Raw genomic sequence first — 144,179 nt, 5'->3', positions numbered from 1 at the left:
CTATATTTAGGACTTTGTAATTAATGTCTTCTTCTCCTACACGAGACCAAATTTGAAATTTCACTTTTTCTTCCTTTTTTTACATCTATAAGTGATGCATGCTTTCTCCTTTAACCTTACCTATTTTCATTTGTACTCCTCAAGTGATTGGTCCTAATTGTCATCATATATTATATGGGTAGCTATGTTCTAATGGCCCCACAATTTTTCACTTTGCGGTGATGTCACCCTTCTCACATCATTATTGTATTCTTATTAAATGTCTAAAATATATCATTTGTAGCATTTGGAGGTCCATTCAAAAGGATAGTCATAGATAATAAATTTCTTAGGAAAAAATTAGAATAAGAACATCAATATTAACATTCACAATATTTAATTTGGAACCTATATTGTTATATTTATTATTGTATAAATATTAGCTACATGTTTTATTTAATCTTCTACCATTTTCTAGCTTTTAGGTATCAAAATAAAAATATTATAATAAATACAAACAATATCATAATAGATTCAAAGTTGATAGTCACATGTTTATAATAGATTTATAGAGATCATTTTGAATGTATCTAGACCACATTTACATTCCACTAAGTCATATTAATATGTGTTGTAAATTATGTACAGGTAACATCTTAAGTATGCATGTGCTTCTTTAGTACATTTTACTTATTCAAAGTTATATTTTTGTTTAGATAGACAACTAAATAAAACCAATAAAAAATACACAAGACAAAAAAGTATTTCTAGAAATTAGACATCTTCTCACAAAAAAAAGGTGAATAATATTTATATTAATAATGATAAGTGTAGAAATATACCACAAATATTTGAAAATTATATATGATTAGACCTTCAAAAATATTATTAAAATATATAAGTGCAGAAATATAAGATAGATATAAAAATTAATTCAAATATAAAAATATGCAATTTTTACTCATTTTTCATAAATAATATTCGTTAAATATCCAAAAAAGTATGACAACTCACATACATAGCACAAATCATTTAAACTTGACCACATATGGTGCAAAAAGAAATATAATGTAACCCACAAATAAAAAAGAAAGAGAACAATTTTCATTTGTAAAAGATTACATAAATTAAAAGGAATAAAAGGATACAAATACATCTACGTTAAAACATACAAATGAAAATATTATAGCGCCATGGAGATGGGCAAAGATTTGCACATGTCTTGAGATTTGGGACACAAATAGGGTACATAATCGAGGCCCAAATTAAAATGGCTAGTAAGTGGTGCTAAGATAAACCCACAATGAATTGTCAATTGGGTTTGGGTCCATGTTAGGGACTCAAATCAATATATTTTTAAATATTCCATAAAAATATAGCATTTAAAATTTGTATTGTTTAAAATTATTATTAAATCAATGAACTTTTAGTGATATATTTCATATAATGAATTTCAATTGAGTCTTTATTTTTATTTTTTACTTTGATTCATTTAGAAATAGTTTTGCTATGTAATGGTCACCACCTTGATTTTGTAAATCACAATCTTTTCTAAGGGTATTATTTTATAAGAATTTTCTATGAAGGTAACCACCTAAAATGGAAATCCTCCTAAAGGATCCTATGTTATCTCTAAATAAGCCTAAGTAAAGTGTCATTAGTAAGTAGGTGGGAAAAAATAAGGTAAAATATTTTAATTATGTCAACAATGACCAAGTAGAAGTTAGAGACTAGTATCACCTAGTGGCATGTACTTGTCGTTATAATTTTTATAATTAGAATTTAAATAATAAATTTAGAATTAGTATTTAGACTTTCATACTAATGAAAAATTAGAATATAAATTAAAAAATTGATACTTAAAATTTGAAAAAAAAAACATAATTTGTATTATATTTATCAAGGATATATAAAAATTCTAAAACATTAAATAGATATTGGTTAAACTAAAAATAACAAATAACAAATTTTAACGTTGATTAAAATAAATTATTTTGTATCATACAATAAGCATGTTAGGTTAAAAATAGTTTAAATGTTTTATTTGAATATATAAATAATTTTGAATAAAAAATAAATTAAAAAGGGTTTAATATGGTTGTAATTTTTATTTTTTTAAATGTTGAGTTAGCAAGAAGCAACTAACCAAACCTCCTCTAGATTTAACATTGGATAACTTATACATTGATGTAAAAGAAAATACTTTTCAATTATAGCAATAATCATGTCAAAAAGTATATTAATGATCATGTTGAAAAAATTAATTTAAAACTTAATAACTCACCAAAAATAAATGAACATGTGTGAGGTCTCACCCCGACCCATCATAGCATAGTGATACATTATTATTTTGATACTCATGACTCGATATGTTGAGACACTATCAAATACTTTGAACATATTATATTATTTCATGTTGTGTGATGTTTACTTTTAGATATTTGAGTTCATCATTTAATGCTTTATGAACATGTATGTTGATGAAGTAAGTAAATGCAGAATTAACACTTTGAGTTTGCAATTTTAATGATTAAGAATATGAGTAGAATGAGAGAATCCCCTAATTATTTGAAAGATGAATATTTTAATTTATGTGATTCCCTGATACATATATACATATGTGCATGTGATTTTATGGAGCTACTGATGTGTACAATGAGTGTGCAGGATATTTTAGCCAAGAAACCCGATGAAGAAATAGAACTAAACCCTATGTGCCATTTGGGGAAACCCCGTTGTTCGTATCTTAATTGTATTGTGAGATGTATGAATGTATCATCATGTAATAAGTAAATGTTAAAGTTTCGTAATAGTATTTTTATAGTGTCGCTTGACACTTGTGAATTTTTTTTGCATTCTAGCATGCTAGTTAGGGTTAACCAAGTAGCCCTTAAATCTAAGTTAGACCAAGTTAGTGACCTTTTTGCGATTCTATTTTTAATCAAATTATTTACCCCTACTTCGGATTAGCATTTAAGCTGCTTTTTGGTAGGTTTTTAGTTAGTCCTTAATTTCCTAGCATTAGTTAGGTCCCTAATTTATCCCTAAGGCTTTAAATCATGAAATCTTAATATCCAAGGGGTATGGGTATGGGTTGGGGGCATTTTCCACCTCCCTAGCCCCTTTTTTTGACTTTTATGTTCACTCAAAAAGTTCATTTTTGCTTTAGTGCGAAAATAGAATGATTTCACCATGGGTTGAATGACCCTAACCCCACCTTGAGGTTAGCCTTAGGTTTAGTTGGGTTAGAAACCTATAGATCTTTAGGATAGTGGGGGGAGTTATTAGATTTTGGAGAGGTAGGTGAGTTTTGATCTTATTAGAGTTTTTTTTGAGAAGGTTTGTGTTGTTCACCCAACCTCTAGTTTTAGAGGGATTTTGAGAATTGAAGGAGGAGAGGAAAGCTAGCTCTTCTCAAACATGTTCATTGCCATAACCTGTTTTCTTGAAGGTAGGAATACTTTAGCTCATTTTGGTTTTATGTAGTGCTTCATATTTTAGTTTTATTACTTATGTATGTTTGTATGTGTGTTGAATATGTTGGGAGGGATTGGAAATAGTTTTCCTTCAATGTCTTTCCTTTGTGTTTGTTTGGAATTTCAAAATTTTATTTCATGGGTGTTTGGCATTACTCACCCACAGATAGGGAAAAAGTGGCCATTTTTTGGGAAAGGACTTTAGTTGGACTCCATCAGTGTAGAGTCTCTTCTCAGGACAAGAATAGGGAGAGAGGGTAGGGTGTTATGGGCCCCTACCTGTTAGCACAAACAACATATGAGTTTTGGCATGTAAGAATGGAAGAACAAAAGTTCTTGAGTTATAGCCCCGATTGGGCACCTATTTTGGTGTTGTGTCTGACATCTCCTATTGGAAAAATCCACCTTCTCCCTAGTTTTGATTTTATGTCAAACTTTTTGTGAAAACTCGGTATGGAAATAAATGTCTGATTTTGTTCCTTGTTATGTTGTTTGTCACTTGGCCAGTTTTCGTTCCCTCCACAATCTCAGCAATGCATTGCAGAAAATGAAATGGATCCCTTTTTAAGGGCCATGAAGGAAATTTAGATTGATTGTTGAAATTCAATTATGTTTAGGATTAAAATCCTATGTAGAAATGTAATTTAAATTTTTTTTGTAGTGGCAACAATGTCAGGTTTTCTTCCTGGTTCTTTCCCGGCAGAGCCTTTGAATCAGGTGGTCAATAAAATAATGATTGAGTAATTTTGCTTCTTATGAGATTTTTGCACTTTCTATTATAAGTATGTGTATAAAAAATGAGATGAAATTATGATGTTCAATTATGCAAAATTCACTTTTGAAATATGTTAAGAAAAAAATTATGTTATGTTGGGAACTTGATTTGTCTTCATGCTTAATAGGAGATAAAATTGCTCTTGCATTATTATGATAGCAAACCATTAAATTCTATGTTTTAAGACCATTTACAAAAAAATGAACCCCCTTGTTACAAAAATACATTGCTTGGAAGAAAAATCCATACTTATGAAATGAATTGCTAAAAAAAAATTCCATGCTTAGACAAAAAAAGACTTAAAAAAAAAAATGTGTTCCTTCAGCCAAAATAGCCTTTGGATTTTGTATGGGAGAAAGATTTGTTACTTTCTTGCAACAGAGCATCAAAAGATCCCTTGTAATATCCCTTTTGGTTTAATTGTTAAATTTGATAAATAAATAAAAATAAGAAAATAAATAAAATAAAACAAAACAAAACAAACAAATATCCTACCTAATAAACTTTACTACATTACTACACTAACCACCTCCATCTTTCCTAGGTGTAGGCCTTGCCTTGGCTTGCATTTAATGTTTTTTTTAATACAAAAAGGAAACTTGTTTTGAGTGGCGTCTTTTCATGTTAGATGTCCCTGCGCTTGAAAGGAGGATGACAAGTTGTTAATTGGCATTAATGCCAAAGTCTTCAACCAAAGTCATTTTCCACATCACATATGTTGGTACGCCCACTTGGGCTGTCATGTGTAGTAAAAGAGGGGGCCACACCTACCATTTGTACGCCCAGTCAGCGATTGGACAGTGTGTTGCAAACTTGGGCAGTTAAATTGCTAATAGGGGTGGGTTGTAGTGTTAGGGTAGTTGTGTATTTAGGATGTGAGTTTAGGTTTTTTTCTAGTGTATGCAATTTAGTTTAAAGTTTAGTTTAATATAAATGTTTCATATTTAAGTAGTTAGTATAGGTTAGTGTGTTAATTAAGTTTTCCCTTTGTAGTCTTTTTTAAAGTGTGGTTTTAGCTCTTAGTTAATTTTAATTTAGGTATAATGTTAATTTGCATATCTTTTAATATTATTTTATGTTAGCTATTAGTTAGTATATTTAATTAGTTTTAATTTTATTAGTAATTTAATTTAATATATTTAAAGTCTAGTATATCTTAGTGTTAGTAATTACCTTGTTCTTTAAGTTAGTTTACTTATGTCTAAAAACAAGTTCATTAGTAAATAACTAGACTTATAGACAATGTTAACTTGTTTTGTTATGTAGTCATATTTAGATTTATTATAAATTGTTATTTCCTTAGGAATGTTTTATTTAAAAATAAATAAATAATAAATCATATATTTTGAAATAAAAATGCGATTTGAGTAAAGTTCAAATAAAGTATAGTTATGTGTATGTTAGATGTGACATTTATTTTCATAGCTCTATGACTTTAATATTTCAGGATCATTAGACCTGGATTCATTTGAATTGTAAGCAAATATTTTATTATATTGTTGTAATATTAATTTAATAATGAGTCAAATGTCATTACCAATTTTATAATGAGAGTTTAACTTTAATGATTTATTCTTTTTCATGATTATAAACTTAAGATGAAATGTAGTGAACCTATTCTTTCACTTGCGAATCAACTCTTAAACCTTAGTGAACCTAATTATTATTACTTTAAAAAAAAAAATTGTGTGTTTTTGCCCTCGTATTTTGGGTATGACAACATGGAGGAAGCTAGAAAAAAGGGTCTTTCCAATCTTGGCCTCAATGTCTTCCATCTTCTAGTTAGGTTGTTCAATCTAATTTACTAGTACTTGGAGTTCTTCCTACTTCTTTTTCATCACTATCTCTAGTGAACTTAAATGATAGTGTTCTCTTTCCATACAGTATCTTTCCTTCTGTATCATCTTAAACTAGAAGCACTTTCATCTTGGTAGGTTTAACACTCTCTTTTAGTATATTTATCATGATATATTTGCATTTATGCATTTGATTCCTTCATTCAAGGTGAAATTAGGGTTAGGATCTAAAAGATTCTCCTTAATTTCCATGCTCCATGGTTCTATTTTATGGGTAGGACTTAGGAATAGGCCCTCCTACCCTTCATCATATTCATCAAAGGGTTTTGTGCCAATTCTTGGCATTCAGTCCTATCCTAATATCATTTCTAGGTTTCTGGGTATCCTCGAGACTCTCTGCTTTTTGTTCTAGTTGGGTTTTAACTCCTAGGTTGACCTTGACCTAGGGTAGGATCGAGGTCATCCCTAACCTAGGTTAGGGTCAAGGTTAACCTTGACCCTCTTTGAGATTTGATCCCCCTTTTCAGATTATGGTCTTAGTGGGTCCCAAATCAATGTCAAGCTTTCCAATTCGATTGTGGAAGGGGTTTAATTTGATATTCATTTAATTCTTTTCCATCCTTCCTTGGTTATTGTTATTGGACCATAATTCAAGGTGAAATTTGAATTATGGCTCCTCACATTACTCTAGGAGCCTCACCTTGAAGCACATTGAATAACCCTTAGCCGACTATTTCAGTTTCTTTACCTCCTTGTCAACCTATTCTTCCTCAAGCTCCTAAATTTCTATCTACCTTTAAGGAGTATAACTTGGTTGATCAATGACATGCTACTCCTACTAAGATATGTTTATGGGAGTTGCTTCAAAATTCTCATACATATTATGAGGCCTTCCAAAAGCTTTATCTACTCTTCCTACTTCGCCTACTAATTAAGACAATATTCATTCTATTTTGGATTGCATGCATGCTATGCCTTATGCACCTCCTATTATGTTTTTGGATAATGATTTAACTTCTCTTGAGGTGCAAAATCAATATGATGCTCTTATGGTTGTTGTTTCTATTAATCAAAGTATCATTCAAAGAGCATTAATTGATAATGGATCTGGTCTTAATGTTGTAGCATGGAGATGCTTAAAGCAATTAAGGCTCATCTTACTAATATTCAACTTGATAATGTCCCTATACGTGGATTTGATAATAGTACAAAAATAACTATGGGTATTAATACTTTACCTATTAAAGTAGTTCTGGTTATCCTGAATATGCCTATTCATGTTATGTCAGGACCTCTCAATTATAATATTCTTTTAGGAAGACCTTGGTTACATACTATGCATGCATTTCCTTCTACTCTTCATCGCAAGGTTAGGATTTATTTATAAAAAATTAATGTATACATTACATGTGGACGATGAGCTGAATCCTTGCCTAAATGTAGAATATGTTAAGATCTTTGAGCCTCTTCAACCAAGTAAACAGATTGAAAAACAACTTGAGATAAAAACAACTTGATATTCAATAGTCAGAAGCTTCATGTTCTTCTTTGTCTGAGGATGATTAGGGGATATTGGATTTTAATCCTACTTTTATTAGAGAATATAAGGTCTTTGATTTGGATTTAATGAATCAAAATAACTAATTTTGAGAAACAAGTTTTTATTCCTTCTCTGCTTTCTAAGGAACTAAAAAGTAATTTTGTTGCTACTTAGGTACAAGAAATGATTCAAACGATAAAACTTGATTATTCTAATATTGTGATGTATGCCACTCCTTGGACTCCATCTGAAATGGCTGATTGGTATGGTTTTGGTTATCATTTTCTTAAGACATTAGGATTTAATGGGAATTGATGTGGTAAATATGACCAAGGTATTCAAGTACCTTTGGATAATAAAATTTATGATCATACATATGGATTAATGTTTAATCTGTATAAACAACCATCAATTTTTCCTCTTAATGTTAATCATATATGTGGTGGTTACTTGAAATTGGTTAACCCACTACTTATTGACATGAATCAAGCACCTACTTGGGATATTTTTCTCAAGGATGAAACTTTAATGGAATTTTTAGGGGTTTATGAAGTTTACCTAAGTTCCATCACAAATGAAGGAAGCCTTTTTGTATAAATACATATGCTTATTTTGGAGAACATGATAATCATGATATGGTTCCTTTATTGATGGATTCTCCAATATGAAGTGTTTTGTTAATAATTGAGACTATCATTATACAAATGGATGAGAATATTCTTGAGAAGATAATAAAGATTGAGAAATGTTTGAATCAGGATGAACGTGATCAATTGAGTTCCCTTTTACTTGAATTTGAGGATATTTTTACTTGGACATATTCAGACATGCCAGGTTTTGATTCTAATATTGTTACTCATAATATTATTTTAAAACCAAATATGAAATCTATGAAGAAAAAAATTTGAAAGATGAATCCATAGAATGCTTTATTAGTCAAAAGTGAAATGGAAAAATTATTGGATTTTGGATTTATTTGTTCTATTGATTACTCTGATTTGATTTCAAACACTGTGCTTGTTTCAAAAGAAGAAAATAATATAAGGATGTATATTGATTTTAGATATTTAAATTTGGTATCCTTAAAGGATAATTTCTTGTTACCCAATATTTATATGATTATGGATTCAACAACGGGTCATGCTTTGTTATCTTTTATGGATGGCTTTTTTGGATATAAGCAAATCTTTATTCCTTTTGAAGATCAATTTAAAACTACATTTATAACACCTTGGGGAATATTTTGTTGTGTTATGATGCCTTTTAGATTAAAAAATGTAGGAGCAACTTATCAACACGCTATGACTTTGATTTTCCATGATTACATCCATAAGATTCTTGAAGATTATGTGGATGATATCTTAGCAAAGTCTATACAAAGAGAAGATCATGCTATTATTTTACAATAAATATTTGAAAGCATTAGAAGTTACAACATGAGATTTGTGAGGCCTCACTTCAACCCATCATAGCATAGTGATACATTATTATTTTTATACTCATGACTCGTTATGTCGAGACACTATCAGATACATTGAACATTATTATGTTATTTCATGTTGTGTGATGTTTTACTTTTAGATATTTGATTACATTATTTAGAGTTTTATGAACATGTATACTAATGAAGTGGTGTAGAAAGTGAATGCAAAATTAACACTTCGATTATGCAATTTTAATGATTAAGAATATGAGTAGAATGAGATAAATAATTAGTTATTCAAAAGATGGATGTTTTAATGTATGTGATTTCCCTGATACATTATATACATATATGCATGTGATTTTCTTGAGCTACTGATGTGTGCAAAATATTTTAGCCAAAAAATCTAACGAAGAAACAAAACTGACCCTATGTACCAATTGTGGAAACTAGGGTTGAATCTAACAAAAGATCCAAACCTTGTTGTTTGTATTTTAATTGTATTTTGCATTGAATTAATGCATCATTCTATAATCAATAAATGTTAATATTTTGTAATAGTGTTTTTTTAGTGTCGCTTGACACTTGTGAATTGTATATACATTCCAACATGATAGTTAGGGTTAACCGAGTAACCTAAAGATCTAAGTTAGACTAGGTTAGTGACCCTTTTGCTAATCAATTAGTAGTCAAGGTTAATTACCCTAATTAGGATTAATGAGTAATCTACATTTTTAAAGGTTGTGAGAATGTCCTAAAATATTCCTAGCTTTTGATAGGTCCCTAATTAATCTTAAAGGTCTAAAATCATGAAATCTAAGTACCCAAGGGGTATGGGTATGGGTTGGAGGCATTTTCCACCCCCTCAAGCCCCTTTTGTTGACTTTTATGGTCACTCAAAAACCCCATTTTTTCTTTATTGCGAAAATTGAATGATTTGATCATGGGTTGGATAACTTTAACTCCATCTTGAGGTTAGCCTATGTATAGTTGAGTTAGAAGACTCTAGAAATTTTAGACAAGTGGGGGAGTTATTGCTTCTTAGAGTGGTTGAGTTTAGGATCTTATTTAGAGCCAATTTTGAGAGGGTTTGGGTGTTCACCCAACCTCTAGTTTTAGAGTGGAATTCAGAATTGAAGGAGAAGGAGAGGAAAACAAGCTCATCTCAAATTTTTTCATTTGTCACAACTCAATTTTTGAAGTTAGGAATACTTCACTGCTTTTTGTTCATGTTGTGTTTCATGTTTCAGTTATATTGCATATGTATGTTCATGTGTGTGTAGAGTATGTTTGGGAGGGATTGAAACTAGTTTTCTTAAATGTCTTTCCTTTATGTTTTGTTTTGAATTTTGAAGGGATTGTATGAGTTGTATTGGCATTACTCACCCTTGGATAGGGTGGAAGTGGCCATGTATGGAGGAAGGTCTTTAGTTGGACTCCGACAGCGTAAATTGTCTTCTCAGGACAAGAAGAGGGAGAGAGGGTAGGGTGTTATGGGCCCCTACCTGTCAGCACAAACCACATTTTAAGTTTTGGTATGTAAGAATGGAAGAATGAAAGTTCTAGAATTTTGGCCCTGAAAGGGCACCTGTTATGGTGTTGTTTTTGACGTCTCCTGTTGGAAAAATCTACCTTCTCCCTAGTTTTGTTCAATATCAGACCTATTGTGGAAACCCAACATGGGAGTGAATGTTTGATTTTGTCTTCATGTTATGATTGGTTGTCTCCTGGTCAGTTTCATTCTCTCCATGATCACTTTGATGAATTGCAAAATTTGTAATGGATCCCTTGTTAAGGGCCAAGAAGGAAATTTAGTGATGTTGGAAGATTTCTCGTTGGGATTGAAATCCTATGTAAAAACATTATTGTTAACTTATTGTGGAAATGGAAATGATGTCAAGTTTTCTTCCTAGTTCTTTCCCGTTAGAGCCTTTGAATCAATTGGTCTATAAAAAAAATGATTGAGTAATATTCTTAATTATGAGTTTCTCCTTGTAATTCAATTATATTTATGTGTGTATTGAAAAAGGAATGAAATAATGTTTACTCTTCATATGGCAATCTTATGTTTTCAAAATTTTACCCAATTGATTAAGATTAATTAGATAAAAATGATGATCTAAAATTTTGCATTTAAAAAAAAATCAAAATATGTTAAAGAGAATTCGATGATATGATTGGTATTTCACTTCTTAAATTTCGTGTGTATTAGGAAGCATACTGCTCCTTTTCAAATGTTCAAACATTACATTTAACATCTATGTTATAAATCAACTTAGAAAAAAAAATACCCCCTTGACTAATAAATAAATTTGAAATTTCATACTTAGTCAAAAAGATGACCTTCAAAAAAAAAAAGTGTTCCCTTGAGGTAAATAGTTTTGGATTTTGTATGGGAACAAAATAAATTGTTTTCCCTACAATAGAAAATCTTTAGATTCCTCAAATATTCTTTTCTTGACTTTATTAGATATTAAAATATTAAATATATATATATATATAAAAGAAAACAACAAAAAATAGATATATGTATATTAAAATAAATATCCTTAATATCCTAGCAAACTTACCTAATTAACTTTTTAAACATAACTTTTACCAAGAAAACTTTATTCACATTATATCCTATCATTATTCCTCCTTTTTAGGCAAATTTTCCAGGTGGTTTTTCATATGATAGATGTACTAGCGATAAGAAAATATGGGGAGTGGCGCGCGTGGGGGCAAGATTTTATATGGGCTTTAAAACCAAAACCCACGTAGCTCAGAACAATTTTTTTTTGAAACTTTAACTCCTCCTAAGTCAAATTGAATTTGACTTTGCTATGCCTATTACAAACCTTGGGCAACATGTCCTACTTGAGAAGGAGGGTAGGGTTAGTTAATAAAGTAGTTAGTGTAGGTTAGTGTAGGTTAGTATGTTTATTAAAATATAGTTTTAAAAAAAAAAAAAAAGTTTAGTTTGGTTTTAGTTAAGTTTCGTGTGATATGTATTTTATTTTATTATTATTTTTAAATATTAGAAATTGATATGTTTAATATTAGCTTGCTTTAATATTAGAATTTAATTTGGTTTTAGTTAGAATGTAGTATTAGTAATTTTCTTTTTGTAGTTAGTTTTACTATTTAGGATTAGTATTAATAAAATGTTAGTTAAGGTTAATTGCTAGTATTTAGTTTTAGAATATTAATTAGATTTTTTTTAATTTAAAAGTTTAAATTCAAATTTAGTATAATTCAGATGGTGTTAAATATTAATTGACATATTATTTATATTATTATTTTATCCTAGTTAGAAGTAAAGGATGTTTTTCTGTATTAAGTTAAGTTTAGTTTTTCATATGATAGATGTGATGTTATATTATTTAGTGAATTCTTTTTATTTCGAATGTTTGAAAGAATTAGAGTTAGGACTATGACTTTAATATTTTGAAATAATTAGATCTATATTTATTTAAATTATTACTTGAATAATTTAGAATATATTGTTCATTAATATTTTAAAAAGAAATGAAACAAATGTCAAAATTGATTTGATAACAAAATTTTAATTTAACGATCTAATCCTACACAATGGTTTTAAAACAAAAGGAAATGTCAAGGTACTGATTTAAGAACCTATTTCTATCTTCCATGTACCTATAGTTTAATTTATGAAAAAACAATCTTATTGAACCTAGTGAATTTGATTATTATTGTTTTAAAAAAGATAAAATTTACATGTGTTTTTGCCACGTATTTTTGGGCATGACAAGATTGAATCCTAAGAAGTGTAATGTGATTGTCAAATTTGATCCTTTGAAACATCTTTTCTCACAAAATGATCTCTCAGTCCATTTGGAAAAGTGGGTGATGTTATTTACAAAATTTTATCTTAATTAAATTTCTCAAGAGTCTATTAAGAGACAAGCTTTAACAGAATTATTTAGCTGAAGCTCCTTGTCCTCATTCAGAAACATGTTCTATTTCTATGGAATTTCTCGATGATACTATTCTAGCTCTTCAACAAGATGATATTTGGGAATTGTATTTTGATGGATCTAAATGTATGATAGAATCTGGTGTTGGTATTATCTTAATTCCTCCTACGAAAAATCAAATCCCTTTACAATAAAAGTTAACTTTTCCTTGTGCTAATAACATTGTGGAGTATGAAGCTCTTATAGCTAGTTTATGAGTAGCTTCATCCCTTAACATCAAACACTTGCAAATATATGGAGATTTGCAATTGATTGTTGAAAAAATTAAAAGAGGTTATCAAACTAAGAATGATAAAATGACACAATATAGATATTTGGCTCTCGATGTGTTTTCACAATTCTCTTCTTATATGATTCAAATCTTACCTAGAAAAGATAATTGACATGCAAATGACATGGGAAACACAACTTCTTTGGTGTATCTTGAAAATAATACTAAAAAATTTCAATTTACTTTACAAACTCTTAAAAACTCTACAATTTTTAAAAATATTACCTCTGATTGTTTCAATTTGCATTTGAATGAATAGTGTTCCCACATTATTTAGTTTTTGAAAGATAGTACTTTTCCCAAATCAACAACAAGAAATACACATAATCCTATTAGGAAACTTGCAACACATTACATCATTTTAAGAGATACGCTTTACAAACACTCTTGTGAAGGATTTTTATTAAGATGTCTCAATAGAACTAAAATTTTGGTAGCTTTGGGAGAAGTTCATTCTAGTTCTTGTCGAAGGCATTTTGGTGGAAAATCTTTGGTTAATAAATTACTTAAAATTGGATATTATTGGCAAATGATGGAACAATATTCTTTATGCTTATTAAGAAATGTCCTCAATCTCAACAACATAGTAATTTGATTCATGCTTCTACTTGTGAGCTTCATAATCAACTTTCTCCATGGTCTTTTAGTATTTGGCATTTTGATCTTATTGGAAAGATCTCACCACCAAATTCTTGAGGGCATACTCTAACTCCTATAGATTATTTCACAAAGTGGGTTGAAGTTGTTCCTTTTCATTCAACAATTGTGGATGTTATTTTTGATTTCATCCTTAATAATATCATAACACAATTTGGTATACCTTCAGCATTAGTTTCAGATAATGGTACTTCTTTTAGAAACAAGGAAATCATGAAATTCTTGGAGAAATATCAAATTGAACATAAATTTCCAACTCCTTATTATCCTCAATCTAATGGTCAAGCTGAAGCATCAAATAAAATTATTGAGTAGTTTCTAAGAAGAACAGTTAACAAGCATGTGAAATATTGGCATACTCAATTGACATATGCTTTATGGGATTATAGGAGAAGTTTTGGTACTGCCACAGGTACTTCTTCTTATAATCTAGTTTATGGTACTAACACTATTATGCCTCTGGAATTAGAAATGTTGGATGAATAATGAATACATGAATTAGAACATATAAAAGCTTATCATAAATCTCTAGAAAAGAAATATAATCATAAGGTAATTGAACGAGCATTTTCGATTGGTGATTTAGTTTTATATGAGAATCAATGAAATGTGAATGCTTTACCTAGTGAAAAAGGAAAGTTTAGCCCTAATTGGCTTGGACCTTTTGTTTTTATTGAAGACTTTGGTTCAGGTGCTTATAAACTTTCTGATATGGATGATGTTTCTTTTAAGGAACCTATTAATATTATCCATCTTAAATGTTATTATCCTTAATTTCATTCTTTCTTTTCTTTTTTGAATTTATATATTCCTTACAGACTTTGTTTTATAGGTTATTTAGTTTTAGAAAAATTACATATTGAATATATTTATGCATCTTCTTTCTTTCTATTAAGTTTTATATCAAACATAGAAATAATTAATAAAGAAAGTTTTTCATTCATCATAAAGTGATTTCAGTTCTAATATGTATATGGCCAATGACCCTATCTATCACTACGCCTATCACTGTGCTCTGATGGCTGATGGCTGGTGAATCTCTCTAGTATATTATAAGAGGAGGTAGATATATGTGTCTATGTATGGCTCCTAGATATGCTCATACCATGTGAGCAATCTCGGGTACTCTGTAGCTCAGCTACCAATTTCTCCTCCCTTTCTTTGCACATCTTTAACTCTTGTTGGACAACTAAAAAGATATCAACATGCCTACCAAAATCACTATAGATAAGAGAGGACTCTTGATCACTTACTGGTAGTCGGTAAGATATGCATGTATCATTTAGAACCTCAAATTAAGAACTCCTCTTCTCTGCTACGCTAGCTATAGAATAAAAATTACTTATTAATTTCATACTTTTTAAAATCAAATATCATATTTAATTACATTCTATTATTTCATACTTGGGTCTCCCTCTTGAACATCACTGAAAGGTCTAGATGGTGGGGGCATGGAGTGACTATTCTCTCCATTCTTCTTGTGTCTACACCTCACTAGTGGTGTCTCTCTGTGGGCACATGGGGGTCATTGTGATCTTAGTGGTGATATATGATAAATGTGTACATCTACACCAATGTCACCAACTGGGGGCATCTCCTTTGCTCTCTTCTTTACTCTCTTCTCCTCCATGGGATCTCCCTTAGAGATGTGCTCCTCCTCATCTATGATATCCTCATCCTCGTCTTCTCTACCATCAATCCAGTATGTCCTCTTTGAAGCACTTGAATAACCTATAGGATAAACCTTAGGGAAGATGTGATGGAACCCATGTAGACTCTAGTACCTGATGTAATCTTGGCTCATGTCTAAATAGGTCACATTTGATGGTACCTCTATATCCTCTATATCAACAGCATCATTATCCTCTAAATCTTCTACTGATGGTTGATGTATAGTGTTAGGTCTCTGATAATACCTCATTGGATGTACATGATGAGGTAGTACTCTAGGGACTCCCTATAGTAGCCCAAATTGTCTCATTAGCCGATCATAGTAGTATGGCACCAATATGTGAATCAGGTGACTCTCTAGCAGCTTTTGTTGCTATGAGCATCTCATCTAGAATTGAGTATTAGGGAACTTTGTCATTTGGCAGTCGGGTTTCCATATCACATCCACACTCAAAATGTGGTCTAGAGATACTCTCCAATACAAGATATCTGCAAGCTGCTAGACATTCTTCAATGGATAGGAAAAGACTCCCATTGTGCTTGCATCTACCATCACTAGGATATCTTGTGTACATGTACATCTAAATTTCTTGAACAACCAAATTTTTAGGAGAGTTTATATCAATAGGCTCTCTCTCTGTGATATCTCACCAACTGACATAGCTCATGGTATAGCTGAGCTATCATGGTGTGACCCAATGAGAATATAACTCTCTCTCTCTCTCTCTCTCTCTCTCTCTCTCTCCATACACCACATAACATAAGTGATGTAAAAAATATGGTACTATTCGAGTTGGGAAACAAAACCAAGGATACTATACCAAGCATTACTCTCCATACTAGAGTGGTAGGGCTTGATAGTATCGATGATAGAAGGACATGATCTAATTGGGTTTGCATCTAAGGAACATGTCCCAATAAATATTCATTGTCTACAAGGATAACCTCACAAACTCATTGAGCCCTACGTTTGATAGTCTCACATCAAATTGGAAGCTACAAGATCCTGTAGACATCCTCTAATGTAACTATGATCTCTCTTGAGATAAGATGAAAGGATAATGTGTCCTCATCCCACCTGTCTATAAGAGATGATAACATGGCTTGATGTAGTTTGATCTATGGTAGGATTGCTACCAATTGGAGCCATACATCTCTCAATAGCTATATATCCTCCTCATCTAGCTCAGACAATCTCTCTCTGATGGTAACACATAACTCTCCAAAGGGATGCACTTAGAGATGAATCATGTCCTATAAGAATAGATAAACAACGTATCAGTCTTATCTATCATCAAATCTATAAATTGAACTTGACTAGGTCAAGGTCAACCTTTTTTGGGTCAAGGCTGACCTTACTAGGTCAAGGTCGACCTTTCTCAGTCAGGGTCAACCTTGTTGGGTCAAGGATGATCTCATCCTAGAATGAGTGGAAATCTAATAGTCTATATTAACATTTTTGGGACAAGGTTGACCTTTAAGGATTAAGGTTGAATTTTCCTATAGTAATCACATATTTGGAAAGTAAAGAATCAAAACAATAATAGACTCACCTTGGGAAGTGGTTGTCCTATAGCTTGGCACTGTCTCAATAGTTTCATGCATATCTCTCAAAGTTCTTCTCTCCTCAACATTGTACTTGCTCTTTTTGAATCTACAATAGGTAAGAATGAGTAAGTATGAATTTATTTCCATTATTTATAGGTAAAGTTACATTTTCTTTTAGCGTTTACTCATAGTAAACTTAGATTCCTCTTGTCTCATGCATTTAGATAGACATTCACTCTCTTCATCATAACTTCAGCTCGGTAACTCTATATTCGGTGCTATCAATCACATTGGAAACATGATTCAGATACCTAACTCCTTGAATCAATTTAGGAAGGTTTTTAATTCTTCTAATTCTCTTAAGAAAGATCTTTTCAACAAATTGCATATTCAATGTCTAGAGTTATCCTTATCACCCTATTTCACCCTTCGGAAATAGAAAGCCAAAACATGGGGGCATAAGGGGCTTTATGCACTTCTTAACTATCATTTAGTAAGCTAGTTTAGGTGGTTTATGGATTTTCATTAACCTTGTATATTTTAGGTTCTGGCAATTTTTTGCAGGATCTCTACATCAAGGACTTGGTTATATCTTTTTTATTTACTATGATGTTTTCTTACTTTAGCTTGCATATTCACATAGTGTCATATTTGAGCTAAAGTGGGGGCTAAATGTATCATCTTAAAATGGAAGCACTTCCATCTTGGTAGGTTTATCACTCTCTTTTAGTACATTTATCATGCATTCTGCATTTGATCCCTTCATTCAAGGTGAAATTAGGGTTAGGATCTTGAAGATTCTCTATAATTTCCCTCCTCTATGGCTCTATTTTAAGGGTAGGACTTAAGAATAGGTCCTCCTACTCTTCATTATATTCATTATAGGATTTTTTTTTTCCTATTCTTGGCATTCAGTCCTATCTTGATATCATTTCTAGGTTTCCAAGTATCCTTGGGACTTTCTGCTTTCTGGTCTAGTTGGGTTTTGACTCCTAGGCCGACCCTAACCTAGGGAAAGGTCAACTAGGTTAAACCCAACCTAGGGGATGGTCAAGGTCATCCCTGAACTAGGTTAGGGTTAAGGTTAACCTTGACTCTCTTTAGGATTTGATCCCCCCTTTTCAGATTTTGGTCCTAGAGGGTCATGAAATCAATGTCAGGCTTTTAGATTTGAATGCAGAAGGGGTTTAATTTGAGATTCATTTAATTATTTTTCCTCCTTATTTATTTATTATGATTGGACCATACCTCAAGGTGAAATATGAATTATGGGTCCTCACATTACTCTAGGAGCCTCACCTTGAAGCCTCTATATAAAGACTCTCATTTGCATCTTTCTACAAATAGAACATGAACACGATAACTAGAAGGATAAATAGAATCAAGAGACGATGCTATGAAGATGCAAGATTGCAAGAGAATGATATAGAAGATCAAGCTATTGTGGATATCGATCATTTTTATACCATTGTGAACATGTATTTGGAGTAAGAGAGATCTAATCTTCCTTTATCCGCCATTATCAATATTCAAACATTCAAAGATACAATCATGGGGTAGCAATTAGAGATTAAAATTTTGGTAGGAATACTTTAGTGTTGATGGTTCTATATTGTTTCTTATCTTATTCAAGTCTATGCATTGCTTTCTCATACATATATATTCATGCTAGGGTCTAAATCTAGTAGATTAGATCTTGGCATTACATATTCAATACACAAACACACATTCTATCATATCCGGCTATTTGTGGAGGTGGGAATCACAAAAATGGGGGTTTGACTAAGGAAAAACCCTATATATCCACCCCAAAACCCCATTTTTAGATATATACAAGTGTTGTTTTGAAGATTGGATTACAAAATTGGATAACCTTTTTGGAAAACTTACGAGATCCGCAAATAAAATTTTTCTAGGTTTTATCCATCTCAATATTTCCAGTCCAAAATGGGTTGCAGATTTCATAGAAACTGAGCATAGACATCAGACAATAGGTATTTCAAAATTGGTGCTACTTCATGGTATGTATCTTGTCTAATTTCAATAATTTCCATTACTTATTCCATATAAACTCTAAAAAAAAACAATATAAATATGAATAGTGGTGAATGTCTTATGCATTGTTAGAGATTCATTTTTACTCTATTCACCTTCATGTTCACATCTTCTCAACTCCTTGATACATGCATGAAGAGCTCCCAAATCATTTTTGATGATTTGAAATTCAGTATCAAACATTTATGCATCATTTTGGTTGATGCTCGAACATTTACAATGTTAGATAAATCTATAAATCTAGCGTCAAAATATTGTACAAAAGATTTTTCTCTATCTTGCACATTTGACTCTATCATCTTCATAGCTAGAGTTTTTTGTAGTCTCTTTGTTACTCCAATTAGAGAACTTTTTAGGATTTTCACCTTTCTATTCTTCTCAATGATCTTGTTGAGTAATGAGTTTAGTTCAATTTGATCATCATCATTTGATCCTATCAATGTTGCTAATGTAAGGGGTGTCCTCGAAGAACTAGATACACTTTCCTTTTTCTCATCTTCCTCATTTTTCTTCTTCTCCTCTTCTTCAGTTCTTTTCTTCTCTTCTTCTTCTTTCTTGTTTTTCTTTTCTTCTTCTTTCTTTTTCTCTTCCTCTTCCTCTTGCTTTTTATTTTGTCCCTCTTATCATTTCTTCCTTTTTTGCTCAATATTATTCTTTCCTTCTTCCATTTTTTGGTCGTGTTCAATCTTTTTCTTCTTCAAGTTTCCTTTCCTTTTCAAATTCTAATATTTCTTCCTCTTTCTTCCTTTTTCTTATCTTCTGGTTCTTTTTTCTTCTTTTCTTCTTCCTCTTCCTCTTTCCTTTTCTTTTCCTTCTTAGAGCTAGTATAGCTCAACAAATTGCCAACATTTGTGGCATAGTCTTTTAATGGATCTTTTGTTGTAACAATTATGATATTTGTGTAGCCAATATGCATTGTGTCAATCCCAATGGTAATTTGTGAAGTAGACTATATCATTATTGTGTCATTTTAAATCTCTACTATTGATGTAATTGTTGGTATGGTTACTAATCTGCTCATATCAGCCCGAACTTTCAATAATTGATCTTTATGGTGCTTTCTCCATCAATTGAATTGATTTTATTTTATCCATGGACTATCCAGGCTATATTTACCCATTCATATTTGGGCTCATATGAGGGGTATTCTTTTGACTACAGCTGATAAAAAACCGTTGTTTTGGACGGTGCATATGTAGAAAGCCTCTTTTTTTTTCGTACTAAACGAATTCATTCTATAGTACAGATAGCCGCACGTAATGACAGATCAAGGCCGTGTTATTAAGAGCTTGTGGTAAAGACGGGTTTCGTTCTAATGCCTGGAAATAATATTCTAAAGCCTTAGTATGTTCCCCATTACTTGTGTGGATAAGACCTATATTATACAATATATAACTTCGGTCATAGGGGTCAATTTCCGGTCGCATGGCTTCATAATAATTTTGTAAAGCTTCCGCATATTCCCCTTCGGATTGAGCTGACATTCGTTACGGTCGTTCATTCAATTGAAATGATCTCCGCTTCAAAACCGTACATGAGAATTTCACCTCATACGGCTCCTCCTTTTTTTACAGAATAAGTACAGAATAAGGAAAGTAATCAATTCAATTGACAAGAAAAAAGATTTTCCTTATGATTATGAATTAGCAGGAACTAGTGTATTTCCAATGAATCTCTAGCTATCCTTCTTGCAAAGATTTTTTTATTATTTAGAATCAATTAATAAAGTATTTTAGCTTAGCACTACAAACATAACCTCTAACAATTTCTTTGTCCTTAACGCATTGTATTTTACGGGAATTATTCACTCCAACAGTCTCCGATGGTTCTAGCGGTATCCGAAATACAAACGAGATGGATGTTTGTTGCCTCAACCATTCTAACTAACCCTTAATAAAATAAAAAATAAAAAATGTATTCTATATTCTTATTTTATTTATTATAACGAAGCATTTGTGTTGTCAATTTTAACGCGTAGTGCTTTTTCCCTTATGCACACCTATCATATAGATTTGACCATTAACATCTATGTAATAGATATAACCTTTCGCTTAATACTAGAATCTCAGAAGATCAAAGCATCTAAGGTTGCATAAATCGGGGATACACGACAGAAAGAATTGTTCTATTTAGAAAACTCACCTTCACTAAACGTCAGTTTTCACTTTTTTTTAATAAATAGAATATAAAAAAAAGTAGAAAGAAAAAAAATCAAATCACACCATCTCTGTAATAGGTAAATGCCTTTTTCTCCCCTGAGGCCATTGGGATTATCTGCAATAATATATCCGCTACAATTGTGAAAGTCTTGTCGATAAAATTGTCATTTCTCTGAGATCTAGGCATAATCAATTTATAAATTTGATAATTTCTTTCATTCCCCATATGGAATTGTTACCTCATGCTCATTCTTTGTTTTCGCCGTGGTTGATTATCATAGGAGCAGTGCAAATTATCTATGCAGCTCTAACTTCTATGGGTCAACGCAATTTGAAAAGAAGGATAGCCTATTCATCAATATCTCATATGGGTTTTGTAATTATAGGAATTGGTTCCATGACGTATACAGGTCTCAATGGAGCCATTTTGCAAATGATTTCTCATGGATTAATTGGCGCTGCACTTTTTTTCTTAGTAGGAACAAGTTATGATAGGATACGTACTCTTTTTCTTGATGAAATGGGAGGAATCGCTATATCAATTCCTAAAATCTTTACTATGTTCAGTAGCTTTTCAATGGCTTCTCTTGCATTGCCAGGAATGAGTGGTTTTGTAGCAGAATTTATGATATTTTTGGGCATAATTACTAATAATAATTATTCTTCGACCTTTCGGATCATTATTACTGCAATAGCGGCAATTGGAATGATATTAACTCCCATTTATTTGTTATCTATGTTACGTAGAATGTTTTATGGATATAAGGTTTTTAATGTCCCCAATCCTTATTTTAAAGATTCGGGACCATGCGAACTTTTTATTTTGATCTGCCTCTTTCTACCAATTATAGGTATTGGTCTTTACCCCGATCTAGTCCTATTTTTATATAGTGCTAAGGTGGAAGCTATTTTTTCTAAATCTTTATATTAATCAAAATCATTTATATATAGAATCTTCCAGAGGAATTGGAAACTATAAACTATATAATAGTTTCTATTTATTTCTATCTTTATGAGAAGATATTAATACGAATGAAATAGAGAAAATTGCTCTCTAGTTCGAGTTATTTCAAGTAGTTTTTATCCCCTTTGAAATAACTTGGACGAACTCCCTATTAATTCAATAACATAGAATTACTGATGACTATTCGTAAATAATCAATATTATTTATTTTATTCTATTTAAATAAATATAAAATAAGGTCTACTTATCCTTTTTCATACTTATACAAAGTGTATATGCCAGAAACCAGATTTGAACTGGTGACACAAGGATTTTCAGTCCTCTGCTCTACCAACTGAGCTATCCCGGCTGTTCCCCTGTGCATCATACTAGCACAGTAACCAAACTCCTGTCAACTAGCAAAAAGGGTAAAAGACAGCATTTGAACGAGTAGAAGCAACGATACAACTAAAAACATTATTTAATACAATACAATATACAATAAATAATACACAATATATATTGTGTATTATTTGTGTATGTTATATACAGTTATATACAAAGATGTATATAGAAGAGAAGCAGACATTGATCATACAATTAAAACTTCTTATGTTCTAAGACACTTAACAAATCGAAAATAAAACAGATAACCTGGGGATAGAGGGACTCGAACCCTCACGATCTATAAAACCAACGGATTTTCCTCCTACTCCAATTTTCATTGTTGTTGACATTGACATGTAGAATTGGGCTCTATCTTTATCCTCGTACAATTATGACTTCCAAAAATGGATTGTATCCAATCCAAATTATGTTGATTTGTTAGAATAGCTTCCGTTGAGTCTCTGCACCTATCCCGTTCTCGAAAAGGAAACTATTGTCTCTAGAAATCGGATTTGGCTCAGGATTGCCCATTCAAAATATCCTTTTAGATTGATTGCTCCTCCTAAATCTTTGCTAGGTTGTGGAGTACTGAATGTAGAAGTCATAAATTTCAAAATTATTGATTCAATTTCATTATTTACCTCTCCATAGTTACCACATATAAAAAATATTTCTCTTCTTTTATTTCTTAACAAGGGTTGAATGCCTTTCACTATTCTATCTAAGTTTTTTGATAAGATTTTCTGTAATTCTTTTATCCTTTATCCTCTTTTGTCTCTCTTCTCCTTCTCTTATTTAGTCTATTATATAGATATTTTGGTATGTTCTTGTCAATATCTTGAAATTTCTTGTTTGTTAGAATCATATGTCTAACTAATGCATTTTCCAATTGCAATCTATCCGTGTTATTATAGTGATCATAAAACTTATTTAGTCATACAAAATTACTATTGTTAATAATTTGAACATTCAAATTCTCAACCTTTGGTTTCCTTCTTTTTTCGTCTAGAAGGTATCTTTGCCTCTATCTCCACTCTTTCAACTATTTTGTACTCTATTTATTCTTCCTCATCAAACTCATATAATTTAATCATTTGTAGATTTTTGCTTCTTTTTCTTGGTCCACTAGCCATATCTTTTGTTCTCTTCTTTGGATATGAGTCACTTTGTTCCTACTTAAGTTTAGTCAATATTACTAATCTCCTAGTATTGGTAGGAGTTTACACAAGAAAGGGAAGATATGCTCAAATTAGTTACTGAATATAAGGATTTCATTGATTGGAGATATGAAGAGCTAAAACATATGATCCTAAGATTATTACACATGACATTCCATTGAAACTAGATGCCAAGCCTTTCTATCAAAGGAAAAGACCTATTAATCCCATTATCAAACCCTTAATAATTAAGGAATTTAAGAAGTTTCTTGATGCCAAGATAATCTTCCCCATTTTCCATTCTACATGGGTGGCTAATTTAGTTCCTGTGTGGAAAAAGACTGGAGAGATTCATCTTTGTGTGGATTTTTGTAATTTGAACCTTGCATCTCAAAAGGTCAACTACCCCTTGCCTTCACTAGATGAGGCTTTGCAAATTTTCAATGGTTCAAAGATGATGTCCTTCTTGGATGGATATTTGGGATATAATCAAGTAATGGTTGATGAAGAGGAAAGGCTAAAGATGACTTTCACAACTAAATGGGGAACTTTTGCTTACAAAAGAATGTCTTTTGGACTGATTAAAGGAGGGCCTGCATTTCAACGAGCTATGGATGAAGCTTTTAAGGGATTGATTAACAAGTGTATTCATCTACATGGATGATTTAACTTTTGTTTCAAAGGATCGAAGCACTCACATTGCTTATTTAAGATAGGTATTCGACATATTTTGTAAATATGACATATCCCTCAATCCCAAGAAATGTTTGTTCAGGGTTACTAAAGGAAAGCTCCTAGGTCACATCATCTCTGAAGAAGGAATCTCCATTGATCCTAATAGAATTGAAGCTATTCTAAAGTTATCACCTCCTCACAGTCAAAAGGAACTTAAGTCTTTCTTTGGGAAGATAAATTTTGTGTGAAAATTCATAAGTGGATTTGTTGAGATAGTTTGTCCCCTTAATGTTTTACTCAAAAAGGGAGCTAAAATAGAATGGGTTCCAGAGATTAAGAAATCATTTGAGGATATCAAAGTGGCCATTTCCATGATTCTAGTACTAGTGATTCTAGATTATGGACTACCTTTCAAAATATACTCTTTTGCTTCAGAATATTAATGTGCTGGGATTCTTACATAGAAGAAGGAAAAAGAAGATGAAAGACCTGTTGCCTTTATGAGCTGCCCCTTGAAAAATGCTGAGCTAAACTACTCTAACCTCAAAAAAAAATATTTTTCTTTAATAAAAGTAGTAAAGAAGTTACACCATTATATATTGAGAAGCAAGGTATACACAATTGTGCCTAATCCAACAGTTAATACATTGTTGATGCAAAATGAACTCAGTGAAAGATGAGGGAACTGGATGGCAATCCTTCAAGAATTTGATTTAGAGATTTAAACCATGAGGTTAGTAAGAGGTCAAGGATTATCCAAAATAATAAAAAATAACCAAATTGAAGATAAAAAGAAGTTTATATTTGATGGTGAAATAGATGTAGAAGATTAGAAAATGATTTTAGTATCTAAAGTTGATATTGACTAGGTTATAATAACAGATGTCTACTACTAGGATATTGTTTACTATATTTTACTATTCAATACCCCAATTGGATGAATAGTTCAAAGTGTAGGGGACTCAAAATGATGTGTGGATCCTACATGCTGCATCATAGAAAATTATACAAAAGGAACTATGAAGGGATCTACCTGAAGTGCTTGGGATGCAAATAAGTAAAAGAGGTCTTGGGATAGTTTCACAACAAGTATGGTATGAGATATCGTTCAATAGAAGCAACTGCTCATTTGATTTTAAGATCGGATTATTTCTAGCCTATGATATTCAAAGATACTATTGAGCATGTGTGTACTTGTCATATTTGTCAGACTAGTGCTAATAGAGAAAGACATCTTGCAATGCCATTACAACCAGTGTTTGAGATACACCCCTCCGCAAAGTCGAGGATGGATTTTATTGGTCTAGTTAACCCACCATCATCAATTGGGCACAATTTTATTCTCACATCCACTGATTACTATACGTGCTAGATAGAAGCAAAGACATTTAGAAATTGCATAGTTAAGGTGGTTACAAATTTCTTGGAAGAACATATTGTTACTAAATGGTGTAGCCGAATCTATGAACAAGAACTTGATCACAGTAATAAGATGTTTGTTGAAGGAGAATCCTAAAGATTGGCATACACAACTCAAATATGCATTATGGATAGACAGAGTCAGATTCAAGAATTCTTTAGGGACATCTCCATATCTACTTGTCTATGGAAAAGAGCCATTATTCCCTCTTAACCTTAGGATTCCTATTTTGAAATTCATGAGTGGGTATGTTAAAGATGCTAATAAAGTACAAATCCAATTGCTGAATCTTATAGAGATCGATAAAAAATGGACAACTGCTTTGGGGCATATGGCAAAACATCAAGTTGTCATCAAGAGGTGGTTGGACAAGTGGGCCATGATAAAGTCTTCTGGAATATTTGACCTTGTTCTACTCTGAGACAAGGTGAAAGAGAAGCCAGGTAGCCACACTAAGTTTCAATGCTTATGGATCAATCCTTATCAGATTGTAGAAATTTTGGGAGAAAACACTTTTAGGCTAAGTTCCTTATAGGGGGAATTGATTCTATTTTCAATTAATGGGAAATTTTTGAAACATTACTTTGAAGCCTAGAAGATTGATTTTTAAAAATAAAAAAATAAAAAAATAAAAAATTTATAAAAAGTAAAAAAAAATCATTTTTACAAGTGTTTATTTCTGCAAGTGTGTTTCTTTTAGTTGTGTTTTTGTTTTCAAAGTTGTGTCAGTCTGGGGGGTTAGGTGCACTCAAGATTTTATCCTAATATATCTCATTAAACCACTTTTTGGTTTTGACTTTTGGGGTAGAGGTATTTCTTTGTTAAAATATTTTAATGATTTTGTCCTTATACCAACTGGGGAATAGATGTTACTTGCAGTAACAGAGGACTTTTAGTCTTGAATTTAGAATTGCAGATCAACAAGTTCTCAACACTTTGCAAATTTAGTCCAAACCTCATTGGTTCAAACATAAGGATCTTCTTGAAGGAATTGCTAAGATCGTTGTTTGGCGTGAGAGTTTCTAAAAAGTTCTCAAAAGAGGAATGCAAGGGATGTTCACAAAAGATTGAATCTGAGAAACAAAACCAATGTCTTGGCCACATAGTCTAAGTGTGGTCCTAATACAGAAAGAAAATAAAAAAGGGAAAACATGTATTAAGAATGAAGGATTCTACAAAGTCTGAGAAAGGTAATCTGATCACAGGGATGGGTATGTGCAAGATCATGGTGTGCCAAAAAGTGGCGATCTGAAAAATATGTAGTTCTAAAATGCCTCAAAGAATTTCAAAATTTGTTCCCACTTTTTTCCCACCCATCCTGATACTAAATGAAAAAAATTAATACCTTTATAACTCCTACTATATCTTTCAATACCAACCTTATATGGTCATCTTTAAAACATCCTAAAAATGTGTTGTTGGCATGTTCTTATGTGTTTTTTACTTCAAGCATGTAGCTGATGACTTTTTTTAAACCAAAATTTGATGTAATGAAAAGGGTTTCTTAAGAATGTTCTTAGCTTTTCATAAATGTAAGTTTTGTCAAATTACGAGTTCAGTAAGTAATTATTACTTATTTTCTAATGGAGTTAGCTACAAAGTGCTGATTGACATATTGGTTGAAAAATAGCTATAACTTTCAAACCGTATAAGATTTGTGAAATCCAAAAGATGCGTCACATTCTATGCTTTGACTAGTATAAGAAAAAAAAAAAAAAAACTTAATTTTGATTTTTTTTGAACTAGTTAAGGTGGTCAAACACAGAAATTTTTTAATTCTGAAAATAGTATAGTAGAAAATTCATAATTAATTATTTATTTGAAATAAAAATTTCCAAAAATATGCGTCACATCCAAGCATGAGTCTACTTTTTATATCTAAAATTATATTTAAAAATATTATTATTTGATTATGATTAAGGTGGTTAGACATACACCTACTTTTTATTTTTGCCCTAAAATTTTTGTAGTACTGCATTAAAATCCAAACTTTTAACCAATCAAATAATTTTTTCTCTAGATAAGGCCTTGTAGTTTAGAAACTAGATTCAATTTCCTATAAATTATTTTCTTACATCTTTTTGATATAAAGTCCAGAACCACTTTAAAATTATGTGTCAAGTTGACATAACCCTGATTTGCTCATTTTTCACTGCCACTTAAGGCCATAGTTTGGTACACCATGATCCTGCACATACCCGAATATGCACTCTAAATAAGCTATCCAATACCAAAACATTTCTTCATAGAAGAATCAAATAGTGAAATTATGAGCTACGTGGAGAAAGTATTCAAAAGATTGCCCAGGACTTCAAATGAAAAAGTTACAACCTGCTACGAACCCTCAAAACTAATTTTCTCATCTGGGCAGACAAAGGATTGATAAATAGATTTTGTGAAGATTCCTAATGAATGGATTGGAAGGGGTGGAAGATTGTTTCCAATTTGCCAATTTTTTTTGATAGATTACATCCTGAGATGTCGAAGGAAATGGATACACTAAACACACACTAAACTTGGAGATTCAAGGTTCTGAGGTTTTGACTGAAAAGTGATTCAAAATATGCTTGGAATGTTTAGGATTCAGTTAGTGTTTGATACATATCATAGGAATGTTTGCTAGTGAAGAAATGCCTTTGTCATTTCTTCCTTTTTGTCAGGGCTATTTGTTGTGGTTTCACAATGCACACCCCATTTCACCTAGAAATGGGGAACCCCTACTTTATTTTTTGGCTTTTCTGATCCTAGTCTGAGGTCTGAGTCTTTTTAGGGTTTTATCTATTATTTTTGGTCAGATACCAGTACCGGTTCAAAAATCAGATTCTAAAAAAATTATTTGAGAGGAAGATAAGACTTTTGCAAATAAAAAGGGTGCATTAGCGTAACTCAGCAGGTGCACTAGTGTACTAGATCACTATAAAAGGGTCATCACCCCTTGGTGATGCACATCTGCATAGCAGTGTAGCACCTAAGGGTGCATAGGGACCTGAGTTTATAAAACTTGGGGACCCTCCTCCCTCTTCCCACTTATTCTCATCTTCTTTTATGAGTTCAAAGCTTTATGCCACACCACTGCACCTTAGTAGATGTGGTATTCTACTTCCTCCCTCCTTCACTCCTCGCAAAGAACTACACACCAAAAAAAAAAAAACACATTAGTAACACTTGAAAAGGTGTGCATCACTACACCTACCTTGATGTGCTGATATGCACCTTTCTTTTGTTTCAATTTCTTTAAAAAAATAAAAAATTAGAAAAAAAATTCAAAACCTTAACTAATAAAATTTAAAAACATAAACCAAATTCACATTAAGGTGTACAATAGTGCACCTAATTAGGTGCACCACTGTGCACCTAAAATTCTTAACATCTTTGCTCCTAAGTAAATAAAGGGTGCACATTAGTGCACCCCATGAGGTGCGCTGCTACGCACCCAATCTTAAGAGCTCATGCAAAGAATAAGGTGCATGGATGGTGCACATTTTTTGTACATTCTCGGGTTTTAAATTAGATTTTTAGGCATTTTCAACAATTTCATTTTAGAGGTTTTGGTTTGAGTCTATGTTAGGGTCTAAATTATTTGTTATTTTTTGACTTTGGGCTAATATGCATTATTTTTGTGTAGATTCAATGACATCTTCATCATCCTCCCTTGCAAAAAAGATGGTCCCAAAGCCCATAGTATTCAAGTTCCATGGTGTTTCGATGAAGTCACATTTTTAGGATGATCATTCTGAGATCTGGGAGACTGAGCTAGGCCACACAGATTAGGGCACATTCTTGACATTGTGTAACAAATTGACTGGAAGGTCTCCAATGATTTCAACATTGATTCAATCAGGATTTGTTAGTTTAGCATCACACCTAGTGTTAATGATATCTTTAGAATTGATCATGACACTCATAGAAAAATATCTTTCTGAAGAAAGGGTCGTGAAGAGCATAACTGGAAAGATCATTTTGGATCTCCGACCTAAGAAAATAGAGAAGATGTTCCATCTCTCATGGGTAGATCAATTCATTAGATTAACCTATCACAAAGCACAAAGATTTTACATGGAACATGTAGAGGAGGCATCTGAGATCATGTAGTCTTCATACCTCATCAAGAAGACTCTTCTAGGGCACAAAGAGGGTATAGTAGACATGAAAAGAGGATATATGAAGGAGGATATTGGATATTCAATCATACACTTGAGTAGAATCATGGGATTGCCAGCTTCTAGACACTTGAACATTTGGATGGTGCATTTTATTGAGACTATCAAGATGGAAAAGATTCCAATTGATTGGGCCTCCATTCTTAGTGAGAAGTTGGGTGAGAAGTTAATGATAGTGAAGAATAACATAAGGTTTTATATGACATTTATTTAGTATACTTGTTAGCCACAAGGGCAACAGATTATCCAAGGCTTTATAAGAAGGGTAGCATGCAAAATGCAAACATAGGGCCCTATATTGTATATCCATAGCTAGTGAAGAAGAAGCTCCTAGAGCAAAGCAAGGAATACAAGATTTGAAAGGATGCTTTTATATTCTCAATAATCTAATTCATAGAGGGGGATTATGCGAAAAGGATGTTAGAAGAGGTAGCTACTAAGATATCAGAAGTTGGAGCCTACTACATCCAGTTCTGAACACTTACATATTTGAGGGTAGTGGGTACAACTATTAACCCTAAGAAGCTACCTAGGTATCCCAGTGATAGACTCATTCTACTAGAGATTGCTTGAAAACTCTTGTTTGCACACAACAGAGTCAGGAAACAACACAAAATATGTTGGGTATGTCCTATTGCTATAGGACCTTTTAGTCTGGTTTGAAGAGAAGAAATTCCATCTTTTGAGTGTGAATGGGATCAATATCCCTTAGAAGAATATAATTCTCCTATGCCTTATTTTGATAAAATTAGTAGAGTGCAATACTTGGAGTGTAAAAAATTTCAGCATAAAGATCCCATTGAAGATCACTGGATGAATGCAACAGATGACTATAATATCCACATAAGGGATTATTGTAGGATGATTATGTATTTGGTAGAGAGTGCTTTGAAGATAAATATTCCATTGAAGATCATGCAACTAGCTACAAAGGATATTCTCAATCCATTGTTCAATAGGGATAAGATTGGTGATCGACTTATCATGAATGCTGAGATTGACAAGGAAGAGAACATAAAAATTAATCATAAGGCTAGGCATGTCATCAAATTGATAAATGATTGGATTAAAATGCCTTTTAAGTTGGATGTAGTGCCTTAAGTAGTGGTCTTTCATGCTCAAGCATTCCCAACAAAAGGTTGAGGAGCAAAGGTCACAATGCCTACATTTACAACCCAATCACTAGTAAGACTAGAAATGGTGCGCCAACTTGATAGACTAGTTGGGTATTATAGAGCTCAGAAAGGAAAAGGTAAAGGTAAAAGGAAGAGGAATTCTCCTCAACAAGCTAAGTTAGAACAAGAAATATCCCAAGAACCTCCGCAGATAGGAGAAGAAAATGTACAAGGGTCTAAAAATGTGGAAGCTACATAAGCTCAAGACAATCCTCTAGTGTCTCCATTTGAACAAAGCCAGGGAGAACCTAAAATTGAAGTACCTACACAAGAGGTACAAGCCTCCCCTTCTACTCCTAAGAAAAGGAAGATCAAGACTTTAGTCAAGAGGAGAGAAAAGGTGAATAGGAGAGTGTTTCCCTTCCCATCAGTCCTGGAAGTCATTCCCAAAGAAGAAGAGGACAATGAGGATGAAGAGGATAACTTACCTTTCAACATAAGGACCTAACTTGCTAGAGTCATAGAGGAGGAGCAAAGAAGAAGCTCTACAATTACTCTGCCACCCATTCCTAAGTAGGCTATTCAATCTAAAACTTCCAATAATGATATGCAACAATGGAAAGATCAGTAGGATGTGGAGGGGATTGATATCTTTAAGATGTCATAGTTTGATTTCATGCCCATCAGTACTGAATTGGTTAGGGATAAAATTAGAGATACTCCAACCAATCAACCTCAATAAGAGGATTGGAGTTAGTTTCCACCTAATCCAAAAGGCCCTAAAGTAGCTTTGCTATACCTAGTGCAAGTCACATTTTGTGTAGATAAGGGATTAACTAATCCTCTACCACCAAACAATAAACAAGAACAAGTCCAAATAGAACAAGAGGAAGAGCCACAAAAAGAATCCATCTTGGAAGTGTCAGAGGAAGGGAAGATATGTGAACAACCTCAACAAACTTCCCAAGACACTGAGGTAAGGACTATGGACACTATCAACACAAAGACTCCCGATGTAGATCTCACACAAAAGGAGATGACTCTAGAAAGGGGAGATAAGGGAAAGGGAATTGTCAAAAAAAACTCCATCATCCTCAAAAGGAAATTCTCCAATGGAGCATATTCCCAAATTGTTAAGGAAGGAAGTGATAAGAAACAAGAAGCAACAATTCACTTTAGAAGAGGAGGATAGAATGGAATTAATTGAAGTTCTAACAAAACCTGAGTCACCACCTAAGGATGTATAGGCATTAGCCTTCATCATGAGTGATTAGAGCTAGGACTTATTTTCTCATGTGACTATCCCTCCTCCACATACAATTGTTGAACAATTGACTTCACAGGATTATCAAATAAGGGAGGTTATGCTTGGGAAACCTACCTTGGATACTGCTAAGCTGATGGTTACAAAAGGAATTAAGGAAGTATTCAAGAGCTTGGAATAGGATGGGGTAGAATTAATAACACTTCAGCAAAAAAATGAGATCCTAAAGGGATATCTATGAAAAATTATTGGTCCTTTAGATCTCGAACATCAAGAGGAGACGTTGAACACAACACTAGAGAGAAGAGATAAGGACCCATTTTTGAGAGCCTGTCAGCAATGGAGAGAGATTTTTGAGGAAAAGGGTGTATAGATTATAAAAGGAAATCTAAAGTTATTACACGTTATGTAGAATAATATGGATAGGCTTGTGGCCATTTTGAATCAAGATTTTGGTCTAGTGGATGATGTACATACCTGGGGCAAAGATTTGCAGGCATTACATTCTATCAAAGGACAAAGGTATTGCATGTTGATGGAGGTATATACAACTGAGGAATTAGACAAGATTGATGATTGGATTGAAAATATTGTAGATGGTAATAAAGTAATGGAGACATTGCATGCAAATATTCACAGGCTCAAGGATCAAACCCAAGAGCAAATTTTGGAACCTGAGAAACATTATGGTGATGCATGTTTATACATTTTTGAGGATGATACAAGAGATAAATTAATCAAGGTAGATGTAGTAGTGGAGCAATTATGAATCTTTTATGAGGAAGCTACTAATGATGCTGATATCAAACAAGCATTCAGGATGGAGGAAGCTTTGTTAGAGTTGGATGTAAAACTTAGAGATTTTGTAGAGACTCTTATCGAGGTAGGAAACTATAGGTAGAAAGTGAAAGAAAAATATGTAGCCTTAGATTTTATAGATGTGGCTCAAGTCACTAAGATCATTGAGAATTTCAAAGGAAAATACCCAGATATAGCTCTGGTATAAAGTGGAACAAAACCCAGAAGCCAGAATTTCAATTTTGACACTTGGTGAAATTTTGTATTTTTTGAACTTGCTTCTGAGGTGCGCTACTACACAAGTGTGCCTTTTTTTTTTAGTGACATTTTAGAAGTTTTGAGAAAGTTAGAGGTGGGCTGACAGTTAACTGATAGTTCTAAATTTAGAGCTTTCCATGCATTGGAAACTCATTCTGACAACAATTCAACTGCTACAGACACCTAGTCAAGATGGAGCTTCTATTTTTGGCACTTCCAATCACTTCTACATCAACTAATGGCTCTCTCTTTCTTATTTTCTCATAATTTCTTTATTTTATGACATGCAAAGGCTCATGTATCCATTTAATGATATAAATGTGGATGGAGTCCTACTTAGCACCAGTTACATAGTTAGTTTGTACATAAATAGATTTTTTAAATTAGTTTAGAAGAGTATGATTGCATAAATATATCTCTCAGTCTCAACAAAAATTGAGGAGAATATTTCTTATAAATTTAGGAATGTAACATGTATTCTAGGCTGCCATTCTTTTGATGCAATAGTAGATGCTTTTGGTGCTCGCATTTGGAGTGTAGTGATTCTTGCTTAAGTGTGTTATATTTTGTGGATGTATGTTCATGGAATGTAATTGAGCCAAAAGTTTTATTGCATTATTTCTAGTTGTGCGATCTTTTAATTTTGGTGTTTGCTATGGTTCTACAAATTCCACTGACATACTTAGTTTGAGAAGAGATCATCATATTGTTCCTGCATAGCTTTTTGTCTTGCATGAGTGCACTTTCCATGGCCTTGCAATTTGATGAAAAGTGAAACATATTATGGTTACTAAATTCCCATCGATGATTGCATCAGTGGAATTAAGGAAGCGCTGCTCTTATTTTCATTAGTTTTCTACCAATCTTTTCAAAGGCTTAACTCGTGGATGCATTGTTTCTATAGTTTATGTCTATTAAGATTTTACTTTTCATGTTATTTGCTTAAACTTCTTGTTACCCTATCTTTGTTATTTTCTCTACAAAATACTTGGTTAAAATAGGAATTCATATAGTTGCATTTTTAGATTGTATTCATTAAAAAATAGAAAGATACAAAATATATTTCTTTTGTGTGTTTCATTCTTTTTGAGATAGCAAGCAGATTCTACAACTTATCTAAAGTTTTCAGACCAGAAAAGGCCTCCTTAAGAAAATTCACATTTATCTTCAATTGAGTGGATTCTAGTATGTCGCAAGATTTCCGAAAACCTTGGAGTTGATAAATGGATTATCTTTTCAAGAGAGGAGTTTGAAAGAATTCTTGTCGTTAAGCATCATGCAAAGTGATAGCTCAAAAAATTCTTGTAGGGCCAATAAAAGATCTCAACCTATGACATCCCAAAATTTATGATAAAATAATATCGTGAATCCATCTAGTCCATGAGATTTATCAAGGGGAAAAGTTTGAACCACTTTCCAAATCTCTTCCAACGAGAATAGTTTTATAAGATCACTATTTTCTTGATCTGTAACAACTTTTGGAATAGATTCAACCAATGAGTTAGTTTTCTATTCACTCCCCTCCTTTACTTCCAAAGGATCAAGAAGATCTTAAAAAAACTGAATGCCCTCTTTCTTAATACTTATTTCATTATTGATCAAATTGTTAGATGTTGCTTCTTAATTTCAATTTAGTGATACTTGATTTTGTTGTGTTGTTGCTGCATGAAAAAAATTAGTGTTCCTATTTTTGGCTTGGTTTTTCACTTTTAATAATTTTTTTACATTTCACGGTGAAAACCCAGTGGATGCATGATTTTAAAAGTAAGGTGTGTTAAAAGCCCTAGATGAAAACCCTAAGTTTTATGAAACCCTTATTTTTTATGCCCTAGTTTTCAAAAGATAGGAAAGTATTGGCTTATTTTGAAAATTCATGGGAAGTCTTTTGCTTTGGAATTTCTTTTTATGCCTTTTTCCATGTTTTATTTTAAATACTTTCCCAAAAAATATTTTTCCTGTTAACTTTTATTTTAAACCATGGTTTTGACCTTGTATTGACCCACTAATATTCCTTGAAAGTTTTTTAACTATGGTATGGTTTTTTCTTACAAACCATTGATCAAGGAAAGATCAACGATGAGTGCTTGCTTGCACTTTGAAGTGTTTGAGTTTTAGTAGATGTAGGGAAGTGCCTTAGTGACACATAACCCTTGATGATGTTAGTTCCCTAATGAGTTACAAAAGTTGGACATGTCAGAACAAGTTCAAGATTGTGAAACTGTTGTTAGGACACGCTGGAAATTTAGATCTCTTACATCAGCTGAACTAGGTGGTAGGTGCCTTTAAAACAATGTGAAGTTGCATCGTTGATCATCTAAAGATCAACAATTGGCACTTTCCCACAATTTGAAGATGTGCAAACTTTATTAAATGCCAAGAAGTGCCTTGATGACAAATGTGTTCAATGATGTCATTTTTGTTATGCACTGCAAGGATGAAAAAGTTTCAAAATAGTTAGACCATGTCAAAACACATGGTGGGTTAAATATTTTTCATTGGCTACTATTTCGAACTAGGTTTCAAACAAAGTGAGTCTTATGGAACCCTCGATCATTTGAAGATTGCTGAAGAGCACTTTCCTACTTTACGAAGATGTTCAATGTTTAAAGAAAGCAGGGAAGCGGCTTCATGACACATGGCCATGTGGGGTCAGTCATTCCAAAAGTTTCCTAGTGAAGAATGAGAATTAACAATTTGAAATGAAGCACAAAATTCAAGATGGAGTTATTGTTCCCGAGCATCTAGATTCTTTGAATCTAAAACTAATGAAGGTCTAACAATCATGATTAAATGACAAAATTTAGAAGATCCTACGATGAAAAAAGTCTTCTATTTAAGGGAATAAAAAAGATGTTGCTTATTTTTTATTATATTTATTTTGATGTTGTTCGTCAAGTTGTTGAAGAAGAAGAAAGCTAGAAGGTGAACCGAGGAGATCAATCTTGTAAAGATCGAATAGAGGAAGTGTTAAGTTGAATTGTTAGTGTGAGAATCAACCAGAAAGGGGTTAGAAGCAAGAGACAAAGTGCTGTACAAATTTGAAAAACCCAGGTAGTGCTAAAACCAAACAAAATTATTCCACTATCACTTTCTCACTATTATAGTGGAAAAATCTCTTAACTGAGTTGACCTAACAAGTCTTTGAAATCCTATATGGTAATATTTAATAGAAATATTTTGTAAGTCCTTTAGAGTTGGCCACTCTTTCAAAATTCTTAAAGAGTAGTAAGGTCTAGATGCCCTTTGGTGAAAACCTTCTAACAATGTCACATTAAAAATTGTTCCTATAACCCTTCGCAAGATTGGCTCCTAACAGAGCTAACTTCAAAAGAGTGAAATATTTGGGTTGTCAATTCCAAGGTGGGTTTCCCCTTTACAAGGTTTCCATTTTATATATTTGTATCAAATGTCACAATGCTTATTGTGTGCAAGTTTATTTTCATTTTAATTGTTTAATATTGTGACTTGGTATAAGCTAAATGATTACTTTTATACTCAATATATTAAGAAATAGTAAGATAACAACTTGATGAGAAGATCATATAAATTTGAATTGTTATGTTAGATCTGGTTACCAATTTATTGATTTGAAATTTTAAGAAATGTGAATGGGTACAAAAGTGTTTTTAGGGCCTATAGGATAATTGATTCACCCCCCTCTCAGTTATCTAACAAGTATTATTGAGAAATCTTCAATATTTTTGTTTAATAAGTGGGCAGTGTCACAAATTAAAGAAAATTTGTTCTATGGGAAATTGAGTTCATGCATTCATATTATTTCTTTATTTATCTATCTTGTATTTTCAATAAATCTAGTTATACATCTCACGAGTTTAAGATAACTAAAAAAGAAATCTTACAAGAAGGAAATTTTATCCTTTAGAATAGGAGTTCCTATAAGATTTCCTATTAGTACTTGTGTTTTTGTTAGACACATTTGAAATGATCCTAAAAATTTAGTTTTCAATTATATTGGAATTCCTTTTACAAAATCATATTATTAAACACCATAAATCGTAAGGCTACAATCTTTATCATTGATGTTAGAGTCTTGCACTAAGAAATAGACTAACAACCCATAAAAATATTATAGAACCTATTTAGAACCATTCAACTTTCATAGTAGATTAAAAGCCCATAAAAAATAAAAAATAAAATATTTTAACACTTGGAAAATTAAAATACTTTTTGAATAAAATTGATTACTTATTTATCTTATTTAGCAATTTTCTTATTAAAGTTCTTTAAAATAATATTTTCCCCTATTTTAAATTTCCTAAAAAAAAATTAACAAACAAACAAACAAATCTGCATATAATTTATATGACCATGTACAACAATACTATGAATTATCTATTCACAAATTCATAAGGTCCAACAATAACTTCTAAATTGCAAGCAATACCATTACACTTTAGAACCCTCAAAAGAATATGAGATGTTAGAAATCTCGAGCAAAAAAAACTTGAACATATATAAGATGAAAAAGTTACAACCCTCCTAACACAATATAATATCACAAAAAATATAGTTACCCTTGAATATTCTTTGAAAACAACACCAAATAAAATTGAAATCTTCAAAATATTCAATAAAAAATCTAGACAATGACACAAATATTAATTTTCTCAAACCCTCAAGAAAACTTGCGATTTCTAAATCAATGGCATTGTTAACCAGTAGCAATTCAATTATATAAATTTCCATGTGCCTAAAATAAAATTGAGAATCAATGGAATTTTTAACCAGTAGTGACTCAATTATATAAACTTCCATGCGCATAAAATAAAATTGAGATGTGAAAACCAAAATACTAGAACCTTACAATTTATTTGGAAAAATTGGTTGACATGGTTAAATTGTCTAATTACAAATTTTTCACGTCTAGGTATTTCCCCCAGAGATTAGAATTAGAGTCTCTTTAAGGCAACCAAGTTCATGTTGCATGGTGTCTAGTTTTAGTTTTGTTGTGTGTATTAATTCTCTATAGATAGAAAACAACATCACTAAATACAACATTCAACATAGAATCATATATAAGTTGGGAAAATTTTCATAAATGTTAACATGGTTACTTTGAGTTGCAATTTGTGTTAAAAGGAAACTAATGTATTTTTCTTTTATTTTAATTTCCAAATTTACTATTTTTGAGTTTCTTTGGTGAATAAATAAGTTTATATAATCATTTTTTTTCATGTTTAATGTGAGAAAGGTATTCTAATGGGATTAGTCCTGGATCATGGTTGGAGAAAGTTTCATGAGGATGTGTTTGTGGTAGTGGATTATAGTAATGATTATGTGATGATTACTATTTAGTGTAACATGTGATATGTTCATTCTCAGGCTGATTGTGTATTGGAAATAGTAATTGTAATGTAACATATATTGTAAAATATCTTGACAATGTCCTATATTATTGATTTCACATTGGGAAATTCCTCATAGGATGATTCAATTAGTTATAAGGACAAGATATACAAGATAGATGATGAACAAGGTATACAAGATAGATGACGAACAAGGTTGTAAAGTAATATATTGTATGATTGTACTGGTGGATATGATCAGAGAAAAGAATTAGATGATGTTGAGATTGTATTAATAACTTCAAGTTATTGTATTGGTCAATTCACTACTTGGATATGTTATCCTACATACATGTTTTGTATAACAGTGGTTGAAGCAATTTGGATAGTGGGTTTAATTTTCTTCCTTTTTCTCCTAGCATGGATAGAATCTTTTGACAAGGACTCAAAGTCTCCTAACAGGGATTCATATCTACTAATTGTATTGAATTATCTTGTAACATAAAGTAATATTTACATGAATACATCATCTTGTGGACATCGTTCCCACTTGGGTTTTCCCTCTTATCAAGGATTTCCCTAGTTTACAAATGTTGTGTTATCATGTAGGTTTCTTATCTTGTGGTTGTTACATATAATGGTTATTAGAATCAGCCTTGATAAGATATTTTATTTGGCACATGTAATTATGATATGATTATAGCGAATAAGAACAAAAACAATGCTTCAAGGATAATATGAGACACCCAAAGCTAATTGATCTAATAGTCATAGATGTGAGGAAATGATATTTAGGCATAGTCCATTCAATGGCATTAGGAAATATGGGAACAAACTTGGAAAATGTTAAACTAACATTGTCTGGTGTCTAAGAGTTTGACCCAATTTTTTTTCAATGATCAAAATAATGTGATAAACTAGATAAAAATATTGACACCTCTATAAGCCATTATACTTGAGAAAAAATGTATCTAAATACATCTATGTTGTCATGGTCTCATTAGTCAACAATGAGACTTCACAAGGTGCATTATGAAATTGAAGATTCAAAGAGGGGCTTGAGAAATCCAATAAAAAAATGATGACTCTAAGCTAGAATGAGATTTAAACTAAGAAAAAGAGATATATTGCATTCTTTAAGCTTAATAAATGTTGTCTAGACTAATGTGTAAATGCAAGTGAGCTAGATGGATCAAGTAAAGCTAAGATGCTAAAATGCTTAAACTAAAAAGAAAAGCATAATAGTAAGATATATCTAAGGGATCCTTTCTACAAAATAAAAGGCTTCAAGTCATAGATATTTGTGTCTCTCAAGCTAGACCATCCACAAGGGAATACTGGATAGGGGGTTTCTGCAAACTATATGTGGGTATGTTATAGTTTTTTCCTTCCTTCAAACAAATTTATTTATTTACTTCCTTCATGTGGTCTCCTTTCTCCCAAGTATGGATGTGAATCTCTATGTGTAGCTCTTTTTTCACCCATTGATGTGAACAAATTCATCTTCTAACCCTCCATTAGATTTGAAACTCCTCTACTCATCTATGCTTCTATATGGCTATTTTTACCAATGCATGAATAACCCATATATGTATGTATGTATGTATGTATGTATGTATGTATGTATGTATGTATGTATGCATGCATGCATGTATGTATGTATGTATGTATGCATGCATGCATGTATGTATGTATGTATGTATGTATGTATGTATGTATGTATGTATGTATGTATGTACATATGTATGTATGTATGTAGTTGTTCCTAAATTTTCAACATGGATGAATATATATCTTCTGTGTTTCCTTATGAATCATAGACACCCATTTTAGTCCTTGTTCATGGTTCAATTTGTTTTTAACCAGATTATTTCCTCTCTGTATTCGCATTTTATTCCTAATCTAGCTATTACTTGATATAAGAGACTGATTTTTTTTTAAAAATAGTTTGTAGCTGTAGGCATTAAATAAGTACTACTCTTCCATCCTTATTTGATTTCCTTTGATGTCTATAAACTATGCATGAATCACTTAAGTGCTGTGAGTTAAAACCACCAAGCTCATGTGCACTAGGGTTATCTTTCAACCTGAGAAAGATAAACGTATTTTTTTAGTAGTTGATATAAGAGACTGAAATTTTGTAAAAGTAGTCTACAACTGTAGGCATTAAATAAGTATCACTCTTCCATCCTTATTTTATTTCCTTTCCTATTTGCATGTTTCTATCATGTAAACTATACACAAATCACTTACGCTCTACGAGTTATAGCCACCAAGCTTGTGTGCGCTAGGTTTATCTTTCAACCTAAGAATTTAGAAACAACAACCTCTTTTTTAATTTTATCGATACATTATAATTTAATTAGAATGTATCTTTCAACTAAAACAAGAAATATTCAATTGAGTAAGATAAATATACCGAGAGAATTCTAATTATATATGAAGAAGATAAATATAACATTTTCTTTTCATAAATATACCATTAGGTTGAAACAAGAGATATTGAATCAGATTGAATTATGATAATATTTTATTGTTGATATTGAATCAGATTGAATTATGATAATATTTTATTGTTGTCTTTAATTATAATTCTTTTGTCTTGTAATTTGATATGATTTTTAGTACGCACTTTTTCAATATGTTTTAGCACATACTCTAAAAGAAAATGAGAATTCAGATAGCTTTGAAAGCCATTATATTTGTTTAATCCACATTTCAAAAATAAAATAGAATGCAAAGATTTATATTCCTCTCACTTTAGTTGTAAAAATTAAACAAAATCATAAATACAACTAGCTAGATAATTGAATAAGCTGTATGTACTAAGCAAAAAAGATGGCTACCATCTTCCATAATGATTGGGTATTGGGCAAAGAAAGCATAGCCGTAAGAAGGGTTTTAATTTTTTCAACATGTAAGAGTGACTTAGAAATTGTAGCTTGGTATGATAGTATGAGATAACGAGGAGATAATATTCCTTGCCGTTATCACATAAATCTTTATTTGGCATGGCTTCCTTGGAGTAGGTCAATGGTTCAAATCTCGCATTGTCAATAGAAAAAAATAAAAATAAAAATAATTGCATGTTGAGAGTGTAGTGCAGAGTGCATGTTCCAAAAAAATTAGCATGTTCCAAAAAATTAAATGTTAGAGATGCTCTCTTTATAATTAAATATGCTATGGGTTGCAAACTAACTTATCTTTTGATTTTTCCAAAGAGTGATGTAAATTGGGACTTGCTTTTTCTATGTGCTTTTCTAATCATTAAGTTGAGAGGCTTTCTATAGTGGAAGCATTCATCAATGTAAAATTTTGCAACTTTTAAAAAAAATTGATGTGCAATTGGCTGTTCAAATTAACATTATTCTTTTGCAACTGTTTATTTAAAATGATGCTCAACTCTTTGTCTATGAGAAAGGCTCTTTTTTGGCTGAATCCACTAATAAAGATCCATACAAACTAGCCAACCGCTATAGTCCATAGTGTCCATGATAAAAATATGTCCTTGGTTGCATACAATAGAAATCTCACCATTAATTTGAAAATTCAAAAAATGTGATCAAATTTTCAAAACAATATTTCACGATACTAGCAATAAAGAACACAAAATTTTCAAAGCACATGAAAATAGAGCAGAGTGTCTTTTAACAATAAATAATGTACTATTTGTTCTCATGAATTGTTCCAATCATAGCTCTATAAGAGAAGATAAATATATATAGAAACTTTACATTAAATCTCAAAAAAACATGACATGCAAGTACTAATTTCAACTATGAACAATATGTTATCGCAATTAATAAATTCTCTATGAGAAACTTTGTACATTTTCTCTTACGTCAAAATGTGATTATAAAGTTATAAGTGTTATAAAGAATGTTCTAATGTGTTATAAAGTTAGCTTTAAAATAAATTCTACAAATAAGATCGAGCTTTATAAATTAATTCAAAATATATGCATATAGTCAAATGTCAAAAGGGATATAGTCATATAACCATGGATTATTGCTGGAGACTTTAATGCTATTCTTGATTTATCTAAAAAATGGGGTGGTAATGCAAGAGTTGAGCCCTCTTCTGTGTTATTTTGGGATAATATATCGACACTCAATCTTGTGGATGTCAAGCCTAGCAATGGTCAATTCACTTGGAACAATAGAAGGGTGGGAGATAGTTGCATTGTTGAACGTCTAGATCAGTTCATGGTTTCCTATTTTTGGGTGGGCCGATTGTGGTCTTCCAGTTTTGAGATATTAGATTGGAGAGGTTTGGATCATTGGCCCATTAAGCTAGTTATTTCTTCTACCCAATTACCTCAGAAGCCACCTTTCAAATTCTAGCTCATGTGGTTTAGGGACCCAAACCCTTATGGATGTGTGGCTAATTGGTGGAAGAATGATAGACCTACCTTTGGTATAGTAATTTATAATTTTGCTAGACTCCTCCAATATGTTAAGTATCAGCTCAAATAGTAGAATTGACAATGCTTTGGAAATATTTTCCATGCAAAAAATGTAGCTCAAGCTAAGTTGAATGATATTACTAGGGTGATTAGGGAGGATGGCATGTTAGAGTATTTGTTACGAAAGGAAGCTAGGGCTTTAAAAACCTTGTAGGAATCTCCTATCTTAGTGGTCAGACAGTCTAGGGATTCTTGGCAGGTCATTTTGGATAAGCTCCATGTCAAAGCCACTCATTTGGACCCACTGATGGCTATCCTTTATGGGTTGGGTCCAGCTACTCCAATCTATGGTTTAGGCTCTTCCTCTCTATAGGTTTATGATTTAGGTAGCACTAATGAGCTTTGTTAGGGACTTTGATTCCTTAGCAAGATAGTTTTTATGGGCTGGTAGTTTATCTTCAACTAAGTGGAGCCTTACTAAATGGGAGGTTGTATGTAGCCCAAAATAGTTTGGTAGTCTTGGATTATGGCAATCAATGCTAACTAGTACTGCTCTAGTAGCCAAATTGTATTGGCGATGGTGTGTGGCATAGGAAAGGTATGGGCTATAATTTTGACTTAGAAGTACTTTCTAGGGATCCCCCAGAAAGATGTCCCCTCGTATAACTTGTTTGGGAAGGGTTCGATGATTTGGAATACCCTCAAGAAAGGGATTGCTCTCATTAAAGGTGGTCTTTTATGGATATGCAAGAGTGGGTCAAAGGCACATTTCTGGCATGATGCTTGGGATGGCTACCCTTCCATGGTTGTTTAATATCCTCATTTGTGCATATTGTCCTAGAGTTTTTGTAAAGCTAGATGGTCAAGGGTGAGCAACTTTAAGTCCTTTTCCCTTCAGAGGCAGATGGTGGAGGCAAGATGGAAGAACCCAGAAGAATGGCTAATTTTTTATTTGAAAATGGAGTGCAATAAGCTCCATTACAGTCTTTCTGGCCAAAACTATAGTGCCCTTATGGATGATGATGTACTAGCCTAGTCGCCTAATCCCAAGGATGCTTACACTATTTTTTTTTGGGTATCAAGAGTTGCTCTCCCAACAACTTGTGGGGGGGAGGTTCAATGGTGGAAGAAAGTTTGGAATAAGTTTTCTTGGCCAAAGTATAACTACTTTATTTGGACTTTGGTCTGGAATAGATGCTTGACTTGGGACAACATCCAAAAGAGGGGTTTTTCTGGCCCTTCAAGTTGTGTTCTTTGTAGTAGTGGGGAGGAAGACTCTATGCATTTGTTCTTCCATTGCTCTTTCACCCTATAGCTCTAGCATTTCTAGTGGGGTGTTTGGAAATGCCCATACATTCATGCCTCCTCCTTGGTGAAGTTTTGGATGAGTCTAGGGAGGCCCCCCTCCTTGGTTCCCTTCTTGCAGGATGTTTGGTATGCTGGACCTATATTTCTACTATGGAAATTTTGGTTTGAAAGAAATCAAATAATCTTTTAGGGTGAAAAATTGGGGATTCAACAGGTTTGGCTTAGAATTATGGGAATAATCTAGGATACTATCGAAGCTAAGAGTGAGATTGTGTTACGACTTGAGAAAAGTGATGCTGAGATGGTTGATAGGTTTGGAATATAGGGGATATCTCTAGCATTAGCTTGTGTCAGGAGAGGCGGATGTATAAAGAAAAAAGTTCAAAGGATGGGGAGATGGTTGCCCCCTCCAGCTAGTTTTTTAAAAATTAATATAGATGGCTCTTCCAAGGGCAATCCAGGTCCAGCTGGGATTGACAAGATTGGTAGGAATTCTTTTGGATTAGTGGTTTTTATTGTCTTAGCTAATAAATGGGTGCAGACTGTTAATAGGATGGAAGGTTTGGCTATCCGATATGCTTTCAAGCGGGCTTATGCTCTTGGGTGGCATAAGGTGATTTATGACTTTGACTCTCAAGTTTTGGTTAGTCTTCTCCTTGAGAGGAAGATCTTGGATTTTAGCTATTATTTGTCTATGATAGCGCTGCAGATATTATAGGTTAGCTCTTTGATGGATTCAATGTCTTATGCCCATATTCCAAGGGTGTGGAATAGGGTGGTTGATAGTCTGGAAAAATGGGTGTCTTAAAATATAGATGGTGGGAAGATTGATGAGTGGGAGTAGATGCCTTGCAAGTTATGTCAGGACTTGGAGAGGACTCTTGCTAAGGATGTAAGTGGAAATAGGGAGGGATGATCTAGTTCTTATTTTTATGTGGTCTCTGGTGGTTCGTAGGGCTTTGGACCTTTGTTGTTTTGTAATTTTTTTTTCTGAAGTTCAATAAAGTTTTTACCCCTATTTTATCAAAAAAAAAATTCAAAAGGGATGTGTGGGTGTGGGTGTTTGTGTGAGAGAGAGAGAGGGGGAGTGGGGAGGGTCTACATTATGAGGAGTGGGGTGGAGAGGGAGAGAGAGTGTAAAGAAGGGTGAGTAAATTATAGAAGGGGACATGTGAGAGAGAGTGTGACAAGAGGATGAGGGTGAGGCATGAAGTAAACACTTTGAGAGAGAGTGAGGGATAAAGATACATGAGACAAAGAGAGTAGGTAGTAAGGGACATGATAGAGGTTGTGGGGCGGGCATGAGAGACACTAGGTAGACATATAGAAAGAATTTGAGAGATAAAGAGATATAAGGAGGGGACATGAGAGTGAGGTAAGAGGAAATATGGTGAGAGACATGTGCAAGAGAGATTGTGAGAGGAGGGAGAGGAGAGACTTAAAGAGATTAAGGACATAGGGAGGGAGATACATGATGTAGAGATAAATGGTAATAAAGGAGAGGATATGGTAAGTAGGGTTGGAAATAGGAAAAAGGGAGAAATGTAGGAAGGTATGAGGTAGAAAGAGACAATGTTGAAGGGGAGAGAGATTAGGTAGAGAAAAAGACAATAATTAGGGCATCGAATGGATGGAAATGGTGACGGGTGTAGGAATTTGGGAGGGAGGGGGGGGGGGGGGAGAGAGAGAGAGGATGAAAATTATAACAAAATGTTAGAGATTATATAAAATATTAATATAAGGTTGAAATTCATAAATTTAGGAAAATATTAAATTAATGAAGTTAAACATATAAATCTAAAATTAAAAGAATGTTCTAGAGTAATGTTAAATTTGTTACGAGAAAGTGTTATAAAGTTAGCTTTTAAATAAAGTTTATGTTTACAAATAAAATCAAGCTTTATAAATTAATTCAAAATACATGCATATAGTCAACTTTCAAAAGGGATGTGTGGGTGTGGGTGTTAAATTATAGAAGGGGACATGTGCGAGAGAGTGTGACAAGGGGATGAGGGTGAGGCATGAAGTAAACACTATGAGAGAGAGTGAGAGATAAAGATACATGAGACATTGAGAGCAAGTAGTAAGGAACATGATAGAGGTTGTGGGGTGGGCATGAGAGACACAAGGTAGACATCTAGAAATAATTTGAGAGATAAAGAGATACGAGGAGGGGACATGAGAGTGAGATAAGAGGAAATATGGTGAGGGACATCTACAAGAGAGATTGCGAGAGATAAAGATACATGAGTGAGAGATATGGGGTAGATATAGGGGGCTAATAGGTAGAAGAGATTGTGAGAGGAGGGAGAGGAGAGACTTAAAGAGATTAAGGACACAGGGAGGGAGAGACACGATGTAGAGATAAATGGTAATAAAGGAGAGGATATGGTAAGTAGGGGTGGAAATAGGAAAAATGGAGAAATGTAGGAAGGTATGAGGTAGAAAGAGACAATGTTAAAGGGGAGAGAGATTAGGTAGAGAGAAAGACAATAATTAGGGCATCGAATGGATGGAAATGGTGATGTGGGGAGGAATTTGGGAGGGAGGGCGAGAGAGAGAGAGAGAGAGAGAGAGAGAGAGAGAGAGAGAGAGAGAGAGAGAGAGAGAGAGAGATGGAGACACAACCCAAACACAAAATGGACACAATAGGAAAGGGAAAATTTTATTAACAATGAAAATATGCTAGTAGATAAGAGGAAATATGGTGAGAGACATGCAAGAGAGATTGTGAGAGATAAAGTTACATGAGTGAGAGATATGGAGTAGATATAAAGGGCAAATAGGGGGAAGAGATTTTGAGAGGAGGGAAAGGAGAGACTTAAAGAGATTAAGGAGGCAGGGAGGTAGAGAGATGATGTAGAGATAAATGGTAATAAAGGAGGCGATATGGTAAGTAGGGGTGGAAATAGGACAAAGGGAGAAATGTAGGAAGGTATGAGGTAGAAAGAGACAACGTCGAAGGGGAGAGAGATTAGGTAGAGAGAAAGAGAATAATTAGGGCATCAAATCGATGAAAATGGTGATGTGGAGAGGAATTTGGGAGGGAGGGCGAGAGAGAGAGAGAGAGAGAGAGAGAGAGAGAGAGAGAGAGAGAGAGAGAGAGAGAGAGAGAGAGAGAGAGAGAGAGAGATGGAGACACAACCCAAACACAAAATGGACACAATAGGAAAGGGAAAATTTTATTAACAATGAAAATATGCTAGTACACTTAGTGCAGAGAAACAGACTCCCAAAACATGCCCTATGGGCTTACAATAGCATAAATCTAGAGATAATTTCTTCTCCCAGTACCTTCTCTCAAACTCCACTCCGAACTACCTTTTACAATGCCAAAAATGTCCTTAAATAGGCCCCAAAGGGTTAAGAATTAGGAATACATTCTAGAAAGTACTAGTTGGAATCCATCGCCAAAATGGAAGGCTCCAAAACTCACTTTAGAAGTTGGTACAAAATTATAAGAATCCAAAAACAATAGCCAAACTTTTGGGAGGCATAACTTTTGAACCGTAGCTCCTATCGACAAACTGTTTACATTTACAAAAAGCTCTCAGAGTGCTCTATAGCCCTATGGACTAGATTTTCTCATCCCCCATTTTTTGGCCTTGTACAAGGTCATTTAATGCCTCAAACCTGACTTTGAAGCATTCTTAGGAGGTCTCCAAAAATTAAAAAACTGCAATAACTTTCAAACCATGCAACCTTGTGACCTAATTCTTTTTTTGGAATGTTCTAAATTACAATTTTAATCCTCCCTCAAATTTACACCTTTTGATTCACCATAATTATGGCCCAATTACATAGTCTTATCTTTCCAACATTTACATGTATCCCAAGGTGCTTAAATACTTTAACCTAGAACACTAATAGTGGAACTATGAGAGTTGGAACCTTTATTTGACCCAAATGGGTATCTAGAAATGAAAACACATGAAACAGAAACTATGTCTAGATACATGTTCTAAAGTCATGCTAAATTTGTTATGAGAAAGTGTTATAAAGTTAGCTTTAAAAGAAAGTTTAAGTTTACTTTATAAATTCATTCATAATATATACATATAGTCAAATTTCAAAAGGGATTTGTGGGTGTGGGTCTTGGTGTGTGTGTGTTGTGTGGGTGTGGTTGTGGCTATGGTTGTGGATGTGTATATGGCTGTGAGTGTGGGTGTATATGTGGATGTGTGTATGGGTGTGTGTGTGTGTGTGTGTGTGAGAGAGAGAGAGAGAGAGAGAGAGAGAGAGAGAGAGAGAGAGAGAGAGAGAGAGAGAGAGAGAGAGTGGGGAGGGTCTACATTATGAGGAGGGGGTGGAGTGTGTACAGAAGGAAGGGTAGGTAAATTATAGAAGGGGACATGTGAGAGCGAGTGTGGCAAGGGGATGAGGGTGAGGCATGAAGTAAACACTATGAGAGAGAGTGAGAGATAAAGATACATGACATAAAGAAAGTAGGTAGTAGGGGACATGATAGAGGCTGTTGGGGGGCATGAGAGACACAAGTTATATATAAAGAGAGAATTTGAGAGATAAAGAGATATGAGGAGGGGACATGAGAGCGAGATAAGAGGAAATATGGTGAGAGACATGTAGAAGAGAGATTTTGAGAGATAAAGATACATGAGTGAGAGATATGGGGTGGATATAGAGGGTAAATGGGGGAAGAGATTGTGAGAGGAGGGAGAGGAGACTTAAAGAGATTAAGAAAGTAGGGAGGTAGAGATATGATGTAGAGATAAATGATAATAAAGGAGAGGATATGGTAACTAGGGGTGGAAATAAGACAAAGAGAGAAATGTAGGAAGGTATGAGGTAGAAAGGGACAATGTCAAAGGGAAGAGAGATTAGGTAGAGAGAAAGAGAATAATTAGGGCATTGAATGGATGGAAATGGTAATGTGGGGAGGAATTTGGGAGGGAGGGAGAGAGAGAGAGAGAGAGAGAGAGAGAGAGAGATGTGGTAATTAGGGGATGGATGATAATTAGGGTCTAAAAGAGATGGAGATATGATGAGAAGAGGGTGAGAGGGAAAGGGTGTTAGGATTAAAACATATATAGAAAATAACAATTACATGCAAATATAACCAATAACAGAAAATAATAGATCACATAGAAAAAAACAAAAGTCACCAAGGTTTAATGTGGTTCACCCAATCCTTGGGCTTCATCCACCAAACAACAAGTCTGATATTATTACAATCTAGTGATTACAACTTGATTACAATTTGTAATCCCTTACAGCTCAATATCGCCTCAAGAACTAATTTCAAATCACCACTATTAAAAAATCCCTAACCCTAAGCCCTTTTATACAAGTATTAAACCGCTTTAGGGTTACTACATGTTGGCCATAAATTGGAAAATATTAGCCATTACTTTAGTGGCAAATCTACGAATGGAAAATCTACGAATAGTACCAATTTTTTTTTTGGGGTGATGCCTTGAGCCCCAAAGAATTTATGAAGTATATACAATACTTTCCTAATCAGTCACCACAAACTAACAATCTCCCACTTGGGGACTAATAAGGCTCTACACTAAACAAAAATCTCGCACTTGGAGATTGATCCTATAGTGATGTCACTACTCCATGAGGCTCCCATTGGATCAAACAACCCTAGACTCTACTTTTCTATTATTCATGTTCAGTCTAGAAGACCAAACAAAGCTGAAGAGGAGTTCAACTTCTCCCTTGTTACTACCTTTTTCAACATATCTGCTGGATTATCATTTATATGTATCTTCTCAATCTTTAAGTGTCCATCCTCCAAAACTAACTGAATGAAATGGTACCACAACTATATGTGTTTGGTCTTTGAATGCAGAGCTGAATTCTTTACAAGATGAATGGCACTCTAACTATCTATGAACAAATAATTATCCTTCTAAGGATGTCCCAATTCTTCCAAGAAGAACTGAAGCCATATCATCTCCTTGGCTGCCTCTATAGTAGCTACATACTCTACCTCTATAGTGGATAAAGAATTAACCTTTTGTAACCTAGAAACTCAACTCATGGCTGCCCCACCAATAGTAAAGACATAACCTATAGTACTCCACCTAGTATCAATATCCCTAGCCAAATCTGAGTCAAAATAGCTCTATAAATTAGTAGTAGAGCCCCCAAAGTGTAAACACTTATTGGATGTTGCTCTCAAATATCTAAGAATACATTTGATGACATTCCAATGCTCAATTCCTAGATGACTCATATACCTGCTAACAACTCCCACTGCATGTGCAATATCTAGCTTGGTACATACCATATTATACATCAAGCTTCCTATAGCTAAAGCATAGGGTACCTTGGGCATCTTATCCTGTTGTTCTTGTGTCTTGGGACACATCTCCTTAGTCAACTTCAAATGACTAGGTAAAGGTGTGCTGATAGCTTTAGCATTCTCCATAGAGAAATGTTGCAACAGCTTCTCAATATAATCAGCTTGAGATAGTGTCAATGTTTTGTTCTTCCTATCTCTACAAATCTTCATGCCAAGGATTTTTTTTTCTACCCCAAATCATTCATAGAAAATGCATGTGCTAATTGGCATTTCAGCCCCTTAATGTGATCCATGTTAGACCCAGATACAAGCATATCATCAACATATAAACATAAAATAATGTAACTATTATCATCCAACCACATAAAGTAGATAAAATGATCTAAATGACACTTACTATAATCATGCTCATGCATAAAACTATCAAATTTTAGATACCATTGCCGAGGTTCTTGCTTTAAGCCATATAAAATTTTCTTCAATTTGCAAACTAAGTTCTCCTTACCTTTGATTGCAAATCCTTGTCGCTGAGCCATATATATCTCTTCATCCAAATCACCATGAAGGAAGGCTATTTTAACATCAAGCCACTCCAAACAAAAATCTTTAGTATCCACAAGATTTAAAATAGTACAGATAGAAGTCATCTTAACGACAGGAGAAAATATCTCATCAAAATCAATTCCATTTTCTGTGCAAATCCTTTTACAAATAACCTGGCTTAAAATTTTTTTTTACCTCCTTCCTCTTCTTTCAACCTGTAAACCCACTTATTCTATAAAGACTTTTTACCTATAGGCAACTTGCACAAATCCCATGTCTTATTCTTTAGCAAAGAGTCCATTTCATCTCTCATTGCAGACTCCCACCGAATCTTAGTATCCACCTACATAGCTTCATCATAACTTTCAGGTTCACTAGCATCAGTAAGTAAACTAGAATACAAAGAGGGAGAAAATATTTGTGGAGGTCTAATTTTCCTTGTTGACTTTCTAACATTCATTAGTGTGTGTGGTATTTGTTGTTGCAGTTGTTGCACATCAAGAGGAATGGCTGGAACATCAGTTTTTGGAGTATCATCTAGCACTACATAATCATCTTCTTTCTTCTCATATTGCTGCAACAGATCTTTGCACAACACTTTCTCATTGAATATGACATCCTAACTTCTTACAATTTTTTGATTTTCAAAATCCCAAAGCCTATAACCAAACTCATTAATTCCATATCCAAAAAATACAAATTTCTTTGACTTAGCTTCTAGCTTGGTTCTATTTTTAGAATCTATGTGAGCAAATTCTTCACAACTGAAGGTTTTGAGAAAATAATAACTCACCTTCTTACCAATCCATGCTTCCTCTAGAATACCACAGCCCAAAGGAGTAGAGAGGCCACTATTAATCAAATATATAGTAGTATTGACAACATCCACCCACATGTGTAAGGGCAACCCAACATGCAACCTCATGCTCCTTGCGTGCTCCATTATAGTCCTGTTGATATATTCAACCACTCAATTTTCTTATGGAGTCATTGGAATAGTTTTTTGTCTATGAATACCATTATTGGAACAATAATCTTCAAATTTATGACTGTAATACTCACCACCATTATCAAATCTGAGACATTTTAATTTCTTACCAGTCTCATTTTCAACCAAGCATTTCCATTTCTTAAAAGTTTGAAATACATCAAATTTTTTTCTAAGGAAATAAATCCATACTTTTCTAGTTGTTTCATCAATAAATATAACATAATAATGAGAGCCACCAAGAGGAGATACCTAAGCTGGTCCCCATACATTGGTATGCACAAGCTCTAATTTCTCCTTTTTGTTTTCCTTCCTAGTCTTCACAAAACTCACTCTCTTTCATTTTTCATGCATGCAAATTTCACAGAAATCCATATTAACACATTTTAGACCTGATAAAACTTTATTTGAATGAAGTACATTCATACCTTTCTCACTCATGTGCCCAAGTATATTGTGCCACAAAACTATATCAGAATTTATAGCAACTATTTGTTCTACCTGCTCAACTGCAACAATTGTCCCTGAACATTCTTTTTTCTCTGAAACAATTAAAGTAGAAGGAGCAATATGACCTATACAAAGATATAAGGTGCCTACTTTCAAACATTTTTCTACTACAAGGGAACCTTTTGAAACCTTCCAATTTTTATCATTAAAAGTAACTGCACAACCCTCATCACCGAGTTGCCTTGCTGAAATTAAATTCCTACTTAGCCTTGGAACATGTCTTACCTCATGTAGTAGCCAATGATTTCCATTCTACAACTTAATCTTAATTTTTCCCTTTCTAAAAATCTGATAGGGTTCATTATTCCCCCAAATAAACAAGTCCAAAATCCCCTTGGACATAATCAATGAAATAACCTCTATGAGGTGTAGCATGAAATGAAGCACCAGAATCTGAAACCCATGAATCATCAAAAATTTCTAAAGACAAAAGCAAAGCATCCTCTTTGGATTTTTCACTTACCACATTTGCCTCCTTGTCTCCACCAGGTTTATCTCCTTCATTTTTCTTTTGATTCCAACAAATCTTTATTTTTGTGTCGTGGTTTCCCATAGTACTAGCAGTCATTCAGTCCTCTCAATTGAGACCTCCTCCACTCCAACTTTCCTCTTGAATTCCCATGATTTCTAGAGTTACTTCCTCTCTTAATCATTCTACCCTTACTTGTGTATTCAAATCACTTCCTAATGTAGATCCACTTGAGGTTTTCCTACGAGTTTTCTCACTCAAAACAACATCGATCACATTCTCACATTTTAGGGTACTAGATCTAGGAATAGAATTACTCATAGCCATTACCAAGCCATTCCATCTTTCAGGCAAAGAAAATAAAATCAAGTAAGACCTAATTTCTTCATCAAAATTGATACCCATAGAAGATAAATAACTAGTAATAGTATTAAACTTATTTAAATGATCTACAATAGATCCAACTTTTTCCATTTTCATATTAAATAAATGCTTCATGAGAAATACCTTGTTTGAAGTGGAGTGCTTTTCATACAATTATACTAAGGTTTGCATCAGTTCTTCTATCATCTTTGCTTTTGTAATATTAAATACCACTGATGGTGCTAGGCATAATCGAATGCTTCCAAGTGCCTTTCTATCTAAAAGATCCCATTCGTCATTTGAAATAGATCCCTGATTCTTGGCTTTTTCTTCTAACAGCTTCCATAAATCCTTATACTAAAGATAGTCTTCCATTTGCATCTTCCATAACTAGAAGTTCTACCATTAAACCTATCAACCCTTAGCTTACCCTTGTCTACCATCGGTCCCACTTGACTATGAGACTCCCACTCAACCGTGAGACTTTCTTGTAGAGGATAACTGAAAAAATAACCTAGCTCTGATACCACTTGTTAGGATTAAACCACAGACAAAAAATAATAATTACATGAAAATATAACCAATTATAGAAAATGATAGATCACACAAAAAAGAACACAAGGCACCAAGATTTAACCTGGTTCACCCAATCCCTGGGCTATATCCATCAAAAAGCAAGTATGATATTATTACAATCCAGTGATTACAACCTGATTACAATCCACAATCCCTTACAACTCAATACCACCACAAGAACCAATTTTGAATCACCACTATTAAACAATCCCTAACCCTAAGCCCTTTTATACAAGTATTAAACCACTTTAGGGTTACTACATGTCAGTCATAAATTGGTGAATATTATCCATTACTTTAGTGGAGAATCTATGAATGGCGAATCTACGAATAGTACCAATTTTTTTTCGAGGTGATGTGCTGAGCGCTAAAGAATTTATGAAGTATGTACAGTACTTTCCTTATTAGTCACCACAAACTAACAGAGGGAGAGGGAGAAGGCGAGTGAGAGTGAGTGAGAGAGAGAGAGAGAGAGAGAGAGAGAGAGAGAGAGAGAGAGAGAGAGAGAGAGAGAGAGAGAGAGAGAGAGAGAGAGTGCCTAGAGGTTGAGAGACATGGGCTAGGGCTATATGGTAATAAAGAGGAATAGATGGTGAGAGGGGGAGGGATATAAGAGAAAGAGGGAATGGAGAGGGAATAGGGAGAGATGGGGTAAATATAATAATTAGGAAATATGATAGATGGACATGGTAATGAAGGAAGGAAGAGAGGATAATAGTGAGAAATGAGTGGGGGGGTTAAATAGGAGAAGATATGTTGAGAGGAGGGTGGGGAGAGAGGGAAAGAGAGTAATTATGGGAGGAAGATATATGTATTATATGTTTGGGAAAGAGGGATGTGCGAGAGAGAGTAAGAGACATGATGTAAATATATATAAGGTATTTAGGGGGAAGCAGTCACTAGAGGGGTAGGAAGATGGAAGAAAAATAGAAGGGGGAGTGGAGAGAGATATAGGTTTATATACATATATCCTCATCCCCCCTGCTCTCTCTCTCTCTCTCTCTCTATATATATATATATATATATATATATATATATATATATATATATATATATATATATATATATATATATATATATATATATATATATATATATATATATATATATATATATATATATAGAGAGAGAGAGAGAGAGAGAGAGAGAGAGAGAGAGAGAGAGAGAGAGAGAGAAGGGGGGATGAGGGTAAGGTGTGAGGTAGACATACTGTGAAGGATGAGAGATAAAGAAACATGAGAGAGTTTTTGAGACTTTAATTTAATGAATAATACACAAACCATCTTTTATAAAAGTTGAAGCCTTAATAACTCTATAACTCTTGATTTCCTTAAAGAAGTCCCACTATGACCTTTTCTCTATTGCAAATAATAATCTAGCTTTAAGGATAAAACTTAAGCTAGCACTAATAAAAATGAAAACTCTAATGTGTTCTAGAAACTGAGAAAAGGGGATATAGGGCAGGAGGGAGAGAGAGAGAGACGAGGTAAAGAGAGATAATAATTAGGGAATCAAATGGATGGGGATGGTGATGGGCATGAAGAGAAAGAGAGAGAGTAACTAGTGTGTGAGACATATGGGAGAGATAAATAGAGAGAAGAAGGAGAGGGTGATATATTGTAATTAGGGGGAAGAGATGGTGAGAGAATTATGATTTTGGAAGAAAGGGAGAGAGAGAGAGAGAGAGAGAGAGAGAGAGAGAGAGAGAGAGAGAGAGAGAGAGAGAGAGAGATGTAATAATTAGAGTATGGAACAAATGGACATAGAAAGAGAGAAGACTGATGAAGTAGAGAGATAATAATTAGGGCATGAAATAGATGGACATAGAGAGAGAGAGAGAGAGAGAGAGAGAGAGAGAGAGAGAGAGAGAGAGAGAGAGAGAGAGTCCCCAATCCGACTTCCCTATATATTATAGAATAAATGAGCCCCAATACAAAATTTTCTCTATTTCAAATTATAGTCTACTTTATTCAGCATGAAACTTATGCTAATGCTAATTTCAAACTAATTCAATATTTATCAAGACCAAATTTTATCCGTGTATAATTATCTTATTCTTATTAACATTAAAATTATCCCACTTTTATATATTTAGTTAAATTAGATAGATATATTATAGCTTTAATTATAACAAAAAGAAGACACAATATTTCATTCCCAACAAAACTAACTTTTATACCTTTTCTAAAACCCTTTATTTACTTGTATTGATATTCTATATAAAGGTTAGTTTTGTCTTACTAAGCTTGCTCCACACTCATCAATGTAAAGTTTGAATAAAATGAGATCTATTTATCGTATGTCTTTTTGTTATGCATTTCTCCCAAATACATTCTTTGCTCTTATTTAGGACACATATTTCACTGATGTTTTGTCTGTTTATCTTCAGACATAATACTTGCATCATTCAAACCCTTTTAGCGTTTGTTAAGCCAATACACTTATCCCTCTCAAACATGCTGCCGGATTGTTGTGATAATCTGGTGTTTTTGGACATTGCAAATGTTTGGGATTTATTTGTATTATATTCATGTTACATAAGATTTAATATCAATTGAAAGAAATTAACACATGTAGACACTATTCCAAATGATAGTAGTAAAAGAGTCAAGACGACGATCACATTTTTTTTTGTGGGCTTTATAACTTTTCATTTCTCATTCTTTATATCTGCCTCTTTTTTGTAGCTGGGATTTTTAATCTTTAGATGGAAAGTAAATTTTTTTAGGTCATTGATGCAGTCTTTTAGCTCTCAAATGTATTGTGTTGTTATGTCCATAACTTCACATGATGCAATTGTTAAATTTCCATCTATATGCTATGATGTTGAACTATGAACTATTCTTTCTAGTAAGTGCCAGGGTAGCCTTGAATGAAGGCCTCTGTGTGATATAGAACTAGATGCCCATGCTAAGTAAATACTGCATTAATGTCTTAGTCAATTCCATCAATTTGGATTGCTCTAAACATCACCTAGTCATATAAAACTAGATACCCATGCTTAATTTAACTTATTTAAATTTAAACAAAATCATTTTTAAAAAAAATAGTTCTAATTTGACATATTGCTAATTTTTCCAAGCCCTTATTTATTAGTATTTGGTTGCAAACACTTCATGAAAATATTTCGTCTGGTGAAATTTTGCTAGATGTGTTGAGAATGAAGGATTCACATTTTTGTAATGCTTAAAAAACAAATATGTTTTGATTTTTTTATTTAACCAAATTAAGTGTAAGGGAACTAATATTCTTATCTTAACAATGAAGTACTAAAGAAAGCATCTAAATTAGATAATAATTTGATTTCTTTAATTTTTATTTTAAATTTGTATTATGATTTTTAGAGTTGGAGCCAAAACTCTTTAAGAGTATCATTATATATCATATGTCTCTTACTGAAGATAGATTATATATTTCCCGAGGTCATGTAACTTGTAATACCAATAAAGAAATAAGTTTTGTGTGTTGGAGAATTGTTCTTTCCTATGTTCAAAGGAACAAGTAAATTGGTGTTTAATGACCCATTTTATTGTCTCTTATGCTTTGTAGTTATCTCTGTTTTGTAGACTAGAGAAATAGAGATTCTGAGCAGTTAATAATTAGCAGACATTCATACTCCAAATTTTGTTTTTTTGTTTTTTTTTTGTTTGGGAATGCGATGACCATGTAATGTCCCTGATAACTATGTTGTTCACTTCAAACATCTTCTCAACTAATCACTCCCGGTCATTACAACTATAACTGCTCTAAGCTTGTGTACTTATCACGACTCTTCATATTTATGGTGTTGGTGTCACCATGTGCCTATCCATAATTGAATAATAATATAATATTAATTGTCCAATCATAGGTTGGATGATTAGAATGGCTTCTATTTTACTCTTTATCCATCCTTAAATATATTCTCATTGTTCACCATAAACAACTTCCTGTCCAGATTCCATATTGATGTAGAGAGAGTTCACATTAATGAAAATAAAATAATAAATGACACAATTTACAAGGGAACCATATGGTAGACTTCTCCTAGCACTTCTTACTCTTGAACTAAGGCTTTCTCAATCACCTAATTACACACACTTCCAATCCCAACTAATAATGGGTTCACCTTCACATGTACATTGTTTAATGTCTCCAATAAGCAAATAAACCCCTTGTTTGGGTAGAATCTCTATCTTGTTTAATTTTTCACATGCTTGGTTAGTAATATATTATACATGTTAGATTAACTCTTTCCATGAGTATCAGGCCTTCATCCTCATAGAAAGATTTTCATTTCCTTTAAAACGTACTGCAACAAATAAATAATTAAAAGAAATCTATTGGTTCTGCAACAGGCGTAATAGCAAACCTATAATAACATGAAACTTATCAACCAAGTACTTGAAATGATGAAGGAAACCTTATTAATGTATTTTTAGAGCCAAGTAATGATTTGCAGACCACAATATGGAATTTCAGTTGTAGAATATCTAAATTTTAATATTGTTGTTTACCAGTCTGGACATACCAATCTTTCAATATATTCTCTCCTCTTTTACATTAGAGACTCTTTCCAATTTATAAGACACCCTAAAATAAATGATTCCAACCAACTATCATCATTGAGTTGGGTATTTTAAAACTATTACAAACTAAACTTCCCTCTAAACCAGCTGTTACCTTTTTTTATTTAATGTTTGAACTTGAAAAACCATACAATGGTTTTATTAAACATTAAACTCTTTTCTATACCTAAACCTATCTTGAAGACCTAATATTATTTTAGCATCATTATAGGTTCCAAGACTGCCCAATTGATTTGATGACCTTATTTATACATTCCTTCCTTCTGATTTGTTTTGAGGATCTTTGCAGTCTTTATAATCTTCAACTATGGCTTGAATGTTTGAGGTTCTCCTGCACCATACTCCCCACCATAAAAGGAACTCTTGCCCCAAGAGTTGACCTATGATCCATTGTTCCTTGCTCCCATATGCTGTTGTTGAGGGGTAAAATTATTCCCCAAAGTGATATGCTCCTTCATCCTAGTTCCTGCAGTCACATACAAAGGCTTAGATATATAAATATTTGGGTTAGACTGTCCTCTTGCTTGATAGTACTGGTGCTACACATTAGCCTGATCAAAAGTCTTTATTTGCCTTTTCTCTATCACCATATCACCTTCATCTACCTACCCTCTTAGAGGAAACTTCATTGCTCCAACCAAAACAAAAGGTTGTTCAACTAGCCCTTCCACCCTTGGATTGTCTTGCCTCTTAGCCTAGCATTGCTTCCAACCAGTATCATAATGTGGAGTACCCTGATCTTGCACTGGAACTTTTCTACCAAAACACATCAGTATAGTTTCCTTATGACTCCTCATCAATGGATGCAACTTATACTTCACCTTTCCTTGTTGAACTACATATGTATTTTCATAGCCATTATGCATGGCTCTCCTTGAACATTGCCAAGATCTTCCCAAAATGAGATGCCCACAAGTCATGTGCATGACATCACATAGTACCTTGTCCCTATAATTCCTAATTAAAAACTCAACCATCACTTGATCCTTAACCAACAAATTCTGATTCTCATTGACCCAAGTAGTGTAATAAGGAGCATCATGTGCAAAAGTTTTCAAATTCAATTTCTTAACAACTTCATAAGATAACGTATTATTACTTGCCCCTAATCAATTATAAACCTACATACCTTGCCTTGAATGAGACAATTTGATTTGAATATGCCTAGATCTTTTGGTATTTGATTGCTTCTTCCCATTAGTAAGCACTCTCCTTCTTTTGCAAGAAGTTCAATGGGTCCATTTTGCTCATCCTTTCTTGGCTCTTCATTAACCAAGTTTACTCTTCTCTCTCTCCCTTTGTCTTCCTGCCATTTAGGACACCAAAAGGATTGATGGCCTAGTTCATTACAAGTGAAGCATCTTCTCATGAACACTCCACTTCCTCTTCCTCCACTTCTTCCACCTCTATAACCCCCTCTTGATTCTAAAAAGTTTTTGTCCTTATCCTTATCATTGCTGCTCTGAAAATTAGTAGTACCTCTTCCCCCTCTTCCTCTCATGGAAGATCCACCTCTATTGTTGCTCTACTTTTCTTGTCTCCTTCCTATCTTCTCTTCAGCATTCAAGGCTAATTGATAACATTCATCAACCAACCTTAGGGTAGCAAGACTAAGTTCATCTTGGATATTGAACCTCAGTCCCCTCATATACCTTGCAATCTTTTCTTCCATCTCTTCATCATGATCCGCCCTGATATCGAGCTTGTGAAATTCCTTAGTGTACTTCTGTACATCCATCTCCTTTTGCTTGAAATCTTTCATTTTCTTGTATAACTATACTCTATAATCCTGTGGAAAAAATTTTGCCTTCATTTTGTCCACCATAGTATACCAAGATGTGATCTTGGGTCTGCCATTCTTCCATCCATCTGCCTAGATGCAATCCCACCACAACAAAGCATGTCCCTTCAAATTGAACTTTGCTATCTTCACTTTTTCCTTCTCTTCTATCCCTTCACACTCAAAGCAATTTTCCATTGCACCAAACCAATCTATTAGTTCTTCATCATCCATCTTTCCTCCATACATGGGTAAGTCTCTCCTTACCCTTCTATCTTCATTTCTTATGGCTTTTGCCAACTTAGCCATTCTTACTTCCTCAGGGTCCTTTTCTTCTTCATTGTGTTCTTCTTCCTCTTCTTCATCTCTAACTTCTTCATCCAATCTAATGCTCATATCTTTCTTCTTTAGTGTTGATAGCCTCTCCATCATGGACTTTATCAATCTATCTTTTTCAGCATTCTCTTTGTCCCTTTGGTCTAATGATGCCTTTAACCTTTTGTTATCTACCACTTGTTCTTTCACTATCTTTTCCAACTCCATATTTGTCAACCTTGTAGGAATCTCTTCTTCTCCTTTAGACATGGCTACTTGATCAACTTGGTACAAGAATATACTATAGCGTTACTTCTCCCAGGATAGTTCAATTGCAAGGGTTCACTAAGGGATTCAAGAACCAACTTTGCAAGACCAATTGTGCCTCCACAAGACCTTTCCCTCACTTTGATACCAATTTGATGTGGAGAGAATTCACAATAATGAAAATAAAATAATAAATGACACAATTTACAAGGAAGGGAACCATATGGCAAACTTCTCCTAGAACTTCTTAGTCTTGAAGTAGGGCTTTCTCAATCACTTGATTACACACACTTCCAATCCCAACTAATAATGGATTCACCTTCACATTTACATTGTTTAATGTCTCCAATAAGAAAATAAACCCCTTGTTTGGGTAGAATCTCTATCTTTTTTAATTTTTCACGTGCTTGGTTAGTAATATATTATACATGTTAGATTAACTCTTTCCATGAGTATCAGGCCTTCATCCTCATGGAAAGATTTTCATTTCATTTAAAACCTACTGCAGCAAATAAATAATTAAAAGAAATCTACTGGTTGTACAATAGGCGTAACAACAGACCTATAATAACATGAAACTTATCAACCAAGTACTTGAAATGATGAAGGAAACCTTATGAATGTATTTGTAGAGACAACTAATCAGTTTGTGGACCACAATATGGAATTTGAGTTGTAGAATATCTAAATTTTAATATTGTTGTTTACCAGTCTGTACATACTAGTCTTTCAATATATTCTCTCCTGTTCTACATCAAAGACTCTTTCCAATTTATAAGACACCCTAAAATAACTGATTCAAACCAACTATCATCATTGAGTTGGGTATTTTAAAACTATTACAAACTAAACTTCCCTCTAAACCAGCCATTACCATTTTTTATTTAATGTTTGAACTTAAAAAACCATACAATGGTTTTATTAAACATTAAACTCTTTTCTATACCTAAACCTATCTTGAAGATCTAATATTATTTTAGCATCATTATAGGTTCCAAGACTGCCCAATTGATTTGATGACCTTGTTTATACATTCCTTCCTTTTGATTTGTTTTGAGGATCTTTTTGGTCTCTATAATCTTCAACTATGGCTTGAATATTTGAGGTGCTCCTACACCACATATCTCCCTACTTCTCATTTTCTATTTAACATTAGTCACACTGATATTTGATAATAAACCAATGTCTCCTTAGATAATATTGAATACTTCCTTCAGTCGCGAAATTTCTCATTCATTCTATTTGATATTAATGTTGCAAAATGGTTTGAAAATATTTAATTTCTTTTGTTTTTCTTGGTCTTTCAACTATAAAGAAACTGTAAGATGACATGTGCATACTTCTGATATCAATTGTAAAGTCCCCATTTTCCAATCTTTCATTTTTGTGAATTTTATTATTATTATTATTATTTTCAATATAAAATTTTCTCGAGTATACCCCTTTTATACTTTATCATAAAAAATAATGTATTCTTTCACATTAGCTTTATTATCATATTATTATTATTATTATATTCGTAACTTATTAGTATCAATTTAATACTTTAATTATTTAAATATAATAGAATTATATATTTTTTGATTATTATTGAATCATTTTCCAAAGGTTATTTAATTATGATAATATTATCATTTGATTCATTTCCATACTTTAATATTACTATAATGTTGTAATATTTTGTGATATATATTTTTATAGTATATTATGTTTTTGAAGTTAAATTTTAATTTATGTTTTACTTATATAAATCTTGTTATGACTCAGATGTCACAACATGCTGAGTGGGAGAAGAGGGGAGTAGAAGCACCAACATGGTTGATAGGGGATTGGGGAGTGCATCTTCTAGTTATGATTACCCTAGAGAGCTACAAGATCTTTTGGAAAGTGGCACCAATCCACTAGAAAAAGAGATGTTTAGGGTTGTACCCTTCTATATCATGTTTTGATCCAACTTGAAGATAAAAAAAAGATTTTTTTGAGAAACTTTTAGAAGCATGTGAAAGCATTGAGGACAAATGGCTTCTATTATGGGTGCCTACAATGGGCTTGGGAACATCGGCTTATAGTTTCAACAATGATGATTTATTTAATGAATTCATAGAAGAAAAAAAGAATGAAATTAAACCTCTCTCGTGGACTCCTAATTTGCTGAGAACTGCTGCTATTGTGGGAAATTCAAGAATAGCAGAAGAATTAATTGCCAGAGGCTACTAGATTTATGATATAATTGATTCACCATGGAGGGAAATGCTAAATCCAAAAGAAGGAGAGAGAGTAAGTAGAGGTAATTTTTTTAATCCTTAGCATCATGTCTTTGCATTTGCATGACAATCTTATTTCAATTCAAGATTTACTTCTTTCTCTTTTCTTTTTTAACAGTAATGGCTTATCTAGTGGGTAGTCCTAGAGAAATGTATGTGGAAACAACTATGTCAAAGAATCTTGGTATCAATCTTCAATATTTTTTTTCAAATTATATGTAGATATCAATCTTCATATTTTTTCATTTTTTTTATTGATTGTTTTATACAAACAACTAATCAGATAGAATTGACTATGCCTATGCTATTGTTGCATACATGATGAATCCATTTACAAAACCCCCACTAGTTGTTGGACTATTCAGAACATGGGGTTGTAGACTAAAAAACTTACTATCACAAGTATTATGAAAACTCTCTTTACTTTATATTGAAAAAAATCATTCTTAATCATCTTGTCTAAAATTCTTTTTGGTGGTTTCCAAAATTCAGATTGAGATGATTTTGTTAGAAACTATACCTCAAATGAATTTTTTACCTTGTACACAATTCTTTGGTGCATTAGAAATACCTAAAATGATAAGTTTTAGATTAACCAAAAAGGGATGAAAAACATATAAGGAGATCAAAAGGTATGTGGACAATGAGAAAGAAGGAAATATAAATATTTTTCAGAGATGATTGAAACCTCAAAAGGAGGTAAGTATTATTACATTTGTGATAAAAAGTATTTCTTCTTTTATCTTTCAAAATAAAAAATATAAGGAAAGTTTTGTTTGGTAGATTGGAGACATTGTGCATGATAGCCTCCAAAAATTCCTAAATAGTTATGAAAATAAATAAATATAATGGACAACATGAATATGATAACATCAAATCTATGTGGAATAAATTGAAGGATAGGGTGATTTTTAAGTTAGTGGTTGCAATGGACAATAGAAATATGATAACATCAAATCTATGTGGAATAAATTGAAGGATAGGGTGATTTTTAAGTCAGTGGTTGCAATGGACATAAGAAATATGATAACATCAAATCTAGATGCACCAAAGTCTATGTGGAATAAATTGAAGGATAGGGTGATTTTTAAGTCAATGGCTGCAATAGACAACATAAATATGATAACATCAAATCCTGATGCACCAAAGTCTATGTGTAATAAATTGAAGGATAGGTGAGGATCCAAACTTAATTAAGATGCATTGTTGGAATTCATTTTATCAATTAATAAAAATTATGATATAAGTCAACAATAAGAGATTATTCTTTACAAAGTTTTTAATGGAGTAAAATAAATTGTTTAATTTTATTGTAGGTAATAAAAATATCAAAACCACCTACAGTAGATTGGTTAGTCGAAAAAAGAATCCCAAGTTTGGTGACAGTAAAGCTCAACGCTTGGAAGTATAAGACTGAAACACAAGTATTGGTAGGTATGGTCACAGAGATCACAAAAGAGTTAGAGGCAATCATGACTACATCTCAACAACTGAGCACATACATGTGATATACCTAGAGAGAAAACAAATTTGAAATATTTTTAAAGATTATTCTTCCATACATTTTTGTGATAGTTTTGGTATTGATATTTTCACCTATATTACTAGCAATATTGAATAATTCAACTACGTGGAAAGTACCAAAGAAGCTAGTCAAACAAAAAACTTATCTTACAATTATATGGAGTTTGGTACAATCAATAAATAAAATTTTAACACCAATTAGTACTTAGTTGATCAAATATGCATCATATCTAGATCATATAGCCAATGTAAGTCATCAAGAAAAAGGTTATATCAGATATAGACTTCTTGGAAGAAGAAGTTTCTAGAAGGTCTTGTGTGATTTTTAGTGTCTATTCCTAGCTGTGTACACTTATTTTGAGATTTTGGGCCCTTATATTTGGTGGAAATGCTGGATCAATATCAGAAATAGCCCCTCCATATGAAGCCAATCTAAGAATGTCTATTTTCATTGAAAATATGGATCATTGTGAAGAGTCAATGATTTTGGAGGTATGTAATTGTTAATTTTCTATGTGCATTAGGAATCTATAGTGATCAATATACTAGGCAAAGCACATATTATATTCCATGGCAGATTTCTAATAGAGTTTTAAATTTGACACAGATTTTGTTAGGGATCAATCTTGTTTTGACAATGTGTGATATCAATGTGATAATGGGAATTGAAAAAATAATGATAGAAATGACTGTTGTGAAAACATATGGAACTTTAAATGTCAATGGGTCACCCAAAGATTACAAGCTACTTGCATTCAGGTATTTACAAAAGATTATCACACTCCCACTTCACCTACCTAATATTTAGGAAGAGGAAACTAAGGAATATGTTAAAGAATGCTTGGGCATTTTGGAGAAGTCAAAATATATGGAGAATACAAGTATGGTAAAAAAAAAAAACTTTATATATAATATTTTATGATGGAAAAGTAAAGAATGATTAATACAAGGTTTCAAAGGAAAGTGAATTTTTTTAATATTTTTCTTTTAATCTTTACCTTTAAAATATTAAAAAATTAGAGCTAATTTGAAATATTTGTTAGCTATAGAAGATAGAAGTGGCTAAGAAAAAGAAGATGAGATTAAGGTGGATATACCAATTTCTAGACCGATTGGAGTTATCAAATCCTACATTTCAGGTTGTTGTTTAGATTAAATTTGTAATACATATAGAATTTAAGAATTTTCTTCATCTATAATGACCTCCCTTCTCATTACCTTGTCAAGTAATTATTTTTTATAAAAAATAATAATGAAAGGAGATGATTACATTAATTGTTGTGATAATGTTTGTTCAAGGTCTATGGTAGAATCCAAAAGGTTCTTCAACTGCTAAAAGTTGGTTCTTTGGACACTTATTTTATTTTATTTTGATTAATGATCATGTCGAAAAAAATAATTTAAAACTTAATAACTTGCAAAAAATAAATGAACATGGAGGAAGCCAGAAAAAAAGGTCTTTCCAATTTTGGCCTCAATGTCTTCCATCTTCTATTTAGGTTATTCAATCTGATTTACTAGTACTTGGATTTCTTCCTACTTCTTTTTCATCACTATCTCTAGTGAACTGAAATGACAGTGTTCTCTTTGCATACAATATCTTTCTTTCTATATCATCTTAAACTAGAAGCACTTTCATCTTGGTAGGTTTAACACCCTCTTTTAGTATATTTATCATGATATATTTGCATTTAGGATACATTAAGCATTCGATCTCAAATATTCTCCTTAATTTACATCCTCCATGGCTCTATTTTATGGGTAGGACTTAGGAATAGGTCATCCTACCCTTCATCATATTCATCATAGGATTTTGTGCCTATTCTTGGCATTCAATCCTATCCTAATATCATTTCTAGGTTTCTGGGTATCGTCACGACTTTTGGCTTTCTACTTTGGTTGGGTTTTAACTCCTAGGCCAACACTGACCTAGGGTAGGGTCAAGGTCATCCCTAACCTAGGTTAGAGTCAAGGTCGACCTTGACCCTCTTCGAGATTTGATCCCCCCCTTTTAGATTAGGGTCTCAAAGGGTCCCAAAATCAATGTCAAGCTTTCAAATTTGAATGTGGAAGGGCTTTAATTCGATATTAATATAATTCTTTTCCATCCTTCCTTGGCTATTGTGATTGGACCATAATTCAAGGTGAAATTTGAATTATGGGTCCTCAGATTACTCTAGGAGCCTCACATTGAACCCTCTATATAAAGACTCTCATTTGCATCTTTCTACAAATAGAACACAAATTCAATAACTAGAAGGACAACTAGAATCAAGAGATGATGCTATGAAGATGCAATATTTCAAGAGAATGATAGAGAAGATCAAGCTATTGTGGATATCAAGCATTTTATACCATTGTGAACATCTATTTGGAGAAAGAGAGATCCAATCTTCCTTGATCCGCCATTATCAATATTCAAACATTCAAAGAAACAATCATGGGGTAGCAATTACAGATTATGAGTTTGGTAGGAGTACTTTAGCCTTGGTTGGTATGCTTTCTTATCTTTTTCAAGTCTATCTGTTTCTTTCTCATGCATATATATTCATGCTAGGGTTTGAATCTAGTAGATTAGATCTTGGCATTACACATTCAATACACACACACATTCTCTCATATCTGGCTATTTGTGGAGGTGGGAATCACCAAAACAGGGGTTTGACTAAGGCAAACCCCTATATAGCCACCCCAAAACACCATTTTCAAATATATGCAGGTGTTGTTTTGATGATTGGAGTACATATTTGAATACCCTTTTCGACAAACTTCAGAGATCTGTGAGATATATATATATATATATATATATATATATATATATATATATATATATATATATATATATATATATATATATATATATATATATATATATATATATATATATATATATATATATATATATATATATATATATATATATATATATATATATATATAATGGTGAATGTCTTACGCATTGTTAGAGATCCATTTTTACTCTATTCATTTTGGTGAACCCACAATAGACAACTATTTCATTTTGGTGTTAGATTTTCATCTTGTGCTATATCTTGCATGTGAATTAGATTTATTTCATTTATATATTTCAAAAATACAAAAATATTTACAATTTCATGCTTTTCATACTTCAATATGTATGATTTTTGTTTGGAATACTTTGATGAGGTTTTTATTGTAAAAGAGGATAGACTCCCTAATGAGGTACATGGAAGTGAGACTCAAAATGGTCTAAATAAGATCTTCATTGATCCTATTCCTATTTTACTCTCCTCCACAACCTCTCCAATTGACCTTTACCATAGGATGTGTGCATGGTTATGTTCATGTTCCACTAGATGCAACATTGATAAACCTAAGATGATATATCCTACACCTTTGATGACGGTAAAAGGATGTCCTTGACTAAAAATTAAGGGTAAACCTAGAGATCCTTTAGATTTATTTGATAGTAATGATTCTGTTCCACATTTTTATCACACATGGAATAACCCTCAGCCCACTATTTCAGTTTCTTTACCTCCTTCTCAACCTATTCTTCCACAAGCTCCTAAATTTTTGTCTACCTTTGAGGAGTATAACTTAGTTGATCAATTACATGCTACTCCTACTAAGATATGTTTATGGAAGTTACTTCAAATTTCTCCTACATATTATGAGGCCTTCCAAAAAGCTTTATCTACTCTTCCTACTTCTCCTCCTAATCAAGGAAATATTCATTCTATTTTGGATTGCATGCATACTATGAATTATGTACCTCCCATTGTGTTTTCTAATAATGATTTACCTTCTCTTGAGGTGTAGAATCAATATGATGCTCTTATGGTTGTTGTTTCTATTAATCAGAGTATCAGTCAAAGAGCATTAATTGATAATGGATCCGGGCTTAATGTTTGTAGCATGGAGATGCTTAAAGCAATTAAGGCTGATCTTACTACTCTTCAACTTGATAATTTCCCTATACGTGGATTTGAATATTGTATAAATAAATTTGGGCATTAAAAATTTACCCATTAAAGTAGGTCTGGTCATCCTGAATATGCTTATTCATGTTATGTCAAGACCTCTCAATTATAATATTCTTTTAGGAAAACCTTGGTTACATACTATGCATGCATTTCCTTCTACTCTTCATTGCAAGGTTCAATTTATTTATAACAACTTAATGTATACATTACATGTGGATGATTAGTTGAATCCTTGCCTAAATGCAAAATATGTTAAGATCTTTGAGACTCTTCAACCAAGTAAAGCGATTGAAAAACAACTTGAGATAAAAACAACTTGATATTCAATAGTCAGAAGCTTCATCTTCTTCTTTATTTGAGGATGATTGGGGGACATTGAATTTTAATCCTACTTTTATCAGATAATATAAGGTCATTGATTTGGAGTTCATGAAGCAAAAAATTAAATTTGAGAAACAAGTTTTTATTCCTTCTCTTCTTTCTAAGGAAATTTAAAGTAATTTTGCTGTTGCTTTGGTACAAGAAATGATTGAAATGATAAAACTTGATTGTTCTCATATTGTGACGTATGCTACTCCTTGGACTCCATCTAAAATGGCTGATTGGTATGGTTTTGGTTACCATTTTCTTAAGAAATTAGGATTTAATGGGAAAGGATGTCGTAAATATGAGCAAGGTATACAAGTACCTTTGGATAATAAAATTTATGATGATACATATGGATTAGGGTTTAATCCATATAAACAACCATCAATTTTTCCTCTTAATGTTAATAATATATGTGGTGGTCACTTGAAATTGGTTAACCCACTACTTATTGACATGAATCAAACACCTACTTGGGATATTTTTCTTGAGGATGAAACTTTAATGGAATTCTTAGGGGTTTATGAAGATTTACCTAAATTCCATCACAAATGAAAGAAGCCTTTTTGTATAAATACAGATGCTTATTTTGGAGAACATGATAATCATGATATTGTTCCTTTACTAATGGATTCTTTGATATGAAGTTTTTTGTTAATAATTGAGACTATCAATATACAAATGGATGAGAATAATCCTGAGAAGATAATAAAGATTAGGAAATGTTTGAATCAAGATGAACATGACCAATTGAGTTCCCTTTTACTTGAATTTAAGGATATTTTTTCTTGGACATATTCAGATATGCCGAGTTTTTATTCTAATATTGTTACTCACAATATTATTTTAAAACCAAATCTAAAATCTGTGAAGCAAAAAATTCAAAAGATGAATCCATAGATTGGTTTATTAGTTAAAAATGAAATTGAAAAATTATTGGATTCTGGATTTATTTGTTATGTTGATTACTCCGATTTGATTTCAAACATTGTGCCTATTTCAAAAGGAGAAAATAAGATAAGGATGTATACTAATTTTAGAGACTTAAATTTGGCATTGTTAAAGGATAATTTCCCATTACCCAATATTGATATGATTGTGGATTCAATAATAGGACATGCTTTGTTATCTTTTATGGATGGCTTTTTTGAATATACTCAAATCTTTATTTCTTCTAAAGATCAATTTAAAACTGCATTTATAACACCTTGGGGAATATTTTGTTGGCTCATGATGCCTTTCAGATTAAGAAATATAGGAGCAACTTATCAACATGATATGACTTTGATTTTCCATGATTACATCCATAAGATTATTGAAGATTATGTGGATGATATCTTAGAAAAGTCTATACAAAGAGAAGATTGCGTTATTATTTTACGACAAATATTTGAAAAAATTAGAAGTTACAAAGTTACAACATGAGATTGAATCCTAAGAAATGTAATTTTGGAGTAGACTCTGGTAAATTATTAGGATTTATAATCTCTATGTGAGGCATAGAAGTTGATACTGAAAAAATTGATGCTATTGTTAATATGCCTCCTCCTAGGAATATTTCTCAGTTACACAATTTACAAGGAAAAAAACAAGCTATTTGTCACTTTATTTCTAAGTTGGCTGATCGAATAATTCCTTTTACTTCCTTGCTTAGAGAGGACACTACTTTCTCTTGGAATGATGAATGTAAGAAATTTTTTGAGAAATTTAAGGAGTACCTTGCAAATTCTCCTATCTTACAACTAGCTAAAATTGATAAGTCATTTCATTTGATTACTTCAGCAACTTCAAAGGTCGTAAGTGCCTTGTTGGCTCAAAATGATGACGATGGTAAGGAAAGACCTGTGTATTACATTACTTAGACTTTACTTGATTTTGAAATAAGCTACATAGACTTGGAATTTAATGTCTAGCTATAGTTTATGCATGTCATAAACTTAGGCATTATCTTATACATGCTAAAGTCAATGTGATTGTCAAATTTGATCCTTTGAAACATCTTTTCTCACAAAATGATCTCTCTATCCATTTGGAAAAGTGGGTGATGTTAGTTACAAAATGTTATCTTAATTTCATTTCTCAAGAGTCAATTACGGGACAATTTTTAATGGATTATTTAGCTGAAGCTCCTTTTCCTCATTTAGAAACATGTTCTACTTCTATGGAATTTCCTGATGATACTATTCTAGCTATTCAACAAGATGATATTTGGGAATTGTATTTTGATGGATCTAAATATACAACAGAATCTGGTGTTGGTATTATCTTAATTTCTCCTACGAAAAATCCAATCCCTTTATAATACAAGTTAACTTTTCCTTGTACTAATAACATTGCGGAGTATGAAGCTCTTATAGCTAGTTTACGAGCAACTTCATCCCTTAACATCAAACAGTTGCAAATATGTGGAGATTCACAATTGATTATTTAACAAATTAAAGGAGGTTACTAAACTAAGAATGATAAAATGACACAATATAGATATTTGGCTCTTGATTTGTTTTCACAATTCTCTTCTTATATGATTCAAATCTTATCTAGAAAAGATAATTGACATGCAAACGCCATGGCAAGCACAACTTCTTTGGTGTATCTTGAAAATAATACTGAAAACTTTCAATTTACTATACAAACTCTTAAAAACCCTACAATTTTTAATAATATTACCTCTGATTGTTCTAATTTGCCTTTGAATGAATAGTATTCCCACTTTTTTCAATTTTTGAAAGATAGTACTTTTCCTGAATCAACAACAAGAAATATGCGTAATCTTATTAGGAAACATGCAACACATTACATCATTTTAAGAGTTACATTTTACAAATGCTCTTATGAAGGATTTTTATTAAGATATCTCAATAGAACTAAAATTTTGGTAGCTTTGAGAGAAGTTCATTCTGGTTCTTGTGGAGGGCATTTTGGTGGAAAATCTTTGGTTAATAAATTACTTAGAATGGGATATTATTGGCAAACGATGGAACAAGATTATTTATGTTTGTTAAGAAATGTCCTCAATCTCAACAACATAGTAATTTGATTCATGTTCCTGCTCGTGAGCTTCATAATCAAGTCTCTCGATGGCCTTTTAGTATTTTTTGTTTTGATCTTATTGGAAAGATCTCACCACCTTCTTCTCAAGGGCATAATTACATTCTAACTACTATAGATTATTTCATGAAGTGGGTTGAAGCTGTTCCTCTTCATTGAAAAATTGCAGATGTTATTTTTGATTTCATCCTTGATAATATCATAACATGATTTGGTATACCTTCAACAATAGTTTTTGATAATGGTACTTCTTTTAAAAAGAAGGAAATCGTGAAATTCCTAGAGAAATATAAAATTAAACATAAATTTCCAACTCCTTATTATCCTCAATCTAATGGTCAAGCTGAAGATCAAATAAAATTATTGAGCAGATTCTAAGAAGAATAGTTAACAAGCATGCGAAAGATTGGCATACTCAATTGACATATGCTTTATGCGATTATAGGACAAGTGTTCATGCTACCATGAGTACTTCTCCTTATAATCCAATTTATGATACTAACACTATTATTTCTTTGGAATTAGAAATACCTTCTTTGCATGTTTCATCTCATGGGATAATTGACAAAGATACTTTTTGAGAACAACATTTACAAGAGTTAGAAATGTTGGATGAACAATGAATACATGCATTAGAACATATAAAAGCTTATCATAAATATCTACAGAAGCAATATAATCATAAGGTAGTTGAACGAGCATTTTTGATTGGTGATTTAGTTTTATATGAGAATCAACGAAATGTGAATGCTTTACCTAGTGAAAAAGGAAATTTTAGACCTAATTGGCTTGGAACTTTTGTTTTTATTGAAGACATTGGTTCAGATGCTTATAAAATTTCTTATATGGATGGTGTTTCTTTTAAGGAACCTATTAATATTATGCATCTTAAATGTTATTATCCTTAATTTTATTCTTTCTTTTCTTTTTGGAATTTATATATTCCTTATAAACTTTTTTTTATAGGTTATGTAGTTTTAGAAAAATTACATATTCAATTTATTTATGCATCTTATTTCTTTCTATTAATTTATATATTAAACATAGAAATAATTAATAAAGGAAGTTTTTCATTCATCATATAGTGATTTCGGTTCTGATACATATATGGCCAATGGCCCTATCTATCACTATGCCTATCACTGCGATCTAATGGTCGATGGCTATTGAATCTCTTTGGTATATAATACAAAGAGATAGATATGTGTGTCTATGTATGGATCGTGGATATGCTCATACCATGTGAGCACTCTCGGGCACTCTGTAGCTTAGCTATCAATTTCTCCTCCCTTTCTTTGCACATCTTTAACTCTTGTTGGAAAATTGCAAAGATATCAGTAGGCCTACCAAGATGTTTATAGGTAAGAGAGGACTCTTGCTCACTCAGTGGTAGTCGATAGGATATGCATGTATGATTTAGAACCTTAGATACAAAACTCCTCCACTTTGCTATGCTAGCTATAGAACAAAAATTACTTATCAATTTCATACTTTTTCAAATCAAATTGCATATTTAATTACATTCTATTATTTCAAACCCGGGTCTCCCTCCTGAATGTCACTAAAAGGTCTAGATGGTGGGGGCATGGAGTGACTATTCTCTCCATGCTCCTTGTGTCTATGGCTCACTAGTGGTGTCTCTATGTGGGCATGTGGGGGTCATTGTGATCTTAGTAGTGATAAATGATAAATGTGTACATTTGCACCAATGTCACCAACTGGGGGCATCTCCTCTACTCTCTCCTCTACTCTCTTCTCCTCCATGGGATCTCCCTCATAGATGTGCTCCTCCTCTTCTATGATATCCTTATCAACCTGGTGTGTCCTCTTTGAAGCACCTGAATAACCTATAGGATAATCCTTAGGGAAGATAGGATTGAACCCTTATAGACTCCAGTACCTAATGTAGTCTTGGCTCATGTCTAAATAGGTCACATCTAATGGTACCTCTATATCCTCTATATTAATAGAATCATTATCCTCTAAATCTTTTACTGATGGTTGGCATATGGTGTCAGTTCTTTGAGAATACCTCTTCACATGTACATGATGAGGTACTACTCTAGGGAATCCTTATACTAGCATGAATTGTCTCATCACCCGATCATAGTCGTATGGCACCAATATGTGAATTAGGTGACTCTCTAGCAACTTTCACTGCTATGAGCATCTCATCTAGAATTGAGTATTAGGGCACTCTATCATCTGGTAGTAGGGTCTTCATCTCACATCCACACTCAAAATGTGGTCTAGAGATCCGTGAACAAAATTTTAATCATAGCAGTATAGGTCAAGGTCAGCTTTTCAAGGAACAATTAGATTGTCCCCCACTAGCTAGGTCAAGGTCAACCTGCTCTTAGAAGGATAATTTTTTTCTAGGTTTTATCTGTCTTAATATTTCCAGTCTAGAACGGGTTGCAAATTTTCTAGAAATTGAGCATAGAAATCAGAAAATAGGTATTTCTAGATCGATGTTACTTTGAGGATTGTATCTTATCTTGTCTAATTTTAATAATTTCCATTACTTATTCCATATCAACTCTTAAAAAAATATATAAATATGAATAGTGGTGAATGTCTAACGCATTGTTAGAGATCCATTTTTACTCTATTCACCTTCGTGTTTACATCTTCTCAACTCCTTGATACATGCATGAAGAGCTCCCAAATTATTTTTAATGATTTGATATTTAGTGTCAAACATTTATGTATCATGTTTGGTTGATGCTTGAACATTTACAATGTTAGATAAATTTGTAAATTCAGTGTCAAAATATTGTACAAAAGATTTTTCTCTATCTTGCACATTTGACTCTATCATCTTCACAGGTAGAGTTTTTTGTAGTCTTTCTGTTACTTCAATTAGAGAACTTTGTAGGATTTTCACCTTTCTATTCTTCTCAATGATCTTGTTGAGTGATAAAATTATTTCAATCTGATCATCATCATCTAATCCTATCAATTTTGCTAATGTAAGGGGTGTCCTCAAAGAATTAGGTACACTTTCTTTTTTCTCATCTTCCTCATTTTTCTTCTTCTCCTCTTCTTCAGTTCTTTTCTTCTCTTCTTCTTTCCTATTTTTCTCTTCTTCTTCTTTCTTTTTCTCTTCCTCTTCCTCTTCCTTTTTCTTTTGTTCCTCTTCTCATTTCTTCATTTTCTACTTAATATTACTCTTTCCTTCTTCCATTTTCTGGTCCTCATCAATCTTTTTCTTCTTCTCATCTTCTTCAAGTTTCCTTTCCTTTTTAGATTGTAATATTTCTTCCTCTTTCATCCTCTTCTTATCTTTTAGTTCTTTTTTCTTCTTTTCTTCTTCCTCTTTCCTTTCCTTTTCTTCTCCTTAGAGATAGTGCAGCTCACCAAATTGTCAAGTTGTGTGGCATAGTCTTTTAATGGATCTTCTGTTGTAAAAATTATGGTATTTGTGTTGTCAATATGCATTGTGTCAATCCCAATGGTAATTTATGAAGTAGACTATATCATTATTGCATCTTTTCCAATCTCTACTACTGATGTAATTGCTGGTATGATTTCTATAGTTTTCTTTGGCATTGTTGTAGTCTTAAGTGGAAGTGTCTTCTTTTCTTTTAGATTGATTGCTCCTCCTAAATCTCTGCTAGGTTGTGGAGTACTGAATGTAGAAATCATGAATTTCACAATTACCAATTCAATTTCATTATTTACCTCTCCATAGTTACCACACATCAAAAATATTGCTTTTCTTTTATTTCTTAACAAGGGTTGAATTCCTTTCACTATTCTATCTAATTCATCATTAGTGTTAGCTTCATCGAGTTTTCTAATAAGATTTTCTCTGATTCTTTTATCCCCTTCTATCTCTCTTTTCCTTCTCTTAATCAGTCTATTATATTGATATTTTGGTATATTCTTCTCAACATCTTGAAATTTCTTGTTTGTTAGAATCATATGTCTAACTATTGCATTTTTCAATTGCAATCTATCCATGTTATTATAGAGATCATAAAATTTATTTAGTTTTACAAAATTACTATTGTTAATAATTTGAACATTCAAATTCTCAACCTTTGGTTTCCTTCTTTTTTTGTCCAGAAGGTATCTTTGCCTCTATCTCCACTCTTTCAACTATTTTGTACTCTATTTCTTCTTCCTTATCAAACTCATATGATTTAATCATTTGTAGATGTTTTCTTATTTTTCTTGGTCCACTAGCCATCTTTTTTGTTCTCTTCTTTGGATATGAATCAATTTCTTCTTGCTTAAGTTTAGTCAACCATACTGATCTCCTTGTATTGGTAGGAGTTTACACAAGAAAGGGAAGATATGCTCACATTACTTACTGAATATAAGGATGTCATTGCTTGGAGCTATGAAGAGCTAAAAACATATGATCTTGAGATTATTACGCATGACATTCCATTGATACTAGATGCCAAGCCTTTCCATCAAAGGAAAAGACCTGTTAGTCCCATCATTGAACCCTTAATAATGAAGGAAGTTAAGAAGTTTCTTGATGCCAAGATCATCTTCCACATTCACCATTCTATGTGGGTGACTAATTTAGTTCATGTGTGGAAAAAGACTGGAGAGATTCATCTTTTTGTGGATTTTCATAACTTGAACCTTGCATCTCAAAAGGACAACTACCTCTTGCCTTCACTAGATGAGGTTTTGTAAATTGTTAATTGGTTCAAAGATGATGTCCTTCTTGTATGGATATTTGGGATATAATCAAGTAATGGTTGATGAAGAGGATAGGCTAAAGACAACTTTCATGACTAAATTATAAACTTTTTCTTACAGAAGAATTCCTTTTGGGCTGATTAATGTAGGGGCTACATTTCAATGAGCTATGGACGAAGCTTTTAAGGGATTGATTAATAAGTGTGTTCATCTACATGGATAATTTAACTTTCTTTTCAAAGGATTGAAGCACTCACATTGCTTATTTAAGACAAGTATTCAACAAATGTCGTAAATATGGCATATCCCTTAATCCCAAGAAATGTTTGTTCGGGGTTACTAAAGGAAATCTCCTAAGTTACATCATCTCTGAAGAAGGAATCCCTATTGATCCTGATAGAATTAAAGCTATTCTAAAGTTATCGCCTCCTCACAGTTGAAAAGAACTTATGTCTTTCTTTGGGAAGATAAATTTTGTGTGAAAATTCATAATTTGATTTGTTGAGATAGTTCATCCCCTTAATGATTTACTCAAAAAGGGAGCTACAAAAAAATGGGTTTTGGAGATTAAGAAATCATTTGAGGATATCAAAGTGGCCATTTCCATGGCTCTAGTACTTGTGAGTCCATATTATGGAGTACCTTTCATAATATACTCTTTTCCTTCAGAATATTCATGTGTTGGGATTATTACACAGAAGAAGGCAAAAGAAGATGAAAGACCTATTGCCTTTATGATATGCCCCTTGAAAAATGTTGAGTTAAACTACTCTAACCTTGATAAATAGTCTTTTGTTTTAATCAAAGTGGTAAAGAAGTTCCACCATTATATATTGAGAAGCAAGGTATATGCAATCGTGCTTGATCTAGTAGTTAAGACATTGTTGATGCAAAATGAACTCGGTGAAAGACAAGGAAAATGGATGGCAATCCTTCATGAATTTGATTTAGAGATTCAACCCATGAGGTTAATCAGAGGTCAAGGATTATAAAAAATGATAGTGGATAACCAAATTGAAGATAAAAAGAAGTTTAGATTTAATGGTGAAATAGATGTAGAAGATTAGAAAAAGATTGTAATATCTCAAGTTGATATTGACTAGGGTATAATAATAGATATTTGGTACTAGGATATTGTTTACTATCTTTTACAATTTTAGTACCCCAATTGGATGAATAGCTCATAGCGTAGGGGACTCAAAATGAAATGTGGATCCTACATGCTACATGATAGAAAATTATACAAAAGGAACTATGAAGGGATCTACCTAAAGTGCTTGGGACATGAAGAAGTAAAAGAGGTTTTGGGACAGTTTCACAATAAGTATTGTACGAGGCATGGTTCAATAGAAGAAATTGCTCATATGATTTTAAGATCAGGTTATTTCTAGCCCACAATATGTAAAGATACTTTTGTGCCTGTGCATACTTGTCATATTTGTCAGACTAGTGCTAATAGAGAAAGACATCTTGCAATGCCATTACAACTAGTATTTCAGATATGGCCCTTTCTAAAGTGGGGGCTAGATTTTATTGGTTTGGTTAATCCACCATCATCAACTAGGCATACATTTATTCTCATGACCACTGATTACTATACGTGCTGGATAGAAGCATAGACGTTCAAAAATTGCATAGTTAAGGTGGTTACAAATTTCTGAGAAGAACATATTGTTACTAGATCTGGGATGCCATTCTCCCTAGTGTGTCATAATGGAGCAACTTTTACATTAGTATTCCTAACTCAATGGGCACTAGAAAATTAGGTTATTATCAAGTTCTCCTCAAATTATTATCCCCAAGGAAATGGTGTAGCTGAATCTACAAACAAGAACTTGATCACAGTAATAAGACATTTGTTGAAGGAGAATCCTAAAGATTGGCTTACACAACTCAAATGTGTGTTATGGATAGACAGAGTTGGAGTCAAGAATGCTTTAGGGACATCTCCATATCTACTTGTTTATGGACAAGAGCCATTATTCCCTCTTAACCTCAGGATTCCTATTTTGAAATTCATGAGTGGGTATGTTGAAGATGTTGTTAGAGTACAAATCGGATTGATGAATCTTATAGGGATCAATAAAAAATGGACAACTGCCTTGGAGCATATGGTGAAACATCAAGCTGTCATCAAGAGGTGGTTCAACAAGCAGGCCATGATAAAGTCTTTCAAAATATTCAACCTTGTTCTACTTTGGGACAAGGCAAAAGAAAAGTCGGGTAGCCACACTAAGTTTCAACGCTTGTGGATCGATCCTTATCAGATCATAGAAATTCTAGGAGAAAATACTTTTAGGCTGAGTTCCTTATAGGGGAAATTGATTCTGTTGTCAGTTAATGGGCAATTTTTGAAACATTACTTTGAAGCCTAGAAGATTGATTTAAAAAAATAAAAAATTAAAAGAAATAAAATTTAAAAAAAAAATTTAATTTAAAAAAATAAAAAAAATAAAATAAAAAAAGTAAAAAAAAATTCATTTCTACAAGTGTGATTATTTTTGTAACTATGTTTCTTTTCGGTTGTGTGTTTGCTTTTAGTTGTGTGTTTGTTTTCAAAGTTGTGTCAGTCTGAGGGGTTAGGTGCACTCAAGATTTTATCTTGATGTATCTATTAAACCACATTTTGGTTTTAACTTTTGGGAAAGAGGTACTTCTTTGTTAAATATTTTTGATGATTTTGTCTCTTATACCAACTAAGGAATGGATGTTACTTGGAGTAATAGAGGACTTTCATTCTTGAATTTAGAATTGCAAATCAACAAGTTCTCAACACTTTGCAAATTTAAAAGATCAATTATCTTAGGTGTTTTCAAACCAAGGTTGAAGGTAGAAAGGGATAGTCCAAACCCCACTGGTTCAAACAGAAGGATCTTCTTGAAGGAATTGCTAAGATCGTTGTTTGGCGTGAGTGTTTCTAAAAAGATCTCAAAAGAGGAACACAAGGGATGTTCACAAAAGATTGAATTTGAGAAAAAACACCAATGTCTTGGCCACATAGTCTAAGCATGGTTAGGATATAGAAAGAAAATAAAAAAGGGAAAAAAATGTATTAAGAATGAAGGATTCTACAAAGTTTGATAAAGGTAACCTAATCATAGGGATATGTACTCTAAATAAGCTATGCAATACCAAAACATTGCTTCATCAAAAAATCAAATAGCGACATTATGAGCTATGTGGAGAAAGTATTCAAAAGATTGCCTAGGACTTCAAATGAAAAAGTGACAACTCTCTGAGAGCCCTCAAAACTGATTTTCTCATCTAGTCAGACAAAGGATTGGTAAAAAAATTTCATGAAGATTCCCAATGAATGGACCGAAAGGGGTGGAAGATTTTTTCCAAGTTGTCAAATTTTTTTGATAGACTACATCCTAAGATGTTGAAGAAAATAGATACACTGAACACACACTAAACTTGGAGATTTGAAATTCAGAGGTTTTAACTAAAAAGTGATTCGAAATATGCTTGGAATGTTTAAGATTCAATTAGTGTTTGACACATATCATAGGAATGTTTGCTGATGAAGAAATGCCTTTGTCATTTCTTCTATTTTGTTGGGGCTATTTGTTGTGGTTTCACAATGCACACCCCATTTCACCTAGAAATGGGGACCCCCTACTTTATTTTATGGCTTTTCGGATCCCTAGTCTAGGGTCTATATCTTTTTAGGGTTTTATCTATTGTTTTTGGTCAGATACTAGTCTCGGATTGAAAATCAAATTTTGAAAAAAAATCTGAAAGGGAGATAAGTCTTTTGTAAATAAAAAGGGTGCACTAGCACACCTCATCAGGTGTGCTAGTGCACTAGATCACTATAAAAGGGGCATCACCCCTTGGTGATGCACATCTGTGCAACATTACAACACCTAAGGGTGCATAGGGACTCGAGTCTATAAAATCCAGCGACCTTCTCCCTCTTCTCACTTGTTCTCATCTTCTTCTTTGAGTTCAAAGCATTGTGTCGCACAACCGTACCTCAGTAGGTGTGATAATCTGCTTCCTCCCACCCTTGTTCCTCTTGGAGACCTACACACCAAAAAAAATAAATATTAGTAACACCTGAAAAGTTGCGCATCAGTGCACCTACCTAGGTGCGCTGATGTGCACCTTTTTTTGTTCCAATTTTTTTTAAAAATAAATTCAAAACCTTAACTAAAAACCTTAAAAACATAAACCAAATGTACATTAAGGTGCCCAATAGTGGATCTAATTAGGTACACTTCTGTGCACCTAAAATGCTTAACATCTTCGCACCTAAGTAAATAGAGGGTGTGCATCAGTGCACCCCATGAGGTGCACTGCTATGCACCCAATCTTAAGAGCTCGTGCAAAGAATAAGGTGCATGGCTGGTGCACATTTTTGTACATTCTAGGGTTTTAAATTAGATTTTTAGGTGTTTTCAACAATTAGGTTTTAGAAGTTTTGGTTCCTGTCTATGTTAGGGTCTAAATTAATCATTTTTTTTTGACTTCATGCTAATACACATTCTTTTTGTGTAAATTCAATGATGCCTTCATCATTCTCCTTTGCATGAAAGATGGTCCCAAAGCACATTGTATTCAAGTTTCAGGGTGTTTCGATGAAGTCACATTTTCAGGATGATCATTTAGAGATCTGGGACACCGAGCTAGGCCACACAAATTTGTGCGCATTCTTGACATTGTGTAAGAAATTGACAGAAAGGTCTCTGATGATTTCAGCATTGATTTGATCAAGACTTGTTAGTGCAGCATCACACCCAGTGTTAGTGCAATTTTTGGAATTGATCATGACACTAGCAAAAAATTATGTTCCTAAAGAAAGGGTTGTAAAGAGCATAAATGGAGAGATCGTCCTAGATCTTTGACCTAAGAATATAGAGAAGGTGTTCCATCTCTTGAGGGTAGATCAATTCATCAGATTAACCTATCACCAAGCAGAGAGATGGTATAGGGAACATGTAGAGGAGGCATGTGAGATCATGCAGGCTTCATACCTCATTGAGAAGACTCCTCTAGGGCATAAAGAGGGTAAAGTAGACATGACAAGAGGATATATGAAGGAGGATATTGGATATTCAATCATACTCTTGAGTAGAATCATGGGATTGCCAGCTTCTAGACACTTGAAGATTTGGATGGTGCATTTTATTGAGACTATCAAGATGGAAAAGATTCCAATTGATTGGGCCTCCATTCTTAGTGAGAACTTGGGTGAGTAGCCAATGGCAATGAAGAATAACACAAGGTTTTATATGACATCTATTTAAAATACTTGTTAGCCGCAAGGGCGATAGATTATCTAGGGCTTTATAAGAAGGGTAGCATGCAAAATGAAAATGTAGGGCCCTATATTGTATATCCTCAATTGGTGAAGAAGAAGCTCCCAGAGCAATGAAAGGAATACAAGATTTAAAATGATGCTTTTATATTCGTGATAATCTAGTTCATAGAGGGGGATTATGTGAAAAGGATTTTAGAAGAGGTAGCTCTACTAAGATATTAGAAGTTGGAGCCTACTAAATCTAGTTCCAAATATTTACATATTTGAGGGTAGCAAGTACAACTATTAACCCCAAGAAACTCCCTAGGTATCCTAGTGACAAACTCATTCTACTAGAGATTGCTCCAAAACTCTTGTCTGCATATGACAGAGTAAAGAAACAACACAAAATATGTTGGGTATGGCCTGTTGCTGTAGGACCTTTTAGTGTGGTTCAAAGATAAGAAATTTTTTCTTTTGAGTGTGAATGGGATCAATATCCCTTAGAAGAATATAATTCTCCTAGGCCTTATTTTGATATCATCAGGAGAGTACAATACTTGGCGGGTAAAACATTTCAACATGAAGATTCCATTTAAGATCACTGGATGAATGCAACAGACAACTACAATGTCCACATAAGGAATTATTGTAGGATGAATTTGTATCTAGCAAAAAGTGCTTTGAAGATAAATATTCCATTAAAGATCGTGCAACTAGCTATAGAGGATCTTCTCGATCTATTATTCAGTAGGGATAAGATTGGTGATCGACCTATCATGAATGTCGAGATTGACAAGGAAGAGAATGCAAACATTAATCATAGGGCTAGGCATGTCATAATATTGATAAATGATTGGATTAAAATACCTTTTAAGTTGGATCTAGTGCCTTAGGTAGTGGTCTTTTGTGCTCAAGCATGTCCAACGAAAGGTTGAGGAGCAAAGGTCATAGTGCCTACATTTATAACCCAGTCACCAGTAAGACCAGAAATGGTGCACCAACTTGATAGACTAGTTGGGTATTATAGAGCTCAGAAAGGAAAAGGTAAAGGCAAGAGGAAGAGGAATTCTCCTCAACAAACCAAGCCAAAATAGGAAGCATCTCAAGCACCTCCACAAATAGGAGAAGAAAATGTACAAGGGTCTAAAAATGTGGAAGCTACACAAGTTCAAGACAATCCTCTAGTCCCACTAGCTGAGCAAGGCCAAGGAGAAGTTGAAACTAAAGCACCTACATAAGAGGTACAAGCCTCACCTTTTTCTCCTAAGAAAAGGAAGATCAAGACTCCTAACAAGAGGAGACAAAAGGTGAATAGGGGAGTGATTCCCTTCCCATTAGTCCCGAAAATCATTCTTGAAGAAGAAGAGGATGATGAGGATGAAGAGGATAACTTACCTTTGAACATGAGGACCCATCTTGTCAAAGCCACAAAGGAGGAGTGAAGAAGAAGCTCTACAATTACTCTACACCCATTCCTAAGCAAGCTATTCAATCTATAACTTTTGAGAATGAAATGCAACAATGGATAGATGAGTAGGATGTGGAGGGGACTGATATCTTTAAGATGTCATATTTTGATTTCATGCCCATCAGTACTAAATTGGTTGGGGATAAAATTGGAGATACTTCAACCAATAAACCTCAATGGGAGGATTGGAGTTAGTTTCCACCTAGTCCACAAGGCCCTAAAGTAGCTCTACCATCCCTAGTGCAAGTCACATTTTGTGTAGATAAGGGATCCACCACTCCTCTGCCACCAAACAACAAAGAAGAACAAGTTTGAATAGAACAAGAGGAAGAGCCACAACAAGCATTCATCATGGAAGTGTTAGAGCAAGGGAAAATAAGTGAACAACCTTAGCAAACTTCCCAAGATACTGAGGTAAGGACTGTGGACTCTACAGACATAGAGACTCCTGGTGTAGATCTCGTACAAAAGGAGATGACTCCAGAAAGGGGAGATAAGGGAAAGGGCATTGTTGAACAAACTTTGTCATCCTTGAAAGGAAAATCTCCAATGGAGCATATTCCTAGATGGTCAAGGAAGGAAGTGATAAGAAACAAGAAGTAGCAATTCACTTCAAAAGAGGAGGAGAGAATGGAATTGATTGAAGTTCTAATGAAACTTGAGTCAACACCTAAGGATGCATGAGCATTAGCCTTCATCATGAGTGATCAGAGCTAGGACTTATTTTCTCACATGGCTATCCCTCCTCTACATACAAATGTTGAAGAATTGACTTTGTGGGATTATCAAATAAGGGAGGTTATGCTTGGGAAACCTACCATGGATACTGCTAACTTGATGGTTATAAAAGGAATTAAGGAAGTATTTAGCAGCTTAGAACAGGTTCAAGGATCAAACGACAGAGCAAATTTTGGAAGTTGAGAAACATTATGGTGATGTGTGTTTAGACATTTTTGAGGATGATACAAGAGATAAATTAATCAAGGTAGAGGTAGTAGTGGAGAAATTCTGAAATTTTTTTGAGGAAGCTACTAATGATGGTGATATCAGGCAACCATTCATGACGAAGGAAACTTTGTTAGAGTTGGATGTAAAACTCAAAGATTTTGTAGAGACTCGTATCGATGTGGGAAATTACAAGTAGAAAGTGAAAGATAAATATGAAGCCTTAGATTTTCTAGATGCGACTCAAGTCACTGAGATTATTGAGAATTTCAAAGGAAAAAACCCAGACATAGCTCTGGTATAAAATGGAACAAAACCCAGAAGCTAGAATTTCAATTTTGACACTTGGAGAAATTTTGCATTTTTTGAACCCGCTGCCAAGGTGAGCTAGGTGTGTAGGTGCACCTTTTTTTTCTTTAGTGATGTTCTAGAAGTTTTGAGCAAGTTAGAGGTGCACTGACATTTAACTGCCAATTATAAATTTAGAGCTTTCTATGCATTGAAAACTCATTCAGACAACAATTCAACTCCTATAGACACCTAGTGAAGATGGAGCTTCTATTTTTGGCACTTCTAGTGACTTCTACATCAACTAATGGCTTTCTCTTTCTTATATTCTCATACTTTCTTTGTTTTATGACATGTAAAGGCTCATGTATCCATTTAATGATATAAATATGGATGGAGTCCTAGTTAGCACCAGTTAGATAGTTAGTTTGTACATAAATAGATTTGTTTTATTGGTTTAGAAGCATATGACTGCAAACACAAATTGAGGAGAATATTTTTTATAAATTGAGGAATGTAACATGTATTCTAGGCCATCATTCTTTTGATGCAATAATATATGCTTTTGGTGCTCGCATTTGGAGTATAGTGATTCTTTCCTAAGTGTGTTATATTTTGTGGATGTATGTTCATGGAATGTAATTGAGCCAAAAGTTTTATTGCAATATTTCTAGTTGTGCAATCTTTTAATTCTGGTGTTTGCTTTGGTTCTAAAAATTCCACTAATGTACTAAGTTTGAGAAGAGATCATCATATTGTTCTTGCATAGCTTTTTGTCTCGCATGAGTGCACTTTCCATGGCCTTGCAATTTGATGAAAATTAAAACATCTTACGGTTACTGAATTCCCATTGATGATTGCATGAGTGGAATTAAGGAAGTGCTACTCTTATTTTCATTGGTTTTCTATTGATCTTTTCAAAGGCTTAACTCACAGACGTGTTGTTTCTATAGTTTATGTCTATTAGGATTTTACTTTTCATGTTATTTTCTTAAACTTCTTGTTACCCTATCTTTATTATTTTATTTACAGAACACTTGGTTAAATTAGGAATTCATATAGTTGCATTTTTAGATTGCATTCATTAAAAAATAGAAAAATACAAAATATATTTCTTTTGCATGTTTCATTCTTTTTGAAATAGCAAGCAGATTCTACATCTTATCTGAAGTTTTCGATCTAGAAAAGGCCTCCTCATGAACATTCACATTTATCTTCAACTGAGAAAATTCTAGTAGGTCACAAGATCACCCAAAATCTTGGAGTTGATCCTTGGATTAGATTTTCAAGAGAGGAGTTTGAAAGGATTCCTGTCATTAAGCATCGTGCAAAATGACAGCTCATCAAATTCTTTCAGGGCCAATAAAAGATCTCAACCTATGACATCCCAAAATTTATGATAGAATAATATCATGAATCCATCTGGTCCATGAGATTTATCAAGGGGAAAAGTTTGAACCACTTTCCAAATCTCTTCCAACGAGAATGGTTTTATGAGATCACTATTTTCTTGACCTGTAACAACTTTTGTAATAGATTCCAACAATGAGTTAGTTTTCTCTTCACTCCCCTCCTTTACTTCCAAAGGATCAAGAAGATATTTAAAAAACCTAATGCCCTCTTTCTTAATACTTATTTCATCATTGATCAAATTGCCAAATGTTGCTTCTTTAATTGACAATATAGTCATACATGCTTTTTGTTGCATTGTTGTTACATGAAAAAATTTAGTGTTCCTATTGTTGGCTTGTTTTTTCACTTTTAATAATTTTGTTACATTTCATGGTGAAAACCCATTGGATACATGATTTTAAAATTAAGGTGTATTAAAAGCCCTAGATGAAAACCCTAAGTTTTATAAAACCCTTATTGTTTATGCCCTAGTTTTCAAAAGATAGGAAAGTATTGGCTTATTTTGAAAATTCGTGGGAAGTCTTTTTCTTTGGAATTTCCTTTTATGCCTTTTTTCATGTTTTATTTTAAATAATTTCCCAAAAAATATTTTCTCAATTAAATTTTGTTTTAAACCATGGTTTTGACCTCGTATTGACCCACTAATATTCTTTGAAAGTTTTTAACTACGGTATGGTTTTTTCTTACAAACCGTTGATCAAAGAAAGATAAACAATGAGCCCTTTCCCACAATTTGAAGTGTTTGAGTTTTAACAAATGCAAGGTAGTGCCTTGGTGACACACAACCCCTAATGATGTCAGTTCCCTAATGAGCTGCTAAAGTTGGACTTGTTAGAACAAGTTTAGCATTGTCAAACTGTTGTTAGGACACACTAGAAATTTAGAGCCATTTCATTGGATGAACTGGGTGGTGGGTGCCTTTAAACAATGCCAAGTTGCACCGTTGATTGTTTGAAGATCAACGATCAATGCTTTCCCACAATTTGAAGATGTGCAAACTTTATTAAATGGGGGGAAGTGTCATGTCCCCTATTCAAATAATTAAAAAAAAAAAAAAAACTTTGCTAAGGCAGGCAGGCTCCAAAAAGGTGAAGTTTCGGAAAAAGGGGCTAATCTTTGGAAACCAATGGACTAATAAATAAAAATTATTATTAAATTATATTTTATTAACCCCTCTTGGACGTGAGTTAGGGTTATGCCCTCTTTTAAACAGGTTTGGAGGCATTTTGGGCTCATTCTAGAACTTGATTTTTGCTAATTTTCTTGTTGTTCTTCAGAGGCTGCCAAACCTGTGGAGAAGGAGACCCAAGAACAGGAGTTTGTAGGTTTCCAGGAAGGCTAAGGATGGGATTTTTAAGACATTCCATGTGCATGCTCATACAGAGTTTTCTTTTGTGCTAAATAGTGCCGATTTGTGGGTTTTCGGGGTTGTTTTTGGTTTGAGTTTGGTGTTTTCAGTTGAGTGTTTCATATCAGTTTGGGTTGCTGCTGTATTTTAGAATTTAAGATGTTAAAATAGAGCTGAATATATGTATTGGGTCATGATTAAACTTCTGAGATAGTTTATGAGTGATTTTATGGTGTTCCGGGCATTGTGTGTTAATTTCGGGAGCCCGATTGAGCATAGTTTTGTCGTACATTTGTGAGCTGTTGTGTAAAGGATATACAAATCTGGAAATGTAATTTTGTAGGTTGTTATGCTGCTGAAATTTCTGTAAAAATGTCCATTCTTAGATTTATTAATAATTTGTGAAGTTGTGAAGTTTTTTTGCACTAATTTGGACATACCCGATTTGGGTTTTATTGGGAAATTGGCAGATCTTTGTAATATTGGTTGTTTGATTTTAAAGATCTGATTTGAGGCTGGAAATACCATGTAAAATCAGTAAAGGGACATTTCAGTGGTATCAGAGCCATGATCTTGCCAGCCTCAGGGTTTGTAGAAGTTGCATGTCAGTTTTAATAAATACCCAGATCTTGCATGTCAGTTTTGACAACTACCCAGATCTTGCATGTCATATTTTATGGTTGCATGTTGCTTCTAATTAGTTCCATGTCAAAATTTATGATCACATGCAACTAAGTGAAAGAGAAAAAAGATATTTGCATCGAGAAAAGAATAAAGAAATTTTGATTAAACCCCCAGTTGAAAGCAAAAGTACAAAATCCAAGGAAGAAAAAAGTATGGCTGATCCAGATGAGATGGCAAAGAAATTCTTCCAAGACATCCAAAATACTCAGAAGCAAACAGTGGATGGTTTGGCAGAAACTAGAGAGGCTTTGCGAATATTGACAGAAAAATTACAAGGAGTTGCATCTATTAATGAGAAAGGAAGCACTTCAGAGGAGCCAAGAAATGGGAGATCCACACCATCTAAATCAACCAAAACTATTTTCTTGCCTGCAGATGAGCCACCAGTACCAAATCCAACCATTAATCTAGTGGAAGAGGTTACAGGTAACTTGATTACATTAAGAGCTACTTATAATGGCTTAGATGATGACTTTCGTAGTTCAGTTCCTTTTAGAGAATATGTGGATATAATGAACACTTTGATGCCCAAGAAAGAGAACAGGAGGGAGCATGACACAAGTGGAAGAGAGTTCAAAAATAAAATAAGCAAGTTTACAGCACCTACTTTTGATGGAACAAATAAAATTTCAGCTAGAGCATGGCTACAAAAATTACAAACTTTCTTCACACAACCCCATGAAAGAGAGTGATGTTGTTCAATTTGCAAGTCTACACTTGGAAGATGCAGCCTATGATTGGTGGTATCATGGAATGACTACTCAAGGTCATGATCAGGTAACTACATTTGAAGATTTCAATCAAAGAGTGATAGATAGATTTGACCTCAAGGATGATGAAGAGTACTTTAAAGAATTGTCAAAGTTGAAGCAAACCAAATCAGTTAATGAGTATATTGAAGAATTTCAAAAAGTGGCTGTTATGGTACCTGATATGAGTGAAAAGAGGATCGTTTATCTTTTTCTTGATGGTTTAGAAGATTCTGTTAAGGGTTTGGTTAAGGCTTTCTCACCCTCAACCTTATAGGAAGCTATCAAAAGAAGTTTTCAACTTGAAACTTGCGTGCCTATGAAATCAATCACTAATCAAAAACCCCCAAATCTTTGGCAACATAAGGGAAATTTTCAGAAAAAGACTTTCCCAACACTACCACCAAAAGATGTGACAAATGTGGCAAAAAAGAAGGTAGATGAAGAGACTAGGAGTGAATTACGAAGGAAAAAGCTTTGTTTTACTTGTAGAGAACCATGGGTTCCAGGACACAGATGTTTGGGGAAAGGTCAAGTGCACTATATTGAAGTTGCTTCAGAATCTGATTCAGATGAGCATGAGGAATTTCATGATACTAAGGAGGAGGTAGAAGAAGAGAAAGTAAAAGAAATCAACAAGGATGGCACTTTAGCAGCATTATCAGGAGTCCCAAGATACCATCCCTTCCGAATTCGAGGGGTACTAGCAGGGCAAAGGTTGACAGTTCTTCTTGATAGTGGGGCAACTCACAATTTTATTGATGAGGGATTTGTCATGAAAAGAGGGATTAAAGCAGAAGATTTTGAGGGATTCAATGTTACTGTAGCTGATGGATTCACTATGCCTTTCACACGCGTGGTGAAACAACTCAAGATGACCTTAGGAGATTATGAGTTATGTGATGACTTCTATGTGGTTGGTATTGGGGAGACAGATCTTGTATTGGGTGTTCAATGGTTACACTCTATCGAAGGCTATTACATGAACCATCAAACTATGGAGTTTAAATTTCATTCCAATGGGAAAGAAGTCATATTGAGAGGGTTATCGAATGGAGCACCTAAGGAAGTCTTTGCAAAGAGGATGAAGAGGACTTTTCGAAGAGGACAAGTAACATGGGCAGCAGGAGTCATAATCCAACCAACAAGCTCTCCAAAGAATCAAGGTAATTTCCATTTTGGAATTCAAAATATTCTTGATAAGCATAGTATAGTTTTCAATGATTTGCCTCTAGGATTACCACCAGATAGAGGTTTTGAGCATGTTATAGAGTTAGAACAGGGTGCCAAACCAGTTATAACAACCCCATACCGCCATCCAAGAGGTTATAAGGAAGAAATTGAAAAAACTATTAAAGAACTCCTGGACATGGGATTCATAAAGCCTAGCTCTAGTCAATTTGCATCATCTGTGGTACTTGTCAAGAAAAAGGATGGTACAATGAGAATGTGTATAGACTACAGGGCTCTAAACAAGAAGACCATAAAAAATAGGTATCCCATACCACGCATAGATGAACTCATTGATGAGTTACATGGTGCTGTATACTTCTCAAAAATTGACTTAAGATCGGGCTACCATCAAATCCGAATGAGGAGTGAAGATGTGGAAAAGACTGCTTTCAGATGTCACTATGGGCACTTTGAATTTCTTGTTATGCCATTCGGACTCACTAATGCACCCGCAACATTCCAATCTTCTATGAATAAGGTATTCAGTCAGCATCTTCGAAAATTTGTTTTTGGTATTTTTCGATGATATCTTGATATACAGTAAAACATGGGAAGAGCATCTAAAGCACATAGACACTATTTTGGGAATCTTGGAGCAGCAATCCTTCTATGCTAAGCTATCTAAATGTGAGTTTGGTTTGACAGAGATCCTATATTTGGGACATATTATAAGCTCTAAAGGAGTACAGGTTGATCAAAAAAAAATCCAAGCAATTTTGGATTGGCCTCCACCCACTAATCTTACACAGTTGAGAGGTTTCTTCGGGTTGTGTAGCTACTATAGGAGATTTTCCAAGGGATTTTCTCAGCTTGCTTCCCCCTTGACTAATTTGACAAAGAAAGGAGATTTTTTTTGGACAGAAGAGGCACAAAAAACATTTGATAAGCTTAAGGAGGTACTGAGTTCATGCCCTGTGCTTGCAATTCCAGATTTCTCTTTACCTTTTGTTGTTGAATGTGATGCTTCTAGAGAAGGTATAGGGGCTGTCCTAACTCAAAGGGGACATCCAATAGCATTTGAGAGTAGAAAATTAAATCAATCAGAGAAAGGTTACTCCATCTATGATAAGGAAATGTTGGCAATCATGCATGCACTTCATAAGTTTAGACAATATTTGGTATGTGGGAGATTCATTGTAAAGACAGACCATAATAGCCTCAAGTTCTTCTTGAACCAAAGGGATTTGAATGATCGTCAAAAAAAATGGGTAAGAAAATTGCAAGCTTATGATTTTGATATTGAATACATGAAAGGAAAGAATAATGTGGTTGCTGATGCTCTCTCAAGAAAGCCCACTTTGTGTTCCTTATCATCTATCTCTACTGATTGGAAAGTCTCCATAATTTTAGAGTATGCTAAAGATTCATTTGCCACCAAGATTTTGGATAAGTTAGTGGATGATAACAGGTACAAGGTTGTTGATGAATTGATTTATTACAAGAACAGGATCTTCTTAGTGCCAGGGTCAAAAACTAAGGAGAGGATATTGAGGGCCTTTCATGACACACCTTTGGCTGGTCATCAGGGATACTTCAAGACATACAGGAAAATTTGAGAGCGGTTTTCATGGAAGGGTATGAAGGAGGATGTCCTTAAACACATTAAGGAATGTATGTTATGCCAAAAAAGCAAGAGTGAGCAAAATTTTCCTGCAGGGTTGTTGCAGCCACTTCCTATTCCCGAACAAAAATGGGAAAGTATTTCCATGGATTTCATCACTAGGTTGCCCAAGGTTCAAGGTAAGGATTGCATATATGTGGTGGTAGATAGACTAACTAAGTATGCACATTTCTTTCCTATCACATCTGATTTCAAGGCATCACAAGTGGCCGAATTGTTCTTCAAGGAAATTTTTAGATTACATGGTTTGCCTAGAAACATTGTTAGTGACCGGGACAGTAGATTCCTTAGCTCTTTTTGGAAGGAGCTCTTTCATTTGGCAGGAACTGAACTCACTCCCAGTACTAGCTATCACCCTCAAACAGATGGACAAACAGAGATAGTTAATAAATGGATAGAGGGATATTTGAGGAACTATGTTTCAAATCAACAACATGCTTGGGTGAAATGGTTACACCTAGGGGAGTATTGTTACAATACATCTCATCACATGTCTATTGGTATGCCTCCTTTTCATGCTCTTTATGGTTATGATGCCCTTTCCTTTGTTGATCTAATACTTTCCAATAGCAGAGTACCCGCAGCAAGTGATTTTATCAAGCAAAGCCAAGACCTAATAAGGTCCCTCAAGGATAATCTACAACATGCACAGAACCAACAAAAGATATATGCTGACAGGAAAAGGATTGAAAGATCTTTTGAGGTGGGATATTTGGTATTTGTTAGGTTGCAGCCATATAAGCAAAGCACCTTGAAGAGGAGTGGGGCAGAGAAACTCAAGCCAAGGTTCTACGGGCCTTATAAAATCATCAAGAAGGTAGGAGAGGTAGCTTATGAATTGGAGCTCGCACCAAATAGCAAAATACATAATATTTTTCATGTATCTTGCTTAAAGAAGGTTCTAGGCCAGAAAACCATAGTATCTACAGAATTACCACCTCTTGATGATGAAGGGAAATTAGTTTTGATACCAGAAGAGATTTTGGATACAAGAGAGAAAAGGTTGAGAAATAGGAGCGTCATAGAACATTTGGTCAAATGGAAAGGATTACCACTAGAGGATGCAACTTGGGAAGGAGCACATATTCTTGAGAATTCCAACCTTCATTTCTTGAGGACAAGCAATATTTGGGAGGGGAGGACTTTTCATGTCCCCTATTCAAATAATTAAAAAAAAAAAAAAAACTTTGCTAAGGCAGGCAGGCTCCAAAAAGGTGAAGTTTTGGAAAAAGGGGCTAATCTTTGGAAACCAATGGACTAATAAATAAAAATTATTATTAAATTATATTTTATTAACCCCTCTTGGACGTGAGTTAGGGTTATGCCCTCTTTTAAAGGGGTTTGGAGGCATTTTGGGCTCATTCCAAAACTTGATTTTTGCTAATTTTCTTGTTGTTCTTCAGAGGCTGCCAAACCTGTGGAGAAGGAGACCCAAGAACAGGAGTTTGCAGGTTTCCAGAAAGGCTAAGGATGGGATTTTGAAGCCATTCCATGTGCATGCTCATACAGAGTTTGCCTTTGTGCTGAATAGTGCCGATTTGTGGGTTTTCAGGGTTGTTTTTGGTTTGAGTTTGGTGTTTTCAGTTGAGTGTTTCATATCAGTTTGGGTTGCTGCTGTATTTTAGACTTTAAGATGTTAAAATAGATCTGAATATATGTATTGGGTCATGATTAAACTTCTGAGATAGTTTATGAGTGATTTTATGGTGTTCCGGGCATTGTGTGTTAATTTCGGGAGCCCGATTGAGCATAGTTTTGTCGTACATTTGTGAGCTGTTGTGTAAAGGATATACAAATATGGAAATGTCATTTTGTAGGCTGTTATGCTGCTGAAATTTTTGTAAAAATGTCCATTCTCAGATTTATTAATAATTTGTGAAGTTGTGAAGTTTTTTTGCACTAATTTGGACATACCCGATTTGGGTTTTATTGGGAAATTGGCAGATCTTTGTAATATTGGTTGTTTGATTTTAAAGATCTGATTTGAGGCTGGAAATACCATGTAAAATCAGTAAAGGGACATTTCATGAAGTGCCTTGATGACACATGTGTTCAATGATGTCATTTTTGTTATGCACTGCCTTGATGAAAAAGTGTCAGAATAGTTAGAACATGTTAGAACACATGGTGGGTTAAATATTTTTCATTGGCTACTATTGCTAACTAGGTTTCAAACAAAGCAAGTTTAATGGAATCGTCAATCGTTTGAAGATCAAAAAAGAGCATTTTCCTCTTTACGAAGATCTTTGCTGTTTAAAGGGAGCGGGGAAGCACCTTCATGACACATGGCCATGTGGGGTCAGTCATTGGAAAAGTTTCCTAGTAGTTCTAAGTTGGGACATGTGCTAGATGTCTTATGCCAATTTTCCTCGCAGTCTACATGTTTACTAAGTTGGAGGGTGACTGTGCAAGTGAGCCCAAAATATTAAAGGTGAATGTAGTAATTTTAAAGGTTTTTCACGATTGTCAATCTCATGAGATTGACAACCTACGCTTTCTCGCAAATTAAGTTGCTCAAAATCTAGCAAATGTGGGGAAGTGCCCTTATAACACATGGCCAGTTTCACAAAGGGTAACACAGTCATTTGGGTTTTAAGCTAAGTCATTCGATTCTTGAAGATCAATAGTTGAATTTTAAACTCCATGGTGCAATATAAAATATGACTACTGGGACATTAATTCAAGTCAATGCTATTTTTTGTGAGGTTAATTTTGTAGTAAGAATTTTGATTCTCCATAATTGAACACTCAAGTTGCACAATTCTCACAAAGTGAAGATTTTCAGAGCTAAGGGTGCATTTTTACAAGGGTTTTGATTCGCTGCTAACAATTTTCAGAAGAGATAAACAGTGAAATTATGTAAGTATCTATATTTATGGAAAATTAAGAAAGAACTTTCACAGTAAGATAATTTTTCAAAATACTTCCACGAAGGGATTTTTCAAGAAAAGAAGATTACTTAAAAAGGGTTGTGCATGATGATTTCCTAAGGAAAATGCCACAATCCATGAATGAGCTTGCTAGGGAAAAATAATTTATACCAAAGAACCCTAGGTTATTGGTCAGTGAGGGTTTTTATAACAAAGAAAATTGGTTGAGATCTGTTGAGGTATCTATCAGAGGTTTAAAACTTTTCTGTAAATGGTTTGCAAAAAGAAGACTTGATACTCCCTTGGATAATGTATGGGAATTCGACATTGGAAAATTAATTATCCTAGAAGTTTTCTTTGATGATGATTTTCTTGCAATAATGTCAAAGAAATATGATCCAATAACCAGAATAGTGAAGAATTATGTTGGTGATAATCTTTTTAGGGTTTCACCAGAATTGATCAGAGAGGGTTTCAAATTAAACCCTAACCATGAAATTCATGAGATCAATGGATGGAGAAATTCAATGAAGATCTGGCGAATGAGAATTAACAATTTGAAATGAAGCACAAAGTTCAAGATGGAGTTATTGTTCTCGAGCATCTAGATTCTTTGAATCTAAAACTAATGAAGATCTAATGATCATGATTAAGTGAGAAAATTTAGAAGATCCTGCAATGAAAGAAGTCTTCTAATTAAGGGGATAAACAAGATGTTGATTATTTTTTATTATATTTATTTTGATGTTGTTGGTCAAATTAATGAAGAAGAAGAAAGCTAGAAGGTGAACCAAGGAGATCAATCTTGTAAAGATCAAATAGAGGAAGTGTTAAGTTGAATTGTTAGTGTGAGAATCAACTAGAAAGAGGTTAGAAGAAAGAGATAAAGTGATGTATAGATTTGAAAAACCAAGGTAGTGCTAAAATTGAACAAATTATTCCACAATCACTTTCTCACTATTATAGTGGAAAAATATCTTAACCAAGTGGACCTAACAAGTCTTTTAAACCCTGAATGGTAATATTCAATACTAATATTTTGTAAGTCCTTTAGAGTAGGCTACTCTTTAAAAATCTTAAAGAGTAGCAAGGTCTGGATGCCCTTTGGTGAAAACCCTCTAACAATGTCACATTAAAAAAAGTTCCTATAACCTTTAGCAGGGTTGGCTCCTAACAAAGCTCACTTCAGAAGAGTGAAATATTTGGGTTGTTAAGTCCAAGGTGGGTTTCCCCTTTACAAGGTTTCCACTTTATATATTTGTGTCAAATGTCTCAATGCTTATTGTGTGCAAGTTTATTTTCATTTTAATTGTTTAATGGTGTGACTTGGTATAAGATAAATGATTACTTTGATACTTAATATATTAGAAAACAATAAGATAACAATTTGATGTGAAGATCATATAAGTTTGAATTGTTATGTTAGATCTGGTTACCAATTTATTGATTTAAAATTTTAAGAAATGTGAATGGGTAAAAAAGTGTTCTTAAGGCCTATAGGATAACTAATTCACCTCCCTCTTAGTTATCTAAAAAGTATTATTGAGAAATCTTCAATATTTTTGTTTAATAAGTGGGCAGTGTCACAAATTAAAGAAAATTTGTTCTATGGGAAATTGAGTTCATGCATTCATATTATCTCTTTATTTATCTATCTTGTATTTTCAATAAATCTAGTTATCCATCTCGCAAGTTTAAGATAACAAAAAAAAGAAATCTTACAAGAAGGAAATTTTATCCTTTAGAATAGGAGTTCCTATAAGATTTCCTATTAGTACTCGTGTTTATGTTAGAAATATTTGAAATGATCCTAAAAATTTAGTTTTCAATGTTATTGGAATTTCTTTTACCAAATCATATTATTAATCACCATAAATTGTAAGGCTACAGTCTTTATCATTGATGTTAGAGTCTTGCACTAAGAAATAGACTAAAAGCCTATAAAAATATTATAGAATCTATTTATAATCATTCAACTTTCGTAGTAGATTGAAAGCCCATAAAAAATAAAAAATAAATTATTTTAACACTTGGAAAATTAAAATACTTTTTGAATAAAATTGATTGCTTATTTATCTTATTTATCTTATTTATCAATTTTCTTATTAAAATTCTTTAAAATAATATTTTCCCCTATTTTAAATTTCCTTAAAAGAAATGAACAAACAAACAAAAAAATCTGCATATAATTTATATGACTATGTACAACAATACTATGAATTATCTATTCACAAATTCATAAGATCCAATAATAACTTCTAAATTGCAAGCAATATCATTACACTTTAGAACCCTCAAAAGAATATGAGATGTTAGATATCTCGAGCAAAAAAAACTTGAACATATATAAGATGAAAAAAGTTACAACCCTCCTAACACAATATAATATCACAAAAAATATAGTTACCCCCGAAGATTCTTTGAAAACAATACCGAATAAAATTGAAATCTTCAAAATATTCAATAAAAAATCTAGACAATGAGACAAATATTAATTTTCTCAAACCCTCAAGAAAACTTGTGATTTCTAAATCAATGGCATTGTTAACCAGTAGCAACTCAATTATATAAATTTCCATGTATGTAAAATAAAATTGAGAATCAATGGCATTCTTAACCAGTAGGGATTCAATTATATAAACTTCTGTGTGTGTAAAATAAAATTGAGATGTGAAAACCAAAATACTAGAACCTTACAATTTATTTGGAAAAATTGGTTGACATGGTAAAATTGTCTAATTACAAAATTTTTATGTCTAAGTATTTCCTCGGGAGATTAGAATCAGAGTCTCTTTAAGGCAACCAAGTTCATGTCATAGGGTGTCTAGTTTTAGTTTTGTTGTGTGTATTAATTCTCTATAGATAGAAAACAACATCACTAAATATGAGTGAAGTTGACACTGGAAGATTAATTTTAAAATTCACACAAGTTTTACTCTAGTGGTACACATAAAATGAATTTGATTAATATAATTAGGAATCATGTGATTTATGCTAGTACAAAGACAATAAGAGCTTTATTCTATGTGGTTCATTAGGAGTCTTACCATTTCATTATTAGTGTTGGTGCCAAACCCAACAATGTTAAATCAGCCAACAATGTCAAATTAAAAAATAATTTTTTTATTAGAAAATTTGAATAATTTATCCATTAATGTCATGAGTACTTAAATAATTTAATGGCAATGTTCAAATAAGCAATTATACAAGATTTTTTTAATTTACTATAGGTTTTGAGATTTTCAATAAAAGTATTAGTGAAATATTTTAGATAAAAGTAATTATATAGATTGGGAGGTATAATATCTCAATTTTATCAATAAAAGATCTTTAAGCTAGTAGTGACATAGTCCTCTTTAAGTAATAATGTATTGTCTTTTAATAATGTATATATAAATCAATTACTATCTTGTAAAAATAATATAATCATGATAATTAGTATGTTCAAATAAATCAACTTAGGAACTATATATTCCATAATTTTGGGTTTTTGAAGTTCTAGAAAACTAAAAGAAAATAGAACATTCAACCTAGAATTATATATAAGTTGGGAAAATTTGCATAAGTGTTAACATGGTAACTTTGAGTTGTAATTTGTGTTAAAAGGAAACTAATGTAGTTTTCTTTTATTTTAATTTTCAAATTTACTATTTTTGAGTTTCTTTAGTGAATAGATAAGTTTATATAATCATTTTTTTTCATGTTTAATGTGAAAAAAGGTATTCTAATGGGATTAAGCTTGGATCATGGTTGAAGACAATTTCATGAGGATATGTCTGTGGTAGTGGATTATAGTAATGATTATGTGATGATCACTATTTAGTGTAACATGTGCTATGTTCATTCTCAAGTTGATTGGGTATTGGAAATAGTAATTGCAATGTTACATGTATTGCAAAATATCTTGACAATGTCTTATATTATTCATTTCACATTGGGAAATCCCTTGTAGGCTGAATCGATTAGTTATTAGGACAAGGTATACAAGATAGATGACAAACAAGGTATACAAGACATATGACGAACAAGGTTGTAAGGTAATATATTGTATGATTGTATTGGTGGATATGATCAGAGAAAAGAATTAGATGATATTGAGATTGGATTAATAAATTCAAGTTATTGTATTGGTCAATGCACTACTTGGATATGTTATCCGAGAGAGATGTTTTGTATAACAGTGGCTGAAGTGATTTGGATAGTGGGTTTAATTTTCTTCCTTTTTCTCCTAACATGGATAAAATCTTTTGACAAGGACTCAAAGTCTCCTAACAGGGATTCATATCTACTAATTGTATTGAATTGGCTTGTAACATAAAGTAATATTTACATGAATACATCATCTTGTTGACATCGTTCCCACTTGGGTTTTCCCTCTTATCAAGGATTTCCCTAGTTTACAAATCTTGTGTTATTTTGTAGGTTTCTTATCTTTTGGTTGTTGCATATAATGGTTATTAGAATCAACCTTGATAAGATATTTTATTTGGCACATGTAATTATGATATGATTATAGTGAATAAGGACAAAAACAATGCTTCAAGGATAGTGTGAGACACCCAAAGCTAATTGATCTAATAGTCATAGATGTGAGGAAACGATATTTAGGCATAGCCCATTCAATGCCATCAAGAAATATGGGAACAAACTTGGAAAATGTTAAACTAACATTGTTTGGTGTCTAAGAGTTTAACCCAATTTATTTTCAATAATCAAAATAACGTGATAAACTGGATAAAAATATTGAAACCTCTATAACCCATTATACTTGAGAATAAATGAATCTAAATACATCTATGTTGCCATGGTCTCATTAGTCAACAATGAGACTTCACAAGGTGCATTATGAAATTGAAGATTCAAAGAGGGGCTTGAGAAATCCAATATAAAAAATGAAGACTCTAAGCTAGAATGAGATTTAAACTAAGAAAAAGAGATATATTGCATTCTTTAAGCTTAATATATGTTGTCTAGACCAACATGCAAATGCAAGTGAGCTAGATGGATCAAGTAAAGCTAAGATGCTAAAATGCTCAAACTCAAAACAAAAGCATAATAGTAAGAAATATCTAAGAGATCCTTTCTACTAAAGAAAAGGCTTCAATTCATAGATATTTGTGTCTCTCAAGCTAGACCATTGGCAAGGGAATACTGGATAGGGGAATACTAGATGGGGGGTTTCTGCAAACTATATGTGGGTACATTTATTCTAGAATCCTTCAAGTAGAACGACTTTATAAATCTCAATCATAGCTTTGAATGCTTCGCATGGGCTATCAATAAGATGTGCCACTACATATTACAAACCATAGATGACAAGGTTTGACATAATTAAAATATAACATGGTATATAAAATCTATGACCTCTAACATGAAAATGGCAAAGATCGTTTCATCTACGGAGGTCCCAAGGCATACCATAAGCACTCCCACAAGCAAAGCCAGAAACCATTTTTCAAACAAACTTGCTACTAATTACTAGTTGTTTTGTCCCTTGGTCTAATGGGACATGACCTTAAATCTGCTTGGCCATCACTTTTTTACAAAGTTTTAACAAATCTCCATTCTGTTTCCTTAGATTTTTCATGGAACATAGATGCAAACAATTATTATTTGATATTTTGAGCTATAATATTATAAATAATTTCTTTAGCATTTGAGCAAGGTGGAATGGAAATATTTTATAGAATATAGGTATTAATAATATTAAATGATTATATTATGCTTTTATACTTTTTTATAATTTATAAATTGAGAAGAAATAAGTTTGTGAACTGTTATACTAAATTTTGTTAGATTTTTTTTGTTAAATTGGATATATATATATATATATATAAAGAGATAATATATGTTGTAATATATTTTTTAGTAAATTAGATATAAATAATTAAAAAATAGAATATTTAGTCAATTTTTGAAGTTGTTCATATTGCTATTGTTCTAGATGTGCACAAACTTGTTTGTAATAATAAAGTAACATGTTACGGGAGACAGATATATGAAAGAGAGAATATGAATATACAAAGATAGAGAGGCATATAAAAATACACATACATACAAGTCTCGAGAGATAAGAAGTGATTTAGAGAGCAAAATAAAGAGGGAGGATTATATATAGAGAGAGAGGGGAACGGTATGATAAGAGAGAGAGAAAGAAGTGTCTATATGTGTGAATAAGAAAGATGTAAAGGCAAGGATAGGAAAGTACACAAATGAAGTTTGTGACTGAGAGAGGGACATGATAATTTCATAATGTCAGCATTTGATATATATTTATGATCTATTGCAAATCAATTATTACAAATTATCGCAGATTAAGATCTTGAAATACATTTAAAATGACTCATCTCAATCACTTCAGATTTTATATTAAAAACTTAAAAATAATAGAAACTAAGAAAAGTTAGATTATCTAAACAAATTTTATATGTTTCCTGAGTGGATCTTAGATGGTCTATTGCAGAACAAATAGTTGAATGGAATCAATAGTAATGAAAAAGTGTATGTGACAGATGCTATCGCTGAGTGGTAAATCTTAAATCTCAAACAGTAGCTTGGGGAGAGTTAGATGTTTCCAAATAAGATCAGGATTTGGAAGTAGTAAATGTTTGAAGGAAGAGCTAGGAAGATAGATTGCATCTCAAGAAGACCTGTGATGGAATATGTGAGATGCTCTAAAAAGAATCAAGTTCGAGTATGGCATTGTGGTTGAGAGCAAGCCACTGATTGCAAGACCAAAAAGAGCAAAATGTTCCAGAACTGCAGTAGTACTCACTGGAAGATATGAAAGAAAGGTAATCAGACCGACGACGAGGTCACCTATTCGTTAAAATAAAGCAGTAAACTATCTGTATTTGAGGATAGAGGTTGGAGATTATCAAAGTTTTGAGGAGACAAAACAACATTAGATCATCCCTACCTCTGGTTTTGTAAGGTTGTAACTGGGCCTCCCAGTTTATTGTACAGCTGCTTTAGTTTCTTTAGCAAGTTTACATTGTGATGTACATTGTATGCCATAGACACACAAAAGCCTAAGACATGATCAGTGTTGGAGTAGATGCTCACCACCACAATTAACTCTCAAACAACACAACTGGTTCAGCGCCATTTATCAGAGATATCCAATGCTCCATCTCAGTAGGTCAATTTCTTGGAAAGAGGTGGTTGGTCAGTCTTAAGCAGGCTGCTCCGAATTGTAAGGAAACAGGGCTACAAGAATTAGATATCTGCTGGTCCTTATTGGACACACACTCTATTTTAAATTAATATATTATGGGGTTTGCCTCTTTCTGATGTACAACACACTCTTGCCGAGGGGGGCTTAATGTACATCGATGAGTTTATGCATTAATTTTTTTTATTCATGTGGCAATATTGATAATTTTAATATGCTTTTCTAAGTTTCTATGATGAATATCTGCTTTTGGGAAGCAAAGTTTGCTCCCAATTTTCAGGGACAGCAAGGGTTAGAGAATAATATTATATACTTTTCCTTGTGTCAGATGTAGAACTGCTTTTCCCACATTGTCCATTACTCTATCACATAGCAGATGTCGGTAAGCAGTTGCAGAAGCATAAAGTCAAACATTGATTGTGTGATACTGGTGACTACAAAGTTGATTTTTGATATAGAGGTTAAAGAAATGAAACACTATTATATTATAAGTATAACCTTTTGGATGGTTAGCAAACGATAATTAAATATTCATGGGGAAATATTATCTAGGAGCTAATTTGCTAAATTAAGAAAAATAATTCTCATAGAGTAAAACAACTAGAAGCGATGAGACACATTTCTTTTTAAGGGGGTAAACATTGTCTGGGAAATAGTTTGGGTCATGTAGCTGACACTTCTGGGTAGAATTCTCAAAGCTCCTGAATCTGAATTGTTTCTATGCCCTACTTTGCTTTATATTTGCAAGGCACTTTACAAAAGAATTTTCTATTGGGATTCTTTCCTAGATGCCCCTAAATAACATTGGAGTTGCCTTTGGTGGCTTCTAAACCAGTTCAGGATATGAGCTTTATAAATGCAATAGCAGAGAAAAACTTAGTATTGCAAAGCATCCGACAAGTAGCACACCCTCATTGTAATTGTTTGCGAAACCAAGCTAATTATTTGTGAAACAACCTACGCAAGCAAATCAACATGCTAATTTTGGATTCTATTTAAGGCTTAAGTAACAAACATAAAACCAATGCTAAGTAATATGCCCCATTTCATTTATAATATATCTAACAAGCTTTCTGATGGCTATTTTGAGTTATGATCAAGGAGTTACTACCCCAACATGTGTCAGTGACAGAACATTATCCCTCAACCAATCAATTTCAACTTTGAAGGACTCATGTGAGGAATGGCTTTTCAGTTTTCAAGGAGAACCATACATTTAATAATTTTAGCAACTATTATTTTTGCATTAAAATAGTAAATTATAAAATAAGTACTTTTAAACAAAGAACGTAGATTTCAACAAATACATCTTTCCCACAAATACTGCCCTTTTCATAAACTCTTTTTTTTGCATTAGTGACTTTGTTGAAGAAATTTCAGTCTTGTCAATTTTCATTAAATTGGTAATTGTCAAATTTTGTTTGTAAATTATTCGGTCCAAGGCTAGTGTTGTCTCCTTCATTATAACTTTAATTGAGAGCAGAGTTTGCACTAGAAAAAGCTTCTAACTGTTTGGTTTTCATCGATAGTCTTCATATATTACTCTCTAGTTTCAGATTGTAGTTTGAGGAATTATTCTTAATATCATGAATATAACAGTCAATATTATATCTGTTGAGATTGTTTTTAGTCTTTCTTGTGAAAGTAATTTAAACCCTATATAATTTTTTAATGATTTGCTAGATACTGTCCTCAAAGAAAGGGCTGCGGTCTGCCTCACAAACTTCTGTTTAATTATTAAACATATGGTGAATCTATCTAAATCACATCTTTCTTCACAGAGCATGTTCATGTTGATGATGTTCACTGCGCATGTGTCATTGGGCTTCCTGAGTTGAAGATTAGTTGATCGATCCATTTGGGCTTTATTTGTATTATATTCATGTTACGTAAGATTTACTATCACTTGAGAGAAATTAACACATGTAGACACTATTCCAGATGATTGTAGTAAAAGAGTCAAGATGCCGATCACATTTTTGTTTGTGGGCTTTATAACTTTTCACTTCTCATTCTTTATATCTACCTCTTTTTTGTAGCTGGGATTTTTAATCTTTAGATGGAAAGTTGATTTTTTTGGGTCATTGATGCACTCTTTCAGCTATCAAATGTATTGTGTTGTTATGTCTATACCTTCACATGATTCAATTGTTAAATTTCCATCTATATGCTATGATGTTAAACTATGAACTATTCTTTCTAATAAGTGCCAGGGTAGGCTTGAATGAAGGCCTTTGTGTGATATAGAACTACATGCCCATTCTAAGTAAATACTACCTTAATGTCATAGTCAATTCCATCAGTTTGGGTTGCTCTAAACATCACCTAGTCATATAAAACTAGATATCCATGCTTAATTTGACTTATTTAAATTTAAATAGAATCATTTTTTAAAAATAGTTCTAATTTGACATATTGCTGATTTTTCCAAGCCCTCATTTATTAATATTCAGTTGCAAATGCTTCATGAAAATATTCCATCTGGTGAAATTTAGCTGGACGTTTTGAGAATGAAGGATTCACATTTTTGTAATGCTAATGAAACAAATATGTTTTGATTTTGTTATTTAACCAAATTAAGTGTAAGGGAACTAGTATTCTTAGCTTAATGATGAAGTACTGAAGAAAGTAACTAAATTAGATAATAATCCATTTTCTTTAATTTTTATTTGAAATTTGTATTATGATTTTTATAGTTGGAGCCAAAAATCTTTAAGAGTATCATTATATATCATACGTCTCTTACTGAAGATAGATTATATATTTGCAGAGGTCATGTAACTTGTAATACCAATAAAGAAATAAGTTTTGTGTGCTGGAGAATTGTTCTTTCCTATGTTCAAAGGAACAAGTAAATTGGTGTTTAATGACCCATTTTGTCATCTCTTATGCTTTGTAGTTATCTTAGTTTTGTAGACTAGAGAAATAGAGATTCCAAGTAGTTGATAATTAGTAGACATTCATACTCCAAATTTATTATTTTTGTTGTGTCTGGGAATGTGATGACCATGTAATGTCCCTAATAACTATGTTCTTCACTTCAGACATCTTCTCAATTGATCACACCCCATCATTACAACTATAACTGCTTTAAGCTTGTGTACTTATCATGACTCTTCATATTCATGGTGTTGGTGTCACCACGTGCCTATCCATAATTGAATAATAATATAATATTAATTGTCCAATCATAGGTTGGATGATTAGAATGGCCAATAGAGACTTGATCCTCGATCCTATCCCAACTCAAGGGTGTTTTGCACAATCTTCCATACAAGGCCTCATAAGACGACATACCTATGGAAGAATGGTGCCCATTATTATAGGCAAACTCGACAAGATGTAGGTATTCCTCCCATTTGACCTAATGGTCCATCACGTACATATGTAACATGCCCTCCAAAACCTGATTCACTTGCTCGATCTAACCATTGGTCTGAGGATGGTATGCTGTACTGAAATTGAGCCTAGTGCCCAAAGCTGCTTGCAACTCTTTCCAAAAGAATGAAGTGAACAATGAGTCTCTATTAGAGATGATCTTACGGGGAACGCCATGAAGTCTAACAATGTCCCGCAAGAACACTTGAGCTATGTCTCGTGTTGTGCATGTAGTACGCATGGGTGAGAAATGGGCAACCTTGGTCAATGTGTCAACTGTCACCAAAATGGCATCATGGCAGTGAGATGACATGGGGAGACCAACAATAAAATCATAAAATCCATAGATATAGCATCCCACTTCCAATTTGCAATCTCATGAAGCTGAAGAAGCCCACTAGGATGATGGTGCTCTACCTTCACCCTCTGACACTCAAGGCATCTTGAAAATATGTTAGCAATCTACACTCTCATGCCTAGCTAGTGATATAACTGTCTCATATCTGCATATAACTTCTTAACACCGCAGTGTGTTGCATAAGGTGCTTTGTGAGCCTCATGTACAATGAGCTCATGCAAACCCCCAATGGAAGGTACATACATACATCCTTTATGACGCAAAAGTCCATCGAACTCCAAGGAATACCTTGAATACTTCCCTTTTAAGGGTCTCTGAGAATGCACCATCTAACTAACTTCTGCATAAAGCTCATCTGCTGGCAGGTTCTGCTCTCTCAAATCAGTGCAAGTAGTCACAAATGATAGTTCATGGTGCCTTCTACTTAAGGCATCTGCAACCACATTGTCCTTTACCTTAATGTAATGAACATCAAAATCGTACTCATAAAGGAACTCCATCCACCCTCTTTGCCTAGCATTAAGTGTTTGCTGCATAAATATGTACTACAAGCTCTAGTGATCAGAATGAAGTTTGAATCTATGACCTAGAAGAAAGTGTCACCACCTTACCAAGGCATGAACAACTGCTGCAAGTTCTAGGTCATGAGTAGGGTAATTGAGTTCATGAGTCTTCAACTGTCGGCTCTAAAAAGGCCCCTCTCTGACCATCAAATGATTGTCCCTATGGACACTCTCTAGCTATATGACCCATGACACCAAAAGTGTAGCATGGTTCTCAAGTATAAGATCATGCACCCTATGATCCAGACTACCATGGGCCTCCTAACCTGGTAGATCCACTTAGCGACCCTTGGAAGACTGTTGAGTCTTTACTAATTGTGACTGTGGGGCCTGTACCTTCTGATCTAGTTTGGGACCCTGTGACTGCCACTGCATGGGCTTGGAGCCCTAATAACCTTGTGAAGGTTTCTACTATTTCTCTTGTGGTTTCTACTACTGAGACTGTTGGCCCTTAGAGTACCCTACTATATAGTTCTGATTCCCCTTCCAAGGGGGTTTCTGCTGGGTAGAGTTTCAGTTCTGAGACCGATCCTGTGACTCCTGTCTACCTCGAGTATCCTCAACAACTAGTGCTATCTTAACTACCTATCTAAAGGTGGTAGGGAAGGCCAAACAAACTGGACCTTGGAGTGAGAAATTCAGTCCCATGATGAAGTGATGTACTCACAGTTTCTCATCCTTCATGTATTCAACATAAGGAAGGAGCTCAAGAAACTTGCTCTCATATTGAGCTACTGTGAGACCCCTCTAATACAAAGAATGAAATTTCTCAATTTGCTTCTGTTTGAAGTGCTCGAATAGGTACTTCTCCTAGAATCTCTCCAAGAATGACTCCCATGTGAAGGTATCCATCCTCACTCCTCTTATAGTCTCCTCATGATGCCACCAATTGGAGGCATCTCCTCTCAACTGATGGACTGCTAGATGTGCCTTTGGATCACTCCCATAAGGACGTAATCCAAAGCATCACTATAGGCTCTATAACTAGGCCTCTGCTATTGTTCCCTCTGTGGAACCGGTAAAGAATGGTGGGCCGAGTCATATCAACTCCATGATATCATCTCCTATATATCTAGGAGGTCTATCAAGTGGTGGTCCTCTCTGATGTATCAACTCACCCTCATGCTCGCCCTGTCACTCTACTTGCCTTGGTGGGGGACTCCTACTCCTCTCTCTGCCTCTGACCCCACCTCCTCTGGGTTCCTCTGCTTCCCTTTTGGGAATTTTCTACCCTGGCTATACTATAGGTATTACCCTCTGCTGAACTACACCAATCAATGTTTAAAGGGCATCCAAAATATCCTGATTCAAGTTCGGTAGTGGTGGTGGTGGAGGTGGCAGTGGAGGTGGTGGTGGTCCATCCTCCTATTCTGCTCCACCATCTCTCACCCTACGACCTTTGCCTTGTTGGTTGCTTCGAGTAACAAGAGGCATCCTACACAATTTAAAGTTTAGTTTAAGTTTAGAAGCATAATGGTTTTAGGTTCCTAGTGTTGAAACACAAGCTCTAATACCAAAATGTCGTGCCCAAAATACAGGGGCAAAAACACATGTATAATTTTTATTATTTTAAAGGTTAATCACACCACTAAGTTTGATATGTTTGTTTTCACAAGTTAAAGTATAGGTACTCTGAGATACAGATACAAGGCCTCCCATCAAAACTTTAAGACTACAACTTAGTTTAAAAACATCATGTAGGAATGGATTATTAAAATTTAAACTTTCATCATTAAATCATTTAACTAATTTTAACAAACTAAATTCAATTAAATAAAGGACCTAACACTTTTTTATTTTTTTTATTTACACCCTTAAAATATTACATCCATAGGACAATAGTACTAAGCTTACTAGTAAATATAATTTACAATTAATCTAAATCCTATTAACATTAATCAAAAAAATATCTATTAAGCAAAATTTCAATTGACAATAAAATTAATTGTTACGAACAACCATTTAAATAATATAAATGTAATTATTCGAAACATTGAATAAAACAACTCATTAACTAAAATAACGTCTAACATACAATTAAATAAACTTTATTTAAACTTTATTCTAATAACAATTTTGTTTAAATTTATAATCTATTTTAAAATAAAACATTCCTAATAATAGCGTTATAACTAAAATTAAATAAACTAAAAAATTAACACCACTAACTTAAATTATAATCTACTATAATCTAACATTTACTACAACTAGCAATATCTAACTTTAAAAACCTTTATTAATCTAAACATACTTAAAATAAAAATAATACTAACAACAAATTTAAAACAAAACAAATATAATTGTAACATTTAAAAATATACTAATTAACTATCATTTAAAAACATATTAATTAAAATTTCTTAAAACTAACACTAACTAAAACTTAAAATATAAAATAACAACCTAACTATAACTTTAAATTTACTAATTTATATATTTTTTAAAACATATTAATCACTTTAAAAAAAACTAATTAAATTTTAAAACTTAAAATAAATTCTAATGCTAACATTAAATACATACAAATTAAATTAAAAAAAAATTACAACTAACCTCAAAAGTCAAGGGGATTGTACGTGGTCCCAAAGCTGCCCAAATTAGATGGGAGAAAAATTCGCATGGGAAAGAGATGTGAATTGAAACAAAGAGGCAACTTTTTATGACTTAAAGAGGATGACATCAGCAGTCATCATGGCACTTTCTAAATCAATGCCTAGAATGGAGGGAACATTTAAGTTTTAAAGTTTTCTTGGTGGGTAAAAAGGTAAGAACAAAAGAGATTTAGAATTTAGGATATTTTAGTATAAGATATTTTGAAATATATTTTATGTATTTTTTTTCTTATGAAGTATTTAATAAGCTTAAAAGAATATCTAGAGAATCTTAAAGATTTGCTATTGCAAGAAACCAATTAATCTTTCTTCTCAAATGCAGGAACTTTTTTTTTTCCTCAAGTCCTACTTTTGTCAAGTATGGAATTTTTTAAAAGTTGTGTAAATTTACCAAAGGAAAGAATACTATTTTTGTGTCTTATATTTTTTTCTCGTAAGTGTTAAATTTGAAAGCGAGATATATTATCATGGCAAGGGGACTATTTATATAAATATATTACATCCCTTTATTTTTCCTCTAGCTATTGAATTTTGTAATATACTCAATTTAACCAAGGGGGATACATTAGTTTTCTTCCTAGCATTGATTATAACCATCGAGTTTAATATTTTGTTTAAGAAATAACGTAGGATTACTTTCCATTCAGTCAAATACGAAAATGTGAGATGTGATTTTCATTCATGTAACTCCAAATTTACTTGACATAATTTTGAATTTAAATTGCTTAATTATACACCATCATTTTATCTATTTTTCAATACACATGCATATAACTAAAATTACGAAAATCTCATAAGCAAGTATATCGCTCAATCTTTTTTTTTTTTCATTGTCCACCTGATTCAAAGGCTCTGCTGGAAAAGAACCAAGAAGAAAACTCGGTGTTGTTGCCATTTCCACAATAAGTTAACAGTAACATTTTTACACAGGATTTCAATCTCGAGGAGAAATCTCCTTAACATAACTAAATTTCAATAACAAGTTGAATTTCCTTCTTGGTCCTTAACAAGGGATCCATTTCGAATTCTGCAAAACATCATGGTAATTGTGGAGAGAACAAAAATTGATCGGGAGACAACCAACATAACATGAAGACAAAACCAGTCATTCACTCCCATCCTGGGTTTACATATCAAGTTCGACATTGAACTAGACTAAGGAGAAGGTGGATTTTTCTAATAGGAGATGTCAGACACAACACCAAAACAGATGCCCTTTCGGGGCTATAATTTTAATAACTTCTATTCTTCCATTCTTACATTCCAAAACTCATATGTGGTTTGTGATAACGAGTAGGGGCCTATAACACCCTACCCTTTTCCCCTCTTCTCATCCTGAGAAGAGACTCTACACTATTGGAGTCCAACTAACGACCTTCCCCTATACATGGCCACTTATGCCCTATTCGAGGGTGAGTAATGCCAATACACCCATAAAAACCCTTCAAAATTCAAAGCAAAACACAAAGGAAAGACATTTAAGAAAACCTATTTTTAATCCCTCCCAACATACTCAACATACGCACAAACATACATAAGCAATAAAACTAAAACATGAAGCACAACATGAAACCAAAATGACGTGAAGTATTCCTACCTTCAAAAAAATGAGTTATGGAAAATGCACAAATTTGAGATGAGCTTGCCTTCCTCTCCTTCTTCTTCAATTCTAAAATCCACTCTAAAACTAGAGGTTGGGTGAAAACCCAAAACCCTCTCAAAATTGCCTCTAAATAAGATCCTAAACTCAACCACCTCTAAAATGCAATAAATCTCCCACTTTCCTAAAAGTTCTAGAGCATTCTAACCCAACTAGACCTAAGGCTAACCTCAAGGTGGAGTTAAAATCATCCAACTCATGATGAAAACAATCAATTTTCGTAATAAAGCAAAAATGGGGTTTTGAGTGACCATAAAAGTCAACAAAAGGGGCTAGGGGGTGGAAAATACCCCCAACCCATACCCATACCCCTTGAGTACTTAGATTTCATGATTTTAGGCCTATTGGATAAATTAGGGACCTAACAAATGTTAGAAAATTTTAGGACTATCTAACAACTTTCAAAAAGAAGATTAAACACTAATCTAGATTAGGGGTAATTAATCTCGATTATAAACTGATTAGAAAAAAGGTCACTAACTTAGTCCAACTTAGATTTCTAGGTTATTTGGTTAACCCTAACTATCATGCTGGAATGCATATACAATTCACGAGTGTCAAATGACACTATAAAACACTGTTATGAAACATTAACATTTACTGATTACATGATGATAAATTCATACATCTCATGATACAAATAAAATACAAACAACAGGGCTTCCACAAATGGTACATAGGGTTCAATTTCGTTTCTCCATTATATTTCTCAACTAAAATATCTCGCACAATCATTGCACACATCAATAGCTCAAGAAAATCACATGCACATATGTATATAACATATCAAGGAAATCTCATGAATTAAAACATTCATCTTTCAAATAATCAGTTGTTTATCTCGTTCTACTCATATTCTCAATCATTAAAATTGCATAATCAAAGTGTTAATTCTACATTCACTTACTTCATCAATATACATGTTCATAAAACATTAAATGACGAAATCAAATATCTGAAAGTAAAACATCACACAACATGAAATGACATAATATATTTAATGTATCCGATAGTGTCTCGACATATCGAGTCATGAGTATCAAAATAATAATGTATCAACTATGCTACGATGGGTCAAGGCAAGGCCTCACAGTTTCATATTGCTATCTCTATGTCTATAGTTGTACTCCTTTTTTATCAAAAGCTTCACTGGGAAATGCAATGCTTTATTTTGTTGGGCCAATCAGTTCTTTGTGTGCAACTTGTGAGCATGGCTTAAGGGCATCCTCCAAGAAACCTCCTAGAGAGGTCCAGTTGAAACTCGTGCCCACCATTTTATGTCTACAATTGTACTCCTTTTTTCATTAGAAGCTTCACTGGGAAATGCAATGCTTTATTTTGATAGGCCAATCAGTTCTTTGTGTGCAACTTGTGAGCATGGCTTAAGGGCATCCTCCAAGAACCCTTTGCGAGAGGTCCAACTAAAACTCATGCCCACCATTTTATGTCTACAGTTGTACTCCTTTTTTTTATCAGAAGCTTCACTGGGAAATGCAATACTTTATTTTTTTGGGCCAATTAGTTCTTTGTGTGCAACTTGTGAGCATGGCTTACGGGCATCCTCCAAGAACCCTCCCAAAAAGGTCCAACTGAAACTCGTGCCCACCATTTTCAAAAAAAAGGAGAATGACATATTAACAAAACCCTAACGAAGAAGCATCTCATGCTTCAAGACCTCCCCTCTCAAAAACAAACCATCAATTCTATTTTAGGTGTGCAAGTGCTTCAAATGAAACATATGGAATCACATATTTTGAAAGAGATCCCTATTACTCCCTTCAACATTGAGCTCAATTTTTAGCTAATAAGCACATAATCTTAATGTTTCTAGCTTTTTGATATTGGTTGCCTCTATAATAATTGATGACATATCGATGCCATGAATTACCATGCAAGACAATGTTATGTATCCCAACTGCTTTGCATTGTCGATAACACATACCTAGAGACCCCATTGAGATTGTAGGCAAAATTGAAGGGTAGTTTGGGTATGACTATATTTGATTCTGGAACCACCTGGACTTATCTCCCTTGGAAATTGATAAAAATATTATGACCACTTTATGGGATCTCATGAGTCCAAAAATGCACTGCTTTTGATTCTTCTATGAGAGGACCTCCTCACAAAACTAGAAATGTTTTCCATCAATGCCATTTCACTTCAAAATTTATTTCATTAACTAACTTGTGAGAGTCACTCTTGTTTCCTTTTCCTCCCTTGGTAACATATAATAACAATGCTTTAAAAGTGCACTAACTACACTGTGTCGATAATGTTGGAGCTGGGCCTTCCACAATCTTTGATAACTTTTGGTAGCATAACTCCAAAGCTTTCAATGATTTGGAAGAGATCTGGTGGGTGTTTCTTATCATTATTAAAAATACATAAAATTGATGTCAGAAGTATGGTGAGATGAATTTTATCTTTCATTTTTAAATGAATTTTGCAGTCTAAATCAAGAGCAACATATTCTAAACGCCCTGGCACTAATTCTATGAGTTGTCTAAGGGTTACAAAATATATGAATTATTGAAGAAAATGAAAACCTCTTTTTATCATCTTATCTTCCTATCATCTATTTTTCCCTATTTAATCTATGTACTATTTCTATATGTAGAGTTACATGGACCAAAGGAAAAGCCAAACATGATAGTGTAACAATGGAAACTATTATAGCTTGATAGTATTATCAATATCAACCATAGGCTTTGTCCAATTTCTTTTATGTCTAGGCTGAAATGCTTCTTTTATGTCTAGGCTGAAATGCATGCAATCATAATGGTTAATTCTTTTTCTTCCATGTTGTTTAAATATGATCACATTTATAAGGTATTAGAAATGATTTTGCTAATTTAGGTGATTATTTTTCATTATCTTATCACTATATAATTGTTACCTACTCTTTATAGATCTTATACTATAATTCATTTCCATGTGTGTTATATTGTTCATTCTAAGAAGCCCAAAAAGAAAGAGAATTGACCATGTTTCCATGTATACTAGGCCTATAAAATTCAAAATGTAAATGGATTCATTTCTACTTACTCTATTATAACCCTAGATGATATTTTCTAATGCTTATAAATTGCAAATCATTTGCATATAGTTATATGTACAAGACTTGTTTTTGGTTAAATGACAATATCGATTTAATTAGTTCATTTGGATTGACTCTTTTTTACGAAGCTATGCTAAGGTTGTTTATCTATAAAGAGTTTATATATAAGATCTAACATGCACTACGAGGTTCGAGCATGAGGTTCAAATGGACTCGGGAACATAGGGATTGGGATGAAATTATTGTTTTCCTCTCCTTTTTTTAATATATACAATATTTTCAATATTTTCCTTATAGGCTTCACAGAAAAATATAATCAAATTCCCATAACCCCTTATAAATTACAGTGACAGGATTCTGACTTGTATTGTATTTCAATTCACCTATATTGGTTGTAATAATTGTGAACACTACTCAATAGATCTACCATTTTATGATATATTATGAGCTATATCTACTTACATTTTCCATTAGTAAATGAGATTTTCTAATATATTTACAATATAAGGGTTTCCTAGTTTGCATTTGAATAGGCATTCATATCCAATAATTGAAAATATTTACTACAAAGATCAGGCTTAAGGTGAAAATGGTTAATATATTCTAGGTCCATGAATTTTAAACTTAGTAAGGCAGAAAACTTAGGTGCATCTCAAAATTGGCATACAACTATGACGAGATATGAGTTCAAAATGAGTGAACATTGAAAGTCAGCAATCACTTTTTTATGCCAATCATTTTATTTCATAATGATGACACTGACAAGACCTGAACCCCTTACATTGGAAACAAATAGAATGGAGTATCTAATCTATATTTAGGACTTTGTAATTAATATCTTCTTCTCCTACACTAGACCAAATTTGAAAATTCACTTTTTATTCCTTCTTTTACATCTATAACTAATGCATGCTTTCTCCTTTAACCTTACCTATTTTGATTTGTACTCCTTCTCAAGTGATTGGTCCTAATTCTCATCATATATTATATGGATAGCTATGTTCTAATGACCTCACAATTTTTCACTTTTTGATGATGTCACCCTTCTCACATCATTATTGTATTCTTACTAAATGTCTAAAATATATCATTTGTAGCATTTGGAGTTCCATTCAAAAGGATAGTCACAGATAATAAATTGCTTAGGAAAAAAGTAGAACAAGAACATCAATATTAACATTCACAATATTTAATTGGGAACCTGTATTGTTGTATTTATTATTGTATCAATATTAGCTACACGTTTTCTTTTAATCTTCTACCATTTTCTATCTTTTAGGTATAAAAATAAAAAATATTATAATAAATACCAAAATAACAATATCATAATAGATTCAAAGTTGATAGTCACATGCTTATAATAGATTTATAGAGATCATTTTGAATATATCTAGACCACATTTACATCCCACTAAGTCATATCAATATGTGTTGTAAATTATGTATGGGTAACATCTTAAGTATGTATGTGCTTCTTTAGTAGATTTTATTTATTCAAAGTTATATTATTGTCTAGATAAACAACTAAATAAAACCAATAAAAAATACACAAGAGAAAATAGTATTTCTAGAAATTGGACATCTTCTCACAAAAAATAAGGTGAATAATATTTATATTAATAATGATAAGCATAGAAATATACCACAAATACTTGAAAATGATATATGATTAGAACTTCAAAAATGTTATTAAAATATATTAGTATACAAATACATGATAGATATAAAAATTAATTCAAATATAGAAAGATGCAATTTTTACTAGTTTTTCATAAATAATATTCGTTAAATATCCAAAAAAGTACGACAACTCACATATATAGCAAAAATCATTTAAACTTGACCACAAATGGTGCATAAAGAAATATAATGTAACCCAAAAATAAAAAGGAAAGAGAACAATTTTCATTTGTAAAAGATTACATAAATTAAAAGGAATAAAAGGATACAAATTCATCTACGTTAAAACATACAAGTGAAAATATTATAGTTCCATTGAGATGGGAAAAGATTTGAACATGTCCTGAGATTTGGAACATGGATAGGGTACATAACCAAGGCCCAAATTAAAGTGGCCAGTAAGTGGTGCTAAGATAAACCCACAATGAATTGTCAATTGGGTTTGAGTCCACGTCAAGGACTCAAATCAATATATTTTTAAATATTCCATAAAAATATAGTATTTAAGATTTGTATTGATTAAAATTATTATTAAATCAATGAACTTTTAGTGATATATTTCATATAATGAATTTCAATTGAGTCTTTTTATTTTTTACATTGATTCATTTAGAAAAAGTTTTGCTATGTAATGGTCACCATCTTGATTTTGGAAATCACAATATTTTCTAAGGGTATTATTTTTATAAGAATTTTCTATGGAGGTAACCACCTAATATGGAAATCCTTCTAAAGGATCCCATGTTATCTCTAAATAAGCCTAAGTAAAGTGTCATTAGTAAGTAGGTGGGAAAAAAAGAGGTAAAACATTTTAATTAAGTCAACATTGACCAAGTACAAGTTAGAGACCAGTATCACCTAGTGGTGTGTACTTGTCATTATAATTTTTTATAATTAGAATTTAAATAATAAATTTAGAATTAGTATTTATACTTTCATACTAATTTCAAATTAGAAAATAAATTAAAAAATTGATACTTTAAAATTTGAAAAAAGAAGACTCAATTTATATTATATTTATCAAGGATATATAAAAATTCTAATACATTAAATAGATATTGGTTAAACTAAAAATAACAAATAAATTTTTTTAACATTGATTAAAATAAATTATTTTACATCATAAGTTAAGCATGTTAGGTTAAAAATAGTTTAAATGTTTTATTTGAGTATATACATAAATTTGGATTAAAAAATAAATTAAAAAGGGTTTAAAATGGTTGTAAATGTTTTTTTTTTTAAAATGTTGAGTTAGCAAGAAGTCTCTAACCAAACCTCCTCTAGATTTAACATTGGATAACTTATACGTTGATGTAAAAGAAAATAATTTTCAATTGTAGCAATAATCATGTCAAAAAGTATATTAATGATCATGTTGAAAAAATTAATTTAAAACTTAATATCTTGCCAAAAATAAATGAACATGGAGGAAGCCAGAAAAAAGGGTCTTTCCAATCTTGGCCTCAATGTCTTCCATCTTTTATTCAAGTTGTTCAATTTGATTTACTAGTACTTGGATTTCTTCCTACTTCTTTTTCATCACTATCTCTAGTGAACTTAAATGATAGTGTTATCTTTGCATACAATATCTTTCCTTCTGTATCATCTTAAAATGGAAGCACTTTCATCTTGGTAGGTTTAACACCCTCTTTTAGTATATTTATCATGATATATTTGCATTTAGGATGCATTATGCCTTTGATTCCTCCATTCAAGCTGAAATTACGGTTAGGATCTCAAAGATTCTCCTTAATTTTCCTCCTTCATGGCTCTATTTTATGGGTAGGACTTAGGAATAGGTCCTCCTACCCTTCTTCATATTGTTCATAGAATTTTGTGCATAGTCTTGTCATTCAGTCCTATCCTAATATCATTTCTAGATTTTCGGGTATCCTCAGGACTTTCTTCTTTCTGCTCTAGTTGGATTTTAACTCCTAGATTGACCCTGACCTAGGGTAGGGTCAAGGTCACCCCTAACCTAGGTTAGGGTCAAGGTCGGATTTGATCCCACCTTTTTAGATTTGGTCTCGGTGGGTACCAAAATCAATGTCGAGCTTTCAAATTCAAATGTGGAAGGGGTTTAATTTGATATTCATTTAATTCTTTTCCATCCTTAGGTATTGTGATTGGACCATAATTCAAGGTGAAATTTGAATTATGGGTCCTCACATTACTCTAGGAGCCTCACCTTGAAGCCTCTAAATCAAGACTCTCATTTGCATCTTTCTACAAATAGAACACAAATGCGATAACTAGAAGGACAACTAGAATCAAGAGATGATGCTATGAAGATGCAAGATTGCAAGAGAATGATATAGAAGATCAAGCTATTGTGGATATCAAACATTTTATACCATTGTGAACATTTATTTGGAGCAAGAGAGATCCAATCTTCCTTGATCCACCATTATCAATATTCAAACATTGAAAGATACAATCATGGGGTAGCAATTACAAATTATGAGTTTGGTAGGAGTACTTTAGACTTGGGGTCTTGGTATGCTTTCTTATCTTTTTCAAGTCTATGTGTTGCTTTCTCATACATATATATTCATCCAAGGGTTTGAATCTAGTAGATTAGATCTTGGCATTAAACATTCAATACACACACATTCTCTCATATTTGGCTATTTGTGGAGGTGGGAATCACCAAAACGGGGGTTTGACTAGGAAAACCCCTATATAGCCACCCCAAAACACCATTTTTAGATATATGTAGGTGCTTTTTTGAAGATTGGAGTACAAATTTGGATACTCTTTTCAGAAAACTTCTAAGATCCATGAACAAAAATTTCATTGTAGTAGTACAAGTCAAGGTCAACTTTTCGGGGAACAATTGTGCCCCTCGGTAGGATTGTGCCCCACCAATTGGGTCAAGGTTGACTTGCTCTTAGAAGGATAATTTTTTTTTGGGTTTTCTCTGTCTCGACATTTCTAGTGTGGAATGGGTTGCAAAAATCCAAAAATTGACCACAAACATCAGAAAGCAAGTATTTCCAAATAGGAACTACTTCGAGGTGTGTATCTTATCTTGTCTAATTTCAAGCATTTCCATTACTTATTCCATATCAACTCTAAAAAAAAACTCTCTCTCTCTCTCTCTCTCTACACACACACACACACACACACACACACACACACACACACAGTGGTAAATGTCTTATGCATTGTTGGAGATCCATTTTTACTCTATTCATTTTGGTGAACCTGCAATAGACAACTCTTTCTTTTTGGTGTTAGATTTGCATCTTGTGTTATATCTTGCATGCTAATTAGATTTCTTTCATTTATATATTTCAAAAAATACAAAAAAAATACAAAATTTCTTTAAAAATACAAAAACATTTACATTTTAACGCTTTTCCTAGTTCAATATGTATGATTCTATTTTTTAATACTTTGTGTTGGTGTTTGAAACTGCTGAGCAACAAAATGCTTAATATCACAGTGAAATTACACACACAATTTAAGGATTAGCCAATTCCTAGTAGCAATTACATGAATAAACCACTTTGACCCAACTTCAAGAAAACAAAAAATGGTTTTCTACTTTTTAGGCTCTGCTACACCAAGGTGGGTATACCTAGGGATGATTCTAAAGCAAACTATTGTATGAAATTATCTTAGTTTCATTCTAATTCTCATCTTTTACCCTCAGGCACATACACAATTTATCGATTTTCTCTAAAAGCTTCTCAAATCTATATGCATCCCCTATAAGCAGATCTGGTTATAAATCTCCTATAGTTTACAAGTATTCCTGGAATTAGTGGCTATCTAAGACTCAGAAAACTATATGTAAACGAGTGGTAACCAACGTTTGTAACTTTAAACAAAATGGAATGAAATGGTTTTTAATTTTTTTTAAATGATTTGATATGCAGAAATAGAATTCACCCCTGCTCACTTCTGACTTATGTAACCAGTGCCTTATCCATTGGGCAAAAAATTAACTATTGCGGGGAGATCTAATTCAAATAACTTGTAAATGAATTAATCAATTGTAATCACCCATTTCCATTCTTACAAAGTATCCTTTTATAAACTCATAAACCCTACTGATTCATTGAAGCTTTTCTATAATTCCTTGAATTAAAAGAAATAGTGAAATCAATATACAACCCATCCATATTGCATTCAACCAAGTTAAACATTATTTAAATGACTTCAAAGTAGACAAATCTATAAAATGGAGATAGAAATTGATGACACAAATATAGTGTAAATATCCCTTTATGTTATCCTTTTAGATGACTAATACAATGACCAATAGAAATCAATTGAAAGCCCATAATAGATTGCTTATTCTATCATTTCAGTATGTTATCAGAGAGTACAATTGGAAGCAAAATCAAAACAACTACATACTATTAGATCAACTGAATGTACTTTTCTTGAAAGAAAAAAAAATTCTACAAGCTTCGGACCATCACATTGCATTGAAAACTCATTTATATAGGCATGAGTTGCAACAAACAAAAGGAAAATGTGATTGATAGGTGTCCCTCAAAAAGATATTTACATACACCTATAACAAAAAGACAAAATGTAAATAACAAAAAGGCTAATACATTGAACATTCCTTTGTGGGTCCCTTTTCTGTTATTCTACTTGAACAGATAAAAGTGTTACCATCTAAATCTTTGATTATTCTGATTCCTCAGAATAAGTGGCCATCAGGTTTGAAGGTGATGAGTCATCTTTGATTACCTACATACTTACTTTAATCCAAGGATTTTTCTCATGTTCATCATTTATTGTAAGGGTAACTTTTACTTTGGCACCTTCTTCCTCCTCATCATCTTCTATTTCATCATCCTGTAGCATCTTCTCTTCTAACATAAATTTATCTTTCCACTCAATATAGGCAGTATCATTAGGCCAATCAAAATTGAGGACATCTCTTTGTACTATTTTCAGAGAATTTCCAATTGCTTCTATATCTACCAATTCTTTTCTGATGGAGTTATAAAATATTTGCACTTTTCCCAACTCCTCATTTGTCATTTCCCATAACAAATGGCCCATTTCATTTATAACCTTATTTATTCTTTCACAAAAGACTTCATCTAGCTCGCTCTTCCATTCTTCCTTTTCCTTTATTTTATCCATTGTTTTTAAAACACAAGGGAATAAATCAAAATTTTCCACAAAATACTTGGAAAAACAAATAGTTAATCTTCTGTGGAAAGAATCTTGCTTATCATCAAAACCTTGAAGATTATTTAAAACATCAAAGAGTTTTTCTATCTGATGATATGTTAGCTGAATAATAGATATACACATAGCAGTGATATCTTCATTTCTCTTTGTCCATTTCTGTACAATGGGTCTAAATATAGCTTCATTTTGTTTCAATTCATCCCTGATAGCTGAAATCCTTGCTAATTGATCAAAAAATGTGGGCCATTCTATCTTGTCTATTAAATAAATGATACCCTGCCTCAATTTTTCTTCATATTGATTATTAAGTTCTACATGCATTCCATATGACTTATTTTTCTCCTCCTCAAAATCCTTTGCAGTATAGAACTGAGGCCTTTCTAGAGTATCAGGTATCTCAATAATTGGTGTTGATTTAAAATGCTCAACAGGTGGCCGTGGGGGGTATGCAATCTTGGGTTTACTGGTTTCTCCTAATTTTCTTTTCCCAAGAATCTTCTCCATTTGAGTTATTTTATTTTCTAATGATTGTATTTGCAGACCCCTCTCCTCATATGCTTTAAAAACTTCTTCAAACCTAGCATTGAGTTGGGCAAATTTATCTTCCTCTTGGCCAGACACCATGCTACCAAATTTTAGCATCTCTGATGCCATCCCAAATATTTGTTTACTACCTATCTCACCAGCCTTGAATACTGTCAATGCACCAATATGCTCTATAGTGGAAATCTCATGCATTCTAGTATTGTTCCTTTTTTCCATAGACCATATAACAAGGGCTTGGTGGTCATCACTATATTTGACTCCTCTATGATCCTGTAGTATTTCTTCAGTAGTCCTTAGTTGAACATCCCTCTATTTCCTTACTGAATAAAAAATAATGGCATTTGCTATATCCCCTTCCGATAGAAGGAGGACTCCTAACTGTCTAACTATCTGATTCCCAACTTCAGGAGTAAATTGAGAAAAATAATTCAAAAATTTAGATTTCACCTCTTCCTTAATGTCTGAATCAGGTTTGTCTGGCTGTTCTACCTTTATCTTCTCATAGGTTTTCTCAAAATTTTCCATGTTTAATCTCCACAAACATTGAGCAAAAGCCCTAGATTTTACAAAATTCTCATCATTAATAAACCTTTCAGAGGCTTGGGCAACTATCAGATCAATTTCCTTACCTTGGTAATCAGCAATAGTTAAATCCAAGGAAGGCATAGGAGGTTCTTGTGGTTCTCCAATCTCCAAATCTTTGGAGGTAACAATTACATCCCCTTCTCCACCAATTTGTCTAAGATGATCCTTTAGAGATGCTTCATCATCTATCTGGATTGGGGACTGGCTTGGGGAGTATTGTTCTATTTGAGAAGAAGAAGATGCCTGCTCTAATTTTTGCCTTTTAGTAGAGCTGGCTACAGATGGACTTCCTGGTCTTGGCCTCTAATGAAGGGGTGCTTGTTGCACACTTTGAACCATCACATAACCTACCCTTCTCTATAAGGTATACTAGCTAGGAGCCACTATATTTTTGCTACTTATCTTCCTTTGTACTTCTGCAACCTTGTCTGGATATGTCTCAACATATGTGGCTTTCTTTTCATTCATAGTGAATCTCTTTTGCAAGAAAAGTAGCAAAATCTAGAATAGTGCTCATCCCAAACTAAAGAGTTTGAGCCATTATGAGGACAATTGAGGCTGGGATTTTCTCGGCTTCATCCATTCCAAAAATCTTACAAAGAGAAACAAATAATGCCTAAGCCCTAGGGTTAAAATGTCTTTTTAGTAATGGCTCGGGTGTGCTAGCAATAATCACAGACAAGGTTCCAATTTTAGCAGCATGCTCCTGCAATGACCCTGTGCTCAGATATATTCTTTATGCATCATATCTTTCTTGCAAATCATCCATATCAATGGTTTTATGCACATCATGGTTAGGGTTAAGGTTAAAAACTTCACTGAGCAGCTCAAGGAAAACCCTAAAAAGATTCACTCTAGAATGATTCTTCGCCCACCCTGTAATAGGATCATATTTCTTAGCTAGGTTAGTCAATAGATCACTATCAAAGAAATTTTTAGGGACTATTAATCTTCCAATGTCGAATTCCTAGACATTTCTCATGGGGGTATCTAAATTCCTTTCTGAAAACCATTTTTTGAACAATTGCAAACCTCCCATAGATACTTGGGTGTCTCTTACCCAATTTTCCCTATCATAGAAACCCTCATTGACAACTACCCTAGGGTTCTTAGGAATGAGCTCCCCACCTTTAGTTATTTCATGTACAAATAAAGGAAATTTTTCCAAAAAGTCATCATGCACACATCACTTCAGATAATTAGTTTGTCCAGTAAATTCTTTACGTGGAGGCATTTTGAGATTTAAAAAAAAAATCTATCTCACCAAATTCTTACTACTTAGGAGATTTGAAAGTACTTACCCACAAAATTCTACTTTGCTATGTGAAATTATGTGTTGCAATTCACCGGATTTCTCTGTTACATGTTGTTGCCTAGCTCCAAATTTTTTTTGTATTCTGATAGCGTTTTGCAGCTTGGTGGTTCAATAAATGGTGACATCATGAATTATATTCGAGCATTGAAATCACACGAATGAGCTTCGAACTAAATTAATTTCCAGTAGCCATTTTTTCTCAAGTTGCATCAGAATTTCAAATCTCATCAGTCTATTTCATCAGATTAGATGACTTTAATTCAAAAAGTAATAAGCTCTATGTCCTTAGGAGCAGGGCTATGTGTCGCATTACTTCTTACCCACATTGCTTAAATTTCTTGCATCTTAAAATAATAGGTAATCACCAATCATTGATCTTCAAAAGATCAATAGTAACACTAATTTATAGTTGACTAAGGCCCAGTCAACCATTTTAACCAATAGGAAGTCTCCATGTGAGTTTGTGCCTTCTGACAACTTCCATGCCAGTAGGTCCCATATCTTCTTTTGAGCGTGCAGGTGCTTGACATTATTCTTTCCACGTGTCAAGCTGGCACATTCCCACTTTTCTTATTTGATGAGCATCTTCAAATTGTGGGCTTGTGCCAATAGTCGGTCTTCGAAAGATCAACGGTGGTAATGCTAGAATTTTGTATACCTTACAAGATGGGAAAAGTGATGTTACCATGGACATGTGTCTACATGGTGTATTCTCACTTTGTTTAAACTTCACTCAAGTTCTTTATGTGGGAAAGAACCCTTCATTGATAAGATAGGATCAATGGTGTGAAAAATTTCTTCATTCTATGATCAATCATCCATTTGGACCAATGAAATGACTCTGCTCAACCCTCATGCTCTGACCCACCTGACTACTACATTAATTTCTGAGGTTTTTGTGCCCATAGCATAAGTACTTCCAGCTAAGCATAAGTGGAAGACCACATGGCATGAATCAATGGTTCTTACATAATTTGGCCCCACTGTGACACACATCACAAAGGTGCATACCCGCATTCCTTATTTGACTAGCAACTTCATAATGTAGGATTGCACTAACCCTCAATCTTTGAAAGATTTATGGCTGATAAGGCTTCACTTCCATTTGGTAGAAAAACTTCTTCAGTGGCACATCTGGCAGTACATGTCAGCGATCATTTTACAGTGTGGCACACCGTAGCATACAGTAAGAGATTCTCGACCCCACCTTGCCATATGTCAAAAAACTGCCTGCCAACATTATTTATCTCTCGTGCAGCTTCAAAATGTGGGCATGCATTGGCCTTTGATCTTTGATAGATCAATGGTTATAGAATCATGCATTTTAAATACCACGTTGGCTAAAGTAACAAATAAAATATTTCCATCCATTCTAACTCATTTGACACTTTCCACGGAAGACATCACAACATCATCCTTGGTGATGGCAGGCCCATGTTGTCAGACTGTGCAACTTGTCCCACTTTTTCTTCCTTGTATTATTTAATTCATGAACATCTCCTTCTTGTGAGAAAGCGCTAGCCCTTGATTTAAATGAAATCAATGGTTGACACTTCTTGGTGAAAAAATCATATCTCTATTAGTAACTCAACCAATGACATTGTAGGAAATCCAGAACGTGCATGAAAGTATTGACGAACCTGCAAAAGTTTTTGATAGCTTATGACTCCTTTTACGGTTCACTAAAACTTTAAAAAGGCAAGGGCTATGTGTCACCAAGCTGTATGCCCGCACTATTCAAAAACCTTGCATCTTGAAATTGCAAGAATGTGATACCCGTTGATCTGAACAAGATCAACGATTATAAAAACTTATGTGTTATACAAGATATCCCTCAATAAAATATAGAGCCAAACAAAAACAGAGCATGGTCAACAAGACTTAAAAAAAGGCTTTTAATAAAGACATGCTTGCGTAAGCCTAACCTTAGGATAGGGTGATATGCCTTAAAATTATTTTTTCTGAAAAATATTTTCAAAGGTTTTCAAAACTAGGGTAAAATAAGATAAGGCATTAAGGTTTCTTACACACTTAGGATTTTTTGAAAAATTTGCAATGACACACCTTGAGAAAATGATAGAATTCAAATAACATAGAGACCAGGATATGACCTAGGTCAACCTAAAATTTTCAACATATAAGGAAGAAACCCCTATTTTGAAAGATTTTAAGATTCAAATGATTTTTCACTAAATTTTTCCATAACTTCTGCATTGTGAAAAATCAGACCAACACTTTTACGAGGTTTTTATTGTAAAAGAGGATAGATTCCCTAATGAGGTACATTGAAGTGAGATTGAAAATGGTTTGGATAAGATCTCTATTGATCCTATTCCTATTTCACTCTCCTCTAGAACCTCTCTAATTGACCACTATCATAGGGTGTGTGCATGGTTACCTTCATTTTCCACTATATGCAACATTGATAAATCCAAGATGATATATCCTACACCTTTGATGATGGAAAAAAGATGTCCTCAACTAAAAATTAAGAGTAAACCTAGAGATCCTCTAGATTTCTTTGATAGTAATGATTCTTTTCCACATTTTTATTGCACATGGAATAACCCTCATTTAACTATTTTGGTTTCTTTACCTCCTTCACAACCTATTCTTCCTCAAGCTCCTAAATTTTTGTCTAGCTTTAAGGAGTATAACTTAGTCGATCAATTACATTCTACTCCTACTAAGATATGTTTATGGGAATTACTTCAAAATTCTCTTACATATTATGAGGCCTTCCAAAAAGCTTTATCTAATCTTCTTGCTTTTCCTTCTAATCAATACAATATTCATTCTATTTGGATTGCATACATGCTATGGCTTATGTACCTCCTATTGTGTTTTTTGATAATGATTTACATTCTCTTGAGGTGCAGAATCAATATGATGCTTTTATGTTTGTTGTTTCTATTAATCAAAGTATCAGTCGAAGAGCAATAATTGACAATGGATTTGGGCTTAATGATTGTAGCATGGAGATGCTTAAAGCCGTTGGAAATATTCAAGATATGATAGGTTACTGAGAGGGGAGGGGTGAATTAGTAACCTCAAAACTTTTAAATAATTCAGCACTTTAACCATATATACTATTCACCATTCATTCATCTAATCTGCTGCATAGATGAGAGATCAGACACTTATAACACATGTACACAGTGATTTGGTAACATAGAAACCTTCCAAATAGAAAGTAAAATTGGGGGGGGGATGATACCCGTAAAACTTCATTACTGCAGTATGAAGTTAGCTTGTTAAGGCATACATTGACCACTTCTGGTGATCTGTCCTATTAGGAGCACAAAGGACTGCTAGGTCCACTTTGTTAGAGGATTTACAAACATACAATGAAGTATGCACTCTATTAGGAGATTTATACAAAGACTGTTAAGTCTACCCTGTTAAAGTATTTACAAAACTAATTCACCTATTAGGATGAAACAGTTGATCTACTTACAACTTGATTGCTAATTAGATCCTTGAACTATAGATCACCTCTTGTGACTGATGAATCTTTACTGTTCCTTGTAAACCTTGCTAAATACTCTGCTCTACTGTTGATTCACTTTCATTCTTCTCAAAGAATTACATGTCTATCTTGATACTATCATACATACATTGTAAATGATATAATACATTACATATATACCATTCCAATAATTACAATTGCAAGGTTAGCCAAAACACAAGTGAATAAAATATTACTGAGTCAACCAAACAATAGAAAACTCAGGTTTTTCAAGCTAACTTGGTAACCTTTTGATACTCGACATCCACTGCATTACTTGACATCGTCATGCACTCGGTAGAAGTAGAAGCTCGGTCCATACTAATCACATAACATAGCTTGGAACTCGGTAACCATTGGAGACTCAATAGATACAGTATCACTCGGTAAAAACTAAATCCTTCGTTTACCTTGCTTTCACTCGATAAGCACTACACTTTCATTACTCGATAAACACTGGACTTCCATCACTTGGTAAACACTGTGAAGCTTGGTGAACACTATATACTTAGTAGATACTACTAGGCTATACACCCACTCGGTAGCTTCATGAATGCTCAGTATGAACTGCTTGACTGCACACTCACTCGGTAGCTTCAAGAATGCTTGGTATGAACTACTTAAGTGATGAACCTACAAGGTAACAACTGAATGCTTGGTATACACTGTAGACTGAGTGATGAACTTAGTAATCATCCAAAATTGAGTAAGTTTTGTCACTAATGAAAAATACAATATAATTCCAACAATCTCCCCCTTTGGCATTAGTGACAAAACACTTATAAGCCAAAACATATGTACATAACCTGACTCAATGAATTTTGGTTTTTCAAAATTAATCTTTGTAGAACTACTACATATACATTTCTATATATCTTCTTGATGACTCATAATGTATATATAAAGATACTTATGTACACATGCTAACTCTATTGAGTGCTAACTCCCCCTTTCACTTATAGTGATAACTCTTCTCACTTATTATGCTGAATCTCTCCCCCTTTTTGACAATAATACCAAAGGACTACATATATAGTTTATATGACTACACCAAAGTGAGATAGAAAATATTGATGTACCTTAAGGATGGTGGCAAAATTATTATCCCAAGTTTGCTACAAAATTTGATAGGTGGAGAGAGCAATTTGAACTACTAATAATTGGATCATGTGATCAGCCACTGAGAAGTTCTAATCTTGGACCAGTGTTTTGCAATGAGCAATATGTTTTAGCATTGTGTCCATGATAGGAAGGATCATGTTTTGGATGTCTATGAGTGTAGACCAGATCCTTGCTTCCTCTCTCACTAGTTCTACCTATACATTTGCCAAATATCTAATTTTGGTGTGATGGGAGGTTGTGGAGGAGGAGTCCACCTTTAACTTGGATGCACTTGATTGCATATCAATGTCAATCTTATTTAGCTTATCCTTTATTTCTTTAGTAAAACTAGAAACATCACAAAGTTTGGCAAAATGTGATGCTGCATAATTAAAAGAATTTTCAAAATTACCCAAAAATGTTGACAATTCAACTTGCTCGATTGCTATCTTTTGAGCAATATGCTCTATCATCTTATTATCAAATTTCCTTTCAGCTTTATTAATTAGTTTCTCTTGTTCGGAAGAATCTTCATTAAATTTATGTACTACCTCTTCTAACTGAATCAAAATGTGTTGAGTAGAATCTACTTCAACACCTATAGCATCTATAATTATATCCTTGGCATTCTTAATTATTCTATATTCCTTATCCCTTTCTGATCTTAACTGTTTCTGCATAGCTTTCATTTCTATGAGTTGACTGGCTAACCTCATCTCTTCAATGGTAGCATTGTCATAGTCAATCTTTGGAATCACTATTTCTATGTCTAAGTCAATGTCTTCTCCAATTTCCTTTCCAGTAATCAGAAGTTTTAATGGATGCTTTTGTTTGAATTTTGTGATGACTGGTTTGACCTTAGGAATAGACACAATAGTGGAGATAGAAGGGCTAGTAGTGAAAAATGGGATAGGATTCAAGGATTGAATACCAATAGAAGTACTAACCAGATCAAAAACTAAAACACTTCCAAAAAATGGTATTACACTCGGTAGAGTACCCATAGTAGTATTTGAACTAATTGGAGTCAAAGTGGATACAAATAATGCTGATGAGACCAAAATTGTAGAACTTACTAGAATTGATGGAGACAAAATTGTAGAACTTACTGTTACACTCACTGATGGTGAAGGAGCTAAGGAGGTTGACTCGGTAGCTGAAGAAGTGACAGACAACTCAGTAGATGAAGTACTTGGCACATCTATTTCAGATACTTGGAGTTGGGAGGTGGCTAGTGAAGATTGAGCTATGGTAGTGACTGTTGTGCTCAATTTCACTTACAGAAGCTGTCTCCATAGTAGATTTAACTATCTTTTGCGGAGAGTGAGGAAGGCATGCAATAACTTCTGCTGTAATTTTTACTAGATCTTCTTCATCTTTTTCTTCCTCAAGTGCTTCTTCCTCTTTTTCTTCCATTAGTGCATGTGGCTCTCCTGGAGTAACTGTGATGGATGGAGTGCTATCAAAATTATCATTGTCACTGCTATGATCATCCTTGATTTCAACAAGATCATCACTGGGCTTTTGCAGATGATAGATGTTCTTCCACATGTTTGTTGCATCTCTTACAACATGTTCAATGTCCTTAATTAAAATCAAACATGTGTGAAATCTAATTGTCATTTTACCTTCATTGTTCTTCATTGCTATCTTTATTTCTACTTTAGTAAGACTCAGTAGAAGATTCTTCAGGGATTGCTCATATATGTCCTTGGCCATTTAGGTGACTGACTCCCATCTTGGTTGCAATCTCTCCAACAACTCTTTGGAGATTTGAGGGGCAAGCTAGTTTGGGGAGTATTTCCATTTTCCCATCTTATTGAGTACCAGTTCCTCAATTTTCATTTTCTCTACATCAGTCCTTGTTTCAAATTTCAATGCCTTGAAATTTGTGATGCCAGCTCCCTCTTTCAATTGTTTTAGCCTTTTCTCAAATGTGAGTGGTGGCCTGACAAGTACAGTTTCCTTCTTGCCTTGTCCGGTTCTTCTAGAGAATACTGCAGTAGGCTACTTCTTAGGTTTGGTGATAATCACCTTCCCTTTCTTCTTTGGCAGTTCCTCTTCTTTTTTAGATTCAAGTTCTTTACCTTCTTCTTCTTCTTCTTCATCCTCACCTTTTCCTTCAGTAAGCATAAGAGGGCCAGTTGTAGTTTTCAACTTTTCTATCTTTCTCTTGCCTTTGCTTATAGCCTGAGGTAGCTTGATTTCAAGCTCAATTCTAGTCTTGGCTTCATCACAAGTGCCAAAGGCAGGAAGCTTAGGATGTCTAGGCTCATTTACCAGTGCTTCAATAATGTCCTTGGCTTTATCAATATTCACCTCATAGGGAAGAGGTTTCACCCATGCAACTCAGGGTCTGACTGCCTGAATGTATACTCTATCACAGTCAACCATGAAGCATACATCATCTTTGTAATCTTCAACTAGTTTTCGTGGAATTTGGAACCTATTATTCATTCTTCCCTTGAAATCTTCAAAATAATTATCCATAACCTTCTCAAAGTTTTTACCCATGTCAGCAATAAACTCATTAATCTGATATAAAATTGGAGTATCTTTTCTCCATACAACTGAGCCCTTTGATGGAAAGAATTTTTGAATATAGAAAAATAAAAAAATTAATAGGGAACCAAATTTGTAGGGATTATTCTTTGAAGTCCTTATGGTGTCCATATTCTTGTTTAATTGTTTCAACAACAATTCTAATAGGTCAAATTCAAGATTTTTCTTCACAATTTTGAATGCCAAATCAACAGCCTCACATGACACACTATTCAAATGATTGGAGCTATAAATTTTGTGGGCAATGACATGAATGCCAAACCTTAATTCAACATCAGATACAATGCTAACCTCCAAACCTCTACCATCCCATTTAGCTAGGGTTTTCTTCTGTAACTCCTCCCGACCTAGTGTTTTGGTAGTTTTTGCTTTACTTAGCATGGGGAGACCGGTAATCTTATGAATCATTTTCTTGGTGATTAACACTGGCTGCTCTAACCATAGTTGCCCATTTTGAACATGACTAAGTATGTACCTGATCCATTTAATTTGGAAATTTCTTGGCATATGTGAGATATGGGTTAACCCTTTGGTCTCTAGATGCTTATGCTCAGGTTTCAAAGAGCCATAAACACTCATTTCTCCTAGGGCATTATCCATCTCTAGGTTTCCAATCTCTTGAACAGAACATTTGAAATGTGTATGAATGTCATTTATGAGAAGTACCTTTGGTGGAATTTGCAATTGAGCTCCATTGGGGTCGAGTGATTCTGCAATTGCTGGAACTAGCTTGAAATTTGACACCTTCCACTCCACACCTTTAACTAGCATTTCTGAACCTCTTTTTTCCTTGGTGTTGTTGTTGTTCCCAGATGCCATCATTGCTCAGTAGGTGTAAGAAAATTTTGAACAAATTCTCCGCTTGAAAATCTCTTGAAATTGCTTAGAATTTGCTTTGGAATTGCTAGAAATTTCGTAGCTCTGTAATCGCGGTGAAGAATGAAATCAAATTCTACCCTTTTGACAAAAAATTTGGCATAAATGCTTGGTACTAAGGTAGCTAAGATGAAATAGTGCTTGATAGGCTATCATTTACTTTCTCAGTAGGTGCTTACAACTCAGTGATCGAATAGAACTTTAGTTACTCCTGACCTAGCTTGGTTGAGTTTGTGACTCACCTTGCTCGGCATGACCTGATTTCTTGTGACCCTTTGTATCTGAAATACTAATTGGATCATTTACTTTCTTTCATTTTGGAACTGCTTGAGATATCAGTAGAAGATGCAGTTCCATATATTTGTTTATGGATCTTAACTGGAGATGATGGAGTCACTCACTTCTTGAGTGACATTGCCATCATTTGAAGCTTGGTAGATTTAGGAATCCACTGTTGCTTCATTTGCTTCTGAATGTTATTAGCTTTAGCTTTCTTTTCATCTTCAACTCTTTCTATGTTCACGCATTTTTTAGCTATATGATCGAGTTCTATGCATGTATAACATCTTATAGTAGTGTCCTTCTTTCTTAGGTGATGTCTTGCACAGTTTATACCAATATGTCCATATTCTCCACAATAATGACATCTACACTAGGTATTGTAGTCCCATCCAAATATTGCTTTAGCAAGTTGTTCAACTAGATTGAATGATTTGGATCTGCATTGGAATTCCTTGTGACCATGATTCCTGCATTTGCTACAATTTCCTTCAAATTTTGGTTTCTCCTTGCATTCATTAGCTTTATGTCCATGTTGACTACAATTGTAGCATTTACCATTGAATTTTCCTTTTCCATTGCTCCAACACTTGTTTGATGTATGACCCAACTTACCACAATGATTGCAAGTAGGTCTTTGATTCCTTTGGGCACCTTGTTTGGAGGTTTCACCTTCTTCCTTATAACCAAGACTAGCTTTACCATTTTGTCTATGAAGATTCTGCTCACTTTGTTGATTTAATTGAGTCATGTCTACTTGAGATTTCATTATCCTTTCATTGACTTGCTTTTTAGTGATTAAGTCATTTTCCAAACTTTCATTTATTTATCTTTTAGATCTTAAGTCTCTTTGTTAGCTTTCATTGATTTTTCTTTCAGTGATTAAATCATTCCTTAGGCTTTCATTTTCAGATCTCAGATTCATAATTTCTTCATTTGTATTAGATAGTTGATCTATAAGATCTTCATGCTAAAGCGATTGATTATTTCTTGTCTCTAAGTCTTCATTTACCTTGTTTCTCTATTCCAAAACTTCACATAGCCTAATTGATTGGATTTCTTGTTCTCTTTTAAGCTTTCTTACTTCTTCCTGCAGAGAGCCATTCTTTGCTAGGAGTTCCTTGATTGCCTCATTAGCTTAATCTGAACTGCTTGATGGTAAAAGGTCTTCAATCTTTTCTTCAACATACTAATGGTCATTCATTTTTCTTGCAAGTTCCTTACTTCTCTTCAGGGATTGAGAAAGATGCTCCTTTGCTTCTTTGAGTTGAGTCACGACCATTTCTAGATCTAGCTTTTTATTTTCAACAGCTTTGTCAAGTCTGGATATCTCCATTGTCCTTGATCTTTGCTTAAGCTATCAAAATTTATCCTGAGAACCACAAAAGCTTTGATACAAATTGTTGGAAATATTCAAGATATGACAAGTTACTGAGAGGGGAGGGGTGAATTAGTAACGTCAAAAATTTCAAATAATTCAGCACTTTAACCATATATACAATTCACCATTCATTCATCTAATCTACTGCATATATGAGAGATTAGACATTTATAACATATGTACATAGTGGTTTGGTAACCCAGAAACCTTCCAAATAGAAAGTAAAATTGGGGTGGGGATGATACCGACAAAAATTTATTACTACAGTATGAAGTTAGCCTATTAAGGCTTACATTGACCACTTCTGGTGATCTGCCCTATTAGGAGCACAAAAGACTTCTAGGTCCACCTTGTTAGAGGATTTACAAACATACAATGAAGTATGCACTCTGTTAGGAGATTTATACAAAGACTATTAAGTCTACCCTATTAAAGGATTTACAAAAATGATTCACCTATTAGGATGAAATAATTGATCTACTTACAACTTGATTGTTAATTAGATCTTTGAAGTATAGATCACCTCTTGTGACTGATGAATCTTTACCTACCTTGTAGACCTTGCTGAATACTCTTCTCTACTACTAATTCACTTTCATTCTTCTCAAATAATTACATGTCTATCTTGATACTCTCATACATACATTGTAAATGATATAATACATTACATATATACCATTCCAATAATTACAATTGCAAGGTCAGCCAAAACGCAAGTGAACAAAATATTACTGAGTCAGCCAAATAGTAGAAAACTTGGGTTCTTCAAGCTGACTTGGTAACCTTCTGATACTAAACATCCACTACATTACTTGGCATCATAATGCACTCAGTAGAAGTAGAAGCTCGATCCATACTAATCAAATAATGTAGCTTGGAACTCGGTAACCATTGGAGACTCGGTAGATATAGTATCACTCAGTAGAAACTGAATTGTTCGTTTACCTTGCTTTCACTCAGTAAGCACTACACTTTCATTACTCGATAAACACTGGACTTCCATCACTCGATAAACACTATGAAGCTCGGTGAACACTATATGCTCGATAGATACTGCTGGGCTGCACACCCACTCGGTAGCTTCATGAATGCTCGGTATGAACTGCTTGACTGCACACTCACTCGATAGCTTCAAGAATGCTCGGTATGAACTACTTAAGTGATGAACCTACAAGGTAACAATTGAATGCTCGGTATACACTGTAGATTGAGTGATGAACTTAGTAATCATTTAGAATCGAGTAAGTGTAGTCACTAATGAAAAATACAGTATAATGCCAACAAAAGCAATTAAGGCTAATCTTACTACTATTCAACATGATAATGTCCTTATATGTAAATTTGATAATATTGCAAAAATAATTTTGGGCATTAATACTTTACATATTAAAGTAGGTCCAATCATCCTAAATACACCTATTCATGTTATGTTAGGACCTCTCAATTATAATCTTCTTTTAGGAAGACCTTGGTTACATACTATGCATGCATTTCCTTCTACTCTTCATCACAAGGTTCAGTTTATTTATAACAACTTAATGTAGACATTACATGTGGACAATGAGCTGAATGCTTGCCTAAATGTAGAATATGTTAAGATCTCTGAGCCTCTTCAACCAAGTAAAGAGATTGAAAAACAACCTGAGATAAAAATAACTTGATATTCAACAGTCGGAAGCTTCATCTTCTTCTTTCTCTGAGGATGATTGGGGGCCATTGGATTTTAATCCTACTATTATTAGAGAATATAAGGTCTTTGATTTGAAGTTCATGAAGCAAAAAAATAAATTTGAGAAACAAGTTTTTATTCCTTCTCTGCTTTCTAAGGAACTAAAAAGTAATTTTGTTGCTACTTGGGTACAAGAAACAATTGAAACGATAAAACATCATTGTCCTAATATTGTGACATATAATGCTCCTTGGACTCCATCTGAAATGGCTGATTGGTATGGTTTTGGTTATCATTTTCTTAAGAAATTAGGATTTAATGGGAAAGGATGTGGTAAATATAAGTGAGGTATACAAGTAACTTTGGATAATAAAATTTATAATCATACATATGGATTAGGGTTTAATCCGTATAAACAACCATCAATTTTTCCTCTTAATGTTAATCATATAGGTGGTGGTCACTTGAAATTGGTTAACCCACTACTTATTGACATGAATCAAGCACCTACTTGGGATATTTTTTTTGAGGATGAATCTTTAATGGACTTTTTAGGGGTGCATGAATATTTACCTAAATTCCATCACAAATGAAGGAAGCCTTTTTGTATAAATACAGATGCTTATTTTGGAGAACACGATAATCATGATATTGTTCCTTTACCAATGGATTCTCTAGTATGAAGTGTTTTTTTAATAACTGAGACTCGATATATAGATGGATGAGAATAATCCTAAGAAGATAATAAAGATTGGGGAATGTTTGAATCAAGATGAACGTGAACAATAGAGTTCCCTTTTACTTTAATTTAAGGATATTTTTGCTTGGACATATTCAGATATGCCTGGTTTTGATTCTAAGACTGTTACTCATAATATTATTTTAAAACCAAATATGAAATCTGTGAAGTAGAAAATTTGAAAGATGAATCCATAGATTGCTTTATTAGTCAAAAGTAAAATTGAAAAATTATTGGATTCTGGATTCATTCATTCTATTGATTACTCCAATTTGATTTCAAACACTTAGCCTATTTCAAAAGGAGAAAATAAGATAAGGATGTATACTCATTTTAGACATTTAAATTTGGCATCCTTAAAGGATAATTTTCATTTACCCAATATTGATATGATTGTGGATTCAACAGTGCGTCATGCTTTGTTATCTTATTTTGATGGCTTTTCTTGATATAATGAAATCTTTATTTCTTCTAAAGATCAATTTAAAACTACATTTATAACACCTTGGGGAATATTGTGTTGGGTCATGATGCCTTTTGGATTAAAAAATGCAGAAGCAACTTATCGACATGCTATGACTTTGATTTTCCATGATTACATCCATAAGATTCTTGAAGATTAAGTGCATCATATCTTAGCAAAGTCTATAGAAAGAGAAGATCATGTTATTATTTTATGACAAATATTTGAAAGGATTAGAAGTTACAACATGAGATTGAATCCTAAGAAGTGTATTTTTAGAGTAGACTCTAGTAAATTATTAGGATTTATAATCTCTATGCGAGGCATCGAAGCCGATAATGAAAAAATTGATGCTATTGTTAATATGCTTCCTCCTAAGAATATTTCTCAGTTACATAGTTTACAAGAAAAAATACAATCTATTCGTCGCTTTATTTCTAAGTTAGCTGATTGAATAATTCCTTTTACTTCCTTTCTTAGAAAGGACACTACTTTGTCTTGGAATGATGAATGTAAGAATTTGTTTTTGCAATTTAAGGAGTACCTTGCAAATCTTCCTATCTTACAACCAGCTAAAATTGATAAGTCATTTCATTTGTTTACTTCAGCAACTTCGAAGGTTGTGAATGCCTTGTTAGCTCAAAATGATGATGATGGTAAGGAAAGACCTGTGTATTACATTAGTAAGACACACACACACACACACACACACACACACACACACACACACACACACACACACACACACACACATATATATATATATATATATATATATATATATATATATATATATATATATATATATATATATATATATATATATATATATATATATGTTGGAATATATGTTTTAGTAAATTAGATATTAAAAAATAAAAAATAAAATATTTAGTCAATTTTTGGAGTTGTTCATATTGCTATTGTTCTAGATGTGCACAAACATGTTTGTAATAATACCTTCACATGATGCAATTGTTAAATTTCCATCTATATGCTATGATGTTGAACTATGAACTATTCTTTCTAATGAGTGTTAGGGTAGCCTTGAATGAAGGCCTCTATGTGATATAGAACTAGATGCCCATGCTAAGTAAATATTGCATTAATGTCATAGTCAATTCCATTAGTTTGGGTTGCTCTAAACATCACCTAGTCATATAAAAATAGATACACATGCTTAATTTGACTTATTTAAATTTAAACAGAATTAATTTTTTTAAAAATAGTTATAATTTGACATATTACTAATTTTTCCAAGCCCACATTTATTAATATTCGGTTGCAAATGCTTCATTAAAATATTCCATCTACTAAAATTTAGCTAGACATTTTGAGAATGAAGGATTCACATTTTTGTAATACTTAAAAAACAAATTTGTTTTGATTTTGTTATTTAACCAAATTAAGTGTAAGGGAACTAGTATTCTTAGCTTAATGATGAAGTACTCAAGAAAGCAACTAAATTAGATAATAATCCGATTTCTTTAATTTTTATTTGAAATTTGTATTATGATTTTTATAGTTTGAGTCAAAACTCTTTAAGAGTATCATTATATATGATGGGGTTGTGGACTAGAAAACTTACTATCATAGGTATTATGAAAACTATCTTTTACTTTATATTGAAAATTTTTATTTTTAATAATCTTATCTAAATTTATTTTTGGTGGTTTCCAAAATTCAGATTGAGAAGATTTTGTTAGAAACTATAGCTCAAATGAAATTTTTACCTTGTACACAATTCTTTGGTGCATTAGAAATGCCTGAAATGAAATGTTTCAAATTAACCAAAAAGGGAAGAAAAACATATCAAGAGATCAAAAGGTATGTGCACAATTGGAAAGAAGGAAATAAAAATATTTTTTGAAGATGGCTGAAACATCAAAAGGAGGTAAGTATTATTACATTTGTGATAAAATGTATTTGTTCTTTTATCTTTCAAAATAAAAAATCTAAGGAAAATTTTGCTTTGCAGATTGGAAACACTACGCATGATAGCCTCCAAAAATTCCTAAATAGTTATGAAAATAAATACTATAGGATTTTTAAGTCAGTGGCTACAATGGACAATAGATATATGATAACATCAAATCCAAATGCACTAAAGTCTATGTGGAATAAATTGAAGGATAGGGTGATTTTTAAGTTAGTGGCTACAATGGATACATTATTGTGATAGTTTTGGTGTTGATATTTTCACCTATATTACTAGCAATATTAAATAACTCAACTAAGTGGAAAGTACCAAAGAAGCTAGTCAAACCAATGACTTATCTTACAATTATATGGAGCTTGGTACAATCAATAAATAAAATTTTAACACCAATCAGTACTTAGTTGATCAAATATGCATCATATCTAGATCATATAGCCAATGTAGGTTATTAAGAAAAGGTCATATCAGATATAAACTTTTTGAAAGAAGAAGTTTCTAGAAGGCCTTGTGTGATTTTTAGTGTCTATTCCTAGCTATGTACACTTATTTTGAGATTCTGGGCCTTTATATTTGGTGGAAATATTGGATCAATATAAAAAATAGCCCCTCCATATGAAGCCAATCTAAGAATGACTGTTTTCATTGAAAATATGGATCGTTGTCAAGAGTCAGTGATTTTGAAGGTATGTGATTGTTAATTTTCTATGTGCATTAGGAATCTATAGTGATCAATATACTACGCAAAGCATATATTATATTCCATGGCAGATTTCTAATAGAGTTTTAAATTTGACATAGATTTTGTCAAGTATCAATCTTGTTTTGACAATGTGTGATATCAACGCGATAATGCGAATTGACAAAATAATGATAGAAAGGGCTATTGTGAAAACATATGCAATAATGATTAATAATATAATATTTTTTGAATTTGCTTCATCTTTAACATAGTAATTATCATTAAAAATTTTCTTATATATATATATATATATATATAGTTAAATTAGATATAGATATATTATAGTTTTTATTATAGGTCATTCCTATATACATATATATCATTTTTTTCTTATTTCTCATTTAACATAAATTTATTATATACTAATATCAAATTATTTCAATATTTATCAAGACCAAATTTTATCGATGTATAATTGTCTTTTTCTTTTTAACATTAAAATTGTCTCTTTTTTATACATTTAGTTAAATTAGATAGATATATTATAGCTTTAATTATAGACTATATATATATATATATATATATATATGTAATTTTTTCTTATATCTTATTTAATATAAATTTATTATATACTAATGTCAAATTAATTCAATATTTATCAAGACCAAATTTTATCCATGTATAATTATCTTATTCTTATTAACATTAAAATTATCCCACTTTTATATATTCATTTAAATTTGATAGATATATTATAGCTTTAATTATAGCAAAAAAGAAGACACAATATGTCAATCTGAAGAAAACTCTCCTTTCTCATTTGTGTGTTCCTATCTTGTAAACTATGCACAAATCGCTTAAGCTCTACGAGTTACAACCACCAAGCTCGTGTGCGCTAGGGTTATCTTTCAACCTGAGAATTTAGAAACAACAACCTCTTTTTTAATTTTATTGATACATTATAATTTAATTAAAATGTATCTTTCAACTAAAACAAGAATTGTTCAATTAAGTATGATAAATATACAGAGAGAATTATAATTATATACAAAGAAGATAAATATACCATCTTCTTTTCATAAATATACCATCAGGTTGAAACAAGAGATATTGAATCAGATTGAATTATGATAATATTTCATTGTTGATATTAAATCAAATTGAATTATGATAATATTTTATTTTTGTCTTTAATTATAATTCTTTTTTCTTGTAATTTGACGATGATTGTTAGTACACACTTTTCCAATATGTTTTAGCACATACTCTAAAAGAAAATGAGAATTTGAATAGCTTTGAAAGCCATTATATTTGTTTAATCCTGTAGTGCCTGCTCCAAGGTCACATTTTTGTTATCATTGTCAAACTCTATTAGACTAGTTTTGTGTTCATGATTAATAGTGGCATTGTTTTGAGATTATCAAATATTGTTTCAGATTTAGTTTATTATATGCTGAGATTACTTGGTACTTTATAGTTCATGTATGCATGATGATTATTCAAGCGATTTCAATTATTGATGATGATTAGATAGATGGTTTATTATGTGTGTTTTCTCATGGATACTTACCCTATACTTGCATGTGTATGGTGTGCGTGTTTGTTTTCCTTTTGTATGGCATTTTTGATATGGTTATGGAAGGGAGTCGTAGTCACTTGCTAGTCGGGATCTACACGATGCACCACTTCCTACCATTGTCTATTTAGCTTAGTATATATTGTGTATGTACATGCATAGATTTTATGCAGGTTGCAGGTACCGAGTATCGAATTCCTTGAATTGCCAGGATGAGCGTACCCTATCACACTACTCAATGGTGAGAGAGGGGAGATAAATTCTCAAGTCCAAATTAGACCCTTAAGCCATTTGTCCTAATTGAAAGCCAGGACAAGTATCTGAGTCGAGCACCCTCCGAATAGGTCAGATGATGTAATTTGTGATATTAACCCTTTTGGTTTGATTTTGTATGTGTTTTACTATAATGGGTTTTTGTATTTTACTTTATGAGTCTTTAGTACATTTTCTATTAATTAAGCCTAATTAAAAGATTTAATTAATGGTTTAATTAAATGGAAAATTGATATGATATTTTAATATTTATTTTATTTAATTAATTGGGAAATTAATAAAATAAAATAATTGAATTTGAAGATAAAAGTTATAATTTTAAAACTTGGAATGTGATAATATTTATTTAAGTTAATAAATATTTTAGCAATTAAGTTTCAAAAATGAATTTAAAAGTGAAAAAAATATTAAAATTATTAAAAGATTCTAGATTGCATGATGTCCGCATGTGATTAAAATATAAATATATTAAGATTACACAAGTGGATTTATTAAAGTGAGTGCATGAGATGTAAAATTAATAAATTAATTTAAATAAATAAATAAAGTTAAAATTAAATAAATTAATGTGCATTATTTTAATATTTATTCCCATAGGAGTATGCGAGCTCTTGGGAGTTGTCATGTTGACAACACAAGAGTTTGCACTCTAATTATGCACGTGTTGTCAACAACACAGGAGTTAGCGCATAAATTAAGCACATGGTGTCTACAACCTTGTGACTCATCTAGAAGGTTGGAAAAGACTCGTGCTTAGTTGTCATGCTTATCTCCTAGTTCTTTCTAGACATATTTTAGATTCATCTTAGAGGGCTTTAAATAGAGGCTCTCCGAGTGTGTATGGACACAAAAAAAAGCTTACATGCATTCGAGAAGCTCATATGCTTCTACAAGCACTTCTAGTCACTTGGTGGTTTTGGTTGGTTGATTCTTAGAGGAATGTCGAATGTTGGAGAAGGAAGAAATTTTTCTATGGACTTCTGAGGCATAGCAAATTAGCATCAACATTCATAACTTTTTATCTAGACCAAATTTATTTGATCGCTCTGGTCAGGTGTCGCACAACTTGGCCCTCTCCAACATATTTCAAATTTGGCTCAATCCAACGGTTTATTAGGGAGATATGGCCCTCGTACTGGGACTATTTTATTCAATTATAGTCAGTCCACCATTTTCCATAACCAAGAGTTCTTTGTGCTTAAACTTCACAAAAATAATCTATCAAAGCATGGAATGAATTAAAAAATAAATCAACATAGATCTAAGACATTTATAATCAAGATTTTGAAATTGATTTGGGTTTGGGTTTGAATAAAACTAGAATCTTATTAATATGCATTAGTTTTATATGATTTATTATCTAATCTAATTAAATCAAATTTAATTAAGATTAGTTAATAGTAAAAGAAGTGTAATTAATTATTAGTCAATTCAAGTAAATAAATTTTTAAAAAAGGGAAAATTAAAAGAAAGCAAATATTAATAAGTGGAATTAAATAATTGAATTATTAATGAGATTGATTTACTTAAAATCAATGAGGATTATTGTCCTTGAAGTGTTTAGAGGAAATTGTAAACTAATTATTAGAAAGTTGATAAGTATTATGTTTTGAATAATGTGAATGATTTTATCTAAAAGTCAATGGGAACTAGTTCAATGATTTAAATAAGTTAATAATTATCTTTGACTATTTTAGAAAATTGTTTTAAAACAATGGAGGGATAATTCTATGTTGGCTTGGAAATTAAACGTAGAATCTTATACAATTGAAGTATACTTGAAATAAAAATTGAAACTTCATATTTGGCTTAACCATGTGATTGCAAAAGTAAACTAAAATATGTGTTTGTATCTTTTTTTTTATGCTATCCATTTTTAGGGTTTGGGTGGTCCTAGAGTGTTAACCAGTTAGGATGTTTACCAGAGGCTTGAGAGTTATGCGAATGTGAAGACATGTTGATATTATTTGGTCTTGATTCTTTTAAAATATAAACATGGTAATGTGATGGCATGCTCTATGAGATGTTTGTATTTACTAATTGTTATTGCTTTCCAATCTTCTTGTGTGAAGCTGAGGTGTATGATCATGAGATACTTGACATAACCATTTTTGAGTCATCGATCAATTATACTTGGGTTACTTTTCAATCACCATGATGGAACTAAAGTGTTGATTTATTTCTTGATGATGTCATGTTGTCATGTTTTGACTCAACCATTTTGGAGTCTTCGATCAATATTACTTTGAGATACCTTTTGGTTTCTTTTTAAGAACCAATGGATATTGTGATTCATATTGGAGATTATATTTATGAGGTTTATTTTGTGGAGCTTTTATGTGTTCTTGGATGGGAGAACCATCTTATTATCAGGTTTCATGTTAAGGAATCGAGTTTTATTTTTATGAGTGTTGCGGTATGGGACACAACTGTGGATTTATGTGCTTAGGAGAGCTTGTCTAGGTACATGACTATGAGAGTGGCTTGAATAGGGTTCTGGGAACCAAAGTGGTCAGTACCAGGTAACTTAATGCAAGTTACGTAATAAGTGATAATCTAGTAATTAAAATTTATGGGGGGAAACACACTAAAAAGATAAGTTAGAGATATTTGATCCACCCATGCCTTGAGTGATTGTATAGACTAAGGATGGGAATGGGATGAGTGCCTCATCTTCTTGAGAGGGCTTTTTGGTTTCCACATGTGCCACATTGAGGGTCTGGGGTTCAGAGTAACCAATTCAGGGTAACTCAATGCTTGAGGGTCCAAGGTCTAATGAGAGACCAGTCCATGGTAACTCAAGTAGCCATGTGATGACACTCCCTAGTATGTAGCCTGAGTCTCCTCTATAGTCTTTCTTGTGCCTTTGGGATTAGATGTTGATTTTTGATTGGAACCTTTAAGTTAGTATACTTTTAGGATTCTTGGACTTAGAGAGTATTTATGCTATGTGATTTTAATAACCTGTTTGGGACTTGAGATTATCTCCTTAGCACGGTGGGAGTGGACCACTTAGGTTCCACACGGTCGGGTGGTAGTGTTTTTCCACTCTTATTATTTGAGATCCGTCTGAGACACCATGGCTAATGCATTCTTTGACTATGATGGTGGACACATATTGGTGGTAATGTTTCTTATGCTTTATCTTGCATGTTAGATTTCTTTTCTGCATATGGTGTAGTATGATTTAGGAGTGACATTCCTACTATGTTAATACTGATGATCTCTTCGGTGATTTGGGATGTTACACATGAAGGGATGGCTAGGATCCATGATGGTCTAATGATGCTATTTACGATTGGGAGGAACCGTGCACTTGGTTAATTGTATTTTATGATATATGGTTATCTTTTACGATGGATGTTTATATCTTCTATGATGATGTATCATGTATGGTATTTGGTTTCATTTACTTTGTTGCATCCTGGGTTAAAATAGGATGATATACTTTATTTTCATAGATGTATGTTCTTTTAAGCCTTTCATACCATGTGACATGTGCAGTGGATGATTGAGCATTTGGAAATGTAAATTATGAACAATGGACTTTTCATTATTATTTTATGTGGATGTAGTATTAGATGGATTCATTAATAATAGTTAATTTAGATGTGATTCAACATTAAGGGATCCTTAAGAATGTAACCTGTTATATATGTTTATGTTTATTTTCAGTTGAATGTTTGCTATTGCTTCTGCTATTGCGTGAATGTTGTAAATGCTTTAGCTTTCATGTTTTAAAAAAATGCTACCAAACTTAGTGAAATTTTAGGTTAATTCTTTAGATCCGTTGGCAGGGCATTACAAATCCACATTTAAAAAAAGAATAGAATACAAATATTTTTATGCCTCTCACTTTAGCTATAAAAATCAAACAAAATCATAAATACAATTGGCTGGATAACTGAATAAGTTGTATATACTAAGCAAACAAGATGGCTACCATCTTCCATAATGATTGGGTATTGGGCAAAGAAAGCATGCCGTAAGAAGGGTTTTACTTTTTTTGGCATGTAAGAGTGACTTAGAAATTGTAGCTTGGCATGATAGTATGCCATAACGAGGAGATAATATTTATTGCCATTATCACATAAATCCTTATGCAATAATTGTATGTTGAATTGGCATGGTTTCCTTTGGGGAGGTCAATGGTTCAAATCTCA

At 33.0% G+C, this 144,179-nt stretch overlaps 1 non-coding gene across 1 annotated transcript; it reads right to left on the bottom strand.

Moving 5' to 3' along the window:
- Window positions 1-22,570: 22,570 nt before the first annotated feature.
- On the bottom strand, window positions 22,571-22,643 carry TRNAF-GAA (transfer RNA phenylalanine (anticodon GAA)). The gene has a single exon. It is a non-coding gene; the product is annotated as a tRNA-Phe (tRNA).
- Between the last annotated feature and the right edge of the window lie 121,536 nt (window positions 22,644-144,179).

The sequence above is a fragment of the Cupressus sempervirens genome, chromosome 7 (genome assembly GCF_028749045.1).
Source record: "Cupressus sempervirens isolate cs-2001-9-10 chromosome 7, ASM2874904v1, whole genome shotgun sequence".
In the NCBI taxonomy this organism is placed as follows: domain Eukaryota; kingdom Viridiplantae; phylum Streptophyta; class Pinopsida; order Cupressales; family Cupressaceae; genus Cupressus; species Cupressus sempervirens.
Note: the sequence above shows the minus strand (reverse complement) of the source record. Positions and strands in the feature narration are given on the sequence as shown.